Below are 144,179 nucleotides of genomic sequence, written 5' to 3'. Positions count from 1 at the left end.
CATGAACAAACTCAAAAACGTAATAAAATAACTCGAAAACCTCTGAAACAGTGTAGAGTGTTGTAGAACACAACATAACACATATGCAACATAACTCGAAAACTTCTGAAATAGCGGAGAGTAGTGTAGAACGCAGCACAACACATATGCACCATGAGAAACTTCGAAAAAATCAAAAAAGTAATAAAGTAACTTGAAAATTTCTGAAACAGCGTAGAGTAGTTTAGAACCCAGCACAACCCAAATGCACAGGAAAAACTTTCGAAAAACACAAAAAAGTAAAAAAATATCTCGAAATCTTCTGATGCAGCGTAGAGTAGTGTAGTTAAGCAGCACAACACATATGCAACATGAGAAACTTCGAAAAACTCAAAAACGTAATAAAATAACTCGAAAACCTCTGAAACAGCGTAGAGTATAGTAGAACACAACATAACACATATGCAACATGAGAAACATGAACAAACTCAAAAACGTAATAAAATAACTCGAAAACCTCTGAAACAGTGTATTGTAGAACACAACATAACACATATGCAACATAACTCGAAAACTTCTGAAATAGCGGAGAGTAGTGTAGAACGCAGCACAACACATATGCACCATGAGAAACTTCGAAAAAATCAAAAAAGTAATAAAGTAACTTGAAAATTTCTGAAACAGCGTAGAGTAGTTTAGAACCCAGCACAACCCACATGCACAGGAAAAACTTTCGAAAAACACAAAAAAGTAAAAAAATATCTCGAAATCTTCTGATGCAGCGTAGAGTAGTGTAGTTAAGCAGCACAACACATATGCAACATGAGAAACTTCGAAAAACTCAAAAATGTAATAAAATAACTCGAAAACCTCTGAAACAGCGTAGAGTATATTAGAACACAACATAACACATATGCAACATGAGAAACATGAACAAACTCAAAAACGTAATAAAATAACTCGAAAACCTCTGAAACAGTGTAGAGTATTGTAGAACACAACATAACACATATGCAACATAACTCGAAAACTTCTGAAATAGCGGAGAGTAGTGTAGAACGCAGCACAACACATATGCACCATGAGAAACTTCGAAAAAATCAAAAAAGTAATAAAGTAACTTGAAAATTTCTGAAACAGCGTAGAGTAGTTTAGAACCCAGCACAACCCAAATGCACAGGAAAAACTTCGAAAAACACAAAAAGGTAAAAAAATATCTCGAAATCTTCTGATGCAGCGTAGAGTAGTGTAGTTCAGCAGCACAACACATATGCAACATGAGACACTTCGAAAAACTCAAAAAAGTAATAAAGTAACTCGAAAACCTCAGATCGAGCGTAGTGTACATTAGAACGCTGTACAACACATACTCAACATGAGAAAATTCGAAAAACTCAAAAACGTAATAAAATAATTCGAAAACCTCTGAAACAGCGTAGATTAGTGTCGATCGCAGCACAACACATATGCACTATGAGAAACTTCGAAAAACACAAAAAAGTAATAAAGTAACTCGAAAACCTCAGAACGAGCGTAGAGTAGATTAGAACGCAGTACAACACATATGCAACATGAGAAACTTTGAATGACTCTGAAACAGCGTAGAGTAGTTCAGAAACCAGCACAACCCATATGCATTAGGGGAAACTTCGCAAAACTCAAGAAAGTAAAGAAAATAACTCGAAATCTTCTGAAGCAGCGTAGAGTAGTGTAGAACGCAGCACAACACATATGCAACATGAGAAATTTCGCAAAACTCAAAAAAGTAATAAAATAACTCGAAAACTTCTGAAACAGCGCAGCGTAGTTTACAATGCAGCACAACACACATGCACCATGATAAATTTCGAAAAACTCAAAAATGCAACAAAATAACTCGTAAAACTCCGAAACAGCGTAGAGTAGTTTAGAACCCAGCACAACCCATATGCAGCAGGAGAAATTTCAACAAACTCCAAAAAGTAAACAATTACTCGAAATGTTCTGAAACAGCGCAGAGTAGTGTAGAACGCAGCATAATACATAGGCAACATGAGAAACATGAACAAACTCAAAAACGTAATAAAATAACTCGAAAACCTCTGAAACAGCGTAGGGTATAGTAGAACACAACATAACACATATGCAACATGAGAAACATGAACAAACTCAAAAACGTAATAAAATAACTCGAAAACCTCTGAAACAGTGTAGAGTATTGTAGAACACAACATAACACATATGCAACATAACTCGAAAACTTCTGAAATAGCGGAGAGTAGTGTAGAACGCAGCACAACACATATGCACCATGAGAAACTTCGAAAAAATCAAAAAAGTAATAAAGTAACTTGAAAATTTCTGAAACAGCGTAGAGTAGTTTAGAACCCAGCACAACCCAAATGCACAGGAAAAACTTCGAAAAACACAAAAAAGTAAAAAAATATCTCGAAATCTTCTGATGCAGCACAACACATATGCAACATGAGAAACTTCGAAAAACTCAAAAACGTAATAAAATAACTCGAAAACCTCTGAAACAGCGTAGAGTATTGTAGAACACAACATAACACATATGCAACATGAGAAACATGAACAAACACAAAAAAGTTAAAAAAAATAACTCGAAACCTTCTGATGCAGCGTGGAGAAATGTAGAACGCAGCACAACACATATGCAACATGAGAAACTTCGCAAAACACAAAAAAGTAATAAAATAACTCGAAAACTTCTGAAACAGCGGAGAGTAGTTTAGAACCCAGCACAACCCATATGCAGCAGGAGAATCTTCAACAAACTCCACAAAGTAAAAAAATATCTCGAAATGTTCTGAAGCAGCGCAGACTAGTGTAGTTAAGCAGCACAACACAAATGCAACATGAGAAACATCGAAAAACTCAAGAAAGTAATAAAATAACTCGAAAACCTCTTAAACAGCGTAGAGTAGTGTCGAACGCAGCACAACACATATGCACTATGAGAAACTTCGAAAAACACAAAAAAGTAATAAAATAACTCGAAAACCTCAGAACGAGCATAGAGTAGATTAGAACGCTGTACAACACATACGCAACATGAGAAAATACGAAAAACTCAAAAACGTAATAAAATAACTCGAAAACCTCTGAAACAGTGTAGAGTATTGTAGAACACAACATAACTCGAAAACTTCTGAAATAGCGGAGAGTAGTATAGAACGCAGCACAACACATATGCACCATGAGAAACTTCGAAAAAATCAAAAAAGTAATAAAGTAACTTGAAAATTTCTGAAACAGCGTAGAGTAGTTTAGAACCCAGCACAACCCAAATGCACAGGAAAAACTTCGAAAAACACAAAAAAGTAAAAAAATATCTCGAAATCTTCTGATGCAGCGTAGAGTAGTGTAGTTAAGCAGCACAACACATATGCAACATGAGAAACTTCGAAAAACTCAAAACCGTAATAAAATAACTCGAAAACCTCTGAAACAGCGTAGAGTAGAGTAGAACACAACATAACACATATGCAACATGAGAAACATGAACAAACTCAAAAACGTAATAAAATAACTCGAAAACCTCTGAAACAGCGGAGAGTATTGTAGAACACAACATAACACATATGCAACAAACACAAAAAAGTTAAAAAAAATAACTCGAAACCTTCTGATGCAGCGTGGAGAAATGTAGAACGCAGCACAACACATATGCAACATGAGAAAGTTTGAAAAACTCAAAAAAATAATAAAATAACTTGAAAACTTCTGAAACAGCATAGAGTAGTTTAGAACCCAGCATAACCCATATGCACAGGAAAAACTTCGAAAAACACAAAAAAGTTAAAAAAATAACTCGAAACCTTCTGATGCAGCGTGGAGAAATGTAGAACGCAGCACAACACATATGCAACATGAGAAACTTCGCAAAACACAAAAAAGTAATAAAATAACTCGAAAACTTCTGAAACAGCGGAGAGTAGTTTAGAACCCAGCACAACCCATATGCAGCAGGAGAATCTTCAACAAACTCCACAAAGTAAAAAAATAACTCGAAATGTTCTGAAGCAGCGCAACACAAATGCAACATGAGAAACATCGAAAAACTCAAGAAAGTAATAAAATAACTCGAAAACCTCTGAAACAGCGTAGAGTAGTGTCGAACGCAGCACAACACATATGCAACATGAGAAACTTCGAAAAACACAAAAAAGTAATAAAATAACTCAAAAACCTCAGAACGAGCATAGAGTAGATTAGAACGCTGCACAACACATACGCAACATGAGAAAATACGAAAAACTCAAAAACGTAATAAAATAACTCGAAAACCTCTGAAACAGTGTAGAGTATTGTAGAACACAACATAACTCGAAAACTTCTGAAATAGCGGAGAGTAGTGTAGAACGCAGCACAACACATATGCACCATGAGAAACTTCGAAAAAATCAAAAAAGTAATAAAGTAACTTGAAAATTTCTGAAACAGCGTAGAGTAGTTTAGAACCCAGCACAACCCAAATGCACAGGAAAAACTTCGAAAAACACAAAAAAGTAAAAAAATATCTCGAAATCTTCTGATGCAGCGTAGAGTAGTGTAGTTAAGCAGCACAACACATATGCAACATGAGAAACTTCGAAAAACTCAAAAACGTAATAAAATAACTCGAAAACCTCTGAAACAGCGTAGAGTATAGTAGAACACAACATAACACATATGCAACATGAGAAACATGAACAAACTCAAAAACGTAATAAAATAACTCGAAAACCTCTGAAACAGTGTAGAGTGTTGTAGAACACAACATAACACATATGCAACATAACTCGAAAACTTCTGAAATAGCGGAGAGTAGTGTAGAACGCAGCACAACACATATGCACCATGAGAAACTTCGAAAAAATCAAAAAAGTAACAAAGTAACTTGAAAATTTCTGAAACAGCGTAGAGTAGTTTAGAACCCAGCACAACCCAAATGCACAGGAAAAACTTTCGAAAAACACAAAAAAGTAAAAAAATATCTCGAAATCTTCTGATGCAGCGTAGAGTAGTGTAGTTAAGCAGCACAACACATATGCAACATGAGAAACTTCGAAAAACTCAAAAACGTAATAAAATAACTCGAAAACCTCTGAAACAGCGTAGAGTATAGTAGAACACAACATAACACATATGCAACATGAGAAACATGAACAAACTCAAAAACGTAATAAAATAACTCGAAAACCTCTGAAACAGTGTATTGTAGAACACAACATAACACATATGCAACATAACTCGAAAACTTCTGAAATAGCGGAGAGTAGTGTAGAACGCAGCACAACACATATGCACCATGAGAAACTTCGAAAAAATCAAAAAAGTAATAAAGTAACTTGAAAATTTCTGAAACAGCGTAGAGTAGTTTAGAACCCAGCACAACCCACATGCACAGGAAAAACTTTCGAAAAACACAAAAAAGTAAAAAAATATCTCGAAATCTTCTGATGCAGCGTAGAGTAGTGTAGTTAAGCAGCACAACACATATGCAACATGAGAAACTTCGAAAAACTCAAAAATGTAATAAAATAACTCGAAAACCTCTGAAACAGCGTAGAGTATATTAGAACACAACATAACACATATGCAACATGAGAAACATGAACAAACTCAAAAACGTAATAAAATAACTCGAAAACCTCTGAAACAGTGTAGAGTATTGTAGAACACAACATAACACATATGCAACATAACTCGAAAACTTCTGAAATAGCGGAGAGTAGTGTCGATCGCAGCACAACACATATGCACTATGAGAAACTTCGAAAAACACAAAAAAGTAATAAAGTAACTCGAAAACCTCAGAACGAGCGTAGAGTAGATTAGAACGCTGTACAACACATATGCAACATGAGAAACTTTGAATGACTCTGAAACAGCGTAGAGTAGTTCAGAAACCAGCACAACCCATATGCATTAGGGGAAACTTCGCAAAACTCAAGAAAGTAAAGAAAATAACTCGAAATCTTCTGAAGCAGCGTAGAGTAGTGTAGAACGCAGCACAACACATATGCAACATGAGAAATTTCGCAAAACTCAAAAAAGTAATAAAATAACTCGAAAACTTCTGAAACAGCGCAGCGTAGTTTACAATGCAGCACAACACACATGCACCATGATAAATTTCGAAAAACTCAAAAATGCAACAAAATAACTCGTAAAACTCCGAAACAGCGTAGAGTAGTTTAGAACCCAGCACAACCCATATGCAGCAGGAGAAATTTCAACAAACTCCAAAAAGTAAACAATTACTCGAAATGTTCTGAAACAGCGCAGAGTAGTGTAGAACGCAGCATAATACATAGGCAACATGAGAAACATGAACAAACTCAAAAACGTAATAAAATAACTCGAAAACCTCTGAAACAGCGTAGGGTATAGTAGAACACAACATAACACATATGCAACATGAGAAACATGAACAAACTCAAAAACGTAATAAAATAACTCGAAAACCTCTGAAACAGTGTAGAGTATTGTAGAACACAACATAACACATATGCAACATAACTCGAAAACTTCTGAAATAGCGGAGAGTAGTGTAGAACGCAGCACAACACATATGCACCATGAGAAACTTCGAAAAAGTCAAAAAAGTAATAAAGTAACTTGAAAATTTCTGAAACAGCGTAGAGTAGTTTAGAACCCAGCACAACCCAAATGCACAGGAAAAACTTCGAAAAACACAAAAAAGTAAAAAAATATCTCTAAATCTTCTGATGCAGCGTAGAGTAGTGTAGTTAAGCAGCACAACACATATGCAACATGAGAAACTTCGAAAAACTCAAAACCGTAATAAAATAACTCGAAAACCTCTGAAACAGCGTAGAGTAGAGTAGAACACAACATAACACATATGCAACATGAGAAACATGAACAAACTCAAAAACGTAATAAAATAACTCGAAAACCTCTGAAACAGCGGAGAGTATTGTAGAACACAACATAACACATATGCAACAAACACAAAAAAGTTAAAAAATAACTCGAAACCTTCTGATGCAGCGTGGAGAAATGTAGAACGCAGCACAACACATATGCAACATGAGAAAGTTTAAAAAACTCAAAAAAATAATAAAATAACTTGAAAACTTCTGAAACAGCATAGAGTAGTTTAGAACCCAGCATAACCCATATGCACAGGAAAAACTTCGAAAAACACAAAAAAGTTAAAAAAATAACTCGAAACCTTCTGATGCAGCGTGGAGAAATGTAGAACGCAGCACAACACATATGCAACATGAGAAACTTCGCAAAACACAAAAAAGTAATAAAATAACTCGAAAACTTCTGAAACAGCGGAGAGTAGTTTAGAACCCAGCACAACCCATATGCAGCAGGAGAATCTTCAACAAACTCCACAAAGTAAAAAAATAACTCGAAATGTTCTGAAGCAGCGCAACACAAATGCAACATGAGAAACATCGAAAAACTCAAGAAAGTAATAAAATAACTCGAAAACCTCTGAAACAGCGTAGAGTAGTGTCGAACGCAGCACAACACATATGCAACATGAGAAACTTCGAAAAACACAAAAAAGTAATAAAATAACTCGAAAACCTCAGAACGAGCATAGAGTAGATTAGAACGCTGTACAACACATACGCAACATGAGAAAATACGAAAAACTCAAAAACGTAATAAAATAACTCGAAAACCTCTGAAACAGTGTAGAGTATTGTAGAACACAACATAACTCGAAAACTTCTGAAATAGCGGAGAGTAGTATAGAACGCAGCACAACACATATGCACCATGAGAAAATTCGAAAAAATCAAAAAAGTAATAAAGTAACTTGAAAATTTCTGAAACAGCGTAGAGTAGTTTAGAATCCAGCACAACCCAAATGCACAGGAAAAACTTCGAAAAACACAAAAAGGTAAAAAAATATCTCGAAATCTTCTGATGCAGCGTAGAGTAGTGTAGTTAAGCAGCACAACACATATGCAACATGAGAAACTTCGAAAAACTCAAAAACGTAAAAAAATAACTCGAAAACCTCTGACACAGCGTAGAGTATAGTAGAACACAACATAACACATATGCAACATGAGAAACATGAACAAACTCAAAAACGTAATAAAATAACTCGAAAACCTCTGAAACAGTGTAGAGTATTGTAGAACACAACATAACACATATGCAACATAACTCGAAAACTTCTGAAATAGCGGAGAGTAGTGTAGAACGCAGCACAACACATATGCACCATGAGAAACTTCGAAAAAATCAAAAAAGTAATAAAGTAACTTGAAAATTTCTGAAACAGCGTAGAGTAGTTTAGAACCCAGCACAACCCAAATGCACAGGAAAAACTTCGAAAAACACAAAAAAGTAAAAAAATATCTCGAAATCTTCTGATGCAGCACAACACATATGCAACATGAGAAACTTCGAAAAACTCAAAAACGTAATAAAATAACTCGAAAACCTCTGAAACAGCGTAGAGTATTGTAGAACACAACATAACACATATGCAACATGAGAAACATGAACAAACACAAAAAAGTTAAAAAAAATAACTCGAAACCTTCTGATGCAGCGTGGAGAAATGTAGAACGCAGCACAACACATATGCAACATGAGAAACTTCGCAAAACACAAAAAAGTAATAAAATAACTCGAAAACTTCTGAAACAGCGGAGAGTAGTTTAGAACCCAGCACAACCCATATGCAGCAGGAGAATCTTCAACAAACTCCACAAAGTAAAAAAATATCTCGAAATGTTCTGAAGCAGCGCAGACTAGTGTAGTTAAGCAGCACAACACAAATGCAACATGAGAAACATCGAAAAACTCAAGAAAGTAATAAAATAACTCGAAAACCTCTTAAACAGCGTAGAGTAGTGTCGAACGCAGCACAACACATATGCACTATGAGAAACTTCGAAAAACACAAAAAAGTAATAAAATAACTCGAAAACCTCAGAACGAGCATAGAGTAGATTAGAACGCTGTACAACACATACGCAACATGAGAAAATACGAAAAACTCAAAAACGTAATAAAATAACTCGAAAACCTCTGAAACAGTGTAGAGTATTGTAGAACACAACATAACTCGAAAACTTCTGAAATAGCGGAGAGTAGTATAGAACGCAGCACAACACATATGCACCATGAGAAACTTCGAAAAAATCAAAAAAGTAATAAAGTAACTTGAAAATTTCTGAAACAGCGTAGAGTAGTTTAGAACCCAGCACAACCCAAATGCACAGGAAAAACTTCGAAAAACACAAAAAAGTAAAAAAATATCTCGAAATCTTCTGATGCAGCGTAGAGTAGTGTAGTTAAGCAGCACAACACATATGCAACATGAGAAACTTCGAAAAACTCAAAACCGTAATAAAATAACTCGAAAACCTCTGAAACAGCGTAGAGTAGAGTAGAACACAACATAACACATATGCAACATGAGAAACATGAACAAACTCAAAAACGTAATAAAATAACTCGAAAACCTCTGAAACAGCGGAGAGTATTGTAGAACACAACATAACACATATGCAACAAACACAAAAAAGTTAAAAAAAATAACTCGAAACCTTCTGATGCAGCGTGGAGAAATGTAGAACGCAGCACAACACATATGCAACATGAGAAAGTTTGAAAAACTCAAAAAAATAATAAAATAACTTGAAAACTTCTGAAACAGCATAGAGTAGTTTAGAACCCAGCATAACCCATATGCACAGGAAAAACTTCGAAAAACACAAAAAAGTTAAAAAAATAACTCGAAACCTTCTGATGCAGCGTGGAGAAATGTAGAACGCAGCACAACACATATGCAACATGAGAAACTTCGCAAAACACAAAAAAGTAATAAAATAACTCGAAAACTTCTGAAACAGCGGAGAGTAGTTTAGAACCCAGCACAACCCATATGCAGCAGGAGAATCTTCAACAAACTCCACAAAGTAAAAAAATAACTCGAAATGTTCTGAAGCAGCGCAACACAAATGCAACATGAGAAACATCGAAAAACTCAAGAAAGTAATAAAATAACTCGAAAACCTCTGAAACAGCGTAGAGTAGTGTCGAACGCAGCACAACACATATGCAACATGAGAAACTTCGAAAAACACAAAAAAGTAATAAAATAACTCAAAAACCTCAGAACGAGCATAGAGTAGATTAGAACGCTGCACAACACATACGCAACATGAGAAAATACGAAAAACTCAAAAACGTAATAAAATAACTCGAAAACCTCTGAAACAGTGTAGAGTATTGTAGAACACAACATAACTCGAAAACTTCTGAAATAGCGGAGAGTAGTGTAGAACGCAGCACAACACATATGCACCATGAGAAACTTCGAAAAAATCAAAAAAGTAATAAAGTAACTTGAAAATTTCTGAAACAGCGTAGAGTAGTTTAGAACCCAGCACAACCCAAATGCACAGGAAAAACTTCGAAAAACACAAAAAAGTAAAAAAATATCTCGAAATCTTCTGATGCAGCGTAGAGTAGTGTAGTTAAGCAGCACAACACATATGCAACATGAGAAACTTCGAAAAACTCAAAAACGTAATAAAATAACTCGAAAACCTCTGAAACAGCGTAGAGTATAGTAGAACACAACATAACACATATGCAACATGAGAAACATGAACAAACTCAAAAACGTAATAAAATAACTCGAAAACCTCTGAAACAGTGTAGAGTGTTGTAGAACACAACATAACACATATGCAACATAACTCGAAAACTTCTGAAATAGCGGAGAGTAGTGTAGAACGCAGCACAACACATATGCACCATGAGAAACTTCGAAAAAATCAAAAAAGTAATAAAGTAACTTGAAAATTTCTGAAACAGCGTAGAGTAGTTTAGAACCCAGCACAACCCAAATGCACAGGAAAAACTTTCGAAAAACACAAAAAAGTAAAAAAATATCTCGAAATCTTCTGATGCAGCGTAGAGTAGTGTAGTTAAGCAGCACAACACATATGCAACATGAGAAACTTCGAAAAACTCAAAAACGTAATAAAATAACTCGAAAACCTCTGAAACAGCGTAGAGTATAGTAGAACACAACATAACACATATGCAACATGAGAAACATGAACAAACTCAAAAACGTAATAAAATAACTCGAAAACCTCTGAAACAGTGTATTGTAGAACACAACATAACACATATGCAACATAACTCGAAAACTTCTGAAATAGCGGAGAGTAGTGTAGAACGCAGCACAACACATATGCACCATGAGAAACTTCGAAAAAATCAAAAAAGTAATAAAGTAACTTGAAAATTTCTGAAACAGCGTAGAGTAGTTTAGAACCCAGCACAACCCACATGCACAGGAAAAACTTTCGAAAAACACAAAAAAGTAAAAAAATATCTCGAAATCTTCTGATGCAGCGTAGAGTAGTGTAGTTAAGCAGCACAACACATATGCAACATGAGAAACTTCGAAAAACTCAAAAATGTAATAAAATAACTCGAAAACCTCTGAAACAGCGTAGAGTATATTAGAACACAACATAACACATATGCAACATGAGAAACATGAACAAACTCAAAAACGTAATAAAATAACTCGAAAACCTCTGAAACAGTGTAGAGTATTGTAGAACACAACATAACACATATGCAACATAACTCGAAAACTTCTGAAATAGCGGAGAGTAGTGTAGAACGCAGCACAACACATATGCACCATGAGAAACTTCGAAAAAATCAAAAAAGTAATAAAGTAACTGGAAAATTTCTGAAACAGCGTAGAGTAGTTTAGAACCCAGCACAACCCAAATGCACAGGAAATACTTCGAAAAACACAAAAAGGTAAAAAAATATCTCGAAATCTTCTGATGCAGCGTAGAGTAGTGTAGTTCAGCAGCACAACACATATGCAACATGAGACACTTCGAAAAACTCAAAAAAGTAATAAAGTAACTCGAAAACCTCAGATCGAGCGTAGTGTACATTAGAACGCTGTACAACACATACTCAACATGAGAAAATTCGAAAAACTCAAAAACGTAATAAAATAATTCGAAAACCTCTGAAACAGCGTAGATTAGTGTCGATCGCAGCACAACACATATGCACTATGAGAAACTTCGAAAAACACAAAAAAGTAATAAAGTAACTCGAAAACCTCAGAACGAGCGTAGAGTAGATTAGAACGCTGTACAACACATATGCAACATGAGAAACTTTGAATGACTCTGAAACAGCGTAGAGTAGTTCAGAAACCAGCACAACCCATATGCATTAGGGGAAACTTCGCAAAACTCAAGAAAGTAAAGAAAATAACTCGAAATCTTCTGAAGCAGCGTAGAGTAGTGTAGAACGCAGCACAACACATATGCAACATGAGAAATTTCGCAAAACTCAAAAAAGTAATAAAATAACTCGAAAACTTCTGAAACAGCGCAGCGTAGTTTACAATGCAGCACAACACACATGCACCATGATAAATTTCGAAAAACTCAAAAATGCAACAAAATAACTCGTAAAACTCCGAAACAGCGTAGAGTAGTTTAGAACCCAGCACAACCCATATGCAGCAGGAGAAATTTCAACAAACTCCAAAAAGTAAACAATTACTCGAAATGTTCTGAAACAGCGCAGAGTAGTGTAGAACGCAGCATAATACATAGGCAACATGAGAAACATGAACAAACTCAAAAACGTAATAAAATAACTCGAAAACCTCTGAAACAGCGTAGGGTATAGTAGAACACAACATAACACATATGCAACATGAGAAACATGAACAAACTCAAAAACGTAATAAAATAACTCGAAAACCTCTGAAACAGTGTAGAGTATTGTAGAACACAACATAACACATATGCAACATAACTCGAAAACTTCTGAAATAGCGGAGAGTAGTGTAGAACGCAGCACAACACATATGCACCATGAGAAACTTCGAAAAAGTCAAAAAAGTAATAAAGTAACTTGAAAATTTCTGAAACAGCGTAGAGTAGTTTAGAACCCAGCACAACCCAAATGCACAGGAAAAACTTCGAAAAACACAAAAAAGTAAAAAAATATCTCTAAATCTTCTGATGCAGCGTAGAGTAGTGTAGTTAAGCAGCACAACACATATGCAACATGAGAAACTTCGAAAAACTCAAAACCGTAATAAAATAACTCGAAAACCTCTGAAACAGCGTAGAGTAGAGTAGAACACAACATAACACATATGCAACATGAGAAACATGAACAAACTCAAAAACGTAATAAAATAACTCGAAAACCTCTGAAACAGCGGAGAGTATTGTAGAACACAACATAACACATATGCAACAAACACAAAAAAGTTAAAAAATAACTCGAAACCTTCTGATGCAGCGTGGAGAAATGTAGAACGCAGCACAACACATATGCAACATGAGAAAGTTTAAAAAACTCAAAAAAATAATAAAATAACTTGAAAACTTCTGAAACAGCATAGAGTAGTTTAGAACCCAGCATAACCCATATGCACAGGAAAAACTTCGAAAAACACAAAAAAGTTAAAAAAATAACTCGAAACCTTCTGATGCAGCGTGGAGAAATGTAGAACGCAGCACAACACATATGCAACATGAGAAACTTCGCAAAACACAAAAAAGTAATAAAATAACTCGAAAACTTCTGAAACAGCGGAGAGTAGTTTAGAACCCAGCACAACCCATATGCAGCAGGAGAATCTTCAACAAACTCCACAAAGTAAAAAAATAACTCGAAATGTTCTGAAGCAGCGCAACACAAATGCAACATGAGAAACATCGAAAAACTCAAGAAAGTAATAAAATAACTCGAAAACCTCTGAAACAGCGTAGAGTAGTGTCGAACGCAGCACAACACATATGCAACATGAGAAACTTCGAAAAACACAAAAAAGTAATAAAATAACTCGAAAACCTCAGAACGAGCATAGAGTAGATTAGAACGCTGTACAACACATACGCAACATGAGAAAATACGAAAAACTCAAAAACGTAATAAAATAACTCGAAAACCTCTGAAACAGTGTAGAGTATTGTAGAACACAACATAACTCGAAAACTTCTGAAATAGCGGAGAGTAGTATAGAACGCAGCACAACACATATGCACCATGAGAAAATTCGAAAAAATCAAAAAAGTAATAAAGTAACTTGAAAATTTCTGAAACAGCGTAGAGTAGTTTAGAATCCAGCACAACCCAAATGCACAGGAAAAACTTCGAAAAACACAAAAAGGTAAAAAAATATCTCGAAATCTTCTGATGCAGCGTAGAGTAGTGTAGTTAAGCAGCACAACACATATGCAACATGAGAAACTTCGAAAAACTCAAAAACGTAAAAAAATAACTCGAAAACCTCTGACACAGCGTAGAGTATAGTAGAACACAACATAACACATATGCAACATGAGAAACATGAACAAACTCAAAAACGTAATAAAATAACTCGAAAACCTCTGAAACAGTGTAGAGTATTGTAGAACACAACATAACACATATGCAACATAACTCGAAAACTTCTGAAATAGCGGAGAGTAGTGTAGAACGCAGCACAACACATATGCACCATGAGAAACTTCGAAAAAATCAAAAAAGTAATAACGTAACTTGAAAATTTCTGAAACAGCGTAGAGTAGTTTAGAACCCAGCACAACCCAAATGCACAGGAAAAACTTCGAAAAACACAAAAAAGTAAAAAAATATCTCGAAATCTTCTGATGCAGCGTAGAGTAGTGTAGTTAAGCAGCACAACACATATGCAACATGAGAAACTTCGAAAAACTCAAAACCGTAATAAAATAACTCGAAAACCTCTGAAACAGCGTAGAGTATTGTAGAACACAACATAACACATATGCAACAAACACAAAAAAGTTAAAAAAATAACTCGAAACCTTCTGATGCAGCGTGGAGAAATGTAGAACGCAGCACAACACATATGCAACATGAGAAAGTTTGAAAAACTCAAAAAAATAATAAAATAACTTGAAAACTTCTGAAACAGCATAGAGTAGTTTAGAACCCAGCATAACCCATATGCACAGGAAAAACTTCGAAAAACACAAAAAAGTTAAAAAAATAACTCGAAACCTTCTGATGCAGCGTGGAGAAATTTAGAACGCAGCACAACACATATGCAACATGAGAAACTTCGCAAAACACAAAAAAGTAATAAAATAACTCGAAAATTTCTGAAACAGCGGAGAGTAGTTTAGAACCCAGCACAACCCATATGCAGCAGGAGAATCTTCAACAAACTCCACAAAGTAAAAAAATAACTCGAAATGATCTGAAGCAGCGCAGACCAGTGTAGTTAAGCAGCACAACACAAATGCAACATGAGAAACATGGAAAAACTCAAGAAAGTAATAAAATAACTCGAAAACCTCTGAAACAGCGTAGAGTAGTGTCGAATGCAGCACAACACATATGCACTATGAGAAACTTCGGAAAACACAAAAAAGTAATAAATTAACTCGAAAACCTCAGAACGAGCGTAGAGTAGATTAGAACGCTGTACAACACACAACGAAAAACTCAAAAACGTAATAAAATAACTCGAAAACCTCTGAAACAGTGTAGAGTATTGTAGAACACAACATAACACATATGCAACATGAGAAACATGAACACTCAAAAACGTAATAAAATAACTCGAAAACCTCTGAAACAGTGTAGAGTATTGTAGAACACAAAATAACACATATGCAACATAACTCGAAAACTTCTGAAATAGCGGAGAGTAGTGTAGAACGCAGCACAACACATATGCACCATGAGAGACTTCGAAAAAATCAAAAAAGTAATAAAGTAACTTGAAAATTTCTGAAACAGCGTAGAGTAGTTTAGAACCCAGCACAACCCAAATGCACAGTAAAAACTTCGAAAAACACAAAAAGGTAAAAAAATATCTCGAAATCTTCTGATGCAGCGTAGAGTAGTGTAGTTAAGCAGCACAACACATATGCAACATGAGAAACTTCGAAAAACTCAAAAAAGTAATAAAGTAACTCGAAAACCTCAGATCGAGCGTAGAGTACATTAGAACGCTGTACAACACATACTCAACATGAGAAAATTCGAAAAACTCAAAAACGTAATAAAATAATTCGAAAACCTCTGAAACAGCGTAGAGTAGTGTCGATCGCAGCACAACACATATGCACTATGAGAAACTTCGAAAAACACAAAAAAGTAATAAAGTAACTCGAAAACCTCAGAACGAGCGTAGAGTAGATTAGAACGCTGTACAACACATATGCAACATGAGAAACTTTGAAAGACTCTGAAACAGCGTAGAGTAGTTCAGAAACCAGCACAACCCATATGCATTAGGGGAAACTTCGCAAAACTCAAAAAAGTAAAGAAAATAACTCGAAATCTTCTGAAGCAGCGTAGAGTAGTGTAGAACGCAGCACAACACATATGCAACATGAGAAACTTCGCAAAACTCAAAAAAGTAATAAAATAACTCGAAAACTTCTGAAACAGCGGAGAGTAGTTTACAACGCAGCACAACACACATGCACCATGATAAATTTCGAAAAACTCAAAAATGCAACAAAATAACTCGTAAAACTCCGAAACAGCGTAGAGTAGTTGAGAACCCAGCACAACCCATATGCAGCAGGAGAAATTTCAACAAACTCCAAAAAGTAAACAATTACTCGAAATGTTCTGAAACAGCGCAGAGTAGTGTAGAACGCAGCATAATACATAGGCAACATGAGAAACATGAACAAACTCAAAAACGTAATAAAATAACTCGAAAACCTCTGAAACAGCGTAGAGTATAGTAGAACACAACATAACACAACATTGTAGAACACAACATAACACATATGCAACATGAGAAACATGAACAAACTCAAAAACGTAATAAAATAACTCGAAAACCTCTGAAACAGTGTAGAGTATTGTAGAACACAACATAATACATATGCAACATGAGAAACATGAACAAACTCAAAAACGTAATAAAATAACTCGAAAACCTCTGAAACAGTGTAGAATATTGTAGAACACAACATAACACATATGCAACATGAGAAACATGAACAAACTCAAAAACGTAATAAAATAACTCGAAAACCTCTGAAACAGTGTAGAGTATTGTAGAACACAACATAACACATATGCAACATAACTCGAAAACTTCTGAAATAGCGGAGAGTAGTGTAGAACGCAGCACAACACATATGCACCATGAGAAACTTCGAAAAAATCAAAAAAGTAATAACGTAACTTGAAAATTTCTGAAACAGCGTAGAGTAGTTTAGAACCCAGCACAACCCAAATGCACAGGAAAAACTTCGAAAAACACAAAAAAGTAAAAAAATATCTCGAAATCTTCTGATGCAGCGTAGAGTAGTGTAGTTAAGCAGCACAACACATATGCAACATGAGAAACTTCGAAAAACTCAAAACCGTAATAAAATAACTCGAAAACCTCTGAAACAGCGTAGAGTATTGTAGAACACAACATAACACATATGCAACAAACACAAAAAAGTTAAAAAAATAACTCGAAACCTTCTGATGCAGCGTGGAGAAATGTAGAACGCAGCACAACACATATGCAACATGAGAAAGTTTGAAAAACTCAAAAAAATAATAAAATAACTTGAAATCTTCTGAAACAGCATAGAGTAGTTTAGAACCCAGCATAACCCATATGCACAGGAAAAACTTCGAAAAACACAAAAAAGTTAAAAAAATAACTCGAAACCTTCTGATGCAGCGTGGAGAAATTTAGAACGCAGCACAACACATATGCAACATGAGAAACTTCGCAAAACACAAAAAAGTAATAAAATAACTCGAAAACTTCTGAAACAGCGGAGAGTAGTTTAGAACCCAGCACAACCCATATGCAGCAGGAGAATCTTCAACAGACTCCACAAAGTAAAAAAATAACTCGAAATGATCTGAAGCAGCGCAGACCAGTGTAGTTAAGCAGCACAACACAAATGCAACATGAGAAACATGGAAAAACTCAAGAAAGTAATAAAATAACTCGAAAACCTCTGAAACAGCGTAGAGTAGTGTCGAATGCAGCACAACACATATGCACTATGAGAAACTTCGGAAAACACAAAAAAGTAATAAATTAACTCGAAAACCTCAGAACGAGCGTAGAGTAGATTAGAACGCTGTACAACACACAACGAAAAACTCAAAAACGTAATAAAATAACTCGAAAACCTCTGAAACAGTGTAGAGTATTGTAGAACACAACATAACTCGAAAACTTCTGAAATAGCGGAGAGTAGTATAGAACGCAGCACAACACATATGCACCATGAGAAAATTCGAAAAAATCAAAAAAGTAATAAAGTAACTTGAAAATTTCTGAAACAGTGTAGAGTAGTTTAGAACCCAGCACAACCCAAATGCACAGGAAAAACTTCGAAAAACACAAAAAAGTAAAAAAATATCTCGAAATCTTCTGATGCAGCGTAGAGTAGTGTAGTTAAGCAGCACAACACATATGCAACATGAGAAACTTCGAAAAACTCAAAAACGTAATAAAATAACTCGAAAACCTCTGAAACAGCGTAGAGTATAGTAGAACACAACATAACACATATGCAACATGAGAAACATGAACACTCAAAAACGTAATAAAATAACTCGAAAACCTCTGAAACAGTGTAGAGTATTGTAGAACACAAAATAACACATATGCAACATAACTCGAAAACTTCTGAAATAGCGGAGAGTAGTGTAGAACGCAGCACAACACATATGCACCATGAGAAACTTCGAAAAAATCAAAAAAGTAATAAAGTAACTTGAAAATTTCTGAAACAGCGTAGAGTAGTTGAGAACCCAGCACAACCCAAATGCACAGGAAAAACTTCGAAAAACACAAAAAAGTAAAAATATATCTCGAAATCTTCTGATGCAGCGTAGAGTAGTGTAGTTAAGCAGCACAACACATATGCAACATGAGAAACTTCGAAAAACTCAAAAACGTAATAAAATAACTCGAAAACCTCTGAAACAGCGTAGAGTATAGTAGAACACAACATAACACATATGCAACATGAGAAACATGAACAAACTCAAAAACGTAATAAAATAACTCGAAAACCTCTGAAACAGTGTAGAGTATTGTAGAACACAACAAAACACATATGCAACATAACTCGAAAACTTCTGAAATAGCGGAGAGTAGTGTAGAACGCAGCACAACACATATGCACCATGAGAAACTTCGAAAAAATCAACAAAGTAATAAAGTAACTTGAAAATTTCTGAAACAGCGTAGAGTAGTTTAGAACCCAGCACAACCCAAATGCACAGGAAATACTTCGAAAAACACAAAAAGGTAAAAAAATATCTCGAAATCTTCTGATGCAGCGTAGAGTAGTGTAGTTAAGCAGCACAACACATATGCAACATGAGAAACTTCGAAAAACTCAAAAAAGTAATAAAGTAACTCGAAAACCTCAGATCGAGCGTAGAGTACATTAGAACGCTGTACAACACATACTCAACATGAGAAAATTCGAAAAACTCAAAAACGTAATAAAATAATTCGAAAACCTCTGAAACAGCGTAGAGTAGTGTCGATCGCAGCACAACACATATGCACTATGAGAAACTTCGAAAAACACAAAAAAGTAATAAAGTAACTCGAAAACCTCAGAACGAGCGTAGAGTAGATTAGAACGCTGTACAACACATATGCAACATGAGAAACTTTGAAAGACTCTGAAACAGCGTAGAGTAGTTCAGAAACCAGCACAACCCATATGCATTAGGGGAAACTTCGCAAAACTCAAAAAAGTAAAGAAAATAACTCGAAATCTTCTGAAGCAGCGTAGAGTAGTGTAGAACGCAGCACAACACATATGCAACATGAGAAACTTCGCAAAACTCAAAAAAGTAATAAAATAACTCGAAAACTTCTGAAACAGCGGAGAGTAGTTTACAACGCAGCACAACACACATGCACCATGATAAATTTCGAAAAACTCAAAAATGCAACAAAATAACTCGTAAAACTCCGAAACAGCGTAGAGTAGTTGAGAACCCAGCACAACCCATATGCAGCAGGAGAAATTTCAACAAACTCCAAAAAGTAAACAATTACTCGAAATGTTCTGAAACAGCGCAGAGTAGTGTAGAACGCAGCATAATACATAGGCAACATGAGAAACATGAACAAACTCAAAAACGTAATAAAATAACTCGAAAACCTCTGAAACAGCGTAGAGTATAGTAGAACACAACATAACACAACATTGTAGAACACAACATAACACATATGCAACATGAGAAACATGAACAAACTCAAAAACGTAATAAAATAACTCGAAAACCTCTGAAACAGTGTAGAGTATTGTAGAACACAACATAACACATATGCAACATGAGAAACATGAACAAACTCAAAAACGTAATAAAATAACTCGAAAACCTCTGAAACAGTGTAGAATATTGTAGAACACAACATAACACATATGCAACATGAGAAACATGAACAAACTCAAAAACGTAATAAAATAACTCGAAAACCTCTGAAACAGTGTAGAGTATTGTAGAACACAACATAACACATATGCAACATAACTCGAAAACTTCTGAAATAGCGGAGAGTAGTGTAGAACGCAGCACAACACATATGCACCATGAGAAACTTCGAAAAAATCAAAAAAGTAATAACGTAACTTGAAAATTTCTGAAACAGCGTAGAGTAGTTTAGAACCCAGCACAACCCAAATGCACAGGAAAAACTTCGAAAAACACAAAAAAGTAAAAAAATATCTCGAAATCTTCTGATGCAGCGTAGAGTAGTGTAGTTAAGCAGCACAACACATATGCAACATGAGAAACTTCGAAAAACTCAAAAACGTAATAAAATAACTCGAAAACCTCTGAAACAGCGTAGAGTAGTGTCGAACGCAGCACAACACATATGCACTATGAGACATTTCGAAAAACACAAAAAAGTTATAAAATAACTCGAAAAACTCAGAACGAGCATAGAGCAGATTAGAACGCTGTACAACACATATGCAACATGAGAAAGTTTGAAAAACTCAAAAAAATAATAAAATAACTTGAAAACTTTTGAAACAGAATAGAGTAGTTTAGAGCCCAGCATAACCCATATGCAAAGGAAAAACTTCGAAAAACACAAAAAAGTAAAAAATTACTCGAAATCTTCTGATGCAGCGTGGAGAAGTGTAGAACGCAGCACAACACAGATGCAACATGAGAAACTTCGCAAACCTCAAAAAAGTAATAAAATAACTCGAAAACTTCTGACACAGCGGAGAGTAGTTTGGAACCCAGCACAACCCATATGCAGCAGGAGAATCTTCAACAAACTCCAAAAAGTAAAAAAATAACTCGAAATGTTCTGAAGCAGCGCAGACTAGTGTAGTTAAGCAGCACAACACAAATGCAACATGAGAAACATCGAAAAACTCAAGAAAGTAATAAAATAAATCGAAAACATCTGAAACAGCGTAGAGTAGTGTCGAACGCAGCACAACACATATGCACTATGAGAAACTTCGAAAAACACAAAAAAGTAATAAAATAACTCGAAAACCTCAGAACGAGCGTAGAGTAGATTAGAACGCTGTACAACACATACGCAACATGAGAAAATACGAAAAACTCAAAAACGTAATAAAATAACTCGAAAACCTCTGAAACAGTGTAGAGTATTATAGAACACAACATAACACATATGCAACATAACTCGAAAACCTCTGAAACAGCGTAGAGTATAGTAGAACACAACATAACACATATGCAACATGAGAAACATGAACAAACTCAAAAACGTAATAAAATAACTCGAAAACCTCTGAAACAGTGTAGAGTATTGTAGAACACAACATAACACATATGTAACATAACTCGAAAACCTCTGAAATAGCGGAGAGTAGTGTAGAACGCAGCACAACACATATGCACCATGAGAAACTTCGAAAAAATCAAAAAAGTAACAAAGTAACTTGAAAATTTCTGAAACAGCGTAGAGTAGTTTAGAACCCAGCACAACCCAAATGCACAGGAAAAACTTCGAACAACACAAAAAAGTAAAAAAATATCTCGAAATCTTCTGATGCAGCGTAGAGTAGTGTAGTTCAGCAGCACAACACATATGCAACATGAGAAACTTCGAAAAACTCAAAAACGTAATAAAATAACTCGAAAACCTCTGAAACAGTGTAGAGTATTGTAGAACACAACATAACACATATGCAACATAACTCGAAAACTTCTGAAATAGCGGAGAGTAGTGTAGAACGCAGCACAACACATATGCACCATGAGAAACTTCGAAAAAATCAAAAAAGTAGAAAGTAACTTGAAAATTTCTGAAACAGCGTAGAGTAGTTTAGAACCCAGCACAACCCAAATGCACAGGAAAAACTTCGAAAAACACAAAAAAGTAAAAAAATCTCGAAATCTTCTGATGCAGCGTAGAGTAGTGTAGTTAAGCAGCACAACACATATGCAACATGAGAAACTTCGAAAAACTCAAAAACGTAATAAAATAACTCGAAAACCTCTGAAACAGCGTAGAGTATAGTAGAACACAACATAACACATATGCAACATGAGAAACATGAACAAACTCAAAAACGTAATAAAATAACTCAAAAACCTCTGAAACAGTGTAGTGTATTGTAGAACACAACATAACACATATGCAACATAACTCGAAAACTTCTGAAATAGCGTAGAGTAGTGTAGTTAAGCAGCACAACACATATGCAACATGAGAAACTTCGAAAAACTCAAAAACGTAATAAAATAACTCGAAAACCTCTGAAACAGCGTAGAGTATAGTAGAACACAACATAACACATATGCAACATGAGAAACATGAACAAACTCAAAAACGTAATAAAATAACTCGAAAACCTCTGAAACAGTGTAGAGTATTGTAGAACACAACATAACACATATGCAACATAACTCGAAAACTTCTGAAATAGCGGAGAGTAGTGTAGAACGCAGCACAACACATATGCACCATGAGAAACTTCGAAAAAATCAACAAAGTAATAAAGTAACTAGAAAATTTCTGAAACAGCGTAGAGTAGTTTAGAACCCAGCACAACCCAAATGCACAGGAAATACTTCGAAAAACACAAAAAGGTAAAAAAATATCTCGAAATCTTCTGATGCAGCGTGGAGAAATTTAGAACGCAGCACAACACATATGCAACATGAGAAACTTCGCAAAACACAAAAAAGTAATAAAATAACTCGAAAACTTCTGAAACAGCGGAGAGTAGTTTAGAACCCAGCACAACCCATATGCAGCAGGAGAATCTTCAACAAACTCCACAAAGTAAAAAAATAACTCGAAATGTTCTGAAGCAGCGCAGACTTGTGTAGTTAAGCAGCACAACACAAATGCAACATGAGAAACATCGAAAAACTCAAGAAAGTAATAAAATAACTCGAAAACCTCTGAAACAGCGTAGAGTAGTGTCGAACGCAGCACAACACATATGCACTATGAGAAACTTCGAAAAACACAAAAAAGTAATAAAATAACTCGAAAACCTCAGAACGAGCGTAGAGTAGATTAGAACGCTGTACAACACATACGCAACATGAGAAAATACGAAAAACTCAAAAACGTAATAAAATAACTCGAAAACCTCTGAAACAGTGTAGAGTATTATAGAACACAACATAACACATATGCAACATAACTCGAAAACCTCTGAAACAGCGTAGAGTATAGTAGAACACAACATAACACATATGCAACATGAGAAACATGAACAAACTCAAAAACGTAATAAAATAACTCGAAAACCTCTGAAACAGTGTAGAGTATTGTAGAACACAACATAACACATATGTAACATAACTCGAAAACCTCTGAAATAGCGGAGAGTAGTGTAGAACGCAGCACAACACATATGCACCATGAGAAACTTCGAAAAAATCAAAAAAGTAACAAAGTAACTTGAAAATTTCTGAAACAGCGTAGAGTAGTTTAGAACCCAGCACAACCCAAATGCACAGGAAAAACTTCGAAAAACACAAAAAAGTAAAAAAATGTCTCGAAATCTTCTGATGCAGCGTAGAGTAGTGTAGTTAAGCAGCACAACACATATGCAACATGAGAAACATCGAAAAACTCAAAAACGTAATAAAATAACTCGAAAACCTCTGAAACAGCGTAGAGTAGAGTAGAACACAACATAACACATATGCAACATGAGAAACATGAACAAACTCAAAAACGTAATAAAATAACTCGAAAACCTCTGAAACAGTGTAGAGTATTGTAGAACACAACATAACACATATGCAACATAACTCGAAAACTTCTGAAATAGCGGAGAGTAGTGTAGAACGCAGCACAACACATATGCACCATGAGAAACTTCGAAAAAATCAAAAAAGTAATAAATTAACTTGAAAATTTCTGAAACAGCGTAGAGTAGTTTAGAACCCAGCACAACCCAAATGCACAGGAAAAACTTCGAACAACACAAAAAAGTAAAAAAATATCTCGAAATCTTCTGATGCAGCGTAGAGTAGTGTAGTTCAGCAGCACAACACATATGCAACATGAGAAACTTCGAAAAACTCAAAAACGTAATAAAATAACTCGAAAACCTCTGAAACAGTGTAGAGTATTGTAGAACACAACATAACACATATGCAACATAACTCGAAAACTTCTGAAATAGCGGAGAGTAGTGTAGAACGCAGCACAACACATATGCACCATGAGAAACTTCGAAAAAATCAAAAAAGTAGAAAGTAACTTGAAAATTTCTGAAACAGCGTAGAGTAGTTTAGAACCCAGCACAACCCAAATGCACAGGAAAAACTTCGAAAAACACAAAAAAGTAAAAAAATCTCGAAATCTTCTGATGCAGCGTAGAGTAGTGTAGTTAAGCAGCACAACACATATGCAACATGAGAAACTTCGAAAAACTCAAAAACGTAATAAAATAACTCGAAAACCTCTGAAACAGCGTAGAGTATAGTAGAACACAACATAACACATATGCAACATGAGAAACATGAACAAACTCAAAAACGTAATAAAATAACTCGAAAACCTCTGAAACAGTGTAGTGTATTGTAGAACACAACATAACACATATGCAACATAACTCGAAAACTTCTGAAATAGCGTAGAGTAGTGTAGTTAAGCAGCACAACACATATGCAACATGAGAAACTTCGAAAAACTCAAAAACGTAATAAAATAACTCGAAAACCTCTGAAACAGCGTAGAGTATAGTAGAACACAACATAACACATATGCAACATGAGAAACATGAACAAACTCAAAAACGTAATAAAATAACTCGAAAACCTCTGAAACAGTGTACAGTATTGTAGAACACAACATAACACATATGCAACATAACTCGAAAACTTCTGAAATAGCGGAGAGTAGTGTAGAACGCAGCACAACACATATGCACCATGAGAAACTTCGAAAAAATCAACAAAGTAATAAAGTAACTAGAAAATTTCTGAAACAGCGTAGAGTAGTTTAGAACCCAGCACAACCCAAATGCACAGGAAATACTTCGAAAAACACAAAAAGGTAAAAAAATATCTCGAAATCTTCTGATGCAGCGTGGAGAAATTTAGAACGCAGCACAACACATATGCAACATGAGAAACTTCGCAAAACACAAAAAAGTAATAAAATAACTCGAAAACTTCTGAAACAGCGGAGAGTAGTTTAGAACCCAGCACAACCCATATGCAGCAGGAGAATCTTCAACAAACTCCACAAAGTAAAAAAATAACTCGAAATGTTCTGAAGCAGCGCAGACTAGTGTAGTTAAGCAGCACAACACAAATGCAACATGAGAAACATCGAAAAACTCAAGAAAGTAATAAAATAACTCGAAAACCTCTGAAACAGCGTAGAGTAGTGTCGAACGCAGCACAACACATATGCACTATGAGACATTTCGAAAAACACAAAAAAGTTATAAAATAACTCGAAAAACTCAGAACGAGCATAGAGCAGATTAGAACGCTGTACAACACATATGCAACATGAGAAAGTTTGAAAAACTCAAAAAAATAATAAAATAACTTGAAAACTTCTGAAACAGAATAGAGTAGTTTAGAACCCAGCATAACCCATATGCATAGGAAAAACTTCGAAAAACAAAAAAAGTTACAAAAATAACTCGAAACCTTCTGATGCAGCGTGGAGAAATTTAGAACGCAGCACAACACATATGCAACATGAGAAACTTCGCAAAACACAAAAAAGTAATAAAATAACTCGAAAACTTCTGAAACAGCGGAGAGTAGTTTAGAACCCAGCACAACCCATATGCAGCAGGAGAATCTTCAACAAACTCCACAAAGTAAAAAAATAACTCGAAATGTTCTGAAGCAGCGCAGACTAGTGTAGTTAAGCAGCACAACACAAATGCAACATGAGAAACATCGAAAAACTCAAGAAAGTAATAAAATAACTAGAAAACCTCTGAAACAGCGGAGAGTAGTGTCGAACGCAGCACAACACATATACACTATGAGCAATTTCGAAAAACACAAAAAAGTTATAAAATAACGCGAAAAACTCAGAACGAGCATAGAGCAGATTAGAACGCTGTACAACACATATGCAACATGAGAAAGTTTGAAAAACTCAAAAAAATAATAAAATAACTTGAAAACTTCTGAAACAGAATAGAGTAGTTTAGAACCCAGCATAACCCATATGCACAGGCAAAACTTCGAAAAACACAAAAAAGTAAAAAATTACTCGAAATCTTCTGATGCAGCGTGGAGAAGTGTAGAACGCAGCACAACACATATGCAACATGAGAAACTTCGCAAAACTCAAACAAGTAATAAAATAACTCGAAAACTTCTGAAACAGCGGAGAGTAGTTTGGAACCCAGCACAACCCATATGCAGCAGGAGAATCTTCAACAAACTCCACAAAGTAAAAAAATAACTCGAAATGTTCTGAAGCAGCGCAGACTAGTGTAGTTAAGCAGCACAACACAAATGCAACATGAGAAACATCGAAAAACTCAAGAAAGTAATAAAATAACTCGAAAACATCTGAAACAGCGTAGAGTAGTGCCGAACGCAGCACAACACATATGCACTATGAAAAACTTCGAAAAACACAAAAAAGTAATAAAATAACTCGAAAACCTCAGAACGAGCGTAGAGTAGATTAGAACGCTGTACAACACATACGCAACATGAGAAAATACGAAAAACTCAAAAACGTAATAAAATAACTCGAAAACCTCTGAAACAGTGTAGAGTATTGTAGAACACAACATAACTCGAAAACTTCTGAAATAGCGGAGAGTAGTATAGAACGCAGCACAACACATATGCACCATGAGAAACTTCGAAAAAATCAAAAAAGTAATAAAGTAACTTGAAAATTTCTGAAACAGCGTAGAGTAGTTTAGAACCCAGCACAACCCAAATGCACAGGAAAAACTTCGAAAAACACAAAAAAGTAAAAAAATATCTCGAAATCTTCTGATGCAGCGTAGAGTAGTGTAGTTAAGCAGCACAACACATATGCAACATGAGAAACTTCGAAAAACTCAAAAACGTAATAAAATAACTCGAAAACCTCTGAAACAGCGTAGAGTATAGTAGAACTCAACATAACACATATGCAACATGAGAAACATGAACAAACTCAAAAACGTAATAAAATAACTCGCAAACCTCTGAAACAGTGTAGAGTATTGTAGAACACAACATAACACATATGCAACATAACTCGAAAACTTCTGAAATAGCGGAGAGTAGTGTAGAACGCAGCACAACACATATGCAGCATGAGAAACTTCGAAAAAATCAAAAAAGTAATAAAGTAACTTGAAAATTTCTGAAACAGCATAGAGTAGTTTAGAACCCAGCACAACCCAAATGCACAGGAAAAACTTCGAAAAACACAAAAAAGTAAAAAAATATCTCGAAATCTTCTGATGCAGCGTAGAGTAGTGTAGTTAAGCAGCACAACACATATGCAACATGAGAAACTTCGAAAAACTCAAAAACGTAAAAAAATAACTCGAAAACCTCTGACACAGCGTAGAGTATAGTAGAACACAACATAACACATATGCAACATGAGAAACATGAACAAACTCAAAAACGTAATAAAATAACTCGAAAACCTCTGAAACAGTGTAGAGTATTGTAGAACACAACATAACACATATGCAACATAACTCGAAAACTTCTGAAATAGCGGAGAGTAGTGTAGAACGCAGCACAACACATATGCACCATGAGAAACTTCGAAAAAATCAAAAAAGTAATAAAGTAACTTGAAAATTTCTGAAACAGCGTAGAGTAGTTTAGAACCCAGCACAACCCAAATGCACAGGTAAAACTTCGAAAAACACAAAAAAGTAAAAAAATATCTCGAAATCTTCTGATGCAGCGTAGAGTAGTGTAGTTAAGCAGCACAACACATATGCACTATGAGACATTTCGAAAAACACAAAAAAGTTATAAAATAACTCGAAAAACTCAGAACGAGCATAGAGCAGATTAGAACGCTGTACAACACATATGCAAGATGAGAAAGTTTGAAAAACTCAAAAAAATAATAAAATAACTTGAAAACTTCTGAAACAGAATAGAGTAGTTTAGAGCCCAGCATAACCCATATGCAAAGGAAAAACTTCGAAAAACACAAAAAAGTAAAAAATTACTCGAAATCTTCTGATGCAGCGTGGAGAAGTGTAGAACGCAGCACAACACAGATGCAACATGAGAAACTTCGCAAACCTCAAAAAAGTAATAAAATAACTCGAAAACTTCTGACACAGCGGAGAGTAGTTTGGAACCCAGCACAACCCATATGCAGCAGGAGAATCTTCAACAAACTCCAAAAAGTAAAAAAATAACTCGAAATGTTCTGAAGCAGCGCAGACTAGTGTAGTTAAGCAGCACAACACAAATGCAACATGAGAAACTTCGAAAAACTCAAAAACGTAAAAAAATAACTCGAAAACCTCTGACACAGCGTAGAGTATTGTAGAACACAACATAACACATATGCAACATAACTCGAAAACTTCTGAAATAGCGGAGAGTAGTGTAGAACGCAGCACAACACATATGCACCATGAGAAACTTCGAAAAAATCAAAAAAGTAATAAAGTAACTTGAAAATTTCTGAAACAGCGTAGAGTAGTTTAGAACCCAGCACAACCCAAATGCACAGGAAAAACTTCGAAAAACACAAAAAAGTAAAAAAATATCTCGAAATCTTCTGATGCAGCGTAGAGTAGTGTAGTTAAGCAGCACAACACATATGCAACATGAGAAACTTCGAAAAACTCAAAAACGTAACAAAATAACTCGAAAACCTCTGAAACAGCGTAGAGTATTGTAGAACACAACATAACACATATGCAACAAACACAAAAAAGTTAAAAAAATAACTCGAAACCTTCTGATGCAGCGTGGAGAAATGTAGAACGCAGCACAACACATATGCAACATGAGAAAGTTTGAAAAACTCAAAAAAATAATAAAATAACTTGAAAACTACTGAAACAGCATAGAGTAGTTTAGAACCCAGCATAACCCATATGCACAGGAAAAACTTCGAAAAACACAAAAAAGTTAAAAAAATAACTCGAAACCTTCTGATGCAGCGTGGAGAAATGTAGACCGCAGCACAACACATATGCAACATGAGAAACTTCGCAAAACACAAAAAAGTAATAAAATAACTCGAAAACTTCTGAAACAGCGGAGAGTAGTTTAGAACCCAGCACAACCCATATGCAGCAGGAGAATCTTCAACAAACTCCACAAAGTAAAAAAATAACTCGAAATGTTCTGAAGCAGCGCAGAGTAGTGTAGTTAAGCAGCACAACACATATGCACTATGAGAAACTTCGAAAAACACAAAAAAGTAATAAAATAACTCGAAAACCTCAGAACGAGCGTAGAGTAGATTAGAACGCTGTACAACACATACGCAACATGAGAAAATACGAAAAACTCAAAAACGTAATAAAATAACTCGAAAACCTCTGAAACAGTGTAGAGTATTGTAGAACACAACATAACTCGAAAACTTCTGAAATAGCGGAGAGTAGTGTAGAACGCAGCACAACACATATGCACCATGAGAAACTTCGAAAAAATCAAAAAAGTAATAAAGTAACTTGAAAATTTCTGAAACAGCGTAGAGTAGTTTAGAACCCAGCACAACCCAAATGCACAGGAAAAACTTCGAACAACACAAAAAAGTAAAAAAATATCTCGAAATCTTCTGATGCAGCGTAGAGTAGTGTAGTTAAGCAGCACAACACATATGCAACATGAGAAACTTCGAAAAACTCAAAAACGTAATAAAATAACTCGAAAACCTCTGAAACAGCGTAGAGTATAGTAGAACACAACATAACACATATGCAACATGAGAAACATGAACAAACTCAAAAACGTAATAAAATAACTCGAAAACCTCTGAAACAGTGTAGAGTATTGTAGAACACAACATAACACATATGCAACATAACTCGAAAACTTCTGAAATAGCGGAAAGTAGTGTAGAACGCAGCACAACACATATGCACCATGAGAAACTTCGAAAAAATCAAAAAAGTAGAAAGTAACTTGAAAATTTCTGAAACAGCGTAGAGTAGTTTAGAACCCAGCACAACCCAAATGCACAGGAAAAACTTCGAAAAACACAAAAAAGTAAAAAAAATCTCGAAATCTTCTGATGCAGCGTAGAGTAGTGTAGTTAAGCAGCACAACACATATGCAACATGAGAAACTTCGCAAAACTCAAAAAAGTAATAAAATAACTCGAAAACTTCTGAAACAGCGGAGAGTAGTTTGGAACCCAGCACAACCCATATGCAGCAGGAGAATCTTCAACAAACTCCAAAAAGTAAAAAAATAACTCGAAATGTTCTGAAGCAGCGCAGACTAGTGTAGTTAAGCAGCACAACACAAATGCAACATCAGAAACATCGAAAAACTCAAGAAAGTAATAAAATAAATCGAAAACATCTGAAACAGCGTAGAGTAGTGTCGAACGCAGCACAACACATATGCACTATGAGAAACTTCGAAAAACACAAAAAAGTAATAAAATAACTCGAAAACCTCAGAACGAGCGTAGAGTAGATTAGAACGCTGTACAACACATACGCAACATGAGAAAATACGAAAAACTCAAAAACGTAATAAAATAACTCGAAAACCTCTGAAACAGTGTAGAGTATTGTAGAACACAACATAACACATATGCAACATAACTCGAAAACCTCTGAAACAGCGTAGAGTAGAGTAGAACACAACATAACACATATGCAACATGAGAAACATGAACAAACTCAAAAACGTAATAAAATAACTCGAAAACCTCTGAAACAGTGTAGAGTATTGTAGAACACAACATAACACATATGCAACATAACTCGACAACTTCTGAAATAGCGGAGAGTAGTGTAGAACGCAGCACAACACATATGCACCATGAGAAACTTCGAAAAAATCAAAAAAGTAATAAATTAACTTGAAAATTTCTGAAACAGCGTAGAGTAGTTTAGAACCCAGCACAACCCAAATGCACAGGAAAAACTTCGAACAACACAAAAAAGTAAAAAAATATCTCGAAATCTTCTGATGCAGCGTAGAGTAGTGTAGTTCAGCAGCACAACACATATGCAACATGAGAAACTTCGAAAAACTCAAAAACGTAATAAAATAACTCGAAAACCTCTGAAACAGCGTAGAGTATAGTAGAACACAACATAACACATATGCAACATGAGAAACATGAACAAACTCAAAAACGTAATAAAATAACTCGAAAACCTCTGAAACAGTGTAGAGTATTGTAGAACACAACATAACACATATGCAACATGAGCAACATGAACAAACTGAAAAACGTAATAAAATAACTCGAAAACCTGTGAAACAGTGTAGAGTATTGTAGAACACAACATAACACATATGCAACATAACTCGAAAACTTCTGAAATAGCGGAGAGTAGTGTAGAACGCAGCACAACACATATGCACCATGAGAAACTTCGAAAAAATCAAAAAAGTAATAAAGTAACTTGACAATTTCTGAAACAGCGTAGAGTAGTTTAGAACCCAGCACAACCCAAATGCACAGGAAAAACTTTGAAAAACACAAAAAAGTAAAAAAATATCTCGAAATCTTCTGATGCAGCGTAGAGTAGTGTAGTTAAGCAGCACAACACATATGCAACACGAGAAACTTCGAAAAACTCAAAAACGTAATAAAATAACTCGAAAACCTCTGAAACAGCGTAGAATATAGTAGAACACAACATAACACATATGCAACATGAGAAACATCAACAAACTCAAAAACGTAATAAAATAACTCGAAAACTTCTGAAATAGCGGAGAGTAGTGTAGAACGCAGCACAACACATATGCACCATGAGAAACTTCGAAAAAATCAAAAAAGTAGAAAGTAACTTGAAAATTTCTGAAACAGCGTAGAGTAGTTTAGAACCCAGCACAACCCAAATGCACAGGAAAAACTTCGAAAAACACAAAAAAGTAAAAAAATCTCGAAATCTTCTGATGCAGCGTAGAGTAGTGTAGTTAAGCAGCACAACACATATGCAACATGAGAAACTTCGAAAAACTCAAAAACGTAATAAAATAACTCGAAAACCTCTGAAACAGCGTAGAGTATAGTAGAACACAAAATAACACATATGCAACATGAGAAACATGAACAAACTCAAAAACGTAATAAAATAACTCGAAAACCTCTGAAACAGTGTAGTGTATTGTAGAACACAACATAACACATATGCAACATAACTCGAAAACTTCTGAAATAGCGTAGAGTAGTGTAGTTAAGCAGCACAACACATATGCAACATGAGAAACTTCGAAAAACTCAAAAACGTAATAAAATAACTCGAAAACTTCTGAAACATCATAGAGTAGTTTAGAACCCAGCACAACCCATATGCAGCAGGAGAATCTTCAACAAACTCCACAAAGTAAAAAAATAAGTCGAAATGTTCTGAAGCAGCGCAGACTAGTGTAGTTAAGCAGCACAACACAAATGCAACATGAGAAACATCGAAAAACTCAAGAAAGTAATAAAATAACTAGAAAACCTCTGAAACAGCGGAGAGTAGTGTCGAACGCAGCACAACACATATACACTATGAGAAATTTCGAAAAACACAAAAAAGTTATAAAATAACGCGAAAAACTCAGAACGAGCATAGAGCAGATTAGAACGCTGTACAACACATATGCAACATGAGAAAGTTTGAAAAACTCAAAAAAATAATAAAATAACTTGAAAACTTCTGAAACAGAATAGAGTAGTTTAGAACCCAGCATAACCCATATGCATAGGAAAAACTTCGAAAAACAAAAAAAGTTAAAAAAATAACTCGAAACCTTCTGATGCAGCGTGGAGAAATTTAGAACGCAGCACAACACATATGCAACATGAGAAACTTCGCAAAACACAAAAAAGTAATAAAATAACTCGAAAACTTCTGAAACAGCGGAGAGTAGTTTAGAACCCAGCACAACCCATATGCAGCAGGAGAATCTTCAACAAACTCCACAAAGTAAAAAAATAACTCGAAATGTTCTGAAGCAGCGCAGACTAGTGTAGTTAAGCAGCACAACACAAATGCAACATGAGAAACATCGAAAAACTCAAGAAAGTAATAAAATAACTAGAAAACCTCTGAAACAGCGGAGAGTAGTGTCGAACGCAGCACAACACATATACACTATGAGCAATTTCGAAAAACACAAAAAAGTTATAAAATAACGCGAAAAACTCAGAACGAGCATAGAGCAGATTAGAACGCTGTACAACACATATGCAACATGAGAAAGTTTGAAAAACTCAAAAAAATAATAAAATAACTTGAAAACTTCTGAAACAGAATAGAGTAGTTTAGAACCCAGCATAACCCATATGCACAGGAAAAACTTCGAAAAACACAAAAAAGTAAAAAATTACTCGAAATCTTCTGATGCAGCGTGGAGAAGTGTAGAACGCAGCACAACACATATGCAACATGAGAAACTTCGCAAAACTCAAAAAAGTAATAAAATAACTCGAAAACTTCTGAAACAGCGGAGAGTAGTTTGGAACCCAGCACAACCCATATGCAGCAGGAGAATCTTCAACAAACTCCACAAAGTAAAAAAATAACTCGAAATGTTCTGAAGCAGCGCAGACTCACTAGTTAAGCAGCACAACACAAATGCAACATGAGAAACATCGAAAAACTCAAGAAAGTAATAAAATAACTCGAAAACATCTGAAACAGCGTAGAGTAGTGCCGAACGCAGCACAACACATATGCACTATGAAAAACTTCGAAAAACACAAAAAAGTAATAAAATAACTCGAAAACCTCAGAACGAGCGTAGAGTAGATTAGAACGCTGTACAACACATACGCAACATGAGAAAATACGAAAAACTCAAAAACGTAATAAAATAACTCGAAAACCTCTGAAACAGTGTAGAGTATTGTAGAACACAACATAACTCGAAAACTTCTGAAATAGCGGAGAGTAGTATAGAACGCAGCACAACACATATGCACCATGAGAAACTTCGAAAAAATCAAAAAAGTAATAAAGTAACTTGAAAATTTCTGAAACAGCGTAGAGTAGTTTAGAACCCAGCACAACCCAAATGCACAGGAAAAACTTCGAAAAACACAAAAAAGTAAAAAAATATCTCGAAATCTTCTGATGCAGCGTAGAGTAGTGTAGTTAAGCAGCACAACACATATGCAACATGAGAAACTTCGAAAAACTCAAAAACGTAATAAAATAACTCGAAAACCTCTGAAACAGCGTAGAGTATAGTAGAACTCAACATAACACATATGCAACATGAGAAACATGAACAAACTCAAAAACGTAATAAAATAACTCGCAAACCTCTGAAACAGTGTAGAGTATTGTAGAACACAACATAACACATATGCAACATAACTCGAAAACTTCTGAAATAGCGGAGAGTAGTGTAGAACGCAGCACAACACATATGCAGCATGAGAAACTTCGAAAAAATCAAAAAAGTAATAAAGTAACTTGAAAATTTCTGAAACAGCGTAGAGTAGTTTAGAACCCAGCACAACCCAAATGCACAGGAAAAACTTCGAAAAACACAAAAAAGTAAAAAAATATCTCGAAATCTTCTGATGCAGCGTAGAGTAGTGTAGTTAAGCAGCACAACACATATGCAACATGAGAAACTTCGAAAAACTCAAAAACGTAAAAAAATAACTCGAAAACCTCTGACACAGCGTAGAGTATAGTAGAACACAACATAACACATATGCAACATGAGAAACATGAACAAACTCAAAAACGTAATAAAATAACTCGAAAACCTCTGAAAGTGTAGAGTATTGTAGAACACAACATAACACATATGCAACATAACTCGAAAACTTCTGAAATAGCGGAGAGTAGTGTAGAACGCAGCACAACACATATGCACCATGAGAAACTTCGAAAAAATCAAAAAAGTAATAAAGTAACTTGAAAATTTCTGAAACAGCGTAGAGTAGTTTAGAACCCAGCACAACCCAAATGCACAGGAAAAACTTCGAAAAACACAAAAAAGTAAAAAAATATCTCGAAATCTTCTGATGCAGCGTAGAGTAGTGTAGTTAAGCAGCACAACACATATGCAACATGAGAAACTTCGAAAAACTCAAAAACGTAATAAAATAACTCGAAAACCTCTGAAACAGCGTAGAGTATTGTAGAACACAACATAACACATATGCAACAAACACAAAAAAGTTAAAAAAATAACTCGAAACCTTCTGATGCAGCGTGGAGAAATGTAGAACGCAGCACAACACATATGCAACATGAGAAAGTTTGAAAAACTCAAAAAAATAATAAAATAACTTGAAAACTACTGAAACAGCATAGAGTAGTTTAGAACCCAGCATAACCCATATGCACAGGAAAAACTTCGAAAAACACAAAAAAGTTAAAAAAATAACTCGAAACCTTCTGATGCAGCGTGGAGAAATGTAGAACGCAGCACAACACATATGCAACATGAGAAACTTCGCAAAACTCAAAAAAGTAATAAAATAACTCGAAAACCTCTGAAACAGCGTAGAGTATAGTAGAACACAACATAACACATATGCAACATGAGAAACATGAACAAACTCAAAAACGTAATAAAATAACTCGAAAACCTCTGAAACAGTGTAGAGTATTGTAGAACACAACATAACACATATGCAACATGAGCAACATGAACAAACTGAAAAACGTAATAAAATAACTCGAAAACCTGTGAAACAGTGTAGAGTATTGTAGAACACAACATAACACATATGCAACATAACTCGAAAACTTCTGAAATAGCGGAGAGTAGTGTAGAACGCAGCACAACACATATGCACCATGAGAAACTTCGAAAAAATCAAAAAAGTAATAAAGTAACTTGACAATTTCTGAAACAGCGTAGAGTAGTTTAGAACCCAGCACAACCCAAATGCACAGGAAAAACTTCGAAAAACACAAAAAAGTAAAAAAATATCTCGAAATCTTCTGATGCAGCGTAGAGTAGTGTAGTTAAGCAGCACAACACATATGCAACACGAGAAACTTCGAAAAACTCAAAAACGTAATAAAATAACTCGAAAACCTCTGAAACAGCGTAGAATATAGTAGAACACAACATAACACATATGCAACATGAGAAACATCAACAAACTCAAAAACGTAATAAAATAACTCGAAAACTTCTGAAATAGCGGAGAGTAGTGTAGAACGCAGCACAACACATATGCACCATGAGAAACTTCGAAAAAATCAAAAAAGTAGAAAGTAACTTGAAAATTTCTGAAACAGCGTAGAGTAGTTTAGAACGCAGCACAACCCAAATGCACAGGAAAAACTTCGAAAAACACAAAAAAGTAAAAAAATCTCGAAATCTTCTGATGCAGCGTAGAGTAGTGTAGTTAAGCAGCACAACACATATGCAACATGAGAAACTTCGAAAAACTCAAAAACGTAATAAAATAACTCGAAAACCTCTGAAACAGCGTAGAGTATAGTAGAACACAAAATAACACATATGCAACATGAGAAACATGAACAAACTCAAAAACGTAATAAAATAACTCGAAAACCTCTGAAACAGTGTAGTGTATTGTAGAACACAACATAACACATATGCAACATAACTCGAAAACTTCTGAAATAGCGTAGAGTAGTGTAGTTAAGCAGCACAACACATATGCAACATGAGAAACTTCGAAAAACTCAAAAACGTAATAAAATAACTCGAAAACTTCTGAAACATCATAGAGTAGTTTAGAACCCAGCACAACCCATATGCAGCAGGAGAATCTTCAACAAACTCCACAAAGTAAAAAAATAAGTCGAAATGTTCTGAAGCAGCCCAAAGTAATAAAATAACTAGAAAACCTCTGAAACAGCGGAGAGTAGTGTCGAACGCAGCACAACACATATACACTATGAGAAATTTCGAAAAACACAAAAAAGTTATAAAATAACGCGAAAAACTCAGAACGAGCATAGAGCAGATTAGAACGCTGTACAACACATATGCAACATGAGAAAGTTTGAAAAACTCAAAAAAATAATAAAATAACTTGAAAACTTCTGAAACAGAATAGAGTAGTTTAGAACCCAGCATAACCCATATGCATAGGAAAAACTTCGAAAAACAAAAAAAGTTACAAAAATAACTCGAAACCTTCTGATGCAGCGTGGAGAAATTTAGAACGCAGCACAACACATATGCAACATGAGAAACTTCGCAAAACACAAAAAAGTAATAAAATAACTCGAAAACTTCTGAAACAGCGGAGAGTAGTTTAGAACCCAGCACAACCCATATGCAGCAGGAGAATCTTCAACAAACTCCACAAAGTAAAAAAATAACTCGAAATGTTCTGAAGCAGCGCAGACTAGTGTAGTTAAGCAGCACAACACAAATGCAACATGAGAAACATCGAAAAACTCAAGAAAGTAATAAAATAACTAGAAAACCTCTGAAACAGCGGAGAGTAGTGTCGAACGCAGCACAACACATATACACTATGAGCAATTTCGAAAAACACAAAAAAGTTATAAAATAACGCGAAAAACTCAGAACGAGCATAGAGCAGATTAGAACGCTGTACAACACATATGCAACATGAGAAAGTTTGAAAAACTCAAAAAAATAATAAAATAACTTGAAAACTTCTGAAACAGAATAGAGTAGTTTAGAACCCAGCATAACCCATATGCACAGGCAAAACTTCGAAAAACACAAAAAAGTAAAAAATTACTCGAAATCTTCTGATGCAGCGTGGAGAAGTGTAGAACGCAGCACAACACATATGCAACATGAGAAACTTCGCAAAACTCAAACAAGTAATAAAATAACTCGAAAACTTCTGAAACAGCGGAGAGTAGTTTGGAACCCAGCACAACCCATATGCAGCAGGAGAATCTTCAACAAACTCCACAAAGTAAAAAAATAACTCGAAATGTTCTGAAGCAGCGCAGACTAGTGTAGTTAAGCAGCACAACACAAATGCAACATGAGAAACATCGAAAAACTCAAGAAAGTAATAAAATAACTCGAAAACATCTGAAACAGCGTAGAGTAGTGCCGAACGCAGCACAACACATATGCACTATGAAAAACTTCGAAAAACACAAAAAAGTAATAAAATAACTCGAAAACCTCAGAACGAGCGTAGAGTAGATTAGAACGCTGTACAACACATACGCAACATGAGAAAATACGAAAAACTCAAAAACGTAATAAAATAACTCGAAAACCTCTGAAACAGTGTAGAGTATTGTAGAACACAACATAACTCGAAAACTTCTGAAATAGCGGAGAGTAGTATAGAACGCAGCACAACACATATGCACCATGAGAAACTTCGAAAAAATCAAAAAAGTAATAAAGTAACTTGAAAATTTCTGAAACAGCGTAGAGTAGTTTAGAACCCAGCACAACCCAAATGCACAGGAAAAACTTCGAAAAACACAAAAAAGTAAAAAAATATCTCGAAATCTTCTGATGCAGCGTAGAGTAGTGTAGTTAAGCAGCACAACACATATGCAACATGAGAAACTTCGAAAAACTCAAAAACGTAATAAAATAACTCGAAAACCTCTGAAACAGCGTAGAGTATAGTAGAACTCAACATAACACATATGCAACATGTGAAACATGAACAAACTCAAAAACGTAATAAAATAACTCGCAAACCTCTGAAACAGTGTAGAGTATTGTAGAACACAACATAACACATATGCAACATAACTCGAAAACTTCTGAAATAGCGGAGAGTAGTGTAGAACGCAGCACAACACATATGCAGCATGAGAAACTTCGAAAAAATCAAAAAAGTAATAAAGTAACTTGAAAATTTCTGAAACAGCATAGAGTAGTTTAGAACCCAGCACAACCCAAATGCACAGGAAAAACTTCGAAAAACACAAAAAAGTAAAAAAATATCTCGAAATCTTCTGATGCAGCGTAGAGTAGTGTAGTTAAGCAGCACAACACATATGCAACATGAGAAACTTCGAAAAACTCAAAAACGTAAAAAAATAACTCGAAAACCTCTGACACAGCGTAGAGTATAGTAGAACACAACATAACACATATGCAACATGAGAAACATGAACAAACTCAAAAACGTAATAAAATAACTCGAAAACCTCTGAAACAGTGTAGAGTATTGTAGAACACAACATAACACATATGCAACATAACTCGAAAACTTCTGAAATAGCGGAGAGTAGTGTAGAACGCAGCACAACACATATGCACCATGAGAAACTTCGAAAAAATCAAAAAAGTAATAAAGTAACTTGAAAATTTCTGAAACAGCGTAGAGTAGTTTAGAACCCAGCACAACCCAAATGCACAGGTAAAACTTCGAAAAACACAAAAAAGTAAAAAAATATCTCGAAATCTTCTGATGCAGCGTAGAGTAGTGTAGTTAAGCAGCACAACACATATGCACTATGAGACATTTCGAAAAACACAAAAAAGTTATAAAATAACTCGAAAAACTCAGAACGAGCATAGAGCAGATTAGAACGCTGTACAACACATATGCAAGATGAGAAAGTTTGAAAAACTCAAAAAAATAATAAAATAACTTGAAAACTTCTGAAACAGAATAGAGTAGTTTAGAGCCCAGCATAACCCATATGCAAAGGAAAAACTTCGAAAAACACAAAAAAGTAAAAAATTACTCGAAATCTTCTGATGCAGCGTGGAGAAGTGTAGAACGCAGCACAACACAGATGCAACATGAGAAACTTCGCAAACCTCAAAAAAGTAATAAAATAACTCGAAAACTTCTGACACAGCGGAGAGTAGTTTGGAACCCAGCACAACCCATATGCAGCAGGAGAATCTTCAACAAACTCCAAAAAGTAAAAAAATAACTCGAAATGTTCTGAAGCAGCGCAGACTAGTGTAGTTAAGCAGCACAACACAAATGCAACATGAGAAACTTCGAAAAACTCAAAAACGTAAAAAAATAACTCGAAAACCTCTGACACAGCGTAGAGTATTGTAGAACACAACATAACACATATGCAACATAACTCGAAAACTTCTGAAATAGCGGAGAGTAGTGTAGAACGCAGCACAACACATATGCACCATGAGAAACTTCGAAAAAATCAAAAAAGTAATAAAGTAACTTGAAAATTTCTGAAACAGCGTAGAGTAGTTTAGAACCCAGCACAACCCAAATGCACAGGAAAAACTTCGAAAAACACAAAAAAGTAAAAAAATATCTCGAAATCTTCTGATGCAGCGTAGAGTAGTGTAGTTAAGCAGCACAACACATATGCAACATGAGAAACTTCGAAAAACTCAAAAACGTAACAAAATAACTCGAAAACCTCTGAAACAGCGTAGAGTATTGTAGAACACAACATAACACATATGCAACAAACACAAAAAAGTTAAAAAAATAACTCGAAACCTTCTGATGCAGCGTGGAGAAATGTAGAACGCAGCACAACACATATGCAACATGAGAAAGTTTGAAAAACTCAAAAAAATAATAAAATAACTTGAAAACTACTGAAACAGCATAGAGTAGTTTAGAACCCAGCATAACCCATATGCACAGGAAAAACTTCGAAAAACACAAAAAAGTTAAAAAAATAACTCGAAACCTTCTGATGCAGCGTGGAGAAATGTAGACCGCAGCACAACACATATGCAACATGAGAAACTTCGCAAAACACAAAAAAGTAATAAAATAACTCGAAAACTTCTGAAACAGCGGAGAGTAGTTTAGAACCCAGCACAACCCATATGCAGCAGGAGAATCTTCAACAAACTCCACAAAGTAAAAAAATAACTCGAAATGTTCTGAAGCAGCGCAGAGTAGTGTAGTTAAGCAGCACAACACATATGCACTATGAGAAACTTCGAAAAACACAAAAAAGTAATAAAATAACTCGAAAACCTCAGAACGAGCGTAGAGTAGATTAGAACGCTGTACAACACATACGCAACATGAGAAAATACGAAAAACTCAAAAACGTAATAAAATAACTCGAAAACCTCTGAAACAGTGTAGAGTATTGTAGAACACAACATAACTCGAAAACTTCTGAAATAGCGGAGAGTAGTGTAGAACGCAGCACAACACATATGCACCATGAGAAACTTCGAAAAAATCAAAAAAGTAATAAAGTAACTTGAAAATTTCTGAAACAGCGTAGAGTAGTTTAGAACCCAGCACAACCCAAATGCACAGGAAAAACTTCGAACAACACAAAAAAGTAAAAAAATATCTCGAAATCTTCTGATGCAGCGTAGAGTAGTGTAGTTAAGCAGCACAACACATATGCAACATGAGAAACTTCGAAAAACTCAAAAACGTAATAAAATAACTCGAAAACCTCTGAAACAGCGTAGAGTATAGTAGAACACAACATAACACATATGCAACATGAGAAACATGAACAAACTCAAAAACGTAATAAAATAACTCGAAAACCTCTGAAACAGTGTAGAGTATTGTAGAACACAACATAACACATATGCAACATAACTCGAAAACTTCTGAAATAGCGGAAAGTAGTGTAGAACGCAGCACAACACATATGCACCATGAGAAACTTCGAAAAAATCAAAAAAGTAGAAAGTAACTTGAAAATTTCTGAAACAGCGTAGAGTAGTTTAGAACCCAGCACAACCCAAATGCACAGGAAAAACTTCGAAAAACACAAAAAAGTAAAAAAAATCTCGAAATCTTCTGATGCAGCGTAGAGTAGTGTAGTTAAGCAGCACAACACATATGCAACATGAGAAACTTCGCAAAACTCAAAAAAGTAATAAAATAACTCGAAAACTTCTGAAACAGCGGAGAGTAGTTTGGAACCCAGCACAACCCATATGCAGCAGGAGAATCTTCAACAAACTCCAAAAAGTAAAAAAATAACTCGAAATGTTCTGAAGCAGCGCAGACTAGTGTAGTTAAGCAGCACAACACAAATGCAACATCAGAAACATCGAAAAACTCAAGAAAGTAATAAAATAAATCGAAAACATCTGAAACAGCGTAGAGTAGTGTCGAACGCAGCACAACACATATGCACTATGAGAAACTTCGAAAAACACAAAAAAGTAATAAAATAACTCGAAAACCTCAGAACGAGCGTAGAGTAGATTAGAACGCTGTACAACACATACGCAACATGAGAAAATACGAAAAACTCAAAAACGTAATAAAATAACTCGAAAACCTCTGAAACAGTGTAGAGTATTGTAGAACACAACATAACACATATGCAACATAACTCGAAAACCTCTGAAACAGCGTAGAGTAGAGTAGAACACAACATAACACATATGCAACATGAGAAACATGAACAAACTCAAAAACGTAATAAAATAACTCGAAAACCTCTGAAACAGTGTAGAGTATTGTAGAACACAACATAACACATATGCAACATAACTCGACAACTTCTGAAATAGCGGAGAGTAGTGTAGAACGCAGCACAACACATATGCACCATGAGAAACTTCGAAAAAATCAAAAAAGTAATAAATTAACTTGAAAATTTCTGAAACAGCGTAGAGTAGTTTAGAACCCAGCACAACCCAAATGCACAGGAAAAACTTCGAACAACACAAAAAAGTAAAAAAATATCTCGAAATCTTCTGATGCAGCGTAGAGTAGTGTAGTTCAGCAGCACAACACATATGCAACATGAGAAACTTCGAAAAACTCAAAAACGTAATAAAATAACTCGAAAACCTCTGAAACAGCGTAGAGTATAGTAGAACACAACATAACACATATGCAACATGAGAAACATGAACAAACTCAAAAACGTAATAAAATAACTCGAAAACCTCTGAAACAGTGTAGAGTATTGTAGAACACAACATAACACATATGCAACATGAGCAACATGAACAAACTGAAAAACGTAATAAAATAACTCGAAAACCTGTGAAACAGTGTAGAGTATTGTAGAACACAACATAACACATATGCAACATAACTCGAAAACTTCTGAAATAGCGGAGAGTAGTGTAGAACGCAGCACAACACATATGCACCATGAGAAACTTCGAAAAAATCAAAAAAGTAATAAAGTAACTTGACAATTTCTGAAACAGCGTAGAGTAGTTTAGAACCCAGCACAACCCAAATGCACAGGAAAAACTTTGAAAAACACAAAAAAGTAAAAAAATATCTCGAAATCTTCTGATGCAGCGTAGAGTAGTGTAGTTAAGCAGCACAACACATATGCAACACGAGAAACTTCGAAAAACTCAAAAACGTAATAAAATAACTCGAAAACCTCTGAAACAGCGTAGAATATAGTAGAACACAACATAACACATATGCAACATGAGAAACATCAACAAACTCAAAAACGTAATAAAATAACTCGAAAACTTCTGAAATAGCGGAGAGTAGTGTAGAACGCAGCACAACACATATGCACCATGAGAAACTTCGAAAAAATCAAAAAAGTAGAAAGTAACTTGAAAATTTCTGAAACAGCGTAGAGTAGTTTAGAACCCAGCACAACCCAAATGCACAGGAAAAACTTCGAAAAACACAAAAAAGTAAAAAAATCTCGAAATCTTCTGATGCAGCGTAGAGTAGTGTAGTTAAGCAGCACAACACATATGCAACATGAGAAACTTCGAAAAACTCAAAAACGTAATAAAATAACTCGAAAACCTCTGAAACAGCGTAGAGTATAGTAGAACACAAAATAACACATATGCAACATGAGAAACATGAACAAACTCAAAAACGTAATAAAATAACTCGAAAACCTCTGAAACAGTGTAGTGTATTGTAGAACACAACATAACACATATGCAACATAACTCGAAAACTTCTGAAATAGCGTAGAGTAGTGTAGTTAAGCAGCACAACACATATGCAACATGAGAAACTTCGAAAAACTCAAAAACGTAATAAAATAACTCGAAAACTTCTGAAACATCATAGAGTAGTTTAGAACCCAGCACAACCCATATGCAGCAGGAGAATCTTCAACAAACTCCACAAAGTAAAAAAATAAGTCGAAATGTTCTGAAGCAGCGCAGACTAGTGTAGTTAAGCAGCACAACACAAATGCAACATGAGAAACATCGAAAAACTCAAGAAAGTAATAAAATAACTAGAAAACCTCTGAAACAGCGGAGAGTAGTGTCGAACGCAGCACAACACATATACACTATGAGAAATTTCGAAAAACACAAAAAAGTTATAAAATAACGCGAAAAACTCAGAACGAGCATAGAGCAGATTAGAACGCTGTACAACACATATGCAACATGAGAAAGTTTGAAAAACTCAAAAAAATAATAAAATAACTTGAAAACTTCTGAAACAGAATAGAGTAGTTTAGAACCCAGCATAACCCATATGCATAGGAAAAACTTCGAAAAACAAAAAAAGTTAAAAAAATAACTCGAAACCTTCTGATGCAGCGTGGAGAAATTTAGAACGCAGCACAACACATATGCAACATGAGAAACTTCGCAAAACACAAAAAAGTAATAAAATAACTCGAAAACTTCTGAAACAGCGGAGAGTAGTTTAGAACCCAGCACAACCCATATGCAGCAGGAGAATCTTCAACAAACTCCACAAAGTAAAAAAATAACTCGAAATGTTCTGAAGCAGCGCAGACTAGTGTAGTTAAGCAGCACAACACAAATGCAACATGAGAAACATCGAAAAACTCAAGAAAGTAATAAAATAACTAGAAAACCTCTGAAACAGCGGAGAGTAGTGTCGAACGCAGCACAACACATATACACTATGAGCAATTTCGAAAAACACAAAAAAGTTATAAAATAACGCGAAAAACTCAGAACGAGCATAGAGCAGATTAGAACGCTGTACAACACATATGCAACATGAGAAAGTTTGAAAAACTCAAAAAAATAATAAAATAACTTGAAAACTTCTGAAACAGAATAGAGTAGTTTAGAACCCAGCATAACCCATATGCACAGGAAAAACTTCGAAAAACACAAAAAAGTAAAAAATTACTCGAAATCTTCTGATGCAGCGTGGAGAAGTGTAGAACGCAGCACAACACATATGCAACATGAGAAACTTCGCAAAACTCAAAAAAGTAATAAAATAACTCGAAAACTTCTGAAACAGCGGAGAGTAGTTTGGAACCCAGCACAACCCATATGCAGCAGGAGAATCTTCAACAAACTCCACAAAGTAAAAAAATAACTCGAAATGTTCTGAAGCAGCGCAGACTCACTAGTTAAGCAGCACAACACAAATGCAACATGAGAAACATCGAAAAACTCAAGAAAGTAATAAAATAACTCGAAAACATCTGAAACAGCGTAGAGTAGTGCCGAACGCAGCACAACACATATGCACTATGAAAAACTTCGAAAAACACAAAAAAGTAATAAAATAACTCGAAAACCTCAGAACGAGCGTAGAGTAGATTAGAACGCTGTACAACACATACGCAACATGAGAAAATACGAAAAACTCAAAAACGTAATAAAATAACTCGAAAACCTCTGAAACAGTGTAGAGTATTGTAGAACACAACATAACTCGAAAACTTCTGAAATAGCGGAGAGTAGTATAGAACGCAGCACAACACATATGCACCATGAGAAACTTCGAAAAAATCAAAAAAGTAATAAAGTAACTTGAAAATTTCTGAAACAGCGTAGAGTAGTTTAGAACCCAGCACAACCCAAATGCACAGGAAAAACTTCGAAAAACACAAAAAAGTAAAAAAATATCTCGAAATCTTCTGATGCAGCGTAGAGTAGTGTAGTTAAGCAGCACAACACATATGCAACATGAGAAACTTCGAAAAACTCAAAAACGTAATAAAATAACTCGAAAACCTCTGAAACAGCGTAGAGTATAGTAGAACTCAACATAACACATATGCAACATGAGAAACATGAACAAACTCAAAAACGTAATAAAATAACTCGCAAACCTCTGAAACAGTGTAGAGTATTGTAGAACACAACATAACACATATGCAACATAACTCGAAAACTTCTGAAATAGCGGAGAGTAGTGTAGAACGCAGCACAACACATATGCAGCATGAGAAACTTCGAAAAAATCAAAAAAGTAATAAAGTAACTTGAAAATTTCTGAAACAGCGTAGAGTAGTTTAGAACCCAGCACAACCCAAATGCACAGGAAAAACTTCGAAAAACACAAAAAAGTAAAAAAATATCTCGAAATCTTCTGATGCAGCGTAGAGTAGTGTAGTTAAGCAGCACAACACATATGCAACATGAGAAACTTCGAAAAACTCAAAAACGTAAAAAAATAACTCGAAAACCTCTGACACAGCGTAGAGTATAGTAGAACACAACATAACACATATGCAACATGAGAAACATGAACAAACTCAAAAACGTAATAAAATAACTCGAAAACCTCTGAAAGTGTAGAGTATTGTAGAACACAACATAACACATATGCAACATAACTCGAAAACTTCTGAAATAGCGGAGAGTAGTGTAGAACGCAGCACAACACATATGCACCATGAGAAACTTCGAAAAAATCAAAAAAGTAATAAAGTAACTTGAAAATTTCTGAAACAGCGTAGAGTAGTTTAGAACCCAGCACAACCCAAATGCACAGGAAAAACTTCGAAAAACACAAAAAAGTAAAAAAATATCTCGAAATCTTCTGATGCAGCGTAGAGTAGTGTAGTTAAGCAGCACAACACATATGCAACATGAGAAACTTCGAAAAACTCAAAAACGTAATAAAATAACTCGAAAACCTCTGAAACAGCGTAGAGTATTGTAGAACACAACATAACACATATGCAACAAACACAAAAAAGTTAAAAAAATAACTCGAAACCTTCTGATGCAGCGTGGAGAAATGTAGAACGCAGCACAACACATATGCAACATGAGAAAGTTTGAAAAACTCAAAAAAATAATAAAATAACTTGAAAACTACTGAAACAGCATAGAGTAGTTTAGAACCCAGCATAACCCATATGCACAGGAAAAACTTCGAAAAACACAAAAAAGTTAAAAAAATAACTCGAAACCTTCTGATGCAGCGTGGAGAAATGTAGAACGCAGCACAACACATATGCAACATGAGAAACTTCGCAAAACTCAAAAAAGTAATAAAATAACTCGAAAACCTCTGAAACAGCGTAGAGTATAGTAGAACACAACATAACACATATGCAACATGAGAAACATGAACAAACTCAAAAACGTAATAAAATAACTCGAAAACCTCTGAAACAGTGTAGAGTATTGTAGAACACAACATAACACATATGCAACATGAGCAACATGAACAAACTGAAAAACGTAATAAAATAACTCGAAAACCTGTGAAACAGTGTAGAGTATTGTAGAACACAACATAACACATATGCAACATAACTCGAAAACTTCTGAAATAGCGGAGAGTAGTGTAGAACGCAGCACAACACATATGCACCATGAGAAACTTCGAAAAAATCAAAAAAGTAATAAAGTAACTTGACAATTTCTGAAACAGCGTAGAGTAGTTTAGAACCCAGCACAACCCAAATGCACAGGAAAAACTTCGAAAAACACAAAAAAGTAAAAAAATATCTCGAAATCTTCTGATGCAGCGTAGAGTAGTGTAGTTAAGCAGCACAACACATATGCAACACGAGAAACTTCGAAAAACTCAAAAACGTAATAAAATAACTCGAAAACCTCTGAAACAGCGTAGAATATAGTAGAACACAACATAACACATATGCAACATGAGAAACATCAACAAACTCAAAAACGTAATAAAATAACTCGAAAACTTCTGAAATAGCGGAGAGTAGTGTAGAACGCAGCACAACACATATGCACCATGAGAAACTTCGAAAAAATCAAAAAAGTAGAAAGTAACTTGAAAATTTCTGAAACAGCGTAGATTAGTTTAGAACGCAGCACAACCCAAATGCACAGGAAAAACTTCGAAAAACACAAAAAAGTAAAAAAATCTCGAAATCTTCTGATGCAGCGTAGAGTAGTGTAGTTAAGCAGCACAACACATATGCAACATGAGAAACTTCGAAAAACTCAAAAACGTAATAAAATAACTCGAAAACCTCTGAAACAGCGTAGAGTATAGTAGAACACAAAATAACACATATGCAACATGAGAAACATGAACAAACTCAAAAACGTAATAAAATAACTCGAAAACCTCTGAAACAGTGTAGTGTATTGTAGAACACAACATAACACATATGCAACATAACTCGAAAACTTCTGAAATAGCGTAGAGTAGTGTAGTTAAGCAGCACAACACATATGCAACATGAGAAACTTCGAAAAACTCAAAAACGTAATAAAATAACTCGAAAACTTCTGAAACATCATAGAGTAGTTTAGAACCCAGCACAACCCATATGCAGCAGGAGAATCTTCAACAAACTCCACAAAGTAAAAAAATAAGTCGAAATGTTCTGAAGCAGCCCAAAGTAATAAAATAACTAGAAAACCTCTGAAACAGCGGAGAGTAGTGTCGAACGCAGCACAACACATATACACTATGAGAAATTTCGAAAAACACAAAAAAGTTATAAAATAACGCGAAAAACTCAGAACGAGCATAGAGCAGATTAGAACGCTGTACAACACATATGCAACATGAGAAAGTTTGAAAAACTCAAAAAAATAATAAAATAACTTGAAAACTTCTGAAACAGAATAGAGTAGTTTAGAACCCAGCATAACCCATATGCATAGGAAAAACTTCGAAAAACAAAAAAAGTTAAAAAAATAACTCGAAACCTTCTGATGCAGCGTGGAGAAATTTAGAACGCAGCACAACACATATGCAACATGAGAAACTTCGCAAAACACAAAAAAGTAATAAAATAACTCGAAAACTTCTGAAACAGCGGAGAGTAGTTTAGAACCCAGCACAACCCATATGCAGCAGGAGAATCTTCAACAAACTCCACAAAGTAAAAAAATAACTCGAAATGTTCTGAAGCAGCGCAGACTAGTGTAGTTAAGCAGCACAACACAAATGCAACATGAGAAACATCGAAAAACTCAAGAAAGTAATAAAATAACTAGAAAACCTCTGAAACAGCGGAGAGTAGTGTCGAACGCAGCACAACACATATACACTATGAGCAATTTCGAAAAACACAAAAAAGTTATAAAATAACGCGAAAAACTCAGAACGAGCATAGAGCAGATTAGAACGCTGTACAACACATATGCAACATGAGAAAGTTTGAAAAACTCAAAAAAATAATAAAATAACTTGAAAACTTCTGAAACAGAATAGAGTAGTTTAGAACCCAGCATAACCCATATGCACAGGAAAAACTTCGAAAAACACAAAAAAGTAAAAAATTACTCGAAATCTTCTGATGCAGCGTGGAGAAGTGTAGAACGCAGCACAACACATATGCAACATGAGAAACTTCGCAAAACTCAAAAAAGTAATAAAATAACTCGAAAACTTCTGAAACAGCGGAGAGTAGTTTGGAACCCAGCACAACCCATATGCAGCAGGAGAATCTTCAACAAACTCCACAAAGTAAAAAAATAACTCGAAATGTTCTGAAGCAGCGCAGACTAGTGTAGTTAAGCAGCACAACACAAATGCAACATGAGAAACATCGAAAAACTCAAGAAAGTAATAAAATAACTCGAAAACATCTGAAACAGCGTAGAGTAGTGCCGAACGCAGCACAACACATATGCACTATGAAAAACTTCGAAAAACACAAAAAAGTAATAAAATAACTCGAAAACCTCAGAACGAGCGTAGAGTAGATTAGAACGCTGTACAACACATACGCAACATGAGAAAATACGAAAAACTCAAAAACGTAATAAAATAACTCGAAAACCTCTGAAACAGTGTAGAGTATTGTAGAACACAACATAACTCGAAAACTTCTGAAATAGCGGAGAGTAGTATAGAACGCAGCACAACACATATGCACCATGAGAAACTTCGAAAAAATCAAAAAAGTAATAAAGTAACTTGAAAATTTCTGAAACAGCGTAGAGTAGTTTAGAACCCAGCACAACCCAAATGCACAGGAAAAACTTCGAAAAACACAAAAAAGTAAAAAAATATCTCGAAATCTTCTGATGCAGCGTAGAGTAGTGTAGTTAAGCAGCACAACACATATGCAACATGAGAAACTTCGAAAAACTCAAAAACGTAATAAAATAACTCGAAAACCTCTGAAACAGCGTAGAGTATAGTAGAACTCAACATAACACATATGCAACATGTGAAACATGAACAAACTCAAAAACGTAATAAAATAACTCGCAAACCTCTGAAACAGTGTAGAGTATTGTAGAACACAACATAACACATATGCAACATAACTCGAAAACTTCTGAAATAGCGGAGAGTAGTGTAGAACGCAGCACAACACATATGCAGCATGAGAAACTTCGAAAAAATCAAAAAAGTAATAAAGTAACTTGAAAATTTCTGAAACAGCGTAGAGTAGTTTAGAACCCAGCACAACCCAAATGCACAGGAAAAACTTCGAAAAACACAAAAAAGTAAAAAAATATCTCGAAATCTTCTGATGCAGCGTAGAGTAGTGTAGTTAAGCAGCACAACACATATGCAACATGAGAAACTTCGAAAAACTCAAAAACGTAAAAAAATAACTCGAAAACCTCTGACACAGCGTAGAGTATAGTAGAACACAACATAACACATATGCAACATGAGAAACATGAACAAACTCAAAAACGTAATAAAATAACTCGAAAACCTCTGAAAGTGTAGAGTATTGTAGAACACAACATAACACATATGCAACATAACTCGAAAACTTCTGAAATAGCGGAGAGTAGTGTAGAACGCAGCACAACACATATGCACCATGAGAAACTTCGAAAAAATCAAAAAAGTAATAAAGTAACTTGAAAATTTCTGAAACAGCGTAGAGTAGTTTAGAACCCAGCACAACCCAAATGCACAGGAAAAACTTCGAAAAACACAAAAAAGTAAAAAAATATCTCGAAATCTTCTGATGCAGCGTAGAGTAGTGTAGTTAAGCAGCACAACACATATGCAACATGAGAAACTTCGAAAAACTCAAAAACGTAATAAAATAACTCGAAAACCTCTGAAACAGCGTAGAGTATTGTAGAACACAACATAACACATATGCAACAAACACAAAAAAGTTAAAAAAATAACTCGAAACCTTCTGATGCAGCGTGGAGAAATGTAGAACGCAGCACAACACATATGCAACATGAGAAAGTTTGAAAAACTCAAAAAAATAATAAAATAACTTGAAAACTACTGAAACAGCATAGAGTAGTTTAGAACCCAGCATAACCCATATGCACAGGAAAAACTTCGAAAAACACAAAAAAGTTAAAAAAATAACTCGAAACCTTCTGATGCAGCGTGGAGAAATGTAGAACGCAGCACAACACATATGCAACATGAGAAACTTCGCAAAACTCAAAAAAGTAATAAAATAACTCGAAAACCTCTGAAACAGCGTAGAGTAGTGTCGAACGCAGCACAACACATATGCACTATGAGAAACTTCGAAAAACACAAAAAAGTAATAAAATAACTCAAAAACCTTAGAACGAGCGTAGCGTAGATTAGAACGCTGTGCAACACATACGCAACATGAGAAAATACGAAAAACTCAAAAACGTAATAAAATAACTCGAAAACCTCTGAAACAGTGTAGAGTATTGTAGAACACAACATAACTCGAAAACTTCTGAAATAGCGGAGAGTAGTATAGAACGCAGCACAACACATATGCACCATGAGAAACTTCGAAAAAATCAAAAAAGTAATAAAGTAACTTGAAAATTTCTGAAACAGCGTAGAGTAGTTTAGAACCCAGCACAACCCAAATGCACAGGAAAAACTTCGAAAAACACAAAAAAGTAAAAAAATATCTCGAAATCTTCTGATGCAGCGTAGAGTAGTGTAGTTAAGCAGCACAACACATATGCAACATGAGAAACTTCGAAAAACTCAAAAACGTAATAAAATAACTCGAAAACCTCTGAAACAGCGTAGAGTATAGTAGAACTCAACATAACACATATGCAACATGAGAAACATGAACAAACTCAAAAACGTAATAAAATAACTCGCAAACCTCTGAAACAGTGTAGAGTATTGTAGAACACAACATAACACATATGCAACATAACTCGAAAACTTCTGAAATAGCGGAGAGTAGTGTAGAACGCAGCACAACACATATGCAGCATGAGAAACTTCGAAAAAATCAAAAAAGTAATAAAGTAACTTGAAAATTTCTGAAACAGCGTAGAGTAGTTTAGAACCCAGCACAACCCAAATGCACAGGAAAAACTTCGAAAAACACAAAAAAGTAAAAAAATATCTCGAAATCTTCTGATGCAGCGTAGAGTAGTGTAGTTAAGCAGCACAACACATATGCAACATGAGAAACTTCGCAAAACTCAAAAAAGTAATAAAATAACTCGAAAACTTCTGAAACAGCGGAGAGTAGTTTGGAACCCAGCACAACCCATATGCAGCAGGAGAATCTTCAACAAACTCCACAAAGTAAAAAAATAACTCGAAATGTTCTGAAGCAGCGCAGACTAGTGTAGTTAAGCAGCACAACACAAATGCAACATGAGAAACATCGAAAAACTCAAGAAAGTAATAAAATAACTCGAAAACATCTGAAACAGCGTAGAGTAGTGCCGAACGCAGCACAACACATATGCACTATGAAAAACTTCGAAAAACACAAAAAAGTAATAAAATAACTCGAAAACCTCAGAACGAGCGTAGAGTAGATTAGAACGCTGTACAACACATACGCAACATGAGAAAATACGAAAAACTCAAAAACGTAATAAAATAACTCGAAAACCTCTGAAACAGTGTAGAGTATTGTAGAACACAACATAACTCGAAAACTTCTGAAATAGCGGAGAGTAGTATAGAACGCAGCACAACACATATGCACCATGAGAAACTTCGAAAAAATCAAAAAAGTAATAAAGTAACTTGAAAATTTCTGAAACAGCGTAGAGTAGTTTAGAACCCAGCACAACCCAAATGCACAGGAAAAACTTCGAAAAACACAAAAAAGTAAAAAAATATCTCGAAATCTTCTGATGCAGCGTAGAGTAGTGTAGTTAAGCAGCACAACACATATGCAACATGAGAAACTTCGAAAAACTCAAAAACGTAATAAAATAACTCGAAAACCTCTGAAACAGCGTAGAGTATAGTAGAACTCAACATAACACATATGCAACATGTGAAACATGAACAAACTCAAAAACGTAATAAAATAACTCGCAAACCTCTGAAACAGTGTAGAGTATTGTAGAACACAACATAACACATATGCAACATAACTCGAAAACTTCTGAAATAGCGGAGAGTAGTGTAGAACGCAGCACAACACATATGCAGCATGAGAAACTTCGAAAAAATCAAAAAAGTAATAAAGTAACTTGAAAATTTCTGAAACAGCGTAGAGTAGTTTAGAACCCAGCACAACCCAAATGCACAGGAAAAACTTCGAAAAACACAAAAAAGTAAAAAAATATCTCGAAATCTTCTGATGCAGCGTAGAGTAGTGTAGTTAAGCAGCACAACACATATGCAACATGAGAAACTTCGAAAAACTCAAAAACGTAAAAAAATAACTCGAAAACCTCTGACACAGCGTAGAGTATAGTAGAACACAACATAACACATATGCAACATGAGAAACATGAACAAACTCAAAAACGTAATAAAATAACTCGAAAACCTCTGAAAGTGTAGAGTATTGTAGAACACAACATAACACATATGCAACATAACTCGAAAACTTCTGAAATAGCGGAGAGTAGTGTAGAACGCAGCACAACACATATGCACCATGAGAAACTTCGAAAAAATCAAAAAAGTAATAAAGTAACTTGAAAATTTCTGAAACAGCGTAGAGTAGTTTAGAACCCAGCACAACCCAAATGCACAGGAAAAACTTCGAAAAACACAAAAAAGTAAAAAAATATCTCGAAATCTTCTGATGCAGCGTAGAGTAGTGTAGTTAAGCAGCACAACACATATGCAACATGAGAAACTTCGAAAAACTCAAAAACGTAATAAAATAACTCGAAAACCTCTGAAACAGCGTAGAGTATTGTAGAACACAACATAACACATATGCAACAAACACAAAAAAGTTAAAAAAATAACTCGAAACCTTCTGATGCAGCGTGGAGAAATGTAGAACGCAGCACAACACATATGCAACATGAGAAAGTTTGAAAAACTCAAAAAAATAATAAAATAACTTGAAAACTACTGAAACAGCATAGAGTAGTTTAGAACCCAGCATAACCCATATGCACAGGAAAAACTTCGAAAAACACAAAAAAGTTAAAAAAATAACTCGAAACCTTCTGATGCAGCGTGGAGAAATGCAGAACGCAGCACAACACATATGCAACATGAGAAACTTCGCAAAACTCAAAAAAGTAATAAAATAACTCGAAAACCTCTGAAACAGCGTAGAGTAGTGTCGAACGCAGCACAACACATATGCACTATGAGAAACTTCGAAAAACACAAAAAAGTAATAAAATAACTCAAAAACCTTAGAACGAGCGTAGCGTAGATTAGAACGCTGTGCAACACATACGCAACATGAGAAAATACGAAAAACTCAAAAACGTAATAAAATAACTCGAAAACCTCTGAAACAGTGTAGAGTATTGTAGAACACAACATAACTCGAAAACTTCTGAAATAGCGGAGAGTAGTATAGAACGCAGCACAACACATATGCACCATGAGAAACTTCGAAAAAATCAAAAAAGTAATAAAGTAACTTGAAAATTTCTGAAACAGCGTAGAGTAGTTTAGAACCCAGCACAACCCAAATGCACAGGAAAAACTTCGAAAAACACAAAAAAGTAAAAAAATATCTCGAAATCTTCTGATGCAGCGTAGAGTAGTGTAGTTAAGCAGCACAACACATATGCAACATGAGAAACTTCGAAAAACTCAAAAACGTAATAAAATAACTCGAAAACCTCTGAAACAGCGTAGAGTATAGTAGAACACAACATAACACATATGCAACATGAGAAACATGAACAAACTCAAAAACGTAATAAAATAACTCGAAAACCTCTGAAACAGTGTAGAGTATTGTAGAACACAACATAACACATATGCAACATAACTCGAAAACTTCTGAAATAGCGGAGAGTAGTGTAGAACGCAGCACAACACATATGCACCATGAGAAACTTCGAAAAAATCAAAAAAGTAATAAAGTAACTTGAAAATTTCTGAAACAGCGTAGAGTAGTTTAGAACCCAGCACAACCCAAATGCACAGGAAACACTTCGAAAAACACAAAAAAGTAAAAAAATATCTCGAAATCTTCTGATGCAGCGTAGAGTAGTGTAGTTAAGCAGCACAACACATATGCAACATGAGAAACTTCGAAAAACTCAAAAACGTAATATAATAACTCGAAAACCTCTGAAACAGCGTAGAACACAACATAACACATATGCAACAAACACAAAAAAGTTAAAAAAATAACTCGAAACCTTCTGATGCAGCGTGGAGAAATGTAGAACGCAGCACAACACATATGCAACATGAGAAAGTTTGAAAAACTCAAAAAAATAATAAAATAACTTGAAAACTTCTGAAACAGCATAGAGTAGTTTAGAACCCAGCATAACCCATATGCACAGGAAAAACTTCGAAAAACACAAAAAAGTTAAAAAAATAACTCGAAACCTTCTGATGCAGCGTGGAGAAATGTAGAACGCAGCGCAACATGAGAAACTTCGCAAAACACAAAAAAGTAATAAAATAACTCGAAAACGTCTGAAACAGCGGAGAGTAGTTTAGAACCCAGCACAACCCATATGCAGCAGGACAATCTTCAACAAACTCCACAAAGTAAAAAAATAACTCGAAATGTTCTGAAGCAGCGCAGACTAGTGTAGTTAAGCAGCACAACACAAATGCAACATGAGAAACATCGAAAAACTCAAGAAAGTAATAAAATAACTCGAAAACCTCTGAAACAGCGTAGAGTAGTGTCGAATGCAGCACAACACATACGCACTATGAGAAACTTCGAAAAACACAAAAAAGTAATAAAATAACTCGAAAACCTCAGAACGAGCGTAGAGTAGATTAGAACGCTGTACAACACACATCGAAAAACTCAAAAACGTAATAAAATAACTCGAAAACTTCTGAAATAGCGGAGAGTAGTGTAGAACGCAGCACAACACATATGCACCATGAGAAACTTCGAAAACATCAGAAAAGTAATAAAGTAACTTGAAAATTTCTGAAACAGCGTAGAGTAGTTTAGAACCCAGCACAACCCAAATGCACAGGAAAAACTTCGAAAAACACAAAAAAGTAAAAAAATATCTCGAAATCTTCTGATGCAGCGTAGAGTAGTGTAGTTAAGCAGCACAACACATATGCAACATGAGAAACTTCGAAAAACTCAATAACGTAATAAAATAACTCGAAAACCTCTGAAACAGCGTAGAGTATTGTACAACACAACATAACACATATGCAACAAACACAAAAAAGTTAAAAAAATAACTCGAAACCTTCTGATGCAGCGTGGAGAAATGTAGAACGCAGCACAACACATATGCAACATGAGAAAGTTTGAAAAACTCAAAAAAGTAATAAAATAACTTGAAAACTTCTGAAACAGCATAGAGTAGTTTAGAACCCAGCATAACCCATATGCACAGGAAAAACTTCGAAAAACATAAAAAAGTTAAAAAAATAACTCGAAACCTTCTGATGCAGCGTGGAGAAATGTAGAACGCAGCACAACACATATGCAACATGAGAAACTTCGCAAAACTCAAAAAAGTAATAAAATAACTCGAAAACCTCTGAAACAGCGTAGAGTAGTGTCGAACGCAGCACAACACATATGCACTATGAGAAACTTCGAAAAACACAAAAAAGTAATAAAATAACTCAAAAACCTTAGAACGAGCGTAGCGTAGATTAGAACGCTGTGCAACACATACGCAACATGAGAAAATACGAAAAACTCAAAAACGTAATAAAATAACTCGAAAACCTCTGAAACAGTGTAGAGTATTGTAGAACACAACATAACTCGAAAACGTCTGAAATAGCGGAGAGTAGTATCGAACGCAGCACAACACATATGCACCGAGAAACTTCGAAAAAATCAAAAAAGTAATAAAGTAACTTGAAAATTTCTGAAACAGCGTAGAGTAGTTTAGAACCCAGCACAACCCAAATGCACAGGAAAAACTTCGAAAAACACAAAAAAGTAAAAAAATATCTCGAAATCTTCTGATGCAGCGTAGAGTAGTGTAGTTAAGCAGCACAACACATATGCAACATGAGAAACTTCGAAAAACTCAAAAACGTAATAAAATAACTCGAAAACCTCTGAAACAGCGTAGAGTATAGTAGAACACAACATAACACATATGCAACATGAGAAACATGAACAAACTCAAAAACGTAATAAAATAACTCGAAAACCTCTGAAACAGTGTAGAGTATTGCAGAACACAACATAACACATATGCAACATAACTCGAAAACTTCTGAAATAGCGGAGAGTAGTGTAGAACGCAGCACAACACATATGCACCATGAGAAACTTCGAAAAAATCAAAAAAGTAATAAAGTAACTTGAAAATTTCTGAAACAGCGTAGAGTAGTTTAGAACCCAGCACAACCCAAATGCACAGGAAACACTTCGAAAAACACAAAAAAGTAAAAAAATATCTCGAAATCTTCTGATGCAGCGTAGAGTAGTGTAGTTAAGCAGCACAACACATATGCAACATGAGAAACTTCGAAAAACTCAAAAACGTAATAAAATAACTCGAAAACCTCTGAAACAGCGTAGAGTATTGTAGAACACAACATAACACATATGCAACAAACACAAAAAAGTTAAAAAAATAACTCGAAACCTTCTGATGCAGCGCGGAGAAATGTAGAACGCAGCACAACACATATGCAACATGAGAAAGTTTGAAAAACTCAAAAAAATAATAAAATAACTTGAAAACTTCTGAAACAGCATAGAGTAGTTTAGAACCCAGCATAACCCATATGCACAGGAAAAACTTCGAAAAACACAAAAAAGTTAAAAAAATAACTCGAAACCTTCTGATGCAGCGTGGAGAAATGTAGAACGCAGCGCAACATGAGAAACTTCGCAAAACACAAAAAAGTAATAAAATAACTCGAAAACGTCTGAAACAGCGGAGAGTAGTTTAGAACCCAGCACAACCCATATGCAGCAGGAGAATCTGCAACAAACTCCACAAAGTAAAAAAATAACTCGAAATGTTCTGAAGCAGCGCAGACTAGTGTAGGTAAGCAGCACAACACAAATGCAACATGAGAAACATCGAAAAACTCAAGAAAGTAATAAAATAACTCGAAAACCTCTGAAACAGCGTAGAGTAGTGTCGAATGCAGCACAACACATACGCACTATGAGAAACTTCGAAAAACAAAAAAAGTAATAAAATAACTCGAAAACCTCAGAACGAGCGTAGAGTAGATTAGAACGCTGTACAACACACAACGAAAAACTCAAAAACGTAATAAAATAACTCGAAAACTTCTGAAATAGCGGAGAGTAGTGTAGAACGCAGCACAACACATATGCACCATGAGAAACTTCGAAAACATCAGAAAAGTAATAAAGTAACTTGAAAATTTCTGAAACAGCGTAGAGTAGTTTAGAACCCAGCACAACCCAAATGCACAGGAAAAACTTCGAACAACACAAAAAAGTAAAAAAATATCTCGAAATCTTCTGATGCAGCGTAGAGTAGTGTAGTTAAGCAGCACAACACGTATGCAACATGAGAAACTTCGAAAAACTCAAAAACGTAATATAATAACTCGAAAACCTCTGAAACAGCGTAGAGTAGAGTAGAACACAACATAACACATATGCAACATGAGAAACATGAACAAACTCAAAAACGTAATAAAATAACTCGAAAACCTCTGAAACAGTGTAGAGTATTGTAGAACACAACATAACACATATGCAACATAACTCGAAAACTTCTGAAATAGCGGAGAGTAGTGTAGAACGCAGCACAACACATATGCACCATGAGAAAATTCGAAAAAATCAAAAAAGTAATAAAGTAACTTGAAAATTTCTGAAACAGCGTAGAGTAGTTTAGAACACAGCACAACCCAAATGCACAGAAAAAACTTCGAAAAACACAAAAAAGTAAAAAAATATCTCGAAATCTTCTGATGCAGCGTGGAGTAGTGTAGTTAAGCAGCACAACACATATGCAACATGAGAAACTTCAAAAAACTCAAAAACGTTATAAAATAACTCGAAAACCTCTGAAACAGCGTAGAGTATTGTAGAACACAACATAACACATATGCAACAAACACAAAAAAGTTAAAAAAATAACTCGAAACCTTCTGATGCAGCGTGGAGAAATGTAGAACGCAGCACAACCCATATGCACATGAAAAACTTCGAAAAACACAAAAACGTTAAAGAAATAACTCGAAACCTTCTGATGCAGCGTGGAGAAATGTAGAACGCAGCACAACACATATGCAACATGAGAAACTTCGCAAAACACAAAAAAGTAATAAAATAACTCGAAAACTTCTGAAACAGCGGAGAGTAGTTTGGAACCCAGCACAACCCATATGCAGCAGGAGAATCTTCAACAAACTCCACAAAGTAAAAAAATAACTCGAAATGTTCTGAAGCAGCGCAGACTAGTGTAGTTAAGCAGCACAACACAAATGCAACATGAGAAACATCGAAAAACTCAAGAAAGTAATAAAATAACTCGAAAACCTCTGAAACAGCGTAGAGTAGTGTCGAACGCAGCACAACACATATGCACTATGAGAAACTTCGAAAAACACAAAAAAGTAATAAAATAACTCGAAAACCTCAGAACGAGCGTAGAGTAGATTAGAACGCTGTACAACACACAACGAAAAACTCAAAAACGTAATAAAATAACTCGAAAACCTCTGAAACAGTGTAGAGTATTGTAGAACACAACATAACTCGAAAACTTCTGAAATAGCGGAGAGTAGTATAGAACGCAGCACAACACATATGCACCATGAGAAACTTCGAAAACATCAAAAAAGTAATAAAGTAACTTGAAAATTTCTGAAACAGCGTAGAGTAGTTTAGAACCCAGCACAACCCATATGCACAGGAAAAACTTCGAAAAACACAAAAAAGTTAAAAAAATAACTCGAAACCTTCTGATGCAGCGTGGAGAAATGTAGAACGCAGCGCAACATGAGAAACTTCGCAAAACACAAAAAAGTAATAAAATAACTCGAAAACGTCTGAAACAGCGGAGAGTAGTTTAGAACCCAGCACAACCCATATGCAGCAGGACAATCTTCAACAAACTCCACAAAGTAAAAAAATAACTCGAAATGTTCTGAAGCAGCGCAGACTAGTGTAGTTAAGCAGCACAACACAAATGCAACATGAGAAACATCGAAAAACTCAAGAAAGTAATAAAATAACTCGAAAACCTCTGAAACAGCGTAGAGTAGTGTCGAATGCAGCACAACACATACGCACTATGAGAAACTTCGAAAAACACAAAAAAGTAATAAAATAACTCGAAAACCTCAGAACGAGCGTAGAGTAGATTAGAACGCTGTACAACACACATCGAAAAACTCAAAAACGTAATAAAATAACTCGAAAACTTCTGAAATAGCGGAGAGTAGTGTAGAACGCAGCACAACACATATGCACCATGAGAAACTTCGAAAACATCAGAAAAGTAATAAAGTAACTTGAAAATTTCTGAAACAGCGTAGAGTAGTTTAGAACCCAGCACAACCCAAATGCACAGGAAAAACTTCGAAAAACACAAAAAAGTAAAAAAATATCTCGAAATCTTCTGATGCAGCGTAGAGTAGTGTAGTTAAGCAGCACAACACATATGCAACATGAGAAACTTCGAAAAACTCAATAACGTAATAAAATAACTCGAAAACCTCTGAAACAGCGTAGAGTATTGTACAACACAACATAACACATATGCAACAAACACAAAAAAGTTAAAAAAATAACTCGAAACCTTCTGATGCAGCGTGGAGAAATGTAGAACGCAGCACAACACATATGCAACATGAGAAAGTTTGAAAAACTCAAAAAAGTAATAAAATAACTTGAAAACTTCTGAAACAGCATAGAGTAGTTTAGAACCCAGCATAACCCATATGCACAGGAAAAACTTCGAAAAACATAAAAAAGTTAAAAAAATAACTCGAAACCTTCTGATGCAGCGTGGAGAAATGTAGAACGCAGCACAACACATATGCAACATGAGAAACTTCGCAAAACTCAAAAAAGTAATAAAATAACTCGAAAACCTCTGAAACAGCGTAGAGTAGTGTCGAACGCAGCACAACACATATGCACTATGAGAAACTTCGAAAAACACAAAAAAGTAATAAAATAACTCAAAAACCTTAGAACGAGCGTAGCGTAGATTAGAACGCTGTGCAACACATACGCAACATGAGAAAATACGAAAAACTCAAAAACGTAATAAAATAACTCGAAAACCTCTGAAACAGTGTAGAGTATTGTAGAACACAACATAACTCGAAAACGTCTGAAATAGCGGAGAGTAGTATCGAACGCAGCACAACACATATGCACCGAGAAACTTCGAAAAAATCAAAAAAGTAATAAAGTAACTTGAAAATTTCTGAAACAGCGTAGAGTAGTTTAGAACCCAGCACAACCCAAATGCACAGGAAAAACTTCGAAAAACACAAAAAAGTAAAAAAATATCTCGAAATCTTCTGATGCAGCGTAGAGTAGTGTAGTTAAGCAGCACAACACATATGCAACATGAGAAACTTCGAAAAACTCAAAAACGTAATAAAATAACTCGAAAACCTCTGAAACAGCGTAGAGTATAGTAGAACACAACATAACACATATGCAACATGAGAAACATGAACAAACTCAAAAACGTAATAAAATAACTCGAAAACCTCTGAAACAGTGTAGAGTATTGCAGAACACAACATAACACATATGCAACATAACTCGAAAACTTCTGAAATAGCGGAGAGTAGTGTAGAACGCAGCACAACACATATGCACCATGAGAAACTTCGAAAAAATCAAAAAAGTAATAAAGTAACTTGAAAATTTCTGAAACAGCGTAGAGTAGTTTAGAACCCAGCACAACCCAAATGCACAGGAAACACTTCGAAAAACACAAAAAAGTAAAAAAATATCTCGAAATCTTCTGATGCAGCGTAGAGTAGTGTAGTTAAGCAGCACAACACATATGCAACATGAGAAACTTCGAAAAACTCAAAAACGTAATAAAATAACTCGAAAACCTCTGAAACAGCGTAGAGTATTGTAGAACACAACATAACACATATGCAACAAACACAAAAAAGTTAAAAAAATAACTCGAAACCTTCTGATGCAGCGCGGAGAAATGTAGAACGCAGCACAACACATATGCAACATGAGAAAGTTTGAAAAACTCAAAAAAATAATAAAATAACTTGAAAACTTCTGAAACAGCATAGAGTAGTTTAGAACCCAGCATAACCCATATGCACAGGAAAAACTTCGAAAAACACAAAAAAGTTAAAAAAATAACTCGAAACCTTCTGATGCAGCGTGGAGAAATGTAGAACGCAGCGCAACATGAGAAACTTCGCAAAACACAAAAAAGTAATAAAATAACTCGAAAACGTCTGAAACAGCGGAGAGTAGTTTAGAACCCAGCACAACCCATATGCAGCAGGAGAATCTGCAACAAACTCCACAAAGTAAAAAAATAACTCGAAATGTTCTGAAGCAGCGCAGACTAGTGTAGGTAAGCAGCACAACACAAATGCAACATGAGAAACATCGAAAAACTCAAGAAAGTAATAAAATAACTCGAAAACCTCTGAAACAGCGTAGAGTAGTGTCGGATGCAGCACAACACATACGCACTATGAGAAACTTCGAAAAACAAAAAAAGTAATAAAATAACTCGAAAACCTCAGAACGAGCGTAGAGTAGATTAGAACGCTGTACAACACACAACGAAAAACTCAAAAACGTAATAAAATAACTCGAAAACTTCTGAAATAGCGGAGAGTAGTGTAGAACGCAGCACAACACATATGCACCATGAGAAACTTCGAAAACATCAGAAAAGTAATAAAGTAACTTGAAAATTTCTGAAACAGCGTAGAGTAGTTTAGAACCCAGCACAACCCAAATGCACAGGAAAAACTTCGAACAACACAAAAAAGTAAAAAAATATCTCGAAATCTTCTGATGCAGCGTAGAGTAGTGTAGTTAAGCAGCACAACACGTATGCAACATGAGAAACTTCGAAAAACTCAAAAACGTAATATAATAACTCGAAAACCTCTGAAACAGCGTAGAGTAGAGTAGAACACAACATAACACATATGCAACATGAGAAACATGAACAAACTCAAAAACGTAATAAAATAACTCGAAAACCTCTGAAACAGTGTAGAGTATTGTAGAACACAACATAACACATATGCAACATAACTCGAAAACTTCTGAAATAGCGGAGAGTAGTGTAGAACGCAGCACAACACATATGCACCATGAGAAAATTCGAAAAAATCAAAAAAGTAATAAAGTAACTTGAAAATTTCTGAAACAGCGTAGAGTAGTTTAGAACACAGCACAACCCAAATGCACAGAAAAAACTTCGAAAAACACAAAAAAGTAAAAAAATATCTCGAAATCTTCTGATGCAGCGTGGAGTAGTGTAGTTAAGCAGCACAACACATATGCAACATGAGAAACTTCAAAAAACTCAAAAACGTTATAAAATAACTCGAAAACCTCTGAAACAGCGTAGAGTATTGTAGAACACAACATAACACATATGCAACAAACACAAAAAAGTTAAAAAAATAACTCGAAACCTTCTGATGCAGCGTGGAGAAATGTAGAACGCAGCACAACCCATATGCACATGAAAAACTTCGAAAAACACAAAAACGTTAAAGAAATAACTCGAAACCTTCTGATGCAGCGTGGAGAAATGTAGAACGCAGCACAACACATATGCAACATGAGAAACTTCGCAAAACACAAAAAAGTAATAAAATAACTCGAAAACTTCTGAAACAGCGGAGAGTAGTTTGGAACCCAGCACAACCCATATGCAGCAGGAGAATCTTCAACAAACTCCACAAAGTAAAAAAATAACTCGAAATGTTCTGAAGCAGCGCAGACTAGTGTAGTTAAGCAGCACAACACAAATGCAACATGAGAAACATCGAAAAACTCAAGAAAGTAATAAAATAACTCGAAAACCTCTGAAACAGCGTAGAGTAGTGTCGAACGCAGCACAACACATATGCACTATGAGAAACTTCGAAAAACACAAAAAAGTAATAAAATAACTCGAAAACCTCAGAACGAGCGTAGAGTAGATTAGAACGCTGTACAACACACAACGAAAAACTCAAAAACGTAATAAAATAACTCGAAAACCTCTGAAACAGTGTAGAGTATTGTAGAACACAACATAACTCGAAAACTTCTGAAATAGCGGAGAGTAGTATAGAACGCAGCACAACACATATGCACCATGAGAAACTTCGAAAACATCAAAAAAGTAATAAAGTAACTTGAAAATTTCTGAAACAGCGTAGAGTAGTTTAGAACCCAGCACAACCCAAATGCACAGGAAAAATTTCGAAAAACACAAAAAAGTAAAAAAATATCTCGAAATCTTCTGATGCAGCGTAGAGTAGTGTAGTTAAAGCAGCACAACACATATGCAACATGAGAAACTTCGAAAAACTCAAAAACGTAATGAAAACCTCTGAAACAGCGTAGAGTAGAGTAGAACACAACATAACACATATGCAACATGAGAAACATGAACAAACTCAAAAACGTAATAAAATAACTCGAAAACCTCTGAAACAGTGTAGAGTATTGTAGAACACAACATAACACATATGCAACATAACTCGAAAACTTCTGAAATAGCGGAGAGTAGTGTAGAACGCAGCACAACACATATGCACCATGAGAAACTTCGAAAAAATCAAAAAAGTAATAAAGTAACTTGAAAATTTCTGAAACAGCGTAGAGTAGTTTAGAACCCAGCACAACCCAAATGCACAGGAAAAACTTCGAAAAACACAAAAAAGTAAAAAAATATCTCGAAATCTTCTGATGCAGCGTAGAGTAGTGTAGTTAAGCAGCACAACACATATGCAACATGAGAAACTTCGAAAAACTCAAAAACGTAATAAAATAACTCGAAAACCTCTGAAACAGCGGAGAGTATAGTAGAACACACCATAACACATATGCAACATGAGAAACATGAACAAACTCAAAAACGTAATAAAATAACTCGAAAACCTCTGAAACAGTGTAGAGTATTGTAGAACACAACATAACACATATGGAACATAACTCGAAAACTTCTGTAATAGCGGAGAGTAGTGTAGAACGCAGCACAACACATATGCAGCATGAGAAACTTCGAAAAAATCAAAAAAGTAATAAAGTAACTTGAAAATTTCTGAAACAGCGTAGAGTAGTTTAGAACCCAGCACAACCCAAATGCACAGGAAAAACTTCGAAAAACACAAAAAAGTAAAAAAATATCTGGAAATCTTCTGATGCAGCGTAGAGAAATGTAGAACGCAGCACAACACATATGCAACATGAGAAACTTCGCAAAACACAAAAAAGTAATAAAATAACTCGAAAACTTCTGAAACAGCGGAGAGTAGTTTGGAACCCATCACAACCCATATGCAGCAGGAGAATCTTCAACAAACTCCACAAAGTAAAAAAATAACTCGAAATGTTCTGAAGCAGCGCAGACTAGTGTCGAACGCAGCACAACACATATGCACTATGAGAAACTTCGAAAAACTCAAAAAAGTAATAAAATAACTCGAAAACCTCAGAACGAGCGTAGCGTAGATTAGAACGCTGTACAACACATACGCAACATGAGAAAATACGAAAAACTCAAAAACGTAATAAAATAACTCGAAAACCTCTGAAACAGCGTAGAGTATTGTAGAACACAACATAACTCGAAAACTTCTGAAACAGCGCAGAGTAGTTTAGAACCCAGCACAACCCAAATGCACAGGAAAAACTTCGAAAAACACAAAAAAGTAAACAAATATCTCGAAATCTTCTGATGCAGCGTAGAGTAGTGTAGTTAAGCAGCACAACACATATGCAACATGAGAAACTTCGAAAAACTCAAAAACGTAATAAAATAACTCGAAAACCTCTGAAACAGCGTAGAATATAGTAGAACACAACATAACACATATGCAACATGAGAAACATGAACAAACTCAAAAACGTAATAAATTAACTCGAAAACCTATGAAACAGTGTAGAGTATTGTAGAATACAACATAACTCGAAAACTTCTGAAATAGCGGAGAGTAGTATAGAACGCAGCACAACACATATGCACCATGAGAAACTTCGAAAAAATCAAAAAAGTAATAAAGTAATTTGAAAATTTCTGAAACAGCGTAGAGTAGTTTAGAACCCAGCTAAACCCAAATGCAGAGGAAAAACTTCGAAAAACACAAAAAAGTAAAAAAATATCTCGAAATCTTCTGATGCAGCGTAGAGTAGTGTAGTTAAGCAGCACAACACATATGCAACATGAGAAATTTCGAAAAACTCAAAAACGTAATAAAATAACTCAAAAACCTCTGAAACAGCGTAGAGTAGAGTAGAACACAACATAACACATATGCAACATGAGAAACATCGAAAAACTCAAGAAAGTAATAAAATAACTCGAAAACCTCTGAAACAGCGTAGAGTAGTGTCGAACGCAGCACAACACATATGCACTATGAGAAACTTCGAAAAACACAAAAAAGTAATAAAATAACTCGAAAACCTCAGAACGAGCGTAGCGTAGATTAGAACGCTGTACAACACATACGCAACATGAGAAAATACGAAAAACTCAAAAACGTAATAAAATAACTCGAAAACCTCTGAAACAGTGTAGAGTATTGTAGAACACAACATAACTCGAAAACTTCTGAAATAGCGGAGAGTAGTGTAGAACGCAGCACAACACATATGCACCATGAGAAACTTCGAAAAAATCAAAAAAGTAATAAAGTAACTTGAAAATTTCTGAAACAGCGTAGAGTAGTTTAGAACCCAGCACAACCCAAATGCACAGGAAAAACTTCGAAAAACACAAAAAAGTAAAAAAATATCTCGAAATCTTCTGATGCAGCGTAGAGTAGTGTAGTTAAGCAGCACAACACATATGCAACATGAGAAACTTCGAAAAACTCAAAAACGTAATAAAATAACTCGAAAACCTCTGAAACAGCGGAGAGTATAGTAGAACACAACATAACACATATGCAACATGAGAAACATGAACAAACTCAAAAACGTAATAAAATAACTCGAAAACCTCTGAAACAGTGTAGAGTATTGTAGAACACAACATAACACATATGGAACATAACTCGAAAACTTCTGTAATAGCGGAGAGTAGTGTAGAACGCAGCACAACACATATGCACCATGAGAAACTTCGAAAAAATCAAAAAAGTAATAAAGTAACTTGAAAATTTCTGAAAAAGCGTAGAGTAGTTTAGAACCCAGCACAACCCAAATGCACAGGAAAAACTTCGAAAAACACAAAAAAGTAAAAAAATATCTGGAAATCTTCTGATGCAGCGTAGAGAAATGTAGAACGCAGCACAACACATATGCAACATGAGAAACTTCGCAAAACACAAAAAAGTAATAAAATAACTCGAAAACTTCTGAAACAGCGGAGAGTAGTTTGGAACCCATCACAACCCATATGCAGCAGGAGAATCTTCAACAAACTCCACAAAGTAAAAAAATAACTCGAAATGTTCTGAAGCAGCGCAGACTAGTGTAGTTAAGCAGCACAACACAAATGCAACATGAGAAACATCGAAAAACTCAAGAAAGTAATAAAATAACTCGAAAACCTCTGAAACAGCGTATAGTGTCGAACGCAGCACAACACATATGCACTATGAGAAACTTCGAAAAACTCAAAAAAGTAATAAAATAACTCGAAAACCTCAGAACGAGCGTAGCGTAGATTAGAACGCTGTACAACACATACGCAACATGAGAAAATACGAAAAACTCAAAAACGTAATAAAATAACTCGAAAACCTCTGAAACAGCGTAGAGTATTGTAGAACACAACATAACTCGAAAACTTCTGAAACAGCGCAGAGTAGTTTAGAACCCAGCACAACCCAAATGCACAGGAAAAACTTCGAAAAACACAAAAAAGTAAACAAATATCTCGAAATCTTCTGATGCAGCGTAGAGTAGTGTAGTTAAGCAGCACAACACATATGCAACATGAGAAACTTCGAAAAACTCAAAAACGTAATAAAATAACTCGAAAACCTCTGAAACAGCGTAGAATATAGTAGAACACAACATAACACATATGCAACATGAGAAACATGAACAAACTCAAAAACGTAATAAATTAACTCGAAAACCTATGAAACAGTGTAGAGTATTGTAGAATACAACATAACTCGAAAACTTCTGAAATAGCGGAGAGTAGTATAGAACGCAGCACAACACATATGCACCATGAGAAACTTCGAAAAAATCAAAAAAGTAATAAAGTAATTTGAAAATTTCTGAAACAGCGTAGAGTAGTTTAGAACCCAGCTAAACCCAAATGCAGAGGAAAAACTTCGAAAAACACAAAAAAGTAAAAAAATATCTCGAAATCTTCTGATGCAGCGTAGAGTACTGTAGTTAAGCAGCACAACACATATGCAACATGAGAAATTTCGAAAAACTCAAAAACGTAATAAAATAACTCGAAAACCTCTGAAACAGCGTAGAGTAGAGTAGAACACAACATAACACATATGCAACATGAGAAACATCGAAAAACTCAAGAAAGTAATAAAATAACTCGAAAACCTCTGAAACAGCGTAGAGTAGTGTCGAACGCAGCACAACACATATGCACTATGAGAAACTTCGAAAAACACAAAAAAGTAATAAAATAACTCGAAAACCTCAGAACGAGCGTAGCGTAGATTAGAACGCTGTACAACACATACGCAACATGAGAAAATACGAAAAACTCAAAAACGTAATAAAATAACTCGAAAACCTCTGAAACAGTGTAGAGTATTGTAGAACACAACATAACTCGAAAACTTCTGAAATAGCGGAGAGTAGTGTAGAACGCAGCACAACACATATGCACCATGAGAAACTTCGAAAAAATCAAAAAAGTAATAAAGTAACTTGAAAATTTCTGAAACAGCGTAGAGTAGTTTAGAACCCAGCACAACCCAAATGCACAGGAAAAACTTCGAAAAACACAATAAAGTAAAAAAATATCTCGAAATCTTCTGATGCAGCGTAGAGTAGTGTAGTTAAGCAGCACAACACATATGCAACATGAGAAACTTCGAAAAACTCAATAACGTAATAAAATAACTCGAAAACCTCTGAAACAGCGTAGAGTATTGTACAACACAACATAACACATATGCAACAAACACAAAAAAGTTAAAAAAATAACTCGAAACCTTCTGATGCAGCGTGGAGAAATGTAGAACGCAGCACAACACATATGCAACATGAGAAAGTTTGAAAAACTCAAAAAAATAATAAAATAACTTGAAAACTTCTGAAACAGCATAGAGTAGTTTAGAACCCAGCATAACCCATATGCACAGGAAAAACTTCGAAAAACATAAAAAAGTTAAAAAAATAACTCGAAACCTTCTGATGCAGCGTGGAGAAATGTAGAACACAGCACAACACATATGCAACATGAGAATGTTCGCAAAACTCAAAAAAGTAATAAAATAACTCGAAAACCTCTGAAACAGCGTAGAGTAGTGTCGAACGCAGCACAACACATATGCACTATGAGAAACTTCGAAAAACACAAAAAAGTAATAAAATAACTCAAAAACCTTAGAACGAGCGTAGCGTAGATTAGAACGCTGTGCAACACATACGCAACATGAGAAAATACGAAAAACTCAAAAACGTAATAAAATAACTCGAAAACCTCTGAAACAGTGTAGAGTATTGTAGAACACAACATAACTCGAAAACTTCTGAAATAGCGGAGAGTAGTATAGAACGCAGCACAACACATATGCACCATGAGAAACTTCGAAAAAATCAAAAAAGTAATAAAGTAACTTGAAAATTTCTGAAACAGCGTAGAGTAGTTTAGAACCCAGCACAACCCAAATGCACAGGAAAAACTTCGAAAAACACAAAAAAGTAAAAAAATATCTCGAAATCTTCTGATGCAGCGTAGAGTAGTGTAGTTAAGCAGCACAACACATATGCAACATGAGAAACTTCGAAAAACTCAAAAACGTAATAAAATAACTCGAAAACCTCTGAAACAGCGTAGAGTATAGTAGAACACAACATAACACATATGCAACATGAGAAACATGAACAAACTCAAAAACGTAATAAAATAACTCGAAAACCTCTGAAACAGTGTAGAGTATTGTAGAACACAACATAACACATATGCAACATAACTCGAAAACTTCTGAAATAGCGGAGAGTAGTGTAGAACGCAGCACAACACATATGCACCATGAGAAACTTCGAAAAAATCAAAAAAGTAATAAAGTAACTTGAAAATTTCTGAAACAGCGTAGAGTAGTTTAGAACCCAGCACAACCCAAATGCACAGGAAACACTTCGAAAAACACAAAAAAGTAAAAAAATATCTCGAAATCTTCTGATGCAGCGTAGAGTAGTGTAGTTAAGCAGCACAACACATATGCAACATGAGAAACTTCGAAAAACTCAAAAACGTAATATAATAACTCGAAAACCTCTGAAACAGCGTAGAGTATTGTAGAACACAACATAACACATATGCAACAAACACAAAAAAGTTAAAAAAATAACTCGAAACCTTCTGATGCAGCGTGGAGAAATGTAGAACGCAGCACAACACATATGCAACATGAGAAAGTTTGAAAAACTCAAAAAAATAATAAAATAACTTGAAAACTTCTGAAACAGCATAGAGTAGTTTAGAACCCAGCATAACCCATATGCACAGGAAAAACTTCGAAAAACACAAAAAAGTTAAAAAAATAACTCGAAACCTTCTGATGCAGCGTGGAGAAATGTAGAACGCAGCGCAACATGAGAAACTTCGCAAAACACAAAAAAGTAATAAAATAACTCGAAAACGTCTGAAACAGCGGAGAGTAGTTTAGAACCCAGCACAACCCATATGCAGCAGGAGAATCTTCAACAAACTCCACAAAGTAAAAAAATAACTCGAAATGTTCTGAAGCAGCGCAGACTAGTGTAGTTAAGCAGCACAACACAAATGCAACATGAGAAACATCGAAAAACTCAAGAAAGTAATAAAATAACTCGAAAACCTCTGAAACAGCGTAGAGTAGTGTCGAATGCAGCACAACACATATGCACTATGAGAAACTTCGAAAAACACAAAAAAGTAATAAAATAACTCGAAAACCTCAGAACGAGCGTAGAGTAGATTAGAACGCTGTACAACACACATCGAAAAACTCAAAAACGTAATAAAATAACTCGAAAACTTCTGAAATAGCGGAGAGTAGTGTAGAACGCAGCACAACACATATGCACCATGAGAAACTTCGAAAACATCAGAAAAGTAATAAAGTAACTTGAAAATTTCTGAAACAGCGTAGAGTAGTTTAGAACCCAGCTAAACCCAAATGCAGAGGAAAAACTTCGAAAAACACAAAAAAGTAAAAAAATATCTCGAAATCTTCTGATGCAGCGTAGAGTACTGTAGTTAAGCAGCACAACACATATGCAACATGAGAAATTTCGAAAAACTCAAAAACGTAATAAAATAACTCGAAAACCTCTGAAACAGCGTAGAGTAGAGTAGAACACAACATAACACATATGCAACATGAGAAACATCGAAAAACTCAAGAAAGTAATAAAATAACTCGAAAACCTCTGAAACAGCGTAGAGTAGTGTCGAACGCAGCACAACACATATGCACTATGAGAAACTTCGAAAAACACAAAAAAGTAATAAAATAACTCGAAAACCTCAGAACGAGCGTAGCGTAGATTAGAACGCTGTACAACACATACGCAACATGAGAAAATACGAAAAACTCAAAAACGTAATAAAATAACTCGAAAACCTCTGAAACAGTGTAGAGTATTGTAGAACACAACATAACTCGAAAACTTCTGAAATAGCGGAGAGTAGTGTAGAACGCAGCACAACACATATGCACCATGAGAAACTTCGAAAAAATCAAAAAAGTAATAAAGTAACTTGAAAATTTCTGAAACAGCGTAGAGTAGTTTAGAACCCAGCACAACCCAAATGCACAGGAAAAACTTCGAAAAACACAATAAAGTAAAAAAATATCTCGAAATCTTCTGATGCAGCGTAGAGTAGTGTAGTTAAGCAGCACAACACATATGCAACATGAGAAACTTCGAAAAACTCAATAACGTAATAAAATAACTCGAAAACCTCTGAAACAGCGTAGAGTATTGTACAACACAACATAACACATATGCAACAAACACAAAAAAGTTAAAAAAATAACTCGAAACCTTCTGATGCAGCGTGGAGAAATGTAGAACGCAGCACAACACATATGCAACATGAGAAAGTTTGAAAAACTCAAAAAAATAATAAAATAACTTGAAAACTTCTGAAACAGCATAGAGTAGTTTAGAACCCAGCATAACCCATATGCACAGGAAAAACTTCGAAAAACATAAAAAAGTTAAAAAAATAACTCGAAACCTTCTGATGCAGCGTGGAGAAATGTAGAACACAGCACAACACATATGCAACATGAGAATGTTCGCAAAACTCAAAAAAGTAATAAAATAACTCGAAAACCTCTGAAACAGCGTAGAGTAGTGTCGAACGCAGCACAACACATATGCACTATGAGAAACTTCGAAAAACACAAAAAAGTAATAAAATAACTCAAAAACCTTAGAACGAGCGTAGCGTAGATTAGAACGCTGTGCAACACATACGCAACATGAGAAAATACGAAAAACTCAAAAACGTAATAAAATAACTCGAAAACCTCTGAAACAGTGTAGAGTATTGTAGAACACAACATAACTCGAAAACTTCTGAAATAGCGGAGAGTAGTATAGAACGCAGCACAACACATATGCACCATGAGAAACTTCGAAAAAATCAAAAAAGTAATAAAGTAACTTGAAAATTTCTGAAACAGCGTAGAGTAGTTTAGAACCCAGCACAACCCAAATGCACAGGAAAAACTTCGAAAAACACAAAAAAGTAAAAAAATATCTCGAAATCTTCTGATGCAGCGTAGAGTAGTGTAGTTAAGCAGCACAACACATATGCAACATGAGAAACTTCGAAAAACTCAAAAACGTAATAAAATAACTCGAAAACCTCTGAAACAGCGTAGAGTATAGTAGAACACAACATAACACATATGCAACATGAGAAACATGAACAAACTCAAAAACGTAATAAAATAACTCGAAAACCTCTGAAACAGTGTAGAGTATTGTAGAACACAACATAACACATATGCAACATAACTCGAAAACTTCTGAAATAGCGGAGAGTAGTTTAGAACGCAGCACAACACATATGCACCATGAGAAACTTCGAAAAAATCAAAAAAGTAATAAAGTAACTTGAAAATTTCTGAAACAGCGTAGAGTAGTTTAGAACCCAGCACAACCCAAATGCACAGGAAACACTTCGAAAAACACAAAAAAGTAAAAAAATATCTCGAAATCTTCTGATGCAGCGTAGAGTAGTGTAGTTAAGCAGCACAACACATATGCAACATGAGAAACTTCGAAAAACTCAAAAACGTAATAAAATAACTCGAAAACCTCTGAAACAGCGTAGAGTATTGTAGAACACAACATAACACATATGCAACAAACACAAAAAAGTTAAAAAAATAACTCGAAACCTTCTGATGCAGCGTGGAGAAATGTAGAACGCAGCACAACACATATGCAACATGAGAAAGTTTGAAAAACTCAAAAAAATAATAAAATAACTTGAAAACTTCTGAAACAGCATAGAGTAGTTTAGAACCCAGCATAACCCATATGCACAGGAAAAACTTCGAAAAACACAAAAAAGTTAAAAAAATAACTCGAAACCTTCTGATGCAGCGTGGAGAAATGTAGAACGCAGCGCAACATGAGAAACTTCGCAAAACACAAAAAAGTAATAAAATAACTCGAAAACGTCTGAAACAGCGGAGAGTAGTTTAGAACCCAGCACAACCCATATGCAGCAGGAGAATCTTCAACAAACTCCACAAAGTAAAAAAATAACTCGAAATGTTCTGAAGCAGCGCAGACTAGTGTAGTTAAGCAGCACAACACAAATGCAACATGAGAAACATCGAAAAACTCAAGAAAGTAATAAAATAACTCGAAAACCTCTGAAACAGCGTAGAGTAGTGTCGAATGCAGCACAACACATACGCACTATGAGAAACTTCGAAAAACACAAAAAAGTAATAAAATAACTCGAAAACCTCAGAACGAGCGTAGAGTAGATTAGAACGCTGTACAACACACATCGAAAAACTCAAAAACGTAATAAAGTAACTCGAAAACTTCTGAAATAGCGGAGAGTAGTGTAGAACGCAGCACAACACATATGCACCATGAGAAACTTCGAAAACATCAGAAAAGTAATAAAGTAACTTGAAAATTTCTGAAACAGCGTAGAGTAGTTTAGAACCCAGCACAACCCAAATGCACAGGAAAAACTTCGAAAAACACAAAAAAGTAAAAAAATATCTCGAAATCTTCTGATGCAGCGTAGAGTAGTGTAGTTAAGCAGCACAACACATATGCAACATGAGAAACTTCGAAAAACTCAATAACGTAATAAAATAACTCGAAAACCTCTGAAACAGCGTAGAGTATTGTACAACACAACATAACACATATGCAACAAAAAAGTTAAAAAAATAACTCGAAACCTTCTGATGCAGCGTGGAGAAATGTAGAACGCAGCACAACACATATGCAACATGAGAAAGTTTGAAAAACTCAAAAAAGTAATAAAATAACTTGAAAACTTCTGAAACAGCATAGAGTAGTTTAGAACCCAGCATAACCCATATGCACAGGAAAAACTTCGAAAAACATAAAAAAGTTAAAAAAATAACTCGAAACCTTCTGATGCAGCGTGGAGAAATGTAGAACGCAGCACAACACATATGCAACATGAGAAACTTCGCAAAACTCAAAAAAGTAATACAATAACTCGAAAACCTCTGAAACAGCGTAGAGTAGTGTCGAACGCAGCACAACACATATGCACTATGAGAAACTTCGAAAAACACAAAAAAGTAATAAAATAACTCAAAAACCTTAGAACGAGCGTAGCGTAGATTAGAACGCTGTGCAACACATACGCAACATGAGAAAATACGAAAAACTCAAAAACGTAATAAAATAACTCGAAAACCTCTGAAACAGTGTAGAGTATTGTAGAACACAACATAACTCGAAAACTTCTGAAATAGCGGAGAGTAGTATCGAACGCAGCACAACACATATGCACCATGAGAAACTTCGAAAAAATCAAAAAAGTAATAAAGTAACTTGAAAATTTCTGAAACAGCGTAGAGTAGTTTAGAACCCAGCACAACCCAAATGCACAGGAAAAACTTCGAAAAACACAAAAAAGTAAAAAAATATCTCGAAATCTTCTGATGCAGCGTAGAGTAGTGTAGTTAAGCAGCACAACACATATGCAACATGAGAAACTTCGAAAAACTCAAAAACGTAATAAAATAACTCGAAAACCTCTGAAACAGCGTAGAGTATAGTAGAACACAACATAACACATATGCAACAAACACAAAAAAGTTAAAAAAATAACTCGAAACCTTCTGATGCAGCGTGGAGAAATGTAGAACGCAGCACAACACATATGCAACATGAGAAAGTTTTAAAAACTCAAAAAAATAATAAAATAACTTGAAAACTTCTGAAACAGCATAGAGTAGTTTAGAACCCAGCATAACCCATATGCACAGGAAAAACTTCGAAAAACACAAAAAAGTTAAAAAAATAACTCGAAACCTTCTGATGCAGCGTGGAGAAATGTAGAACGCAGCGCAACATGAGAAACTTCGCAAAACACAAAAAAGTAATAAAATAACTCGAAAACGTCTGAAACAGCGGAGAGTAGTTTAGAACCCAGCACAACCCATATGCAGCAGGAGAATCTGCAACAAACTCCACAAAGTAAAAAAATAACTCGAAATGTTCTGAAGCAGCGCAGACTAGTGTAGTTAAGCAGCACAACACAAATGCAACATGAGAAACATCGAAAAACTCAAGAAAGTAATAAAATAACTCGAAAACCTCTGAAACAGCGTAGAGTAGTGTCGAATGCAGCACAACACATACGCACTATGAGAAACTTCGAAAAACACAAAAAAGTAATAAAATAACTCGAAAACCTCAGAACGAGCGTAGAGTAGATTAGAACGCTGTACAACACACAACGAAAAACTCAAAAACGTAATAAAATAACTCGAAAACTTCTGAAATAGCGGAGAGTAGTGTAGAACGCAGCACAACACATATGCACCATGAGAAACTTCGAAAAAATCAAAAAAGTAATAAAGTAACTTGAAAATTTCTGAAACAGCGTAGAGTAGTTTAGAACCCAGCACAACCCAAATGCACAGGAAAAACTTCGAACAACACAAAAAAGTAAAAAAATATCTCGAAATCTTCTGATGCAGCGTGGAGAAATGTAGAACGCAGCGCAACATGAGAAACTTCGCAAAACACAAAAAAGTAATAAAATAACTCGAAAACGTCTGAAACAGCGGAGAGTAGTTTAGAACCCAGCACAACCCATATGCAGCAGGAGAATCTGCAACAAACTCCACAAAGTAAAAAAATAACTCGAAATGTTCTGAAGCAGCGCAGACTAGTGTAGTTAAGCAGCACAACACAAATGCAACATGAGAAACATCGAAAAACTCAAGAAAGTAATAAAATAACTCGAAAACCTCTGAAACAGCGTAGAGTAGTGTCGAATGCAGCACAACACATACGCACTATGAGAAACTTCGAAAAACACAAAAAAGTAATAAAATAACTCGAAAACCTCAGAACGAGCGTAGAGTAGATTAGAACGCTGTACAACACACAACGAAAAACTCAAAAACGTAATAAAATAACTCGAAAACTTCTGAAATAGCGGAGAGTAGTGTAGAACGCAGCACAACAAATATGCACCATGAGAAACTTCGAAAACATCAGAAAAGTAATAAAGTAACTTGAAAATTTCTGAAACAGCGTAGAGTAGTTTAGAACCCAGCACAACCCAAATGCACAGGAAAAACTTCGAACAACACAAAAAAGTAAAAAAATATCTCGAAATCTTCTGATGCAGCGTAGAGTAGTGTAGTTAAGCAGCACAACACATATGCAACATGAGAAACTTCGAAAAACTCAAAAACGTAATATAATAACTCGAAAACCTCTGAAACAGCGTAGAGTAGAGTAGAACACAACATAACACATATGCAACATGAGAAACATGAACAAACTCAAAAACGTAATAAAATAACTCGAAAACCTCTGAAACAGTGTAGAGTATTGTAGAACACAACATAACACATATGCAACATAACTCGAAAACTTCTGAAATAGCGGAGTGTAGTGTAGAACGCAGCACAACACATATGCACCATGAGAAACTTCGAAAAAATCAAAAAAGTAATAAAGTAACTTGAAAATTTCTGAAACAGCGTAGAGTAGTTTAGAACACAGCACAACCCAAATGCACAGAAAAAACTTCGAAAAACACAAAAAAGTAAAAAAATATCTCGAAATCTTCTGATGCAGCGTGGAGTAGTGTAGTTAAGCAGCACAACACATATGCAACATGAGAAACTTCAAAAAACTCAAAAACGTTATAAAATAACTCGAAAACCTCTGAAACAGCGTAGAGTATTGTAGAACACAACATAACACATATGCAACAAACACAAAAAAGTTAAAAAAATAACTCGAAACCTTCTGATGCAGCGTGGAGAAATGTAGAACGCAGCACAACCCATATGCACATGAAAAACTTCGAAAAACACAAAAACGTTAAAGAAATAACTCGAAACCTTCTGATGCAGCGTGGAGAAATGTAGAACGCAGCACAACACATATGCAACATGAGAAACTTCGCAAAACACGAAAAAGTAATAAAATAACTCGAAAACTTCTGAAACAGCGGAGAGTAGTTTGGAACCCAGCACAACCCATATGCAGCAGGAGAATCTTCAACAAACTCCACAAAGTAAACAAATAACTCGAAATGTTCTGAAGCAGCGCAGACTAGTGTAGTTAAGCAGCACAACACAAATGCAACATGAGAAACATCGAAAAACTCAAGAAAGTAATAAAATAACTCGAAAACCTCTGAAACAGCGTAGAGTAGTGTCGAACGCAGCACAACACATATGCACTATGAGAAACTTCGAAAAACACAAAAAAGTAATACAATAACTCGAAAACCTCAGAACGAGCGTAGAGTAGATTAGAACGCTGTACAACACACAACGAAAAACTCAAAAACGTAATAAAATAACTCGAAAACCTCTGAAACAGTGTAGAGTATTGTAGAACACAACATAACTCGAAAACTTCTGAAATAGCGGAGAGTAGTATAGAACGCAGCACAACACATATGCACCATGAGAAACTTCGAAAACATCAAAAAAGTAATAAATTAACTTGAAAATTTCTGAAACAGCGTAGAGTAGTTTAGAACCCAGCACAACCCAAATGCACAGGAAAAATTTCGAAAAACACAAAAAAGTAAAAAAATATCTCGAAATCTTCTGATGCAGCGTAGAGTAGTGTAGTTAAGCAGCACAACACATATGCAACATGAGAAACTTCGAAAAACTCAAAAACGTAATGATAACCTCTGAAACAGCATAGAGTAGAGTAGAACACAACATAACACATATGCAACATGAGAAACATGAACAAACTCAAAAACGTAATAAAATAACTCGAAAACCTCTGAAACAGTGTAGAGTATTGTAGAACACAACATAACACATATGCAACATAACTCGAAAACTTCTGAAATAGCGGAGAGTAGTGTAGAACGCAGCACAACACATATGCACCATGAGAAACTTCGAAAAAATCAAAAAAGTAATAAAGTAACTTGAAAATTTCTGAAACAGCGTAGAGTAGTTTAGAACCCAGCACAACCCAAATGCACAGGAAAAACTTCGAAAAACACAAAAAAGTAAAAAAATATCTCGAAATCTTCTGATGCAGCGTAGAGTAGTGTAGTTAAGCAGCACAACACATATGCAACATGAGAAACTTCGAAAAACTCAAAAACGTAATAAAATAACTCGAAAACCTCTGAAACAGCGGAGAGTATAGTAGAACACAACATAACACATATGCAACATGAGAAACATGAACAAACTCAAAAACGTAATAAAATAACTCGAAAACCTCTGAAACAGTGTAGAGTATTGTAGAACACAACATAACACATATGGAACATAACTCGAAAACTTCTGTAATAGCGGAGAGTAGTGTAGAACGCAGCACAACACATATGCACCATGAGAAACTTCGAAAAAATCAAAAAAGTAATAAAGTAACTTGAAAATTTCTGAAACAGCGTAGAGTAGTTTAGAACCCAGCACAACCCAAATGCACAGGAAAAACTTCGAAAAACACAAAAAAGTAAAAAAATATCTGGAAATCTTCTGATGCAGCGTAGAGAAATGTAGAACGCAGCACAACACATATGCAACATGAGAAACTTCGCAAAACACAAAAAAGTAATAAAATAACTCGAAAACTTCTGAAACAGCGGAGAGTAGTTTGGAACCCATCACAACCCATATGCAGCAGGAGAATCTTCAACAAACTCCACAAAGTAAAAAAATAACTCGAAATGTTCTGAAGCAGCGCAGACTAGTGTAGTTAAGCAGCACAACACAAATGCAACATGAGAAACATCGAAAAACTCAAGAAAGTAATAAAATAACTCGAAAACCTCTGAAACAGCGTATAGTGTCGAACGCAGCACAACACATATGCACTATGAGAAACTTCGAAAAACACAAAAAAGTAATAAAATAACTCGAAAACCTCAGAACGAGCGTAGCGTAGATTAGAACGCTGTACAACACATACGCAACATGAGAAAATACGAAAAACTCAAAAACGTAATAAAATAACTCGAAAACCTCTGAAACAGCGTAGAGTATTGTAGAACACAACATAACTCGAAAACTTCTGAAACAGCGCAGAGTAGTTTAGAACCCAGCACAACCCAAATGCACAGGAAAAACTTCGAAAAACACAAAAAAGTAAACAAATATCTCGAAATCTTCTGATGCAGCGTAGAGTAGTGTAGTTAAGCAGCACAACACATATGCAACATGAGAAACTTCGAAAAACTCAAAAACGTAATAAAATAACTCGAAAACCTCTGAAACAGCGTAGAATATAGTAGAACACAACATAACACATATGCAACATGAGAAACATGAACAAACTCAAAAACGTAATAAATTAACTCGAAAACCTATGAAACAGTGTAGAGTATTGTAGAATACAACATAACTCGAAAACTTCTGAAATAGCGGAGAGTAGTATAGAACGCAGCACAACACATATGCACCATGAGAAACTTCGAAAAAATCAAAAAAGTAATAAAGTAATTTGAAAATTTCTGAAACAGCGTAGAGTAGTTTAGAACCCAGCTAAACCCAAATGCAGAGGAAAAACTTCGAAAAACACAAAAAAGTAAAAAAATATCTCGAAATCTTCTGATGCAGCGTAGAGTAGTGTAGTTAAGCAGCACAACACATATGCAACATGAGAAATTTCGAAAAACTCAAAAACGTAATAAAATAACTCGAAAACCTCTGAAACAGCGTAGAGTAGAGTAGAACACAACATAACACATATGCAACATGAGAAACATGAACAAACTCAAAAACGTAATAAAATAACTCGAAAACCTCTGAAACAGTGTAGAGTATTGTAGAACACAACATAACACATATGCAACATAACTCGAAAACTTCTGAAATAGTGGAGAGTTGTATAGAACGCAGCACAACACATATGCACCATGAGAAACTTCGAAAAAATCAAAAAAGTAATAAAGTAACTTGAAAATTTCTGAAACAGCGTAGAGTAGTTTAGAACCCAGCACAACCCATATGCACAGGAAAAACTTCGAAAAACACAAAAAAGTAAAAAAATATCTCGAAATCTTCTGATGCAGCGTAGAGTAGTGTAGTTAAGCAGCACAACACATATGCAACATGAGAAACTTCAAAAAACTCAAAAACGTAATAAAATAACTCGAAAGCCTCTGAAACAGCGTAGAGTATTGTAGAACACAACATAACACATATGCAACAAACACAAAAAAGTTAAAAAAATAACTCGAAACCTTCTGATGCAGCGTGGAGAAATGTAGAACGCAGCACAACACATACGCAACATGAGAAAGTTTGAAAAACTTAAAAAAATAATAAAATATCTTGAAAACTTCTGAAACAGCATAGAATAGTTTAGAACTCAGCATAACCCATATGCACAGGAACAACTTCGCAAAACACAAAAAAGTTAAAAAAATAACTCGAAACCTTCTGATGCAGCGTGGAGAAATGTAGAACGCAGCACAACACATATGCAACATGAGAAACTTCGAAAAACTCAAAAACGTAATAAAATAACTCGAAAACCTCTGAAACAGCGTAGAGTATTGTAGAACACAACATAACACATATGCAACAAACACAAAAATGTTAAAAAAATAACTCGAAATCTTCTGATGCAGCGTGGAGAAATGTAGAACGCAGCACAACACATATGCAACATGAGAAAGTTTGAAAAACTCAAAAAAATAATAAAATAACTTGAAAACTTCTGAAACAGCATAGAGTAGTTTAGAACCCAGCATAACCCATATGCACAGGAGAATCTTCAACAAACTCCACAAAGTAAAAAAATAACTAGAAATGTTCTGAAGCAGCGCAGACTAGTGTAGTTAAGCAGCACAACACATATGCAACATGAGAAACTTCGAAAAACTCAAAAACGTAATAAAATAACTCGAAAACCTCTGAAACAGCGTAGAGTATTGTAGAACACAACATAACACATATGCAACAAACACAAAAAAGTTAAAAAAAATAACTCGAAACCTTCTGATGCAGCGTGGAGAAATGTAGAACGCAGCACAACACATATGCAACATGAGAAAGTTTGAAAAACTCAAAAAAATAATAAAATAACTTGAAAACTTCTGAAACAACATAGAGTAGTTTAGAACCCAGCATAACCCATATGCACAGGAAAAACTTCGAAAAACATAAAAAAGTTAATAAAATAACTCGAAACCTTCTGATGCAGCGTGGAGAAATGTAGAACGCAGCACAACACATATGCAACATGAGAAACTTCGCAAAACTCAAAAAAGTAATAAAATAACTCGAAAACCTCTGAAACAGCGTAGAGTAGTGTCGAACGCAGCACAACACATATGCACTATGAGAAACTTCGAAAAACACCAAAAGTAATAAAATAACTCAAAAACCTCAGAACGAGCGTAGAGTATTGTAGAACACAACATAACTCGAAAACTTCTGTAATAGCGGAGAGTAGTGTAGAACGCAGCACAACACATATGCACCATGAGAAACTTCGAAAAAATCAAAAAAGTAAAAAAATATCTCGAAATCTTCTGATGCAGCGTAGAGTAGTGTAGTTAAGCAGCACAACACATATGCAACATGAGAAACTTCGAAAAACTCAAAAACGTAATAAAATAACTCGAAAACCTCTGAAACAGCGTAGAGTATAGTAGAACACAACATAACACATATGCAACATGAGAAACATGAACAAACTGAAAAACGTAATAAAATAACTCGAAAACCTCTGAAACAGTGTAGAGTATTGTAGAACACAACATAACACATATGCAACATAACTCGAAAACTTCTGAAATAGCGGAGAGTAGTGTAGAACGCAGCACAACACATATGCACCATGAGAAACTTCGAAAAAATCAAAAAAGTAATAAAGTAACTTGAAAATTTCTGAAACAGCGTAGAGTAGTTTAGAACCCAGCACAACCCAAATGCACAGGAAACACTTCGAAAAACACAAAAAAGTAAAACAATATCTCGAAATCTTCTGATGCAGCGTAGAGTAGTGTAGTTAAGCAGCACAACACATATGCAACATGAGAAACTTCGAAAAACTCAAAAACGTAATAAAATAACTCGAAAACCTCTGAAACAGCGTAGAGTATTGTAGAACACAACATAACACATATGCAACATGAGAAACATGAACAAACTCAAAAACGTAATAACTTAACTCGAAAACCTATGAAACAGTGTAGAGTATTGTAGAACACAACATAACACATATGCAACATAACTCGAAAACTTCTGAAATAGCGGAGATTAGTATAGAACGCAGCACAACACATATGCACCATGAGAAACTTCGAAAACATCAAAAAAGTAATAAAGTAACTTGAAAATTTCTGAAACAGCGTAGAGTAGTTTAGAACCCAGCACAACCCAAATGCACAGGAAAAATTTCGAAAAACACAAAAAAGTAAAAAAATATCTCGAAATCTTCTGATGCAGCGTAGAGTAGTGTAGTTAAGCAGCACAACACATATGCAACATGAGAAACTTCGAAAAACTCAAAAACGTAATAAAATAACTCGAAAACCTCTGAAACAGTGTAGAGTATTGTAGAACACAACATAACACATATGCAACATAACTCGAAAACTTCTGAAATAGCGGAGAGTAGTATAGAACGCAGCACAACACATATGCACCATGAGAAACTTCGAAAACATCAAAAAAGTAATAAAGTAACTTGAAAATTTCTGAAACAGCGTAGAGTAGTTTAGAACCCAGCACAACCCAAATGCACAGGAAAAATTTCGTAAAACACAAAAAAGTAAAAAAATATCTCGAAATCTTCTGATGCAGCGTAGAGTAGTGTAGTTAAGCAGCACAACACATATGCAACATGAGAAACTTCGAAAAACTCAAAAACGTAATGAAAACCTCTGAAACAGCGTAGAGTAGAGTAGAACACAACATAACACATATGCAACATGAGAAACATGAACAAACTCAAAAACGTAATAAAATAACTCGAAACCTCTGAAACAGTGTAGAGTATTGTAGAACACAACATAACACATATGCAACATAACTCGAAAACTTCTGAAATAGCGGAGAGTAGTGTAGAACGCAGCACAACACATATGCACCATGAGAAACTTCGAAAAAATCAAAAAAGTAATAAAGTAACTTGAAAATTTCTGAAACAGCGTAGAGTAGTTTAGAACCCAGCACAACCCAAATGCACAGGAAAAACTTCGAAAAACACAAAAAAGTAAAAAAATATCTCGAAATCTTCTGATGCAGCGTAGAGTAGTGTAGTTAAGCAGCACAACACATATGCAACATGAGAAACTTCGAAAAACTCAATAACGTAATAAAATAACTCGAAAACCTCTGAAACAGCGTAGAGTATTGTAGAACACAACATAACACATATGCAACAAACACAAAAAAGTTAAAAAAATAACTCGAAACCTTCTGATGCAGCGTGGAGAAATGTAGAACGCAGCACAACCCATATGCACATGAAAAACTTCGAAAAACACAAAAACGTTAAAGAAATAACTCGAAACCTTCTGATGCAGCGTGGAGAAATGTAGAACGCAGCACAACACATATGCAACATGAGAAACTTCGCAAAACACAAAAAAGTAATAAAATAACTCGAAAACTTCTGAAACAGCGGAGAGTAGTTTGGAACCCAGCACAACCCATATGCAGCAGGAGAATCTTCAACAAACTCCACAAAGTAAACAAATAACTCGAAATGTTCTGAAGCAGCGCAGACTAGTGTAGTTAAGCAGCACAACACAAATGCAACATGAGAAACATCGAAAAACTCAAGAAAGTAATAAAATAACTCGAAAACCTCTGAAACAGCGTAGAGTAGTGTCGAACGCAGCACAACACATATGCACTATGAGAAACTTCGAAAAACACAAAAAAGTAATACAATAACTCGAAAACCTCAGAACGAGCGTAGAGTAGATTAGAACGCTGTACAACACACAACGAAAAACTCAAAAACGTAATAAAATAACTCGAAAACCTCTGAAACAGTGTAGAGTATTGTAGAACACAACATAACTCGAAAACTTCTGAAATAGCGGAGAGTAGTATAGAACGCAGCACAACACATATGCACCATGAGAAACTTCGAAAACATCAAAAAAGTAATAAAGTAACTTGAAAATTTCTGAAACAGCGTAGAGTAGTTTAGAACCCAGCACAACCCAAATGCACAGGAAAAATTTCGAAAAACACAAAAAAGTAAAAAAATATCTCGAAATCTTCTGATGCAGCGTAGAGTAGTGTAGTTAAGCAGCACAACACATATGCAACATGAGAAACTTCGAAAAACTCAAAAACGTAATGAAAACCTCTGAAACAGCGTAGAGTAGAGTAGAACACAACATAACACATATGCAACATGAGAAACATGAACAAACTCAAAAACGTAATAAAATAACTCGAAAACCTCTGAAACAGTGTAGAGTATTGTAGAACACAACATAACACATATGCAACATAACTCGAAAACTTCTGAAATAGCGGAGAGTAGTGTAGAACGCAGCACAACACATATGCACCATGAGAAACTTCGAAAAAATCAAAAAAGTAATAAAGTAACTTGAAAATTTCTGAAACAGCGTAGAGTAGTTTAGAACCCAGCACAACCCAAATGCACAGGAAAAACTTCGAAAAACACAAAAAAGTAAAAAAATATCTCGAAATCTTCTGATGCAGCGTAGAGTAGTGTAGTTAAGCAGCACAACACATATGCAACATGAGAAACTTCGAAAAACTCAAAAACGTAATAAAATAACTCGAAAACCTCTGAAACAGCGGAGAGTATAGTAGAACACAACATAACACATATGCAACATGAGAAACATGAACAAACTCAAAAACGTAATAAAATAACTCGAAAACCTCTGAAACAGTGTAGAGTATTGTAGAACACAACATAACACATATGGAACATAACTCGAAAACTTCTGTAATAGCGGAGAGTAGTGTAGAACGCAGCACAACACATATGCACCATGAGAAACTTCGAAAAAATCAAAAAAGTAATAAAGTAACTTGAAAATTTCTGAAACAGCGTAGAGTAGTTTAGAACCCAGCACAACCCAAATGCACAGGAAAAACTTCGAAAAACACAAAAAAGTAAAAAAATATCTGGAAATCTTCTGATGCAGCGTAGAGAAATGTAGAACGCAGCACAACACATATGCAACATGAGAAACTTCGCAAAACACAAAAAAGTAATAAAATAACTCGAAAACTTCTGAAACAGCGGAGAGTAGTTTGGAACCCATCACAACCCATATGCAGCAGGAGAATCTTCAACAAACTCCACAAAGTAAAAAAATAACTCGAAATGTTCTGAAGCAGCGCAGACTAGTGTAGTTAAGCAGCACAACACAAATGCAACATGAGAAACATCGAAAAACTCAAGAAAGTAATAAAATAACTCGAAAACCTCTGAAACAGCGTATAGTGTCGAACGCAGCACAACACATATGCACTATGAGAAACTTCGAAAAACACAAAAAAGTAATAAAATAACTCGAAAACCTCAGAACGAGCGTAGCGTAGATTAGAACGCTGTACAACACATACGCAACATGAGAAAATACGAAAAACTCAAAAACGTAATAAAATAACTCGAAAACCTCTGAAACAGCGTAGAGTATTGTAGAACACAACATAACTCGAAAACTTCTGAAACAGCGCAGAGTAGTTTAGAACCCAGCACAACCCAAATGCACAGGAAAAACTTCGAAAAACACAAAAAAGTAAACAAATATCTCGAAATCTTCTGATGCAGCGTAGAGTAGTGTAGTTAAGCAGCACAACACATATGCAACATGAGAAACTTCGAAAAACTCAAAAACGTAATAAAATAACTCGAAAACCTCTGAAACAGCGTAGAATATAGTAGAACACAACATAACACATATGCAACATGAGAAACATGAACAAACTCAAAAACGTAATAAATTAACTCGAAAACCTATGAAACAGTGTAGAGTATTGTAGAATACAACATAACTCGAAAACTTCTGAAATAGCGGAGAGTAGTATAGAACGCAGCACAACACATATGCACCATGAGAAACTTCGAAAAAATCAAAAAAGTAATAAAGTAATTTGAAAATTTCTGAAACAGCGTAGAGTAGTTTAGAACCCAGCACAACCCAAATGCACAGGAAAAACTTCGAAAAACACAAAAAAGTAAAAAAATATCTCGAAATCTTCTGATGCAGCGTAGAGTAGTGTAGTTAAGCAGCACAACACATATGCAACATGAGAAATTTCGAAAAACTCAAAAACGTAATAAAATAACTCGAAAACCTCTGAAACAGCGTAGAGTAGAGTAGAACACAACATAACACATATGCAACATGAGAAACATGAACAAACTCAAAAACGTAATAAAATAACTCGAAAACCTCTGAAACAGTGTAGAGTATTGTAGAACACAACATAACACATATGCAACATAACTCGAAAACTTCTGAAATAGTGGAGAGTTGTATAGAACGCAGCACAACACATATGCACCATGAGAAACTTCGAAAAAATCAAAAAAGTAATAAAGTAACTTGAAAATTTCTGAAACAGCGTAGAGTAGTTTAGAACCCAGCACAACCCATATGCACAGGAAAAACTTCGAAAAACACAAAAAAGTAAAAAAATATCTCGAAATCTTCTGATGCAGCGTAGAGTAGTGTAGTTAAGCAGCACAACACATATGCAACATGAGAAACTTCAAAAAACTCAAAAACGTAATAAAATAACTCGAAAACCTCTGAAACAGCGTAGAGTATTGTAGAACACAACATAACACATATGCAACAAACACAAAAAAGTTAAAAAAATAACTCGAAACCTTCTGATGCAGCGTGGAGAAATGTAGAACGCAGCACAACACATACGCAACATGAGAAAGTTTGAAAAACTTAAAAAAATAATAAAATATCTTGAAAACTTCTGAAACAGCATAGAAATTTTCAAGTTACTTTATTACTTTTTTGATTTTTTCGAAGTTTCTCATGGTGCATATGTGTTGTGCTGCGTTCTACACTACTCTCCGCTATTTCAGAAGTTTTCGAGTTATGTTGCATATGTGTTATGTTGTGTTCTACAATACTCTACACTGTTTCAGAGGTTTTCGAGTTATTTTATTACGTTTTTGAGTTTGTTCATGTTTCTCATGTTGCATATGTGTTATGTTGTGTTCTACTCTACTCTACGCTGTTTCAGAGGTTTTCGAGTTATTTTATTACGTTTTTGAGTTTTTCGAAGTTTCTCATGTTGCATATGTGTTGTGCTGCTTAACTACACTACTCTACGCTGCATCAGAAGATTTGGAGATATTATTTTACTTTTTTGTGTTTTTCGAAGTTTTTCCTGTGCATTTGGTTTGTGCTGGGTTCTAAACTACTCTACGCTGTTTCAGAAATTTTCAAGTTACTTTATTACTTTTTTGATTTTTTCGAAGTTTCTCATGGTGCATATGTGTTGTGCTACGTTCTATACTACTCTCCGCTATTTCAGAAGTTTTCGAGTTATGTTGTGTTCTACAATACTCTACACTGTTTCAGAGGTTTTCGAGTTATTTTATTACGTTTTTGAGTTTTTCGTATTTTCCCATGTTGCGTATGTGTTGTACAGCGTTCTAATCTACTCTACGCTCGTTCTGAGGTTTTCGAGTTATTTTATTACTTTTTTGTGTTTTTCGAAGTTTCTCATAGTGCATATGTGTTGTGCTGCGTTCGATACTACTCTACGCTGTTTCAGAGGTGTTCGAGTTATTTTATTACTTTCTTGAGTTTTTCGATGTTTCTCATGTTGCATTTGTGTTGCGCTGCTTAACTACACTAGTCTGCGCTGCTTCAGAACATTTCGAGTTATTTTTTTACTTTGTGGAGTTTGTTGAAGATTCTCCTGCTGCATATGGGTTATGCTGGGTTCTAAACTACTCTATGCTGTTTCAGTAGTTTTCAAGTTATTTTATTATTTTTTTGAGTTTTTCAAACTTTCTCATGTTGTATATGTGTTGTGCTGCGTTCTACATTTCTCCACGCTGCATCAGAAGGTTTCGAGTTATTTTTTTAACTTTTTTGTGTTTGTTGCATATGTGTTATGTTGTGTTCTACAATACTCTACGCTGTTTCAGAGGTTTTCGAGTTATTTTATTACGTTTTTGAGTTTTTCGAAGTTTCTCATGTTGCATATGTGTTGTGCTGCTTAACTACACTACTCTACGCTATTTCAGAAGTTTTCGAGTTATGTTGCATATGTGTTATGTTGTGCTCTACAATACACTACACTGTTTCAGAGGTTTTCGAGTTATTTTATTACGTTTTTGAGTTTGTTCATGTTTCTCATGTTGCATATGTGTTATGTTGTGTTCTACTATACTCTACGCTGTTGCAGAGGTTTTCGAGTTATTTTATTACGTTTTTGAGTTTTTCGAAGTTTCTCATGTTGCATATGTGTTGTGCTGCTTAACTACACTACTCTACGCTGCATCAGAAGATTTCGAGATTTTTTTTACTTTTTTGTGTTTTTCGAAGTTTTTCCTGTGCATTTGGGTTGTGCTGGGTTCTAAACTACTCTACGCTGTTTCAGAAATTTTCAAGTTACTTTCTACTTTTTTGATTTTTTCGAAGTTTCTCATGGTGCATATGTGTTGTGCTGCGTTCTACACTACTCTCCGCTATTTCAGAAGTTTTCGAGTTATGTTGTGTTCTACAATACTCTACACTGTTTCAGAGGTTTTCGAGTCATTTTATTACGTTTTTGAGTTTTTCGTATTTTCTCATGTTGCGTATGTGTTGCACAGCGTTTAATCTACTCTACGCTCGTTCTGAGGTTTTCGAGTTATTTTATTACTTTTTTGTGTTTTTCGAAGTTTCTCATAGTGCATATGTGTTGTGCTGCGTTCGACACTACTCTACGTTGTTTCAGAGGTTTTCGAGTTATTTTATTACTTTCTTGAGTTTTTCGATGTTTCTCATGTTGCATTTGTGTTGCGCTGCTTAACTACACTAGTGTGCGCTGCTTCAGAACATTTCGAGTTATTTTTTTACTTTGTGGAGTTTGTTGAAGATTCTCCTGCTGCATATGGGTTGTGCTCGGTTCTAAACTACTCTCCGCTGTTTCAGAGGTTTTCGAGTTATTTTATTACGTTTTTGAGTTTTTCGAAGTTTCTCATGTTGCATATGTGTTGTGCTGCGTTCTACATTTCTCCACGCTGCATCAGAAGGTTTCGAGTTATTTTTTTAACTTTTTTGTGTTTTTCAAAGTTTTTCCGGTGCATATGGGTTATGCTGAGTTCTAAACTACTCTATGCTGTTTCAGAAGTTTTCAAGATATTTTATTATTTTTTTGAGTTTTTCAAACTTTCTCATGTTGCATATGTGTTGTGCTGCGTTCTACATTTCTCCACGCTGCATCAGAAGGTTTCGAGTTATTTTTTTAACTTTTTTGTGTTTGTTGCATATGTGTTATGTTGTGTTCTACAATACTCTACGCTGTTTCAGAGGTTTTCGAGTTATTTTATTACGTTTTTGAGTTTTTTGAAGTTTCTCATGTTGCATATGTGTTGTGCTGCTTAACTACACTACTCTACGCTGCATCAGAAGATTTCGAGATATTTTTTTACTTTTTTGTGTTTTTCGAAGTTTTTCCTGTGCATATGGGTTGTGATGGGTTCTAAACTACTCTACGCTGTTTCAGAAATTTTCAAGTTACTTTATTACTTTTTTGATTTTTTCGAAGTTTCTCATGGTGCATATGTGTTGTGCTGCGTTCTACACTACTCTCCGCTATTTCAGAAGTTTTCGAGTTATGTTGCATATGTGTTATGTTGTGTTCTACAATACTCTACACTGTTTCAGAGGTTTTCGAGTTATTTTATTACGTTTTTGAGTTTGTTCATGTTTCTCATGTTGCATATGTGTTATGTTGTGTTCTACTCTACTCTACGCTGTTTCAGAGGTTTTCGAGTTATTTTATTACGTTTTTGAGTTTTTCGAAGTTTCTCATGTTGCATATGTGTTGTGCTGCTTAACTACACTACTCTACGCTGCATCAGAAGATTTGGAGATATTTTTTTACTTTTTTGTGTTTTTCGAAGTTTTTCCTGTGCATTTGGTTTGTGCTGGGTTCTAAACTACTCTACGCTGTTTCAGAAATTTTCAAGTTACTTTATTACTTTTTTGATTTTTTCGAAGTTTCTCATGGTGCATATGTGTTGTGCTGCGTTCTATACTACTCTCCGCTATTTCAGAAGTTTTCGAGTTATGTTGTGTTCTACAATACTCTACACTGTTTAGAGGTTTTCGAGTTATTTTATTACGTTTTTGAGTTTTTCGTATTTTCCCATGTTGCGTATGTGTTGTACAGCGTTCTAATCTACTCTACGCTCGTTCTGAGGTTTTCGAGTTATTTTATTACTTTTTTGTGTTTTTCGAAGTTTCTCATAGTGCATATGTGTTGTGCTGCGTTCGATACTACTCTACGCTGTTTCAGAGGTTTTCGAGTTATTTTATTACTTTCTTGAGTTTTTCGATGTTTCTCATGTTGCATTTGTGTTGCGCTGCTTAACTACACTAGTCTGCGCTGCTTCAGAACATTTCGAGTTATTTTTTTACTTTGTGGAGTTTGTTGAAGATTCTCCTGCTGCATATGGGTTATGCTGGGTTCTAAACTACTCTATGCTGTTTCAGTAGTTTTCAAGTTATTTTATTATTTTTTTGAGTTTTTCAAACTTTCTCATGTTGTATATGTGTTGTGCTGCGTTCTACATTTCTCCACGCTGCATCAGAAGGTTTCGAGTTATTTTTTTAACTTTTTTGTGTTTGTTGCATATGTGTTATGTTGTGTTCTACAATACTCTACGCTGTTTCAGAGGTTTTCGAGTTATTTTATTACGTTTTTGAGTTTTTCGAAGTTTCTCATGTTGCATATGTGTTGTGCTGCTTAACTACACTACTCTACGCTATTTCAGAAGTTTTCGAGTTATGTTGCATATGTGTTATGTTGTGCTCTACAATACACTACACTGTTTCAGAGGTTTTCGAGTTATTTTATTACGTTTTTGAGTTTGTTCATGTTTCTCATGTTGCATATGTGTTATGTTGTGTTCTACTATACTCTACGCTGTTGCAGAGGTTTTCGAGTTATTTTATTACGTTTTTGAGTTTTTCGAAGTTTCTCATGTTGCATATGTGTTGTGCTGCTTAACTACACTACTCTATGCTGCATCAGAAGATTTCGAGATTTTTTTTACTTTTTTGTGTTTTTCGAAGTTTTTCCTGTGCATTTGGGTTGTGCTGGGTTCTAAACTACTCTACGCTGTTTCAGAAATTTTCAACTTACTTTCTACTTTTTTGATTTTTTCGAAGTTTCTCATGGTGCATATGTGTTGTGCTGCGTTCTACACTACTCTCCGCTATTTCAGAAGTTTTCGAGTTATGTTGTGTTCTACAATACTCTACACTGTTTCAGAGGTTTTCGAGTCATTTTATTACGTTTTTGAGTTTTTCGTATTTTCTCATGTTGCGTATGTGTTGCACAGCGTTTAATCTACTCTACGCTCGTTCTGAGGTTTTCGAGTTATTTTATTACTTTTTTGTGTTTTTCGAAGTTTCTCATAGTGCATATGTGTTGTGCTGCGTTCGACAGTACTCTACGCTGTTTCAGAGGTTTTCGAGTTATTTTATTACTTTCTTGAGTTTTTCGATGTTTCTCATGTTGCATTTGTGTTGCGCTGCTTAACTACACTAGTCTGCGCTGCTTCAGAACATTTCGAGTTATTTTTTTACTTTGTGGAGTTTGTTGAAGATTCTCCTGCTGCATATGGGTTGTGCTCGGTTCTAAACTACTCTCCGCTGTTTCAGAGGTTTTCGAGTTATTTTATTACGTTTTTGAGTTTTTCGAAGTTTCTCATGTTGCATATGTGTTGTGCTGCGTTCTACATTTCTCCACGCTGCATCAGAAGGTTTCGAGTTATTTTTTTAACTTTTTTGTGTTTTTCAAAGTTTTTCCGGTGCATATGGGTTATGCTGAGTTCTAAACTACTCTATGCTGTTTCAGAAGTTTTCAAGATATTTTATTATTTTTTTGAGTTTTTCAAACTTTCTCATGTTGCATATGTGTTGTGCTGCGTTCTACATTTCTCCACGCTGCATCAGAAGGTTTCGAGTTATTTTTTTTAACTTTTTTGTGTTTGTTGCATATGTGTTATGTTGTGTTCTACAATACTCTACGCTGTTTCAGAGGTTTTCGAGTTATTTTATTACGTTTTTGAGTTTTTTGAAGTTTCTCATGTTGCATATGTGTTGTGCTGCTTAACTACACTACTCTACGCTGCATCAGAAGATTTCGAGATATTTTTTTACTTTTTTGTGTTTTTCGAAGTTTTTCCTGTGCATATGGGTTGTGATGGGTTCTAAACTACTCTACGCTGTTTCAGAAATTTTCAAGTTACTTTATTACTTTTTTGATTTTTTCGAAGTTTCTCATGGTGCATATGTGTTGTGCTGCGTTCTACACTACTCTCCGCTATTTCAGAAGTTTTCGAGTTATGTTGCATATGTGTTATGTTGTGTTCTACAATACTCTACACTGTTTCAGAGGTTTTCGAGTTATTTTATTACGTTTTTGAGTTTGTTCATGTTTCTCATGTTGCATATGTGTTATGTTGTGTTCTACTCTACTCTACGCTGTTTCAGAGGTTTTCGAGTTATTTTATTACGTTTTTGAGTTTTTCGAAGTTTCTCATGTTGCATATGTGTTGTGCTGCTTAACTACACTACTCTACGCTGCATCAGAAGATTTGGAGATATTGTTTTACTTTTTTGTGTTTTTCGAAGTTTTTCCTGTGCATTTGGTTTGTGCTGGGTTCTAAACTACTCTACGCTGTTTCAGAAATTTTCAAGTTACTTTATTACTTTTTTGATTTTTTCGAAGTTTCTCATGGTGCATATGTGTTGTGCTGCGTTCTATACTACTCTCCGCTATTTCAGAAGTTTTCGAGTTATGTTGTGTTCTACAATACTCTACACTGTTTCAGAGGTTTTCGAGTTATTTTATTACGTTTTTGAGTTTTTCGTATTTTCCCATGTTGCGTATGTGTTGTACAGCGTTCTAATCTACTCTACGCTCGTTCTGAGGTTTTCGAGTTATTTTATTACTTTTTTGTGTTTTTCGAAGTTTCTCATAGTGCATATGTGTTGTGCTGCGTTCGATACTACTCTACGCTGTTTCAGAGGTGTTCGAGTTATTTTATTACTTTCTTGAGTTTTTCGATGTTTCTCATGTTGCATTTGTGTTGCGCTGCTTAACTACACTAGTCTGCGCTGCTTCAGAACATTTCGAGTTATTTTTTTACTTTGTGGAGTTTGTTGAAGATTCTCCTGCTGCATATGGGTTATGCTGGGTTCTAAACTACTCTATGCTGTTTCAGTAGTTTTCAAGTTATTTTATTATTTTTTTGAGTTTTTCAAACTTTCTCATGTTGTATATGTGTTGTGCTGCGTTCTACATTTCTCCACGCTGCATCAGAAGGTTTCGAGTTATTTTTTTAACTTTTTTGTGTTTGTTGCATATGTGTTATGTTGTGTTCTACAATACTCTACGCTGTTTCAGAGGTTTTCGAGTTATTTTATTACGTTTTTGAGTTTTTCGAAGTTTCTCATGTTGCATATGTGTTGTGCTGCTTAACTACACTACTCTACGCTATTTCAGAAGTTTTCGAGTTATGTTGCATATGTGTTATGTTGTGCTCTACAATACACTACACTGTTTCAGAGGTTTTCGAGTTATTTTATTACGTTTTTGAGTTTGTTCATGTTTCTCATGTTGCATATGTGTTATGTTGTGTTCTACTATACTCTACGCTGTTGCAGAGGTTTTCGAGTTATTTTATTACGTTTTTGAGTTTTTCGAAGTTTCTCATGTTGCATATGTGTTGTGCTGCTTAACTACACTACTCTACGCTGCATCAGAAGATTTCGAGATTTTTTTTACTTTTTTGTGTTTTTCGAAGTTTTTCCTGTGCATTTGGGTTGTGCTGGGTTCTAAACTACTCTACGCTGTTTCAGAAATTTTCAAGTTACTTTCTACTTTTTTGATTTTTTCGAAGTTTCTCATGGTGCATATGTGTTGTGCTGCGTTCTACACTACTCTCCGCTATTTCAGAAGTTTTCGAGTTATGTTGTGTTCTACAATACTCTACACTGTTTCAGAGGTTTTCGAGTCATTTTATTACGTTTTTGAGTTTTTCGTATTTTCTCATGTTGCGTATGTGTTGCACAGCGTTTAATCTACTCTACGCTCGTTCTGAGGTTTTCGAGTTATTTTATTACTTTTTTGTGTTTTTCGAAGTTTCTCATAGTGCATATGTGTTGTGCTGCGTTCGACACTACTCTACGTTGTTTCAGAGGTTTTCGAGTTATTTTATTACTTTCTTGAGTTTTTCGATGTTTCTCATGTTGCATTTGTGTTGCGCTGCTTAACTACACTAGTGTGCGCTGCTTCAGAACATTTCGAGTTATTTTTTTACTTTGTGGAGTTTGTTGAAGATTCTCCTGCTGCATATGGGTTGTGCTCGGTTCTAAACTACTCTCCGCTGTTTCGAGTTATTTTATTACGTTTTTGAGTTTTTCGAAGTTTCTCATGTTGCATATGTGTTGTGCTGCGTTCTACATTTCTCCACGCTGCATCAGAAGGTTTCGAGTTATTTTTTTAACTTTTTTGTGTTTTTCAAAGTTTTTCCGGTGCATATGGGTTATGCTGAGTTCTAAACTACTCTATGCTGTTTCAGAAGTTTTCAAGATATTTTATTATTTTTTTGAGTTTTTCAAACTTTCTCATGTTGCATATGTGTTGTGCTGCGTTCTACATTTCTCCACGCTGCATCAGAAGGTTTCGAGTTATTTTTTTAACTTTTTTGTGTTTGTTGCATATGTGTTATGTTGTGTTCTACAATACTCTACGCTGTTTCAGAGGTTTTCGAGTTATTTTATTACGTTTTTGAGTTTTTTGAAGTTTCTCATGTTGCATATGTGTTGTGCTGCTTAACTACACTACTCTACGCTGCATCAGAAGATTTCGAGATATTTTTTTACTTTTTTGTGTTTTTCGAAGTTTTTCCTGTGCATATGGGTTGTGATGGGTTCTAAACTACTCTACGCTGTTTCAGAAATTTTCAAGTTACTTTATTACTTTTTTGATTTTTTCGAAGTTTCTCATGGTGCATATGTGTTGTGCTGCGTTCTACACTACTCTCCGCTATTTCAGAAGTTTTCGAGTTATGTTGCATATGTGTTATGTTGTGTTCTACAATACTCTACACTGTTTCAGAGGTTTTCGAGTTATTTTATTACGTTTTTGAGTTTGTTCATGTTTCTCATGTTGCATATGTGTTATGTTGTGTTCTACTCTACTCTACGCTGTTTCAGAGGTTTTCGAGTTATTTTATTACGTTTTTGAGTTTTTCGAAGTTTCTCATGTTGCATATGTGTTGTGCTGCTTAACTACACTACTCTACGCTGCATCAGAAGATTTGGAGATATTGTTTTACTTTTTTGTGTTTTTCGAAGTTTTTCCTGTGCATTTGGTTTGTGCTGGGTTCTAAACTACTCTACGCTGTTTCAGAAATTTTCAAGTTACTTTATTACTTTTTTGATTTTTTCGAAGTTTCTCATGGTGCATATGTGTTGTGCTGCGTTCTATACTACTCTCCGCTATTTCAGAAGTTTTCGAGTTATGTTGTGTTCTACAATACTCTACACTGTTTCAGAGGTTTTCGAGTTATTTTATTACGTTTTTGAGTTTTTCGTATTTTCCCATGTTGCGTATGTGTTGTACAGCGTTCTAATCTACTCTACGCTCGTTCTGAGGTTTTCGAGTTATTTTATTACTTTTTTGTGTTTTTCGAAGTTTCTCATAGTGCATATGTGTTGTGCTGCGTTCGATACTACTCTACGCTGTTTCAGAGGTGTTCGAGTTATTTTATTACTTTCTTGAGTTTTTCGATGTTTCTCATGTTGCATTTGTGTTGCGCTGCTTAACTACACTAGTCTGCGCTGCTTCAGAACATTTCGAGTTATTTTTTTACTTTGTGGAGTTTGTTGAAGATTCTCCTGCTGCATATGGGTTATGCTGGGTTCTAAACTACTCTATGCTGTTTCAGTAGTTTTCAAGTTATTTTATTATTTTTTTGAGTTTTTCAAACTTTCTCATGTTGTATATGTGTTGTGCTGCGTTCTACATTTCTCCACGCTGCATCAGAAGGTTTCGAGTTATTTTTTTAACTTTTTTGTGTTTGTTGCATATGTGTTATGTTGTGTTCTACAATACTCTACGCTGTTTCAGAGGTTTTCGAGTTATTTTATTACGTTTTTGAGTTTTTCGAAGTTTCTCATGTTGCATATGTGTTGTGCTGCTTAACTACACTACTCTACGCTATTTCAGAAGTTTTCGAGTTATGTTGCATATGTGTTATGTTGTGCTCTACAATACACTACACTGTTTCAGAGGTTTTCGAGTTATTTTATTACGTTTTTGAGTTTGTTCATGTTTCTCATGTTGCATATGTGTTATGTTGTGTTCTACTATACTCTACGCTGTTGCAGAGGTTTTCGAGTTATTTTATTACGTTTTTGAGTTTTTCGAAGTTTCTCATGTTGCATATGTGTTGTGCTGCTTAACTACACTACTCTACGCTGCATCAGAAGATTTCGAGATTTTTTTTACTTTTTTGTGTTTTTCGAAGTTTTTCCTGTGCATTTGGGTTGTGCTGGGTTCTAAACTACTCTACGCTGTTTCAGAAATTTTCAAGTTACTTTCTACTTTTTTGATTTTTTCGAAGTTTCTCATGGTGCATATGTGTTGTGCTGCGTTCTACACTACTCTCCGCTATTTCAGAAGTTTTCGAGTTATGTTGTGTTCTACAATACTCTACACTGTTTCAGAGGTTTTCGAGTCATTTTATTACGTTTTTGAGTTTTTCGTATTTTCTCATGTTGCGTATGTGTTGCACAGCGTTTAATCTACTCTACGCTCGTTCTGAGGTTTTCGAGTTATTTTATTACTTTTTTGTGTTTTTCGAAGTTTCTCATAGTGCATATGTGTTGTGCTGCGTTCGACACTACTCTACGTTGTTTCAGAGGTTTTCGAGTTATTTTATTACTTTCTTGAGTTTTTCGATGTTTCTCATGTTGCATTTGTGTTGCGCTGCTTAACTACACTAGTGTGCGCTGCTTCAGAACATTTCGAGTTATTTTTTTACTTTGTGGAGTTTGTTGAAGATTCTCCTGCTGCATATGGGTTGTGCTCGGTTCTAAACTACTCTCCGCTGTTTCGAGTTATTTTATTACGTTTTTGAGTTTTTCGAAGTTTCTCATGTTGCATATGTGTTGTGCTGCGTTCTACATTTCTCCACGCTGCATCAGAAGGTTTCGAGTTATTTTTTTAACTTTTTTGTGTTTTTCAAAGTTTTTCCGGTGCATATGGGTTATGCTGAGTTCTAAACTACTCTATGCTGTTTCAGAAGTTTTCAAGATATTTTATGATTTTTTTGAGTTTTTCAAACTTTCTCATGTTGCATATGTGTTGTGCTGCGTTCTACATTTCTCCACGCTGCATCAGAAGGTTTCGAGTTATTTTTTTAACTTTTTTGTGTTTGTTGCATATGTGTTATGTTGTGTTCTACAATACTCTACGCTGTTTCAGAGGTTTTCGAGTTATTTTATTACGTTTTTGAGTTTTTTGAAGTTTCTCATGTTGCATATGTGTTGTGCTGCTTAACTACACTACTCTACGCTGCATCAGAAGATTTCGAGATATTTTTTTACTTTTTTGTGTTTTTCGAAGTTTTTCCTGTGCATATGGGTTGTGATGGGTTCTAAACTACTCTACGCTGTTTCAGAAATTTTCAAGTTACTTTATTACTTTTTTGATTTTTTCGAAGTTTCTCATGGTGCATATGTGTTGTGCTGCGTTCTACACTACTCTCCGCTATTTCAGAAGTTTTCGAGTTATGTTGCATATGTGTTATGTTGTGTTCTACAATACTCTACACTGTTTCAGAGGTTTTCGAGTTATTTTATTACGTTTTTGAGTTTGTTCATGTTTCTCATGTTGCATATGTGTTATGTTGTGTTCTACTCTACTCTACGCTGTTTCAGAGGTTTTCGAGTTATTTTATTACGTTTTTGAGTTTTTCGTATTTTCCCATGTTGCGTATGTGTTGTACAGCGTTCTAATCTACTCTACGCTCGTTCTGAGGTTTTCGAGTTATTTTATTACTTTTTTGTGTTTTTCGAAGTTTCTCATAGTGCATATGTGTTGTGCTGCGTTCGATACTACTCTACGCTGTTTCAGAGGTGTTCGAGTTATTTTATTACTTTCTTGAGTTTTTCGATGTTTCTCATGTTGCATTTGTGTTGCGCTGCTTAACTACACTAGTCTGCGCTGCTTCAGAAAATTTCGAGTTATTTTTTTACTTTGTGGAGTTTGTTGAAGATTCTCCTGCTGCATATGGGTTATGCTGGGTTCTAAACTACTCTATGCTGTTTCAGTAGTTTTCAAGTTATTTTATTATTTTTTTGAGTTTTTCAAACTTTCTCATGTTGTATATGTGTTGTGCTGCGTTTTACATTTCTCCACGCTGCATCAGAAGGTTTCGAGTTATTTTTTTAACTTTTTTGTGTTTGTTGCATATGTGTTATGTTGTGTTCTACAATACTCTACGCTGTTTCAGAGGTTTTCGAGTTATTTTATTACGTTTTTGAGTTTTTCGAAGTTTCTCATGTTGCATATGTGTTGTGCTGCTTAACTACTCTACTCTACGCTATTTCAGAAGTTTTCGAGTTATGTTGCATATGTGTTATGTTGTGCTCTACAATACACTACACTGTTTCAGAGGTTTTCGAGTTATTTTATTACGTTTTTGAGTTTGTTCATGTTTCTCATGTTGCATATGTGTTATGTTGTGTTCTACTATACTCTACGCTGTTGCAGAGGTTTTCGAGTTATTTTATTACGTTTTTGAGTTTTTCGAAGTTTCTCATGTTGCATATGTGTTGTGCTGCTTAACTACACTACTCTACGCTGCATCAGAAGATTTCGAGATTTTTTTTACTTTTTTGTGTTTTTCGAAGTTTTTCCTGTGCATTTGGGTTGTGCTGGGTTCTAAACTACTCTACGCTGTTTCAGAAATTTTCAAGTTACTTTCTAATTTTTTGATTTTTTCGAAGTTTCTCATGGTGCATATGTGTTGTGCTGCGTTCTACACTACTCTCCGCTATTTCAGAAGTTTTCGAGTTATGTTGTGTTCTACAATACTCTACACTGTTTCAGAGGTTTTCGAGTTATTTTATTACGTTTTTGAGTTTTTCGTATTTTCCCATGTTGCGTATGTGTTGTACAGCGTTCTAATCTACTCTACGCTCGTTCTGAGGTTTTCGAGTTATTTTATTACTTTTTTGTGTTTTTCGAAGTTTCTCATAGTGCATATGTGTTGTGCTGCGTTCGATACTACTCTACGCTGTTTCAGAGGTGTTCGAGTTATTTTATTACTTTCTTGAGTTTTTCGATGTTTCTCATGTTGCATTTGTGTTGCGCTGCTTAACTACACTAGTCTGCGCTGCTTCAGAACATTTCGAGTTATTTTTTTACTTTGTGGAGTTTGTTGAAGATTCTCCTGCTGCATATGGGTTATGCTGGGTTCTAAACTACTCTATGCTGTTTCAGTAGTTTTCAAGTTATTTTATTATTTTTTTGAGTTTTTCAAACTTTCTCATGTTGTATATGTGTTGTGCTGCGTTCTACATTTCTCCACGCTGCATCAGAAGGTTTCGAGTTATTTTTTTAACTTTTTTGTGTTTGTTGCATATGTGTTATGTTGTGTTCTACAATACTCTACGCTGTTTCAGAGGTTTTCGAGTTATTTTATTACGTTTTTGAGTTTTTCGAAGTTTCTCATGTTGCATATGTGTTGTGCTGCTTAACTACACTACTCTACGCTATTTCAGAAGTTTTCGAGTTATGTTGCATATGTGTTATGTTGTGCTCTACAATACACTACACTGTTTCAGAGGTTTTCGAGTTATTTTATTACGTTTTTGAGTTTGTTCATGTTTCTCATGTTGCATATGTGTTATGTTGTGTTCTACTATACTCTACGCTGTTGCAGAGGTTTTCGAGTTATTTTATTACGTTTTTGAGTTTTTCGAAGTTTCTCATGTTGCATATGTGTTGTGCTGCTTAACTACACTACTCTACGCTGCATCAGAAGATTTCGAGATTTTTTTTACTTTTTTGTGTTTTTCGAAGTTTTTCCTGTGCATTTGGGTTGTGCTGGGTTCTAAACTACTCTACGCTGTTTCAGAAATTTTCAAGTTACTTTCTACTTTTTAGATTTTTTCGAAGTTTCTCATGGTGCATATGTGTTGTGCTGCGTTCTACACTACTCTCCGCTATTTCAGAAGTTTTCGAGTTATGTTGTGTTCTACAATACTCTACACTGTTTCAGAGGTTTTCGAGTCATTTTATTACGTTTTTGAGTTTTTCGTATTTTCTCATGTTGCGTATGTGTTGCACAGCGTTTAATCTACTCTACGCTCGTTCTGAGGTTTTCGAGTTATTTTATTACTTTTTTGTGTTTTTCGAAGTTTCTCATAGTGCATATGTGTTGTGCTGCGTTCGACACTACTCTACGCTGTTTCAGAGGTTTTCGAGTTATTTTATTACTTTCTTGAGTTTTTCGATGTTTCTCATGTTGCATTTGTGTTGCGCTGCTTAACTACACTAGTGTGCGCTGCTTCAGAACATTTCGAGTTATTTTTTTACTTTGTGGAGTTTGTTGAAGATTCTCCTGCTGCATATGGGTTGTGCTCGGTTCTAAACTACTCTCCGCTGTTTCGAGTTATTTTATTACGTTTTTGAGTTTTTCGAAGTTTCTCATGTTGCATATGTGTTGTGCTGCGTTCTACATTTCTCCACGCTGCATCAGAAGGTTTCGAGTTATTTTTTTAACTTTTTTGTGTTTTTCAAAGTTTTTCCGGTGCATATGGGTTATGCTGAGTTCTAAACTACTCTATGCTGTTTCAGAAGTTTTCAAGATATTTTATTATTTTTTTGAGTTTTTCAAACTTTCTCATGTTGCATATGTGTTGTGCTGCGTTCTACATTTCTCCACGCTGCATCAGAAGGTTTCGAGTTATTTTTTTAACTTTTTTGTGTTTGTTGCATATGTGTTATGTTGTGTTCTACAATACTCTACGCTGTTTCAGAGGTTTTCGAGTTATTTTATTACGTTTTTGAGTTTTTTGAAGTTTCTCATGTTGCATATGTGTTGTGCTGCTTAACTACACTACTCTACGCTGCATCAGAAGATTTCGAGATATTTTTTTACTTTTTTGTGTTTTTCGAAGTTTTTCCTGTGCATATGGGTTGTGATGGGTTCTAAACTACTCTACGCTGTTTCAGAAATTTTCAAGTTACTTTATTACTTTTTTGATTTTTTCGAAGTTTCTCATGGTGCATATGTGTTGTGCTGCGTTCTACACTACTCTCCGCTATTTCAGAAGTTTTCGAGTTATGTTGCATATGTGTTATGTTGTGTTCTACAATACTCTACACTGTTTCAGAGGTTTTCGAGTTATTTTATTACGTTTTTGAGTTTGTTCATGTTTCTCATGTTGCATATGTGTTATGTTGTGTTCTACTCTACTCTACGCTGTTTCAGAGGTTTTCGAGTTATTTTATTACGTTTTTGAGTTTTTCGTATTTTCCCATGTTGCGTATGTGTTGTACAGCGTTCTAATCTACTCTACGCTCGTTCTGAGGTTTTCGAGTTATTTTATTACTTTTTTGTGTTTTTCGAAGTTTCTCATAGTGCATATGTGTTGTGCTGCGTTCGATACTACTCTACGCTGTTTCAGAGGTGTTCGAGTTATTTTATTACTTTCTTGAGTTTTTCGATGTTTCTCATGTTGCATTTGTGTTGCGCTGCTTAACTACACTAGTCTGCGCTGCTTCAGAACATTTCGAGTTATTTTTTTACTTTGTGGAGTTTGTTGAAGATTCTCCTGCTGCATATGGGTTATGCTGGGTTCTAAACTACTCTATGCTGTTTCAGTAGTTTTCAAGTTATTTTATTATTTTTTTGAGTTTTTCAAACTTTCTCATGTTGTATATGTGTTGTGCTGCGTTTTACATTTCTCCACGCTGCATCAGAAGGTTTCGAGTTATTTTTTTAACTTTTTTGTGTTTGTTGCATATGTGTTATGTTGTGTTCTACAATACTCTACGCTGTTTCAGAGGTTTTCGAGTTATTTTATTACGTTTTTGAGTTTTTCGAAGTTTCTCATGTTGCATATGTGTTGTGCTGCTTAACTACTCTACTCTACGCTATTTCAGAAGTTTTCGAGTTATGTTGCATATGTGTTATGTTGTGCTCTACAATACACTACACTGTTTCAGAGGTTTTCGAGTTATTTTATTACGTTTTTGAGTTTGTTCATGTTTCTCATGTTGCATATGTGTTATGTTGTGTTCTACTATACTCTACGCTGTTGCAGAGGTTTTCGAGTTATTTTATTACGTTTTTGAGTTTTTCGAAGTTTCTCATGTTGCATATGTGTTGTGCTGCTTAACTACACTACTCTACGCTGCATCAGAAGATTTCGAGATTTTTTTTACTTTTTTGTGTTTTTCGAAGTTTTTCCTGTGCATTTGGGTTGTGCTGGGTTCTAAACTACTCTACGCTGTTTCAGAAATTTTCAAGTTACTTTCTAATTTTTTGATTTTTTCGAAGTTTCTCATGGTGCATATGTGTTGTGCTGCGTTCTACACTACTCTCCGCTATTTCAGAAGTTTTCGAGTTATGTTGTGTTCTACAATACTCTACACTGTTTCAGAGGTTTTCGAGTTATTTTATTACGTTTTTGAGTTTTTCGTATTTTCCCATGTTGCGTATGTGTTGTACAGCGTTCTAATCTACTCTACGCTCGTTCTGAGGTTTTCGAGTTATTTTATTACTTTTTTGTGTTTTTCGAAGTTTCTCATAGTGCATATGTGTTGTGCTGCGTTCGATACTACTCTACGCTGTTTCAGAGGTGTTCGAGTTATTTTATTACTTTCTTGAGTTTTTCGATGTTTCTCATGTTGCATTTGTGTTGCGCTGCTTAACTACACTAGTCTGCGCTGCTTCAGAACATTTCGAGTTATTTTTTTACTTTGTGGAGTTTGTTGAAGATTCTCCTGCTGCATATGGGTTATGCTGGGTTCTAAACTACTCTATGCTGTTTCAGTAGTTTTCAAGTTATTTTATTATTTTTTTGAGTTTTTCAAACTTTCTCATGTTGTATATGTGTTGTGCTGCGTTCTACATTTCTCCACGCTGCATCAGAAGGTTTCGAGTTATTTTTTTAACTTTTTTGTGTTTGTTGCATATGTGTTATGTTGTGTTCTACAATACTCTACGCTGTTTCAGAAATTTTCAAGTTACTTTATTACTTTTTTGATTTTTTCGAAGTTTCTCATGGTGCATATGTGTTGTGCTGCGTTCTACACTACACTCCGCTATTTCAGAAGTTTTCGAGTTATGTTGCATATGTGTTATGTTGTGTTCTACAATACTCTACACTGTTTCAGAGGTTTTCGAGTTATTTTATTACGTTTTTGAGTTTGTTCATGTTTCTCATGTTGCATATGTGTTATGTTGTGTTCTACTCTACTCTACGCTGTTTCAGAGGTTTTCGAGTTATTTTATTACGTTTTTGAGTTTTTCGAAGTTTCTCATGTTGCATATGTGTTGTGCTGCTTAACTACACTACTCTACGCTGCATCAGAAGATTTGGAGATATTTTTTTACTTTTTTGTGTTTTTCGAAGTTTTTCCTGTGCATTTGGTTTGTGCTGGGTTCTAAACTACTCTACGCTGTTTCAGAAATTTTCAAGTTACTTTATTACTTTTTTGATTTTTTCGAAGTTTCTCATGGTGCATATGTGTTGTGCTGCGTTCTATACTACTCTCCGCTATTTCAGAAGTTTTCGAGTTATGTTGTGTTCTACAATACTCTACACTGTTTCAGAGGTTTTCGAGTTATTTTATTACGTTTTTGAGTTTTTCGTATTTTCCCATGTTGCGTATGTGTTGTACAGCGTTCTAATCTACTCTACGCTCGTTCTGAGGTTTTCGAGTTATTTTATTACTTTTTTGTGTTTTTCGAAGTTTCTCATAGTGCATATGTGTTGTGCTGCGTTCGATACTACTCTACGCTGTTTCAGAGGTTTTCGAGTTATTTTATTACTTTCTTGAGTTTTTCGATGTTTCTCATGTTGCATTTGTGTTGCGCTGCTTAACTACACTAGTCTGCGCTGCTTCAGAACATTTCGAGTTATTTTTTTACTTTGTGGAGTTTGTTGAAGATTCTCCTGCTGCATATGGGTTATGCTGGGTTCTAAACTACTCTATGCTGTTTCAGTAGTTTTCAAGTTATTTTATTATTTTTTTGAGTTTTTCAAACTTTCTCATGTTGTATATGTGTTGTGCTGCGTTTTACATTTCTCCACGCTGCATCAGAAGGTTTCGAGTTATTTTTTTAACTTTTTTGTGTTTGTTGCATATGTGTTATGTTGTGTTCTACAATACTCTACGCTGTTTCAGAGGTTTTCGAGTTATTTTATTACGTTTTTGAGTTTTTCGAAGTTTCTCATGTTGCATATGTGTTGTGCTGCTTAACTACTCTACTCTACGCTATTTCAGAAGTTTTCGAGTTATGTTGCATATGTGTTATGTTGTGCTCTACAATACACTACACTGTTTCAGAGGTTTTCGAGTTATTTTATTACGTTTTTGAGTTTGTTCATGTTTCTCATGTTGCATATGTGTTATGTTGTGTTCTACTATACTCTACGCTGTTGCAGAGGTTTTCGAGTTATTTTATTACGTTTTTGAGTTTTTCGAAGTTTCTCATGTTGCATATGTGTTGTGCTGCTTAACTACACTACTCTACGCTGCATCAGAAGATTTCGAGATTTTTTTTACTTTTTTGTGTTTTTCGAAGTTTTTCCTGTGCATTTGGGTTGTGCTGGGTTCTAAACTATTCTACGCTGTTTCAGAAATTTTCAAGTTACTTTCTAATTTTTTGATTTTTTCGAAGTTTCTCATGGTGCATATGTGTTGTGCTGCGTTCTACACTACTCTCCGCTATTTCAGAAGTTTTCGAATTATGTTGTGTTCTACAATACTCTACACTGTTTCAGAGGTTTTCGAGTCATTTTATTACGTTTTTGAGTTTTTCGTATTTTCCCATGTTGCGTATGTGTTGTACAGCGTTCTAATCTACTCTACGCTCGTTCTGAGGTTTTCGAGTTATTTTATTACTTTTTTGTGTTTTTCGAAGTTTCTCATAGTGCATATGTGTTGTGCTGCGTTCGATACTACTCTACGCTGTTTCAGAGGTTTTCGAGTTATTTTATTACTTTCTTGAGTTTTTCGATGTTTCTCATGTTGCATTTGTGTTGCGCTGCTTAACTACACTAGTCTGCGCTGCTTCAGAACATTTCGAGTTATTTTTTTACTTTGTGGAGTTTGTTGAAGATTCTCCTGCTGCATATGGGTTGTGCTGGGTTCTAAACTACTCTCCGCTGTTTCAGAAGTTTTCGAGTTATTTTATTACTTTTTTGTGTTTTGCGAAGTTTCTCATGTTGCATATGTGTTGTGCTGCGTTCTAAATTTCTCCACGCTGCATCAGAAGGTTTCGAGTTATTTTTTTAACTTTTTTGTGTTTGTTGCATATGTGTTATGTTGTGTTCTACAATACTCTACGCTGTTTCAGAGGTTTTCGAGTTATTTTATTACGTTTTTGAGTTTTTCGAAGTTTCTCATGTTGCATATGTGTTGTGCTGCTTAACTACACTACTCTACGCTGCATCAGAAGCTTTCGAGATATTTTTTTACTTTTTTGTGTTTTTCGAAGTTTTTCCTGTGCATTTGGGTTGTGCTGGGTTCTAAACTACTCTACGCTGTTTCAGAAATTTTCAAGTTACTTTATTACTTTTTTGATTTTTTCGAAGTTTCTCATGGTGCATATGTGTTGTGCTGCGTTCTATACTACTCTCCGCTATTTCAGAAGTTTTCGAGTTATGTTGCATATGTGTTATGTTGTGTTCTACAATACTCTACACTGTTTCAGAGGTTTTCGAGTTATTTTATTACGTTTTTGAGTTTGTTCATGTTTCTCATGTTGCATATGTGTTATGTTGCGTTCTACTATACTCTACGCTGTTTCAGAGGTTTTCGAGTTATTTTATTACGTTTTTGAGTTTTTCGAAGTTTCTCATGTTGCATATGTGTTGTGCTGCTTAACTACACTACTTACTCTACGCTGCATCAGAAGATTTCGAGATTTTTTTTACTTTTTTGTGTTTTTCGAAGTTTTTCCTGTGCATTTGGGTTGTGCTGGGTTCTAAACTACTCTACGCTGTTTCAGAAATTTTCAAGTTACTTTATTACTTTTTTGATTTTTTCGAAGTTTCTCATGGTGCATATGTGTTGTGCTGCGTTCTACACTACTCTCCGCTATTTCAGAAGTTTTCGAGTTATGTTGTGTTCTACAATACTCTACACTGTTTCAGAGGTTTTCGAGTCATTTTATTACGTTTTTGAGTTTTTCGAAGTTTCTCATGTTGCATATGTGTTATGTTGTGTTCTACTATATTCTACGCTGTTTCAGAGGTTTTCGAGTTATTTTATTACGTTTTTGAGTTTTTCGTATTTTCTCATGTTGCGTATGTGTTGTACAGCGTTCTAATCTACTCTACGCTCGTTCTGAGGTTTTCGAGTTATTTTATTACTTTTTTGTGTTTTTCGAAGTTTCTCATAGTGCATATGTGTTGTGCTGCGTTCGATACTACTCGACGCTGTTTCAGAGGTTTTCGAGTTATTTTATTACGTTTTTGAGTTTTTCGTATTTTCTCATGTTGCGTATGTGTTGTACAGCGTTCTAATCTACTCTACGCTCGTTCTGAGGTTTTCGAGTTATTTTATTACTTTCTTGAGTTTTTCGATGTTTCTCATGTTGCATTTGTGTTGCGCTGCTTAACTACACTAGTCTGCGCTGCTTCAGAACATTTCGAGTTATTTTTTTACTTTGTGGAGTTTGTTGAAGATTCTCCTGCTGCATATGGGTTGTGCTGGGTTCTAAACTACTCTCCGCTGTTTCAGAAGTTTTCGAGTTATTTTATTACTTTTTTGTGTTTTGCGAAGTTTCTCATGTTGCATATGTGTTGTGCTGCGTTCTACATTTCTCCACGCTGCATCAGAAGGTTTCGAGTTATTTTTTTAACTTTTTTGTGTTTTTCGAAGTTTTTCCTGTGCATATGGGTTATGCTGGGTTCTAAACTACTCTATGCTGTTTCAGTAGTTTTCAAGTTATTTTATTATTTTTTTGAGTTTTTCAAACTTTCTCATGTTGTATATGTGTTGTGCTGCGTTCTACATTTCTCCACGCTGCATCAGAAGGTTTCGAGTTATTTTTTTAACTTTTTTGTGTTTGTTGCATATGTGTTATGTTGTGTTCTACAATACTCTACGCTGTTTCAGAGGTTTTCGAGTTATTTTATTACGTTTTTGAGTTTTTCGAAGTTTCTCATGTTGCATATGTGTTGTGCTGCTTAACTACACTACTCTGCGCTGCATCAGAAGATTTCGAGATATTTTTTTACTTTTTTGTGTTTTTCGAAGTTTTTCCTGTGCATTTGGGTTGTGCTGGGTTCTAAACTACTCTACGCTGTTTCAGAAATTTTCAAGTTACTTTGTTACTTTTTTGATTTTTTCGAAGTTTCTCATGGTGCATATGTGTTGTGCTGCGTTCTACACTACTCTCCGCTATTTCAGAAGTTTTCGAGTTATGTTGCATATGTGTTATGTTGTGTTCTACAATACTCTACACTGTTTCAGAGGTTTTCGAGTTATTTTATTACGTTTTTGAGTTTGTTCATGTTTCTCATGTTGCATATGTGTTATGTTGCGTTCTACTATACTCTACGCTGTTTCAGAGGTTTTCGAGTTATTTTATTACGTTTTTGAGTTTTTCGTATTTTCTCATGTTGCGTATGTGTTGTACAGCGTTCTAATCTGCTCTATGCTCGTTCTGAGGTTTTCGAGTTATTTTATAACTTTTTTGTGTTTTTCAAAATTTTTCATAGTGAATATGTGTTGTGCTGCGTTCGACACTACTCTCCGCTGTTTCAGAGGTTTTCTAGTTATTTTATTACTTTCTTGAGTTTTTCGATGTTTCTCATGTTGCATTTGTGTTGTGCTGCTTAACTACACTAGTCTGCGCTGCTTCAGAACATTTCGAGTTATTTTTTTACTTTGTGGAATTTGTTGAAGATTCTCCTGCTGCATATGGGTTGTGCTGGGTTCTAAACTACTCTCCGCTGTTTCAGAAGTTTTCGAGTTATTTTATTACTTTTTTGAGTTTTGCGAAGTTTCTCATGTTGCATATGTGTTGTGCTGCGTTCTAAATTTCTCCACGCTGCATCAGAAGGTTTCGAGTTATTTTTTTTAACTTTTTTTGTTTTTCGAAGTTTGTCCTGTGCATATGGGTTATGCTGGGTTCTAAACTACTCTATGCTGTTTCAGAGGTTTTCAAGTTATTTTATTATTTTTTTGAGTTTTTCAAACTTTCTCATGTTGCATATGTGTTGTGCTGCGTTCTACATTTCTCCACGCTGCATCAGAAGGTTTCGAGTTATTTTTTTAACTTTTTTGTGTTTGTTGCATATGTGTTATGTTGTGTTCTACAATACTCTACGCTGTTTCAGAGGTTTTCGAGTTATTTTATTACGTTTTTGAGTTTTTCGAAGTTTCTCATGTTGCATATGTGTTATGTTGTGTTCTGCTATACTCTACGCTGTTTCAGAGGTTTTCGAGTTATTTTATTACGTTTTTGAGTTTTTCGAAGTTTCTCATGTTGCATATGTGTTGTGCTGCTTAACTACACTACTCTACGCTGCATCAGAAGATTTCGAGATTTTTTTTACTTTTTTGTGTTTTTCGAAGTTTTTCCTGTGCATTTGGGTTGTGCTGGGTTCTAAACTACTCTACGCTGTTTCAGAAATTTTCAAGTTACTTTTATTACTTTTTTGATTTTTTCGAAGTTTCTCATGGTGCATATGTGTTGTGCTGCGTTCTACACTACTCTCCGCTATTTCAGAAGTTTTCGAGTTATGTTGCATATGTGTTATGTTGTGTTCTACAATACTCTACACTGTTTCAGAGGTTTTCGAGTTATTTTATTACGTTTTTGAGTTTGTTCATGTTTCTCATGTTGCATATGTGTTATGTTGTGTTCTACTACATTCTACGCTGTTTCAGAGGTTTTCGAGTTATTTTATTACGTTTTTGAGTTTTTCGAAGTTTCTCATGGTGCATATGTGTTGTGCTGCTTAACTACAGTACTCTACGCTGCATCAGAAGATTTCGAGATATTTTTTTACTTTTTTGTGTTTTTCGAAGTTTTTCCTGTGCATTTGGTTTGTGCTGGGTTCTAAACTACTCTACGCTGTTTCAGAAATTTTCAAGTTACTTTATTACTTTTTTGATTTTTTCGAAGTTTCTCATGGTGCATATGTGTTGTGCTGCGTTCTACACTACTCTCCGCTATTTCAGAAGTTTTCGAGTTATGTTGCAGATGTGTTATGTTGTGTTCTACAATACTCTACACTGTTTCAGAGGTTTTCGAGTTATTTTATTACGTTTTTCAGTTTGTTCATGTTGCTCATGTTGCATATCTGTTATGTTGTGTTCTACAATACTCTACACTGTTTCAGAGGTTTTTGAGTTATTTTATTACGTTTTTGAGTTTGTTCATGTTTCTCATGTTGCATATGTGTTATGTTGTGTTCTACTATACTCTACGCTGTTTCAGAGGTTTTCGAGTTATTTTATTACGTTTTTGAGTTTTTCGAAGTTTCTCATGTTGCATATGTGTTGTGCTGCTGAACTACACTACTCTACGCTGCATCAGAAGATTTCGAGATATTTTTTTACTTTTTTGTGTTGTTCGAAGTTTTTCCTGTACATTTGGGTTGTGCTGGGTTCTAAACTACTCTACGCTGTTTCAGAAATTTTCAAGTTACTTTATTACATTTTTGATTTTTTCGAAGTTTCTCATGGTGCATATGTGTTGTGCTGCGTTCTACACTACTCTCCGCTATTTCAGAAGTTTTCGAGTTATGTTGCATATGTGTTATGTTGTGTTCTACAATACTCTACACTGTTTCAGAGGTTTTCGAGTTATTTTATTACGTTTTTCAGTTTGTTCATGTTGCTCATGTTGCATATGTGTTATGTTGTGTTCTACAATACTCTACACTGTTTCAGAGGTTTTCGAGTTATTTTATTACATTTTTCAGTTTGTTCATGTTGCTCATGTTGCATATGTGTTATGTTGTGTTCTACAATACTCTACACTGTTTCAGAGGTTTTCGAGTTATTTTATTACGTTTTTGAGTTTGTTCATGTTTCTCATGTTGCATATGTGTTATGTTGTGTTCTGCTATACTCTACGCTGTTTCAGAGGTTTTCGAGTTATTTTATTACGTTTTTGAGTTTTTCGAAGTTTCTCATGTTGCATATGTGTTGTGCTGCTGAACTACACTACTCTACGCTGCATCAGAAGATTTCGAGACATTTTTTACTTTTTTGTGTTTTTCGAAGTTTTTCCTGTACATTTGGGTTGTGCTGGGTTCTAAACTACTCTACGCTGTTTCAGAAATTTTCAAGTTACTTTATTACATTTTTGATTTTTTCGAAGTTTCTCATGGTGCATATGTGTTGTGCTGCGTTCTACACTACTCTCCGCTATTTCAGAAGTTTTCGAGTTATGTTGCATATGTGTTATGTTGTGTTCTACAATACTCTACACTGTTTCAGAGGTTTTCGAGTTATTTTATTACGTTTTTCAGTTTGTTCATGTTGCTCATGTTGCATATGTGTTATGTTGTGTTCTACAATACTCTACACTGTTTCAGAGGTTTTCGAGTTATTTTATTACATTTTTCAGTTTGTTCATGTTGCTCATGTTGCATATGTGTTATGTTGTGTTCTACAATACTCTACACTGTTTCAGAGGTTTTCGAGTTATTTTATTACGTTTTTGAGTTTGTTCATGTTTCTCATGTTGCATATGTGTTATGTTGTGTTCTGCTATACTCTACGCTGTTTCAGAGGTTTTCGAGTTATTTTATTACGTTTTTGAGTTTTTCGAAGTTTCTCATGTTGCATATGTGTTGTGCTGCTGAACTACACTACTCTACGCTGCATCAGAAGATTTCGAGACATTTTTTACTTTTTTGTGTTTTTCGAAGTTTTTCCTGTGCATTTGGGTTGTGCTGGGTTCTAAACCACTCGACGTTGTTTCAGAAATTTTCAAGTTACTTCATTACTTTTTTGTGTTTTTCGAAGTTTCTCATGGTGCATATGTGTTGTGCTGCGTTCTACACTACTCTCCGCTATTTCAGAAGTTTTCGAGTTATGTTGCATATGTGTTATGTTGTGTTCTACAATACTCTACACTGTTTCAGAGGTTTTCGAGTTATTTTATTACGTTTTTGAGTTTGTTCATGTTGCTCATGTTGCATATGTGTTATGTTGTGTTCTACAATACTCTACACTGTTTCAGAGGTTTTCGAGTTATTTTATTACGTTTTTGAGTTTGTTCATGTTTCTCATGTTGCATATGTGTTATGTTGTGTTCTACTATACTCTACGCTGTTTCAGAGGTTTTCGAGTTATTTTATTACGTTTTTGAGTTTTTCGAAGTTTCTCATGTTGCATATGTGTTGTGCTGCTGAACTACACTACTCTACGCTGCATCAGAAGATTTCGAGATATTTTTTTACTTTTTTGTGTTGTTCGAAGTTTTTCCTGTGCATTTGGGTTGTGCTGGGTTCTAAACTACTCTACGCTGTTTCAGAAATTTTCAAGTTACTTTTTTACTTTTTTGATTTTTTCGAAGTTTCTCATGGTGCATATGTGTTGTGCTGCGTTCTACACTACTCTCCGCTATTTCAGAAGTTTTCGAGTTATGTTGCATATGTGTTATGTTGTGTTCTACAATACTCTACACTGTTTCAGAGGTTTTCGAGTTATTTTATTACGTTTTTGAGTTTGTTCATGTTTCTCATGTTGCATATGTGTTATGTTGTGTTCTACTATATACGCTCGTTCTGAGGTTTTCGAGTTATTTTATTATTTTTTTGTGTTTTTCGAAGTTTCTCATAGTGCATATGTGTTGTGCTGCGTTCGACACTACTCTACGCTGTTTCAGATGTTTCCGAGTTATTTTATTACTTTCTTGAGTTTTTCGATGTTTCTCATGTTGCATTTGTGTTGTGCTGCTTAACTACACTAGTCTGCGCTGCTTCAGAACATTTCGAGTTATTTTTTTACTTTGTGGAGTTTGTTGAAGATTCTCCTGCTGCATATGAGTTGTGCTGGGTTCCAAACTACTCTCCGCTGTTTCAGAAGTTTTCGAGTTATTTTATTACTTTTTTGAGTTTTGCGAAGTTTCTCATGTTGCATATGTGTTGTGCTGCGTTCTACACTTCTCCACGCTGCATCAGAAGATTTCGAGTAATTTTTTACTTTTTTGTGTTTTTCGAAGTTTTTCCTATGCATATGGGTTATGCTGGGTTCTAAACTACTCTATTCTGTTTCAGAAGTTTTCAAGTTATTTTATTATTTTTTTGAGTTTTTCAAACTTTCTCATGTTGCATATGTGTTGTACAGCGTTTTAATCTGCTCTATGCTCGTTCTGAGTTTTTCGAGTTATTTTATAACTTTTTTGTGTTTTTCGACGTTTTTCCTGTGCATTTGGGTTGTGCTGGGTTCTAAACTACTCTACGCTGTTTCAGAAATTTTCAAGTTACTTTATTACTTTTTTGATTTTTTCGAAGTTTCTCATGGTGCATATGTGTTGTGCTGCGTTCTACACTACTCTCCGCTATTTCAGAAGTTTTCGAGTTATGTTGCATATGTGTTATGTTGTGTTCTACAATACGCTCCACTGTTTCAGAGGTTTTCGAGTTATTTTATTACGTTTTTGAGTTTGTTCATGTTTCTCATGTTGCATATGTGTTATGTTGCGTTCTACTATACTCTACGCTGTTTCAGAGGTTTTCGAGTTATTTTATTACGTTTTTGAGTTTTTCGAAGTTTCTCATGTTGCTTATGTGTTGTGCTGCTTAACTACACTACTCTACGCTGCATCAGAAGATTTCGAGATTTTTTTTACTTTTTTGTGTTTTTCGAAGTGTTTCCTGTGCATTTGGGTTGTGCTGGGTTCTAAACTACTCTACGCTGTTTCAGAAATTTTCAAGTTACTTTCTACTTTTTTGATTTTTTCGAAGTTTCTCATGGTGCATATGTGTTGTGCTGCGTTCTACACTACTCTCCGCTATTTCAGAAGTTTTCGAGTTATGTTGCACATGTGTTATGTTGTGTTCTACAATACTCTACACTGTTTCAGAGGTTTTCGAGTTATTTTATTACGTTTTTGAGTTTGTTCATGTTTCTCATGTTGCATATGTGTTATGTTGTGTTCTACTATACTCTACGCTGTTTGAGAGGTTTTCGAGTTATTTTATTACGTTTTTGAGTTTTTCGAAGTTTCTCATGTTGCATATGTGTTGTGCTGCTTAACTACACTACTCTACGCTGCATCAGAAGATTTCGAGATATTTTTTTACTTTTTTGTGTTTTTCGAAGTTTTTCCTGTGCATTTGGGTTGTGCTGGGTTCTAAACTACTCTACGCTGTTTCAGAAATTTTCAAGTTACTTTATTACTTTTTTGATTTTTTCGAAGTTTCTCATGGTGCATATGTGTTGTGCTGCGTTCTACCCTACTCTCCGCTATTTCAGAAGTTTTCGAGTTATGTTGCATATGTGTTATGTTGTGTTCTACAATACGCTCCACTGTTTCAGAGGTTTTCGAGTTATTTTATTACGTTTTTGAGTTTGTTCATGTTTCTCATGTTGCATATGTGTTATGTTGCGTTCTACTATACTCTACGCTGTTTCAGAGGTTTTCGAGTTATTTTATTACGTTTTTGAGTTTTTCGAAGTTTCTCATGTTGCTTATGTGTTGTGCTGCTTAACTACACTACTCTACGCTGCATCAGAAGATTTCGAGATTTTTTTTACTTTTTTGTGTTTTTCGAAGTTTTTCCTGTGCATTTGGGTTGTGCTGGGTTCTAAACTACTCTACGCTGTTTCAGAAATTTTCAAGTTACTTTCTACTTTTTTGATTTTTTCGAAGTTTCTCATGGTGCATATGTGTTGTGCTGCGTTCTACACTACTCTCCGCTATTTCAGAAGTTTTCGAGTTATGTTGCACATGTGTTATGTTGTGTTCTACAATACTCTACACTGTTTCAGAGGTTTTCGAGTTATTTTATTACGTTTTTGAGTTTGTTCATGTTTCTCATGTTGCATATGTGTTATGTTGTGTTCTACTATACTCTACGCTGTTTGAGTGGTTTTCGAGTTATTTTATTACGTTTTTGAGTTTTTCGAAGTTTCTCATGTTGCATATGTGTTGTGCTGCTTAACTACACTACTCTACGCTGCATCAGAAGATTTCGAGATATTTTTTTACTTTTTTGTGTTTTTCGAAGTTTTTCCTGTGCATTTGGGTTGTGCTGGGTTCTAAACTACTCTACGCTGTTTCAGAAATTTTCAAGTTACTTTATTACTTTTTTGATTTTTTCGAAGTTTCTCATGGTGCATATGTGTTGTGCTGCGTTCTACACTACTCTCCGCTATTTCAGAAGTTTTCGAGTTATGTTGCATATGTGTTATGTTGTGTTCTACAATACGCTCCACTGTTTCAGAGGTTTTCGAGTTATTTTATTACGTTTTTGAGTTTGTTCATGTTTCTCATGTTGCATATGTGTTATGTTGCGTTCTACTATACTCTACGCTGTTTCAGAGGTTTTCGAGTTATTTTATTACGTTTTTGAGTTTTTCGAAGTTTCTCATGTTGCTTATGTGTTGTGCTGCTTAACTACACTACTCTACGCTGCATCAGAAGATTTCGAGATTTTTTTTACTTTTTTGTGTTTTTCGAAGTTTTTCCTGTGCATTTGGGTTGTGCTGGGTTCTAAACTACTCTACGCTGTTTCAGAAATTTTCAAGTTACTTTCTACTTTTTTGATTTTTTTGAAGTTTCTCATGGTGCATATGTGTTGTGCTGCGTTCTACACTACTCTCCGCTATTTCAGAAGTTTTCGAGTTATGTTGCACATGTGTTATGTTGTGTTCTACAATACTCTACACTGTTTCAGAGGTTTTCGAGTTATTTTATTACGTTTTTGAGTTTGTTCATGTTTCTCATGTTGCATATGTGTTGTGCTGCTTAACTACACTACTCTACGCTGCATCAGAAGATTTCGAGATATTATTTTACTTTTTTGTGTTTTTCGAAGTTTTTCCTGTGCATTTGGGTTGTGCTGGGTTCTAAACTACTCTACGCTGTTTCAGAAATTTTCAAGTTACTTTATTACTTTTTTGATTTTTTCGAAGTTTCTCATGGTGCATATGTGTTGTGCTGCGTTCTACACTACTCTCCGCTATTTCAGAAGTTTTCGAGTTATGTTGTGTTCTACAATACTCTACACTGTTTCAGAGGTTTTCGAGTCATTTTATTACGTTTTTGAGTTTTTCGTATTTTCTCATGTTGCGTATGTGTTGTACAGCGTTCTAATCTACTCTACGCTCGTTCTGAGGTTTTCGAGTTATTTTATTACTTTTTTGTGTTTTTCGAAGTTTCTCATAGTGCATATGTGTTGTGCTGCGTTCGATACTACTCTACGCTGTTTCAGAGGTTTTCGAGTTATTTTATTACTTTCTTGAGTTTTTCGATGTTTCTCATGTTGCATTTGTGTTGCGCTGCTTAACTACACTAATCTGCGCTGCTTCAGAACATTTCGAGTTATTTTTTTACTTTGTGGAGTTTGTTGAAGATTCTCCTGCTGCATATGGGTTGTGCTGGGTTCTAAACTACTCTCCGCTGTTTCAGAAGTTTTCGAGTTATTTTATTACTTTTTTGTGTTTTGCGAAGTTTCTCATGTTGCATATCTGTTGTGCTGCGTTCTACATTTCTCCACGCTGCATCAGAAGGTTTCGAGTTATTTTTTTAACTTTTTTGTGTTTGTTGCATATGTGTTATGTTGTGTTCTACAATACTCTACGCTGTTTCAGAGGTTTTCGAGTTATTTTATTACGTTTTTGAGTTTTTCGAAGTTTCTCATGTTGCATATGTGTTGTGCTGCTTAACTACACTACTCTCTACGCTGCATCAGAAGATTTCGAGATATTTTTTTACTTTTTTGTGTTTTTCGAAGTTTTTCCTGTGCATTTGGGTTGTGCTGGGTTCTAAACTACTCTATGCTGTTTCAGTAGTTTTCAAGTTATTTTATTATTTTTTTGAGTTTTTCAAACTTTCTCATGTTGCATATGTGTTGTGCTGCGTTCTACATTTCTCCACGCTGCATCAGAAGGTTTCGAGTTATTTTTTTAACTTTTTTGTGTTTGTTGCATATGTGTTACGTTGTGTTCTACAATACTCTACGCTGTTTCAGAGGTTTTCGAGTTATTTTATTACGTTTTTGAGTTTGTTCATGTTTCTCATGTTGCATATGTGTTATGTTGTGTTCTACTATACTCTACGCTGTTTCAGAGGTTTTCGAGTTATTTTATTACGTTTTTGAGTTTTCCGAAGTTTCTCATGTTGCATATGGGTTGTGCTGCTTAACTACACTACTCTACGCTGCATCAGAAGATTTCGAGATATTTTTTTACTTTTTTGTGTTTTTCGAAGTTTTTCCTGTGCATTTGGGTTGTGCTGGGTTCTAAACTACTCTACGCTGTTTCAGAAATTTTCAAGTTACTTTATTACTTTTTTGATTTTTTCGAAGTTTCTCATGGTGCATATGTGTTGTGCTGCGTTCTACACTACTCTCCGCTATTTCAGAAGTTTTCGAGTTATGTTGCATATGTGTTATGTTGTGTTCTACAATACTCTACACTGTTTCAGAGGTTTTCGAGTTATTTTATTACGTTTTTGAGTTTGTTCATGTTTCTCATGTTGCATATGTGTTATGTTGTGTTCTACTATACTCTACGCTGTTTCAGAGGTTTTCGAGTTATTTTATTACGTTTTTGAGTTTTTCGAAGTTTCTCATGTTGCATATGTGTTGTGCTGCTTAACTACACTACTCTACGCTGCATCAGAAGATTTCGAGACATTTTTTACTTTTTTGTGTTTTTCGAAGTTTTTCCTGTGCATTTGGGTTGTGCTGGGTTCTAAACTACTCGACGTTGTTTCAGAAATTTTCAAGTTACTTTATTACTTTTTTGTGTTTTTCGAAGTTTCTCATGGTGCATATGTGTTGTGCTGCGTTCTACACTACTCTCCGCTATTTCAGAAGTTTTCGAGTTATGTTGTGTTCTACAATACTCTACACTGTTTCAGAGGTTTTCGAGTCATTTTATTACGTTTTTGAGTTTTTCGTATTTTCTCATGTTGCGTATGTGTTGTACAGCGTTCTAATCTACTCTACGCTCGTTCTGAGGTTTTCGAGTTATTTTATTACTTTTTTGTGTTTTTCGAAGTTTCTCATAGTGCATATGTGTTGTGCTGCGTTCGATACTACTCTACGCTGTTTCAGAGGTTTTCGAGTTATTTTATTACTTTCTTGAGTTTTTCGATGTTTCTCATGTTGCATTTGTGTTGCGCTGCTTAACTACACTAATCTGCGCTGCTTCAGAACATTTCGAGTTATTTTTTTACTTTGTGGAGTTTGTTGAAGATTCTCCTGCTGCATATGGGTGGTGCTGGGTTCTAAACTACTCTCCGCTGTTTCAGAAGTTTTCGAGTTATTTTATTACTTTTTTGTGTTTTGCGAAGTTTCTCATGTTGTATATGTGTTGTGCTGCGTTCTACATTTCTCCACGCTGCATCAGAAGGTTTCGAGTTATTTTTTTAACTTTTTTGTGTTTTTCGAAGTTTTTCCTGTGCATATGGGTTATGCTGGGTTCTAAACTACTCTATGCTGTTTCAGTAGTTTTCAAGTTATTTTATTATTTTTTTGAGTTTTTCAAACTTTCTCATGTTGCATATGTGTTGTGCTGCGTTCTACATTTCTCCACGCTGCATCAGAAGGTTTCGAGTTATTTTTTTAACTTTTTTGTGTTTGTTGCATATGTGTTACGTTGTGTTCTACAATACTCTACGCTGTTTCAGAGGTTTTCGAGTTATTTTATTACGTTTTTGAGTTTGTTCATGTTTCTCATGTTGCATATGTGTTATGTTGTGTTCTACTATACTCTACGCTGTTTCAGAGGTTTTCGAGTTATTTTATTACGTTTTTGAGTTTTCCGAAGTTTCTCATGTTGCATATGTGTTGTGCTGCTTAACTACACTACTCTACGCTGCATCAGAAGATTTCGAGATATTTTTTTACTTTTTTGTGTTTTTCGAAGTTTTTCCTGTGCATTTGGGTTGTGCTGGGTTCTAAACTACTCTACGCTGTTTCAGAAATTTTCAAGTTACTTTATTACTTTTTTGATTTTTTCGAAGTTTCTCATGGTGCATATGTGTTGTGCTGCGTTCTACACTACTCTCCGCTATTTCAGAAGTTTTCGAGTTATGTTGCATATGTGTTATGTTGTGTTCTACAATACTCTACACTGTTTCAGAGGTTTTCGAGTTATTTTATTACGTTTTTGAGTTTGTTCATGTTTCTCATGTTGCATATGTGTTATGTTGTGTTCTACTATACTCTCCGCTGTTTCAGAGGTTTTCGAGTTATTTTATTACGTTTTTGAGTTTTTCGAAGTTTCTCATGTTGCATATGTGTTGTGCTGCTTAACTACACTACTCTACGCTGCATCAGAAGATTTCGAGACATTTTTTACTTTTTTGTGTTTTTCGAAGTTTTTCCTGTGCATTTGGGTTGTGCTGGGTTCTAAACTACTCGACGTTGTTTCAGAAATTTTCAAGTTACTTTATTACTTTTTTGTGTTTTTCGAAGTTTCTCATGGTGCATATGTGTTGTGCTGGGTTCTACACTACTCTCCGCTATTTCAGAAGTTTTCGAGTTATGTTGCATATGTGTTATGTTGTGTTCTACAATACTCTACACTGTTTCAGAGGTTTTCGAGTTATTTTATTACGTTTTTCAGTTTGTTCATGTTGCTCATGTTGCATATGTGTTATGTTGTGTTCTACAATACTCTACACTGTTTCAGAGGTTTTCGAGTTATTTTATTACGTTTTTGAGTTTGTTCATGTTTCTCATGTTGCATATGTGTTATGTTGTGTTCTACTATACTCTACGCTGTTTCAGAGGTTTTCGAGTTATTTTATTACGTTTTTGAGTTTTTCGAAGTTTCTCATGTTGCATATGTGTTGTGCTGCTGAACTACACTACTCTACGCTGCATCAGAAGATTTCGAGATATTTTTTTACTTTTTTGTGTTTTTCGAAGTTTTTCCTGTGCATTTGGGTTGTGCTGGGTTCTAAACTACTCTACGCTGTTTCAGAAATTTTCAAGTTACTTTATTACTTTTTTGATTTTTTCGAAGTTTCTCATGGTGCATATGTGTTGTGCTGCGTTCTACACTACTCTCCGCTATTTCAGAAGTTTTCGAGTTATGTTGCATATGTGTTATGTTGTGTTCTACAATACTCTACACTGTTTCAGAGGTTTTCGAGTTATTTTATTACATTTTTGAGTTTGTTCATGTTTCTCATGTTGCATATGTGTTATGTTGTGTTCTACTATACTCTACGCTGTTTCAGAGGTTTTCGAGTTATTTTATTACGTTTTTGAGTTTTTCGAAGTTTCTCATGTTGCATATGTGTTGTGCTGCTTAACTACACTACTCTACGCTGCATCAGAAGATTTCGAGATATTTTTTTACTTTTTTGTGTTTTTCGAAGTTTTTCCTGTGCATTTGGGTTGTGCTGGGTTCTAAACTACTCTACGCTGTTTCAGAAATTTTCAAGTTATTTTATTACTTTTTTGATTTTTCCGAAGTTTCTCATGGTGCATATGTGTTGTGCTGCGTTCTACACTACTCTCCGCTATTTCAGAAGTTTTCGAGTTATGTTGTGTTCTACAGTACTCTACACTGTTTCAGAGGTTTTCGAGTTATTTTATTACGTTTTTGAGTTTGTTCATGTTTCTCATGTTGCATATGTGTTATGTTGTGTTCTACTATATACGCTCGTTCTGAGGTTTTCGAGTTATTTTATTACTTTTTTGTGTTTTTCGAAGTTTCTCATAGTGCATATGTGTTGTGCTGCGTTCGACACTACTCTACGCTGTTTCAGATGTTTCCGAGTTATTTTATTACTTTCTTGAGTTTTTCGATGTTTCTCATGTTGCATTTGTGTTGTGCTGCTTAACTACACTAGTCTGCGCTGCTTCAGAACATTTCGAGTTATTTTTTTACTTTGTGGAGTTTGTTGAAGATTCTCCTGCTGCATATGAGTTGTGCTGGGTTCCAAACTACTCTCCGCTGTTTCAGAAGTTTTCGAGTTATTTTATTACTTTTTTGAGTTTTGCGAAGTTTCTCATGTTGCATATGTGTTGTGCTGCGTTCTACACTTCTCCACGCTGCATCAGAAGATTTCGAGTAATTTTTTACTTTTTTGTGTTTTTCGAAGTTTTTCCTATGCATATGGGTTATGCTGGGTTCTAAACTACTCTATTCTGTTTCAGAAGTTTTCAAGTTATTTTATTATTTTTTTGAGTTTTTCAAACTTTCTCATGTTGCATATGTGTTGTACAGCGTTCTAATCTGCTCTATGCTCGTTCTGAGTTTTTCGAGTTATTTTATAACTTTTTTGTGTTTTTCGAAGTTTTTCCTGTGCATTTGGGTTGTGCTGGGTTCTAAACTACTCTACGCTGTTTCAGAAATTTGCAAGTTACTTTATTACTTTTTTGATTTTTTCGAAGTTTCTCATGGTGCATATGTGTTGTGCTGCGTTCTACACTACTCTCCGCTATTTCAGAAGTTTTCGAGTTATGTTGCATATGTGTTATGTTGTGTTCTACAATACGCTCCACTGTTTCAGAGGTTTTCGAGTTATTTTATTACGTTTTTGAGTTTGTTCATGTTTCTCATGTTGCATATGTGTTATGTTGCGTTCTACTATACTCTACGCTGTTTCAGAGGTTTTCGAGTTATTTTATTACGTTTTTGAGTTTTTCGAAGTTTCTCATGTTGCTTATGTGTTGTGCTGCTTAACTACACTACTCTACGCTGCATCAGAAGATTTCGAGATATTTTTTTACTTTTTTGTGTTTTTCGAAGTTTTTCCTGTGCATTTGGGTTGTGCTGGGTTCTAAACTACTCTACGCTGTTTCAGAAATTTTCAAGTTACTTTATTACTTTTTTGATTTTTTCGAAGTTTCTCATGGTGCATATGTGTTGTGCTGCGTTCTACACTACTCTCCGCTATTTCAGAAGTTTTCGAGTTATGTTGTGTTCTACAATACTCTACACTGTTTAGAGGTTTTCGAGTTATTTTATTACGTTTTTGAGTTTTTCGTATTTTCCCATGTTGCGTATGTGTTGTACAGCGTTCTAATCTACTCTACGCTCGTTCTGAGGTTTTCGAGTTATTTTATTACTTTTTTGTGTTTTTCGAAGTTTCTCATAGTGCATATGTGTTGTGCTGCGTTCGATACTACTCTACGCTGTCTCAGAGGTTTTCGAGTTATTTTATTACTTTCTTGAGTTTTTCGATGTTTCTCATGTTGCATTTGTGTTGCGCTGCTTAACTACACTAGTCTGCGCTGCTTCAGAACATTTCGAGTTATTTTTTTACTTTGTGGAGTTTGTTGAAGATTCTCCTGCTGCATATGGGTTGTGCTGGGTTCTAAACTACTCTCCGCTGTTTCAGAAGTTTTCGAGTTATTTTATTACTTTTTTGTGTTTTGCGAAGTTTCTCATGTTGCATATGTGTTGTGCTGCGTTCTACATTTCTCCACGCTGCATCAGAAGGTTTCGAGTTATTTTTTTAACTTTTTTGTGTTTTTCGAAGTTTTTCCTGTGCATTTGGGTTGTGCTGGGTTCTAAACTACTCTACGCTGTTTCTGAAACTTTCAAGTTACTTTATTACTTTTTTGATTTTTTCGAAGTTTCTCATGGTGCATATGTGTTGTGCTGGGTTCTAAACTACTCTCCGCTGTTTCAGAAGTTTTCGAGTTATTTTATTACTTTTTTGTGTTTTGCGAAGTTTCTCATGTTGTATATGTGTTGTGCTGCGTTCTACATTTCTCCACGCTGCATCAGAAGGTTTCGAGTTATTTTTTTAACTTTTTTGTGTTTTTCGAAGTTTTTCCTGTGCATATGGGTTATGCTGGGTTCTAAACTACTCTATGCTGTTTCAGTAGTTTTCAAGTTATTTTATTATTTTTTTGAGTTTTTCAAACTTTCTCATGTTGCATATGTGTTGTGCTGCGTTCTACATTTCTCCACGCTGCATCAGAAGGTTTCGAGTTATTTTTTTAACTTTTTTGTGTTTGTTGCATATGTGTTACGTTGTGTTCTACAATACTCTACGCTGTTTCAGAGGTTTTCGAGTTATTTTATTACGTTTTTGAGTTTGTTCATGTTTCTCATGTTGCATATGTGTTATGTTGTGTTCTACTATACTCTACGCTGTTTCAGAGGTTTTCGAGTTATTTTATTACGTTTTTGAGTTTTCCGAAGTTTCTCATGTTGCATATGTGTTGTGCTGCTTAACTACACTACTCTACGCTGCATCAGAAGATTTCGAGATATTTTTTTACTTTTTTGTGTTTTTCGAAGTTTTTCCTGTGCATTTGGGTTGTGCTGGGTTCTAAACTACTCTACGCTGTTTCAGAAATTTTCAAGTTACTTTATTACTTTTTTGATTTTTTCGAAGTTTCTCATGGTGCATATGTGTTGTGCTGCGTTCTACACTACTCTCCGCTATTTCAGAAGTTTTCGAGTTATGTTGCATATGTGTTATGTTGTGTTCTACAATACTCTACACTGTTTCAGAGGTTTTCGAGTTATTTTATTACGTTTTTGAGTTTGTTCATGTTTCTCATGTTGCATATGTGTTATGTTGTGTTCTACTATACTCTCCGCTGTTTCAGAGGTTTTCGAGTTATTTTATTACGTTTTTGAGTTTTTCGAAGTTTCTCATGTTGCATATGTGTTGTGCTGCTTAACTACACTACTCTACGCTGCATCAGAAGATTTCGAGACATTTTTTACTTTTTTGTGTTTTTCGAAGTTTTTCCTGTGCATTTGGGTTGTGCTGGGTTCTAAACTACTCGACGTTGTTTCAGAAATTTTCAAGTTACTTTATTACTTTTTTGTGTTTTTCGAAGTTTCTCATGGTGCATATGTGTTGTGCTGGGTTCTACACTACTCTCCGCTATTTCAGAAGTTTTCGAGTTATGTTGCATATGTGTTATGTTGTGTTCTACAATACTCTACACTGTTTCAGAGGTTTTCGAGTTATTTTATTACGTTTTTCAGTTTGTTCATGTTGCTCATGTTGCATATGTGTTATGTTGTGTTCTACAATACTCTACACTGTTTCAGAGGTTTTCGAGTTATTTTATTACGTTTTTGAGTTTGTTCATGTTTCTCATGTTGCATATGTGTTATGTTGTGTTCTACTATACTCTACGCTGTTTCAGAGGTTTTCGAGTTATTTTATTACGTTTTTGAGTTTTTCGAAGTTTCTCATGTTGCATATGTGTTGTGCTGCTGAACTACACTACTCTACGCTGCATCAGAAGATTTCGAGATATTTTTTTACTTTTTTGTGTTTTTCGAAGTTTTTCCTGTGCATTTGGGTTGTGCTGGGTTCTAAACTACTCTACGCTGTTTCAGAAATTTTCAAGTTACTTTATTACTTTTTTGATTTTTTCGAAGTTTCTCATGGTGCATATGTGTTGTGCTGCGTTCTACACTACTCTCCGCTATTTCAGAAGTTTTCGAGTTATGTTGCATATGTGTTATGTTGTGTTCTACAATACTCTACACTGTTTCAGAGGTTTTCGAGTTATTTTATTACATTTTTGAGTTTGTTCATGTTTCTCATGTTGCATATGTGTTATGTTGTGTTCTACTATACTCTACGCTGTTTCAGAGGTTTTCGAGTTATTTTATTACGTTTTTGAGTTTTTCGAAGTTTCTCATGTTGCATATGTGTTGTGCTGCTTAACTACACTACTCTACGCTGCATCAGAAGATTTCGAGATATTTTTTTACTTTTTTGTGTTTTTCGAAGTTTTTCCTGTGCATTTGGGTTGTGCTGGGTTCTAAACTACTCTACGCTGTTTCAGAAATTTTCAAGTTATTTTATTACTTTTTTGATTTTTCCGAAGTTTCTCATGGTGCATATGTGTTGTGCTGCGTTCTACACTACTCTCCGCTATTTCAGAAGTTTTCGAGTTATGTTGTGTTCTACAGTACTCTACACTGTTTCAGAGGTTTTCGAGTTATTTTATTACGTTTTTGAGTTTGTTCATGTTTCTCATGTTGCATATGTGTTATGTTGTGTTCTACTATATACGCTCGTTCTGAGGTTTTCGAGTTATTTTATTACTTTTTTGTGTTTTTCGAAGTTTCTCATAGTGCATATGTGTTGTGCTGCGTTCGACACTACTCTACGCTGTTTCAGATGTTTCCGAGTTATTTTATTACTTTCTTGAGTTTTTCGATGTTTCTCATGTTGCATTTGTGTTGTGCTGCTTAACTACACTAGTCTGCGCTGCTTCAGAACATTTCGAGTTATTTTTTTACTTTGTGGAGTTTGTTGAAGATTCTCCTGCTGCATATGAGTTGTGCTGGGTTCCAAACTACTCTCCGCTGTTTCAGAAGTTTTCGAGTTATTTTATTACTTTTTTGAGTTTTGCGAAGTTTCTCATGTTGCATATGTGTTGTGCTGCGTTCTACACTTCTCCACGCTGCATCAGAAGATTTCGAGTAATTTTTTACTTTTTTGTGTTTTTCGAAGTTTTTCCTATGCATATGGGTTATGCTGGGTTCTAAACTACTCTATTCTGTTTCAGAAGTTTTCAAGTTATTTTATTATTTTTTTGAGTTTTTCAAACTTTCTCATGTTGCATATGTGTTGTACAGCGTTCTAATCTGCTCTATGCTCGTTCTGAGTTTTTCGAGTTATTTTATAACTTTTTTGTGTTTTTCGAAGTTTTTCCTGTGCATTTGGGTTGTGCTGGGTTCTAAACTACTCTACGCTGTTTCAGAAATTTGCAAGTTACTTTATTACTTTTTTGATTTTTTCGAAGTTTCTCATGGTGCATATGTGTTGTGCTGCGTTCTACACTACTCTCCGCTATTTCAGAAGTTTTCGAGTTATGTTGCATATGTGTTATGTTGTGTTCTACAATACGCTCCACTGTTTCAGAGGTTTTCGAGTTATTTTATTACGTTTTTGAGTTTGTTCATGTTTCTCATGTTGCATATGTGTTATGTTGCGTTCTACTATACTCTACGCTGTTTCAGAGGTTTTCGAGTTATTTTATTACGTTTTTGAGTTTTTCGAAGTTTCTCATGTTGCTTATGTGTTGTGCTGCTTAACTACACTACTCTACGCTGCATCAGAAGATTTCGAGATATTTTTTTACTTTTTTGTGTTTTTCGAAGTTTTTCCTGTGCATTTGGGTTGTGCTGGGTTCTAAACTACTCTACGCTGTTTCAGAAATTTTCAAGTTACTTTATTACTTTTTTGATTTTTTCGAAGTTTCTCATGGTGCATATGTGTTGTGCTGCGTTCTACACTACTCTCCGCTATTTCAGAAGTTTTCGAGTTATGTTGTGTTCTACAATACTCTACACTGTTTAGAGGTTTTCGAGTTATTTTATTACGTTTTTGAGTTTTTCGTATTTTCCCATGTTGCGTATGTGTTGTACAGCGTTCTAATCTACTCTACGCTCGTTCTGAGGTTTTCGAGTTATTTTATTACTTTTTTGTGTTTTTCGAAGTTTCTCATAGTGCATATGTGTTGTGCTGCGTTCGATACTACTCTACGCTGTCTCAGAGGTTTTCGAGTTATTTTATTACTTTCTTGAGTTTTTCGATGTTTCTCATGTTGCATTTGTGTTGCGCTGCTTAACTACACTAGTCTGCGCTGCTTCAGAACATTTCGAGTTATTTTTTTACTTTGTGGAGTTTGTTGAAGATTCTCCTGCTGCATATGGGTTGTGCTGGGTTCTAAACTACTCTCCGCTGTTTCAGAAGTTTTCGAGTTATTTTATTACTTTTTTGTGTTTTGCGAAGTTTCTCATGTTGCATATGTGTTGTGCTGCGTTCTACATTTCTCCACGCTGCATCAGAAGGTTTCGAGTTATTTTTTTAACTTTTTTGTGTTTTTCGAAGTTTTTCCTGTGCATTTGGGTTGTGCTGGGTTCTAAACTACTCTACGCTGTTTCTGAAACTTTCAAGTTACTTTATTACTTTTTTGATTTTTTCGAAGTTTCTCATGGTGCATATGTGTTGTGCTGCGTTCTACACTACTCTCCGCTATTTCAGAAGTTTTCGAGTTATGTTGCATATGTGTTATGTTGTGTTCTACAATACTCTACACTGTTTCAGAGGTTTTCGAGTTATTTTATTACGTTTTTGAGTTTGTTCATGTTTCTCATGTTGCATATGTGTTATGTTGTGTTCTACTATACTCTACGCTGTTTCAGAGGTTTTCGAGTTATTTTATTACGTTTTTGAGTTTTTCGAAGTTTCTCATGTTGCATATGTGTTGTGCTGCTGAACTACACTACTCTACGCTGCATCAGAAGATTTCGAGATATTTTTTTACTTTTTTGTGTTGTTCGAAGTTTTTCCTGTGCATTTGGGTTGTGCTGGGTTCTAAACTACTCTACGCTGTTTCAGAAATTTTCAAGTTACTTTATTACTTTTTTGTGTTTTTCGAAGTTTCTCATGGTGCATATGTGTTGTGCTGCGTTCTACACTACTCTCCGCTATTTCAGAAGTTTTCGAGTTATGTTGCATATGTGTTATGTTGTGTTCTACAATACTCTACACTGTTTCAGAGGTTTTCGAGTTATTTTATTACGTTTTTGAGTTTGTTCATGTTTCTCATGTTGCATATGTGTTATGTTGTGTTCTACTATATACGCTCGTTCTGAGGTTTTCGAGTTATTTTATTACTTTTTTGTGTTTTTCGAAGTTTCTCATAGTGCATATGTGTTGTGCTGCGTTCGACACTACTCTACGCTGTTTCAGATGTTTCCGAGTTATTTTATTACTTTCTTGAGTTTTTCGATGTTTCTCATGTTGCATTTGTGTTGTGCTGCTTAACTACACTAGTCTGCGCTGCTTCAGAACATTTCGAGTTATTTTTTTACTTTGTGGAGTTTGTTGAAGATTCTCCTGCTGCATATGAGTTGTGCTGGGTTCCAAACTACTCTCCGCTGTTTCAGAAGTTTTCGAGTTATTTTATTACTTTTTTGAGTTTTGCGAAGTTTCTCATGTTGCATATGTGTTGTGCTGCGTTCTACACTTCTCCACGCTGCATCAGAAGATTTCGAGTAATTTTTTACTTTTTTGTGTTTTTCGAAGTTTTTCCTATGCATATGGGTTATGCTGGGTTCTAAACTACTCTATTCTGTTTCAGAAGTTTTCAAGTTATTTTATTATTTTTTTGAGTTTTTCAAACTTTCTCATGTTGCATATGTGTTGTACAGCGTTCTAATCTGCTCTATGCTCGTTCTGAGTTTTTCGAGTTATTTTATAACTTTTTTGTGTTTTTCGAAGTTTTTCCTGTGCATTTGGGTTGTGCTGGGTTCTAAACTACTCTACGCTGTTTCAGAAATTTGCAAGTTACTTTATTACTTTTTTGATTTTTTCGAAGTTTCTCATGGTGCATATGTGTTGTGCTGCGTTCTACACTACTCTCCGCTATTTCAGAAGTTTTCGAGTTATGTTGCATATGTGTTATGTTGTGTTCTACAATACGCTCCACTGTTTCAGAGGTTTTCGAGTTATTTTATTACGTTTTTGAGTTTGTTCATGTTTCTCATGTTGCATATGTGTTATGTTGCGTTCTACTATACTCTACGCTGTTTCAGAGGTTTTCGAGTTATTTTATTACGTTTTTGAGTTTTTCGAAGTTTCTCATGTTGCTTATGTGTTGTGCTGCTTAACTACACTACTCTACGCTGCATCAGAAGATTTCGAGATTTTTTTTACTTTTTTGTGTTTTTCGAAGTTTTTCCTGTGCATTTGGGTTGTGCTGGGTTCTAAACTACTCTACGCTGTTTCAGAAATTTTCAAGTTACTTTATTACTTTTTTGTGTTTTTCGAAGTTTCTCATGGTGCATATGTGTTGTGCTGCGTTCTACACTACTCTCCGCTATTTCAGAAGTTTTCGAGTTATGTTGCATATGTGTTATGTTGTGTTCTACAATACTCTACACTGTTTCAGAGGTTTTCGAGTTATTTTATTACGTTTTTGAGTTTGTTCATGTTTCTCATGTTGCATATGTGTTATGTTGTGTTCTACTATATACGCTCGTTCTGAGGTTTTCGAGTTATTTTATTACTTTTTTGTGTTTTTCGAAGTTTCTCATAGTGCATATGTGTTGTGCTGCGTTCGACACTACTCTACGCTGTTTCAGATGTTTCCGAGTTATTTTATTACTTTCTTGAGTTTTTCGATGTTTCTCATGTTGCATTTGTGTTGTGCTGCTTAACTACACTAGTCTGCGCTGCTTCAGAACATTTCGAGTTATTTTTTTACTTTGTGGAGTTTGTTGAAGATTCTCCTGCTGCATATGAGTTGTGCTGGGTTCCAAACTACTCTCCGCTGTTTCAGAAGTTTTCGAGTTATTTTATTACTTTTTTGAGTTTTGCGAAGTTTCTCATGTTGCATATGTGTTGTGCTGCGTTCTACACTTCTCCACGCTGCATCAGAAGATTTCGAGTAATTTTTTACTTTTTTGTGTTTTTCGAAGTTTTTCCTATGCATATGGGTTATGCTGGGTTCTAAACTACTCTATTCTGTTTCAGAAGTTTTCAAGTTATTTTATTATTTTTTTGAGTTTTTCAAACTTTCTCATGTTGCATATGTGTTGTACAGCGTTCTAATCTGCTCTATGCTCGTTCTGAGTTTTTCGAGTTATTTTATAACTTTTTTGTGTTTTTCGAAGTTTTTCCTGTGCATTTGGGTTGTGCTGGGTTCTAAACTACTCTACGCTGTTTCAGAAATTTTCAAGTTACTTTCTACTTTTTTGATTTTTTCGAAGTTTCTCATGGTGCATATGTGTTGTGCTGCGTTCTACACTACTCTCCGCTATTTCAGAAGTTTTCGAGTTATGTTGCACATGTGTTATGTTGTGTTCTACAATACTCTACACTGTTTCAGAGGTTTTCGAGTTATTTTATTACGTTTTTGAGTTTGTTCATGTTTCTCATGTTGCATATGTGTTATGTTGTGTTCTACTATACTCTCCGCTGTTTCAGAGGTTTTCGAGTTATTTTATTACGTTTTTGAGTTTTTCGAAGTTTCTCATGTTGCATATGTGTTGTGCTGCTTAACTACACTACTCTACGCTGCATCAGAAGATTTCGAGACATTTTTTACTTTTTTGTGTTTTTCGAAGTTTTTCCTGTGCATTTGGGTTGTGCTGGGTTCTAAACTACTCGACGTTGTTTCAGAAATTTTCAAGTTACTTTATTACTTTTTTGTGTTTTTCGAAGTTTCTCATGGTGCATATGTGTTGTGCTGCGTTCTACACTACTCTCCGCTATTTCAGAAGTTTTCGAGTTATGTTGCATATGTGTTATGTTGTGTTCTACAATACTCTACACTGTTTCAGAGGTTTTCGAGTTATTTTATTACGTTTTTCAGTTTGTTCATGTTGCTCATGTTGCATATGTGTTATGTTGTGTTCTACAATACTCTGCACTGTTTCAGAGGTTTTCGAGTTATTTTATTACGTTTTTGAGTTTGTTCATGTTTCTCATGTTGCATATGTGTTATGTTGTGTTCTACTATACTCTACGCTGTTTCAGAGGTTTTCGAGTTATTTTATTACGTTTTTGAGTTTTTCGAAGTTTCTCATGTTGCATATGTGTTGTGCTGCTGAACTACACTACTCTACGCTGCATCAGAAGATTTCGAGATATTTTTTTACTTTTTTGTGTTTTTCGAAGTTTTTCCTGTGCATTTGGGTTGTGCTGGGTTCTAAACTACTCTACGCTGTTTCAGAAATTTTCAAGTTACTTTATTACTTTTTTGATTTTTTCGAAGTTTCTCATGGTGCATATGTGTTGTGCTGCGTTCTACACTACTCTCCGCTATTTCAGAAGTTTTCGAGTTATGTTGCATATGTGTTATGTTGTGTTCTACAATACTCTACACTGTTTCAGAGGTTTTCGAGTTATTTTATTACATTTTTGAGTTTGTTCATGTTTCTCATGTTGCATATGTGTTATGTTGTGTTCTACTATACTCTACGCTGTTTCAGAGGTTTTCGAGTTATTTTATTACGTTTTTGAGTTTTTCGAAGTTTCGCATGTTGCATATGTGTTGTGCTGCTTAACTACACTACTCTACGCTGCATCAGAAGATTTCGAGATATTTTTTTACTTTTTTGTGTTTTTCGAAGTTTTTCCTGTGCATTTGGGTTGTGCTGGGTTCTAAACTACTCTACGCTGTTTCAGAAATTTTCAAGTTATTTTATTACTTTTTTGATTTTTCCGAAGTTTCTCATGGTGCATATGTGTTGTGCTGCGTTCTACACTACTCTCCGCTATTTCAGAAGTTTTCGAGTTATGTTGTGTTCTACAATACTCTACACTGTTTCAGAGGTTTTCGAGTTATTTTATTACGTTTTTGAGTTTGTTCATGTTTCTCATGTTGCATATGTGTTATGTTGTGTTCTACTATATACGCTCGTTCTGAGGTTTTCGAGTTATTTTATTACTTTTTTGTGTTTTTCGAAGTTTCTCATAGTGCATATGTGTTGTGCTGCGTTCGACACTACTCTACGCTGTTTCAGATGTTTCCGAGTTATTTTATTACTTTCTTGAGTTTTTCGATGTTTCTCATGTTGCATTTGTGTTGTGCTGCTTAACTACACTAGTCTGCGCTGCTTCAGAACATTTCGAGTTATTTTTTTACTTTGTGGAGTTTGTTGAAGATTCTCCTGCTGCATATGAGTTGTGCTGGGTTCCAAACTACTCTCCGCTGTTTCAGAAGTTTTCGAGTTATTTTATTACTTTTTTGAGTTTTGCGAAGTTTCTCATGTTGCATATGTGTTGTGCTGCGTTCTACACTTCTCCACGCTGCATCAGAAGATTTCGAGTAATTTTTTACTTTTTTGTGTTTTTCGAAGTTTTTCCTATGCATATGGGTTATGCTGGGTTCTAAACTACTCTATTCTGTTTCAGAAGTTTTCAAGTTATTTTATTATTTTTTTGAGTTTTTCAAACTTTCTCATGTTGCATATGTGTTGTACAGCGTTTTAATCTGCTCTATGCTCGTTCTGAGTTTTTCGAGTTATTTTATAACTTTTTTTGTTTTTCGAAGTTTTTCCTGTGCATTTGGGTTGTGCTGGGTTCTAAACTACTCTACGCTGTTTCAGAAATTTTCAAGTTACTTTATTACTTTTTTGATTTTTTCGAAGTTTCTCATGGTGCATATGTGTTGTGCTGCGTTCTACACTACTCTCCGCTATTTCAGAAGTTTTCGAGTTATGTTGCATATGTGTTATGTTGTGTTCTACAATACTCTACACTGTTTCAGAGGTTTTCGAGTTATTTTATTACGTTTTTGAGTTTGTTCATGTTTCTCATGTTGCATATGTGTTATGTTGTGTTCTACTATATTCAACGCTGTTTCAGAGGTTTTCGAGTTATTTTATTACGTTTTTGAGTTTTTCGAAGTTTCTCATGGTGCATATGTGTTGTGCTGCTTAACTACACTACTCTACGCTGCATCAGAAGATTTCGAGATATTTGTTTACTTTTTTGTGTTTTTCGAAGTTTTTCCTGTGCATTTGGGTTGTGCTGGGTTCTAAACTACTCTACGCTGTTTCAGACATTTTCAAGTTACTTTATTACTTTTTTGATTTTTTCGAAGTTTCTCATGGTGCATATGTGTTGTGCTGCGTTCTACACTACTCTCCGCTATTTCAGAAGTTTTCGAGTTATGTTGCATATGTGTTATGTTGTGTTCTACAATACTCTACACTGTTTCAGAGGTTTTTGGGTTATTTTATTACGTTTTTCAGTTTGTTCATGTTGCTCATGTTGCATATGTGTTATGTTGTGTTCTACAATACTCTACACTGTTTCAGAGGTTTTCGAGTTATTTTATTACGTTTTTGAGTTTGTTCATGTTTCTCATGTTGCATATGTGTTATGTTGTGTTCTACTATACTCTACGCTGTTTCAGAGGTTTTCGAGTTATTTTATTACGTTTTTGAGTTTTTCGAAGTTTCTCATGTTGCATATGTGTTGTGCTGCTGAACTACACTACTCTACGCTGCATCAGAAGATTTCGAGATATTTTTTTACTTTTTTGTGTTGTTCGAAGTTTTTCCTGTGCATTTGGGTTGTGCTGGGTTCTAAACTACTCTACGCTGTTTCAGAAATTTTCAAGTTACTTTATTACTTTTTTGATTTTTTCGAAGTTTCTCATGGTGCATATGTGTTGTGCTGCGTTCTACACTACTCTCCGCTATTTCAGAAGTTTTCGAGTTATGTTGCATATGTGTTATGTTGTGTTCTACTATATACGCTCGTTCTGAGGTTTTCGAGTTATTTTATTACTTTTTTGTGTTTTTATAAGTTTCTCATAGTGCATATGTGTTGTGCTGCGTTCGATACTACTCTACGCTGTTTCAGAGGTTTTCGAGTTATTTTATTACTTTCTTGAGTTTTTCGATGTTTCTCATGTTGCATTTGTGTTGCGCTGCTTAACTACACTAATCTGCGCTGCTTCAGAACATTTCGAGTTATTTTTTTACTTTGTGGAGTTTGTTGAAGATTCTCCTGCTGCATATGGGTTGTGCTGGGTTCTAAACTACTCTCCGCTGTTTCAGAAGTTTTCGAGTTATTTTATTACTTTTTTGTGTTTTGCGAAGTTTCTCATGTTGCATATCTGTTGTGCTGCGTTCTACATTTCTCCACGCTGCATCAGAAGGTTTCGAGTTATTTTTTTAACTTTTTTGTGTTTGTTGCATATGTGTTATGTTGTGTTCTACAATACTCTACGCTGTTTCAGAGGTTTTCGAGTTATTTTATTACGTTTTTGAGTTTTTCGAAGTTTCTCATGTTGCATATGTGTTGTGCTGCTTAACTACACTACTCTCTACGCTGCATCAGAAGATTTCGAGATATTTTTTTACTTTTTTGTGTTTTTCGAAGTTTTTCCTGTGCATTTGGGTTGTGCTGGGTTCTAAACTACTCTACGCTGTTTCAGAAATTTTCAAGTTACTTTATTACTTTTTTGATTTTTCCGAAGTTTCTTATGGTGCATATGTGTTGTGCTGCGTTCTACACTACTCTCCGCTATTTCAGAAGTTTTCGAGTTATGTTGCATATGTGTTATGTTGTGTTCTACAATACTCTACACTGTTTCAGAGGTTTTCGAGTTATTTTATTACGTTTTTGAGTTTGTTCATGTTTCTCATGTTGCATATGTGTTATGTTGTGTTCTACTATACTCTACGCTGTTTCAGAGGTTTTCGAGTTATTTTATTACGTTTTTGAGTTTTTCGAAGTTTCTCATGGTGCATATGTGTTGTGCTGCTTAACTACACTACTCTACGCTGCATCAGAAGATTTCGAGATATTTTTTTACTTTTTTGTGTTTTTCGAAGTTTTTCCTGTGCATTTGGGTTGTGCTGGGTTCTAAACTACTCTACGCTGTTTCAGAAATTTTCAAGTTACTTTATTACTTTTTTGATTTTTTCGAAGTTTCTCATGGTGCATATGTGTTGTGCTGCGTTCTACACTACTCTCCGCTATTTCAGAAGTTTTCGAGTTATGTTGTGTTCTACAATACTCTACACTGTTTCAGAGGTTTTCGAGTCATTTTATTACGTTTTTGAGTTTTTCGTATTTTCTCATGTTGCGTATGTGTTGTACAGCGTTCTAATCTACTCTACGCTCGTTCTGAGGTTTTCGAGTTATTTTATTACTTTTTTGTGTTTTTCGAAGTTTCTCATAGTGCATATGTGTTGTGCTGCGTTCGATACTACTCTACGCTGTTTCAGAGGTTTTCGAGTTATTTTATTACTTTCTTGAGTTTTTCGATGTTTCTCATGTTGCATTTGTGTTGCGCTGCTTAACTACACTAATCTGCGCTGCTTCAGAACATTTCGAGTTATTTTTTTACTTTGTGGAGTTTGTTGAAGATTCTCCTGCTGCATATGGGTTGTGCTGGGTTCTAAACTACTCTCCGCTGTTTCAGAAGTTTTCGAGTTATTTTATTACTTTTTTGTGTTTTGCGAAGTTTCTCATGTTGCATATCTGTTGTGCTGCGTTCTACATTTCTCCACGCTGCATCAGAAGGTTTCGAGTTATTTTTTTAACTTTTTTGTGTTTGTTGCATATGTGTTATGTTGTGTTCTACAATACTCTACGCTGTTTCAGAGGTTTTCGAGTTATTTTATTACGTTTTTGAGTTTTTCGAAGTTTCTCATGTTGCATATGTGTTGTGCTGCTTAACTACACTACTCTCTACGCTGCATCAGAAGATTTCGAGATATTTTTTTACTTTTTTGTGTTTTTCGAAGTTTTTCCTGTGCATTTGGGTTGTGCTGGGTTCTAAACTACTCTACGCTGTTTCAGAAATTTTCAAGTTACTTTATTACTTTTTTGATTTTTCCGAAGTTTCTTATGGTGCATATGTGTTGTGCTGCGTTCTACACTACTCTCCGCTATTTCAGAAGTTTTCGAGTTATGTTGCATATGTGTTATGTTGTGTTCTACAATACTCTACACTGTTTCAGAGGTTTTCGAGTTATTTTATTACGTTTTTGAGTTTGTTCATGTTTCTCATGTTGCATATGTGTTATGTTGTGTTCTACTATACTCTACGCTGTTTCAGAGGTTTTCGAGTTATTTTATTACGTTTTTGAGTTTTTCGAAGTTTCTCATGGTGCATATGTGTTGTGCTGCTTAACTACACTACTCTACGCTGCATCAGAAGATTTCGAGATATTTTTTTACTTTTTTGTGTTTTTCGAAGTTTTTCCTGTGCATTTGGGTTGTGCTGGGTTCTAAACTACTCTACGCTGTTTCAGAAATTTTCAAGTTACTTTATTACTTTTTTGATTTTTTCGAAGTTTCTCATGGTGCATATGTGTTGTGCTGCGTTCTACACTACTCTCCGCTATTTCAGAAGTTTTCGAGTTATGTTGTGTTCTACAATACTCTACACTGTTTCAGAGGTTTTCGAGTCATTTTATTACGTTTTTGAGTTTTTCGTATTTTCTCATGTTGCGTATGTGTTGTACAGCGTTCTAATCTACTCTACGCTCGTTCTGAGGTTTTCGAGTTATTTTATTACTTTTTTGTGTTTTTCGAAGTTTCTCATAGTGCATATGTGTTGTGCTGCGTTCGATACTACTCTACGCTGTTTCAGAGGTTTTCGAGTTATTTTATTACTTTCTTGAGTTTTTCGATGTTTCTCATGTTGCATTTGTGTTGCGCTGCTTAACTACACTAATCTGCGCTGCTTCAGAACATTTCGAGTTATTTTTTTACTTTGTGGAGTTTGTTGAAGATTCTCCTGCTGCATATGGGTTGTGCTGGGTTCTAAACTACTCTCCGCTGTTTCAGAAGTTTTCGAGTTATTTTATTACTTTTTTGTGTTTTGCGAAGTTTCTCATGTTGCATATCTGTTGTGCTGCGTTCTACATTTCTCCACGCTGCATCAGAAGGTTTCGAGTTATTTTTTTAACTTTTTTGTGTTTGTTGCATATGTGTTATGTTGTGTTCTACAATACTCTACGCTGTTTCAGAGGTTTTCGAGTTATTTTATTACGTTTTTGAGTTTTTCGAAGTTTCTCATGTTGCATATGTGTTGTGCTGCTTAACTACACTACTCTCTACGCTGCATCAGAAGATTTCGAGATATTTTTTTACTTTTTTGTGTTTTTCGAAGTTTTTCCTGTGCATTTGGGTTGTGCTGGGTTCTAAACTACTCTACGCTGTTTCAGAAATTTTCAAGTTACTTTATTACTTTTTTGATTTTTCCGAAGTTTCTTATGGTGCATATGTGTTGTGCTGCGTTCTACACTACTCTCCGCTATTTCAGAAGTTTTCGAGTTATGTTGCATATGTGTTATGTTGTGTTCTACAATACTCTACACTGTTTCAGAGGTTTTCGAGTTATTTTATTACGTTTTTGAGTTTGTTCATGTTTCTCATGTTGCATATGTGTTATGTTGTGTTCTACTATACTCTACGCTGTTTCAGAGGTTTTCGAGTTATTTTATTACGTTTTTGAGTTTTTCGAAGTTTCTCATGGTGCATATGTGTTGTGCTGCTTAACTACACTACTCTACGCTGCATCAGAAGATTTCGAGATATTTTTTTACTTTTTTGTGTTTTTCGAAGTTTTTCCTGTGCATTTGGGTTGTGCTGGGTTCTAAACTACTCTACGCTGTTTCAGAAATTTTCAAGTTACTTTATTACTTTTTTGATTTTTTCGAAGTTTCTCATGGTGCATATGTGTTGTGCTGCGTTCTACACTACTCTCCGCTATTTCAGAAGTTTTCGAGTTATGTTGCATATGTGTTATGTTGTGTTCTACAATACTCTACACTGTTTCAGAGGTTTTCGAGTTATTTTATTACGTTTTTGAGTTTGTTCATGTTTCTCATGTTGCATATGTGTTATGTTGTGTTCTACTATACTCTACGCTGTTTCAGAGGTTTTCGAGTTATTTTATTACGTTTTTGAGTTTTTCGAAGTTTCTCATGGTGCATATGTGTTGTGCTGCTTAACTACACTACTCTACGCTGCATCAGAAGATTTCGAGATATTTGTTTACTTTTTTGTGTTTTTCGAAGTTTTTCCTGTGCATTTGGGTTGTGCTGGGTTCTAAACTACTCTACGCTGTTTCAGACATTTTCAAGTTACTTTATTACTTTTTTGATTTTTTCGAAGTTTCTCATGGTGCATATGTGTTGTGCTGCGTTCTACACTACTCTCCGCTATTTCAGAAGTTTTCGAGTTATGTTGCATATGTGTTATGTTGTGTTCTACAATACTCTACACTGTTTCAGAGGTTTTTGGGTTATTTTATTACGTTTTTCAGTTTGTTCATGTTGCTCATGTTGCATATGTGTTATGTTGTGTTCTACAATACTCTACACTGTTTCAGAGGTTTTCGAGTTATTTTATTACGTTTTTGAGTTTGTTCATGTTTCTCATGTTGCATATGTGTTATGTTGTGTTCTACTATACTCTACGCTGTTTCAGAGGTTTTCGAGTTATTTTATTACGTTTTTGAGTTTTTCGAAGTTTCTCATGTTGCATATGTGTTGTGCTGCTGAACTACACTACTCTACGCTGCATCAGAAGATTTCGAGATATTTTTTTACTTTTTTGTGTTGTTCGAAGTTTTTCCTGTGCATTTGGGTTGTGCTGGGTTCTAAACTACTCTACGCTGTTTCAGAAATTTTCAAGTTACTTTATTACTTTTTTGATTTTTTCGAAGTTTCTCATGGTGCATATGTGTTGTGCTGCGTTCTACACTACTCTCCGCTATTTCAGAAGTTTTCGAGTTATGTTGCATATGTGTTATGTTGTGTTCTACAATACTCTACACTGTTTCAGAGGTTTTCGAGTTATTTTATTACGTTTTTGAGTTTGTTCATGTTTCTCATGTTGCATATGTGTTATGTTGTGTTCTACTATATACGCTCGTTCTGAGGTTTTCGAGTTATTTTATTATTTTTTTGTGTTTTTCGAAGTTTCTCATAGTGCATATGTGTTGTGCTGCGTTCGACACTACTCTACGCTGTTTCAGATGTTTCCGAGTTATTTTATTACTTTCTTGAGTTTTTCGATGTTTCTCATGTTGCATTTGTGTTGTGCTGCTTAACTACACTACTCTGCGCTGCTTCAGAACATTTCGAGTTATTTTTTTACTTTGTGGAGTTTGTTGAAGATTCTCCTGCTGCATATGAGTTGTGCTGGGTTCCAAACTACTCTCCGCTGTTTCAGAAGTTTTCGAGTTATTTTATTACTTTTTTGAGTTTTGCGAAGTTTCTCATGTTGCATATGTGTTGTGCTGCGTTCTACACTTCTCCACGCTGCATCAGAAGATTTCGAGTAATTTTTTACTTTTTTGTGTTTTTCGAAGTTTTTCCTATGCATATGGGTTATGCTGGGTTCTAAACTACTCTATTCTGTTTCAGAAGTTTTCAAGTTATTTTATTATTTTTTTGAGTTTTTCAAACTTTCTCATGTTGCATATGTGTTGTACAGCGTTTTAATCTGCTCTATGCTCGTTCTGAGTTTTTCGAGTTATTTTATAACTTTTTTTGTTTTTCGAAGTTTTTCCTGTGCATTTGGGTTGTGCTGGGTTCTAAACTACTCTACGCTGTTTCAGAAATTTTCAAGTTACTTTATTACTTTTTTGATTTTTTCGAAGTTTCTCATGGTGCATATGTGTTGTGCTGCGTTCTACACTACTCTCCGCTATTTCAGAAGTTTTCGAGTTATGTTGCATATGTGTTATGTTGTGTTCTACAATACTCTACACTGTTTCAGAGGTTTTCGAGTTATTTTATTACGTTTTTGAGTTTGTTCATGTTTCTCATGTTGCATATGTGTTATGTTGTGTTCTACTATACTCTACGCTGTTTCAGAGGTTTTCGAGTTATTTTATTACGTTTTTGAGTTTTTCGAAGTTTCTCATGGTGCATATGTGTTGTGCTGCTTAACTACACTACTCTACGCTGCATCAGAAGATTTCGAGATATTTGTTTACTTTTTTGTGTTTTTCGAAGTTTTTCCTGTGCATTTGGGTTGTGCTGGGTTCTAAACTACTCTACGCTGTTTCAGACATTTTCAAGTTACTTTATTACTTTTTTGATTTTTTCGAAGTTTCTCATGGTGCATATGTGTTGTGCTGCGTTCTACACTACTCTCCGCTATTTCAGAAGTTTTCGAGTTATGTTGCATATGTGTTATGTTGTGTTCTACAATACTCTACACTGTTTCAGAGGTTTTTGGGTTATTTTATTACGTTTTTCAGTTTGTTCATGTTGCTCATGTTGCATATGTGTTATGTTGTGTTCTACAATACTCTACACTGTTTCAGAGGTTTTCGAGTTATTTTATTACGTTTTTGAGTTTGTTCATGTTTCTCATGTTGCATATGTGTTATGTTGTGTTCTACTATACTCTACGCTGTTTCAGAGGTTTTCGAGTTATTTTATTACGTTTTTGAGTTTTTCGAAGTTTCTCATGTTGCATATGTGTTGTGCTGCTGAACTACACTACTCTACGCTGCATCAGAAGATTTCGAGATATTTTTTTACTTTTTTGTGTTGTTCGAAGTTTTTCCTGTGCATTTGGGTTGTGCTGGGTTCTAAACTACTCTACGCTGTTTCAGAAATTTTCAAGTTACTTTATTACTTTTTTGATTTTTTCGAAGTTTCTCATGGTGCATATGTGTTGTGCTGCGTTCTACACTACTCTCCGCTATTTCAGAAGTTTTCGAGTTATGTTGCATATGTGTTATGTTGTGTTCTACAATACTCTACACTGTTTCAGAGGTTTTCGAGTTATTTTATTACGTTTTTGAGTTTGTTCATGTTTCTCATGTTGCATATGTGTTATGTTGTGTTCTACTATATACGCTCGTTCTGAGGTTTTCGAGTTATTTTATTATTTTTTTGTGTTTTTCGAAGTTTCTCATAGTGCATATGTGTTGTGCTGCGTTCGACACTACTCTACGCTGTTTCAGATGTTTCCGAGTTATTTTATTACTTTCTTGAGTTTTTCGATGTTTCTCATGTTGCATTTGTGTTGTGCTGCTTAACTACACTAGTCTGCGCTGCTTCAGAACATTTCGAGTTATTTTTTTACTTTGTGGAGTTTGTTGAAGATTCTCCTGCTGCATATGAGTTGTGCTGGGTTCCAAACTACTCTCCGCTGTTTCAGAAGTTTTCGAGTTATTTTATTACTTTTTTGAGTTTTGCGAAGTTTCTCATGTTGCATATGTGTTGTGCTGCGTTCTACACTTCTCCACGCTGCATCAGAAGATTTCGAGTAATTTTTTACTTTTTTGTGTTTTTCGAAGTTTTTCCTATGCATATGGGTTATGCTGGGTTCTAAACTACTCTATTCTGTTTCAGAAGTTTTCAAGTTATTTTATTATTTTTTTGAGTTTTTCAAACTTTCTCATGTTGCATATGTGTTGTACATCGTTTTAATTTGCTCTATGCTCGTTCTGAGTTTTTCGAGTTATTTTATAACTTTTTTGTGTTTTTCGAAGTTTTTCCTGTGCATTTGGGTTGTGCTGGGTTCTAAACTACTCTACGCTGTTTCAGAAGTTTTCAAGTTACTTTATTACTTTTTTGATTTTTTCGAAGTTTCTCATGGTGCATATGTGTTGTGCTGCGTTCTACACTACTCTCCGCTATTTCAGAAGTTTTCGAGTTATGTTGCATATGTGTTATGTTGTGTTCTACAATACGCTCCACTGTTTCAGAGGTTTTCGAGTTATTTTATTACGTTTTTGAGTTTGTTCATGTTTCTCATGTTGCATATGTGTTATGTTGCGTTCTACTATACTCTACGCTGTTTCAGAGGTTTTCGAGTTATTTTATTACGTTTTTGAGTTTTTCGAAGTTTCTCATGTTGCTTATGTGTTGTGCTGCTTAACTACACTACTCTACGCTGCATCAGAAGATTTCGAGATTTTTTTTACTTTTTTGTGTTTTTCGAAGTTTTTCCTGTGCATTTGGGTTGTGCTGGGTTCTAAACTACTCTACGCTGTTTCAGAAATTTTCAAGTTACTTTCTACTTTTTTGATTTTTTCGAAGTTTCTCATGGTGCATATGTGTTGTGCTGCGTTCTACACTACTCTCCGCTATTTCAGAAGTTTTCGAGTTATGTTGCACATGTGTTATGTTGTGTTCTACAATACTCTACACTCAGAGGTTTTCGAGTTATTTTATTACGTTTTTGAGTTTGTTCATGTTTCTCATGTTGCATATGTGTTATGTTGTGTTCTACTATACTCTACGCTGTTTGAGAGGTTTTCGAGTTATTTTATTACGTTTTTGAGTTTTTCGAAGTTTCTCATGTTGCATATGTGTTGTGCTGCTTAACTACACTACTCTACGCTGCATCAGAAGATTTCGAGATATTTTTTTACTTTTTTGTGTTTTTCGAAGTTTTTCCTGTGCATTTGGGTTGTGCTGGGTTCTAAACTACTCTACGCTGTTTCAGAAATTTTCAAGTTACTTTATTACTTTTTTGATTTTTTCGAAGTTTCTCATGGTGCATATGTGTTGTGCTGCGTTCTACACTACTCTCCGCTATTTCAGAAGTTTTCGAGTTATGTTGTGTTCTACAATACTCTACACTGTTTCAGAGGTTTTCGAGTCATTTTATTACGTTTTTGAGTTTTTCGTATTTTCTCATGTTGCATATGTGTTATGTTGTGTTCTACTATACTCTACGCTGCATCAGAAGGTTTCGAGTTATTTTTTTTAACTTTTTTGTGTTTTTCGAAGTTTTTCCTGTGCATATGGGTTATGCTGGGTTCTAAACTACTCTATGCTGTTTCAGTAGTTTTCAAGTTATTTTATTATTTTTTTGAGTTTTTCAAACTTTCTCATGTTGCATATGTGTTGTGCTGCGTTCTACATTTCTCCACGCTGCATCAGAAGGTTTCGAGTTATTTTTTTAACTTTTTTGTGTTTGTTGCATATGTGTTACGTTGTGTTCTACAATACTCTACGCTGTTTCAGAGGTTTTCGAGTTATTTTATTACGTTTTTGAGTTTGTTCATGTTTCTCATGTTGCATATGTGTTATGTTGTGTTCTACTATACTCTACGCTGTTTCAGAGGTTTTGGAGTTATTTTATTACGTTTTTGAGTTTTCCGAAGTTTCTCATGTTGCATATGTGTTGTGCTGCTTAACTACACTACTCTACGCTGCATCAGAAGATTTCGAGATATTTTTTTACGTTTTTGTGTTTTTCGAAGTTTTTCCTGTGCATTTGGGTTGTGCTGGGTTCTAAACTACTCGACGTTGTTTCAGAAAT

This window comes from Pristiophorus japonicus, chromosome 10, assembly GCF_044704955.1.
Source record: "Pristiophorus japonicus isolate sPriJap1 chromosome 10, sPriJap1.hap1, whole genome shotgun sequence".
Classification (NCBI taxonomy): Eukaryota; Metazoa; Chordata; class Chondrichthyes; family Pristiophoridae; genus Pristiophorus; species Pristiophorus japonicus.
This window is presented reverse-complemented; position numbering follows the sequence as displayed.